The sequence below is a fragment of the Podarcis raffonei genome, chromosome 2 (assembly GCF_027172205.1).
Source record: "Podarcis raffonei isolate rPodRaf1 chromosome 2, rPodRaf1.pri, whole genome shotgun sequence".
Lineage (NCBI taxonomy): Eukaryota > Metazoa > Chordata > Lepidosauria > Squamata > Lacertidae > Podarcis > Podarcis raffonei.
The window spans coordinates 45,994,026-46,138,204 of record NC_070603.1 but is presented as its reverse complement, the minus strand read 5'-3'; the positions used below and the strand labels follow the sequence as shown (position 1 = coordinate 46,138,204).

At 41.7% G+C, this 144,179-nt stretch overlaps 1 protein-coding gene across 2 annotated transcripts; it reads right to left on the bottom strand.

Annotated features, from left to right (window-relative positions):
* Window positions 1-34,844: 34,844 nt before the first annotated feature.
* On the bottom strand, window positions 34,845-97,115 carry GABRG2 (gamma-aminobutyric acid type A receptor subunit gamma2). Of its 2 annotated transcripts, XM_053376471.1 has the most exons (10): window positions 96,739-97,115; window positions 70,886-71,034; window positions 69,194-69,261; window positions 67,824-68,044; window positions 66,014-66,096; window positions 64,692-64,829; window positions 40,337-40,489; window positions 39,128-39,333; window positions 37,367-37,390; window positions 34,845-35,916 (listed from the first exon to the last, which is right to left on the bottom strand). In XM_053376471.1, the coding sequence occupies exons 1-10, from the start codon at window positions 96,843-96,845 to the stop codon at window positions 35,641-35,643; spliced, it is 1,425 nt and encodes a 474-aa protein (XP_053232446.1). In that variant the 5' UTR covers window positions 96,846-97,115; the 3' UTR covers window positions 34,845-35,640. The 2 variants fall into 2 exon arrangements, with proteins under 2 accessions (XP_053232446.1, XP_053232447.1); XM_053376472.1 differs by lacking the exon at window positions 37,367-37,390 and having other exon boundaries at window positions 96,739-97,114.
* Window positions 97,116-144,179: the final 47,064 nt, after the last annotated feature.

The following is a 144,179-nucleotide window of genomic DNA, read 5'->3' as shown; positions in this document are numbered from 1 at the left end:
CAGCCACCAAGGCCTGCATGGGGCTCCTTGAGTACTATGTAGCAGCCTCCAGAGAAAGATAGACTTGTTGTTCTATGACTCTTGGGGGGAAATGGTACCCAGAAAACGTCACTGTCCTCATCTAAAACCTGTGAATAAGGGACAGTTTTTGTCATATGCTTTATGTAAGTACATCAGTAATGACCACCACCACAAATCACTACTGTACCAGCTATTCCCACTAGATGCAGAAGAATTACAGTGGTACCTCGGGTTACATACGCTTCAGGTTACATACACTTCAGGTTACAGACTCCGCTAACCCAGAAATAGTGCTTCAGGTTAAGAACTTTGCTTCAGGATGAGAACAGAAATCGTGCTCCGGCGGCAGCGGGAGGCCCCATTAGCTAAAGTGGTGCTTCAGGTTAAGAACAGTTTCAGGTTAAGTATGGACCTCCGGAACGAATTAAGTACTTAACCTGAGGTACCACTGAATGTGCCCACGCACTCAAAAAGTTCAGCAATGAGTAAATTCAAGCTGCCCAGCATATGAATTTATTGTATCTCAATAGATAGGTGATAGATAGATAGATAGATAGATAGATAGATAGATGATAGATAGATAGATAGATGATAGATAGATAGATAGATAGATAGATAGATAGATAGATAGATAGATGATAGATAGATCACGTGCTATTCATATAAAGAATATGTACAAGAGAAAGTTTGTGTTCCTTTATACAGGACAGCTTAACAGTGTATATTTACATGGAAAAGAAAAGAACAACATTCAGAAGCAGAACAACCACGAAGCAAAATGAGTCAGCATTAGCCAAAGGGAGAAAGACGTAGCTCTGTTGATGAGAATAAAATTATTGATGACTCAGAAATGCCTGAGAAAAGTAAATTCTTGCTGAAAATGTTCTTTCAATGGGAAAAGGGGCAATTAAAATAACAGTATTAATGAATAGGGGTTTGAATGCAGATCTAGATAAAGCTTAATATAATTTCATTTAGCTCAGAAGACTACAGTTTCAAAATGAATTAAAAGACTTCATTTAAAAATGAAGTCTAATAATAGCTCTAATAATTAGGCTGTGAAATTCTCACTGATCAAAAATGAATGCAGGGAGGGCAGCCTATTTATATACGGAACCTTTGCAAATAGTTTGAATGTTTATCTGTATTTAGTAAATGCAGTTTGAGCATCATTTGCATGAGCATGTTAGCTGGGCTGCTTCCACAGCAATTGTATATCTCAATATATTATTTATTATTCTCAACACAAAGCATATTGGATTCCTACATTGCAGGCAGTTACTTCCAGTGGTTTAAATGAGAGATTTGATTTAACAGTGGTTCTGTAATAATAAGGTTAATTCTTTTAACATTTATTTCCGCTTTGAATATGATAGTTTGATGGCCATGGGTGTTATTCAAAACTTACGTGGCACAAATGTATCACTGCCCCTTTAAGGAAGTGGGTGAAGGTTGACCCAGCTGATATAAATAGTGACCTAGGTTGAGTTTTTTCCCCTCCTCTGGTCAAGGAAGATAGAATTTTGGGCCTTTTGTGAGTACACTGCAGCTCAGTTGGAAACCAGTAAGTGGAAGTAACTTTGTTTTGATATTTTAATGTCATGTAGTATACGATAAAACTGGGATTATGTGTATTTTATAGGAAGTAATTTTCCTAAAAAAGATTAATCAAGTTGGAAAATTTGCAACGTCCTTAAGGCTAGTAAATGTTACAATTCAAGGTGGAATCTGTTCAGAATAACACCCCACTATACACATACTCTTGAGAGTCCCATGGACTGCAAGAAGATCAAACCTATCCATTCTGAAGGAAATCAGCCCTGAGTGCTCACTGGAAGGACAGATCGTGAAGCTGAGGCTCCAATACTTTGGCCACCTCATGAGAAGAGAAGACTCCCTGGAAAAGACCCTGATGCTGGGAAAGATGGAGGGCAGAAGGAGAAGGGGACAACAGAGGATGAGATGGTTGGACAGTGTTCTCAAAGCTACCAGCATGAGTTTGACTAAACTGTGGGAGGCAGTGGAAGACAGGAGTGCCTGGCTTGCTCTGGTCCTTGGGGTCACGAAGAGTCGGACACGACTAAGCGACTAAACAACAACAACAACAACACATACCAAGGAATTAGAAGTTATCAGTTATTCTGGGAACTTGAGAAAATGCCCTTTGTAGAAACAGGTGTTTTACTGGTAATCTATAATGTTTATTTATTTTTGTATGTGGGTGACATTTGAATATAATTTGGGTCTTCTATTTGTTGTGCAGACTGTATTTGTCTAGTGTACCAGATTTGAAAAAGCTTGTAGTCAGGAAGTCTTGGATATAAAATTTGCTCCACTTCTTGCCTCTGTTTGGATTTTGAATCTCAGGTTTTCATTTTTAACGCTGCCATCATGAGGGCTGGAAGCCTACTTTTGTGAGGGAGAAATACCTGTGGTTTTTAATAAGAGAAAATGGGCTAGATCCAGAAATGCATTATATTTGGAAAAACTGCTATGCAAAAATGTGGTATACAGTGGTACCTTGGGTTACATACGCTTCAGGTTATATACGCTTCAGGTTACAGACTCCACTAACCCAGAAATAGTGCTTCAGGTTAAGAACTTTGCTTCAGGATGAGAACACTATTCCATTTTAATTTTTCATCCGTTATAGTTTCACACATTCCCAGAGCCAGACATTCCTCACTTGCGGTCCACCAAGGCAAATAAAATGCTGTCACCCATATTTGTATTTTGGCCTACCAGGTATGTAGCAAAAACAGATTTATCCAGTGTCTGTTAAGCTACCAAATAATATGTCAACTTTAGTTCCTTATTTTTCCAGTTCTCCACATTTTAACATCAGTTAGAAATAACAAAGGAACTCCTCATTCTCCTAATACAGTGGTACCTCGGGTTAAGTACTTAATTCGTTCCGGAGGTCCGTACTTAACCTGAAACTGTTCTTAACTTTAGCTAATGGGGCCTCCTGCTGCTGCCGCGCCGCTGGAGCACGATTTCTGTTGTAATAATGATAACAGTGTTTGGAGACTACAGTTTTAAAAAAATCAGAATGCACTGACAGAATTAGCATTGCTCTACTTAGCACTGAGTAAATAATATATATGTTACAATAAGAATACTGACATGTGATGGCTGTTACCCATTCGTCCAGAATGTACTAGTCTCACTTTGTCAGGAAAAGATCCTGAATTTTGACTTTATATTTTTGAAGTTTCATCTGTAAAGTAGCAAGAATTGATAACAGTGCTACATTTAATACTGTTCAATAAAGCACTGCAGTCGCTTTACAGAGACACTTGACGATAATCTCAGTATTGCACAGTGCACTGTAGGAAGAGTTTAAGGTACATTGTGGCACTTTATCCTCCAAATGGTAGATTTCTGATGAAGGTCTGTCCTCATTAATCACTGAGGACTTCAAAGAGGCAATGACTAGGCAGAAAAAACTCTTCCAAATGAAACGGGTTAGATGGGGAGGAAAACTCAAATATGTTGACTGAGAAACTTTATCTACAAAGGAGTTTTCTAGTGAATATTAAAATGGCCCTAACGGTCAGTGGAGTGACTTTTTACAGTCTCCTGATGGAGTGAAACTGGGCAAGGGATCAACCAGGAATTGGAACTGCAAGCTAGCAGAGCTTTTTAGCAAAAACCAGTAGGTCAGATTTGATTAATCTGCATTGTGGTGTAGTGGTTAAGAGCGGTAGTCTCATAATCTGGGGAACCGGGTTCGCGTCTCCACTCCTCCACATGCAGCTGCTGGGTGACCTTGGGCCAGTCACACTTCTTTGAAGTCTCTCAGCCCCACTCACCTCACAGAGTGTTTGTTGTGGGGGAGGAAGGGAAAGGGGAATGTGAGCCGCTTTGAGACTCCTGAAGGGGAGTGAAAGGCGGGATATCAAATCCAAATTCCTCTTCTTCTTCTTCTTGTCTACCTTCAGCCTCACAACATGCTGAACCTTTCTGCAACCTAATTCCACAAAACAGCACTGCCAACCCCCCTCCGCTCTCCCGTCCCTGATCAGCTGCTGGGCTCAAAGCAATCTGGCGGCAATGGGTCTTCATGGTCATGGCTTCAACCATGCAGGGTACTGATGCACACTGTGCCAACGTATACCGCACCAGTGCAGAGGGACGGGGCTAAGCAATGGCTATTTAATCTCACTCCACCTCCCAGGCTGACCTCTTTAGTTCTTCTTGGTGCCTGCCCACTCTACCTTGCATGCAGTGCAGGGTCATCTGACCACCTCTGGGAGCCAAGGATGACCTCCGCCCTAAAAGAATTTGCCCATTCTTTTTGGGTTGTTGGCTTCACACACTCACACACCCTAGGCCTCCTCTGCACTGTTTCACTCAGTGTTGATTTGACTATTTGGCATTGTTAATTTGGTTTCTAGTCTGTCAGGTTGGCTTTGCTTCCCAGGTTAATTTGGCCATGTTTTAAAGTGACACCCGAGGCGTACCTTTTGGGTTTGTGGGACCTGTTGTCAGAGTAAGGCTCACCTATGGGGCTGACTTGTGGCTCAGTTGTGGAACCCGAACAGGGGTGAGTCAGGAAGGTGGTGTGACTGACAGAAGTGTGTGGAGATTGAGCCATGCCCTTTTACGTGGCAAGGTGGGTCTCGTCCGATTTGTTAACAGGTTCCCACACAGTCACACTGCAGTTAATTTACATGAATTTAAATAAACATGGCCCTATGTGTTACCTAAACAAATGTGTCACACCTCTTTATTTCATGGCTGTGGTTACAAAAATTATTTATCTCCTCTGCAAAATAAAAGAGAAGCTACAGTTCTGAAAAATTGCTTCTGGATGTATGGCGATAGTCAAGAACTTTAAAAGGAAAAAAGCCAGTGATTTTTGAATTGGTATCTCTCCACAATTACTACTTCTCCTTCAAGTTGTTTTGTTCCACACAGTTGTACTTTCTATTGCCTCTGACAATAATTAATGCTTCTCAAATGGTGGCATTTATTAGCCCTATGTTATACCAAATCCATTCTCGCTACTTGGGATTGGAGATGCCTGGCTGCCTGGCACTCTGACAAATATCAATGTTCATGGATGGTTAAATAGCCAATGAACTATTCGTACACTCCATGTGGAACATACTGTATTTGTGAGTGCTTATCTAAATAAATGTATTTGCCTTTCATGTAAAACAGATTGTAGGCTGGCTCAGCAACAGGGAAAGAAGAGTCTGTAGCTGTTCTCTTTGTATCCAAATTCACAAAGTCCTAATTTCTTGTGCATCCCTAAATCAGATCTCTGGAAAGAAGCAACTGCCTTCTGCCGCTTTACGATAATATGTGGAAAGGGATCAGCATTTAGCATCTCTAAGGTTGCAGGTGGCACTGTGGGTTAAACCACAGAGCCTAGGACTTGCCAATCAGAAGGTCGGCGGTTCGAATCCCCGCGACGGGGTGAGCTCCCGTTGCTCGGTCCCTGCTCCTGCCAACCTAGTTTGAAAGCACGTCAAAGTGCAAGTAGATAAATAGGTACCGCTTCCGGCAGGAAGGTAAACGGCGTTTCTGTGCGCTGCTCTGCTTTGCCAGAAGTGGCTTAGTCATGCTGGCCACATGACCTGGAAGCTGTACGCCGGCTCCCTCGGCCAATAAAGTGAGATGAACGCCGCAACCAGAGAGTCGGTCACGACTGGACCTAATGGTCAGGGGTCCCTTTACCTTTACCTTTACCTTTACCTTTAAGGTTGCAGGGGCACCAGCAATAGTTAAATCTGTGTTAGCACCACACTTGTCGATTCTTACTCCAGTACTGTTTTCCAAGTCAATGCAGTGGCAGTTCGAAAGCATACCTGTGAGAGTAGATAAATAGGTACCGCTGTGGCGGGAAGGCAAACAGTGTTTCTGTGTGCTCTGGCACTTATAACTGTGTCCAGTTGCACCAGAAGCGGTTTAGTGATGCTGGCCACACGACCTGGAAAGCTGCCTGCAGACAAATGCCAGATCCCTTGGCCTGAAGCGAGATGAGCTCCGCACCCCATAGTTGCCTTTGACTGGACTCAACCATCCAGGGCTCCTTTACCTTTACCTAGTAGTTAATTATTCCTGCTTGCCAACAAAGAAGGACTTCTTGCTTTCACTCTTCCCTCCTCACAGCTGCCTGTGCTGGCCTTTGGGGAAAGGCAAGCACGACATGCTTACACACTGTGGAAAGAGAAGGGTAGGATGCCAGGGTTGTCATCCAGGATAGGCAGCTCTGGGGATTAGCCTTGGTATTCTTCTCTCTTGTGCGATTTAACTGAAGCACAGAAGCGCCTCCCAGGAGAATGCAGGGAGTGATCACAGTGGTAACCTGTCTTAGCAGCTGGAAGCCGAAGATAGCCTGCTGCCTTCCACCAGCAAAGCTTGATTCCCTTTCAATACGCAGCGCTGGTCCCAGCCAGCAATACGTTATCTGAGCCAGCGATTTGCCTCTCTTTTCATCCTTGAATGTAGCATTCAAGAGGGAGGCCATTCTCCTGTTTTTGCTAAAAGATACCATTATGATTTTGCTACAAGGGCAGACAACTACAAGTGATCTGTCAGGGCACACGCTTCCCTCCACCTGTAGAGGAGGTTCACGCCTCTCATTCATAGCATCACTTTATATCATTTTCTTCATATGTACACAGATGTCTATGTACACGTGGATCCAACGCGTTTTAGGGTCTGGAGCCCAGAGTCACAGTGCACAAGTTGCACTCGTACCAAGGAGAATTAGGCAGCAAACCAAAGCTAAGAATAAAATGTCTTACAAAACCAGAAAATATTATCAATGGACAAGTCGCTGTAAAAGCAAACTATTAACAATATAAGCAGTATTTAAATCGGACCAGGAGCAATGAATTAACGTCAGGAGGCCATAGACAAAAGAAGACACTGATTCCAAATAGGTTTGAGAGGGGAGATAGAACACAAAGAACTCTGGCAAGCAACGACATGCCTACCTTGCTTGAGAATTAGAGAGACAGAAAGAGAAATGGAGTAGAAAAGAGGGAAACAAGAGTATGGGTATTATACTTCCTAGAGCAATGGGGATCCATCTGATTTGGTTCAGACTGATTTGAAGTTTCTTTGATCCAATTCAGTTCAGGCCTTTGTCAAATTGCTTGCACAGCCCTAGTATATATCCATTTGGAATGAGCTGACACCCTGCTCCCAATCGGATTTGGGGGACGAATCTGACCCAGATCTGTGGCCCAAACTGTATGGAGGGACTTGCACAGTGTTTAATGCGGATTTTAAATCTTAGTTAAATATATGTTTGGAAAGGGAGAAAGGAGGAGATGTAGACAGGTTGCCTGTGTCTTTTTCTCTCCCCCCCACTCTTTGCTAATGGACAGTCACCATCACCCCTCCTGCTTGACAGTTCTGGATAGTAGTGGATGGACTTGATCCAACTCAGAGCTGCCTGAAGTTGCTCCAGCCGAATCCTGGGTCAACCCAAATTAGCCCAATGATGTTTGAGATTTGGCCTCAGCCTGTGATTGGCCTCAGTGCCCCATACCCTGAGATTCTGCAGTTCTGTTTCTCTTTGTATGCTACTTTATAGGGGGTTTGGCTCTGAAAACCAACTACTAAACAATTGGACAGGTATATTCCCAGCTCTCCCCTTCATGGATCACTGCCTTGCCGTGGCGAAGGGGCTTGAAGAACTCAGAGAAGCTATGAACTACGCCGAGCAGGGCACACAAGATGAACAGGTCATAGTGGAGAGTTTTGACCAAACGTGATCCACCTGGAGGAGGAACCGGCAAGCCACTCCAGTATCCTTGCCAAGAAAACTCCATGGACAAAGACAACAGGCATATAAAAGTTATGACGCTGGAAGATGAGCCCCTCAGGTCGGAAGGCGTCCAACATGCTACTGGGGAAGAGCGGAGGGCAAGTACAAGTAGATCCAGAGCTGATGAAGCGGCTGGGCCAAAGCCGAAAGGACGCTCAGTTGCGGATATGCCTGGAAGCGAAAGGAAAGTCCAATGCTGTAAAGAAAAATATTGCATAGGAACCTGGAATGTAAGAACCATGAACCTGGGTAAGTTGGAGGTGGTCAAAAATGAGATGGCAAGAATAAATATTGACATCCTGGGCATCAGTGAACTAAAATGGACGGGAATGGGCGAATTCAGTTCGGATGACCATCACATCTACTACTGTGGGCAAGAAACCCGTAAAAGAAATGGAGTGGCCCTCATAGTCAACAAAAGAGTGGCGAAAGCTGTACTGGGATGCAATCTCAAAAATGATTGAATGATCTCGATACGAATCCAAGGCAGACCTTTTAACATCACAGTAATCCAAGTTTATGCACCAACCACTGGTGCTGAAGAAACTGAAATAGACCAATTCTATGAAGACTTACAAGACCTTATAGAAGTGACACCAAAGAAGGATGTTCTTCTCATTATAGGGGATTGGAATGCTAAAGTAGGGAATCAAGAGATAAAAGGAACAACTGGCAAGTTTGGCCTTGGAGATCAAAACGAAGCAGGGCAAAGGCTAATAGAGTTCTGTCAAGAGAACAAGCTGGTCATCACAAACACGCTTTTCCAACAACACAAGAGACGACTCTACACATGGACATCACCAGATGGGCAGTATCGAAATCAGATTGATTATATTCTCTGCAGCCAAAGATGGAGAAGCTCCATACAGTCAGCAAAAACAAGACCTGGAGCTGACTGTGGCTCAGATCATCAGCTTCTTATAGCAAAATTCAAGCTTAAACTGAAGAAAGTAGGAAAAACCACTGGGACGGTAAGATACAATCTAAGTCAAATCCCTTATGAATACACAGTGGAAGTGACGAACAGGTTTAAGGATTTAGATTTGGTGGACAGAGTGCCTGAAGAACTATGGATGGAGGCTCGTAACATTGTACAGGAGGCAGCAACGAAAACCATCCCAATGAAAAGGAAATGCAAGAAAGCAAAGTGGCTGTCCAACGAGGCCTTACAAATAGCGGAGGAGAGAAGGCAAGCAAAATGCGAGGGAGATAGTGAAAGATACAGGAAATTGAATGCAGATTTCCAAAGAATAGCAAGGAGAGACAAGAAGGCCTTCTTAAACGAGCAATGCAAACAAATAGAGGAAAACAACAGAATAGGAAGAACCAGAGATCTGTTCAAGAAAATTGGAGATATGAAAGGAACATTTCGTACAAAGATTACCACAATAAAGGACAAAAGTGGTAAGGACCTAACAGAAGCAGAAGACATCAAGAAGAGGTGGCAAGAATACACAGAGGAATTATACCAGAAAGATATGGATGTCTCGTACACCCCAGGTAGTGTGGTTGCTGACCTTGAGCCAGACATCCTGGAAAGTGAAGTCAAATGGGCCTTAGAAAGCACTGCAAATAACAAGGCCAGTGGAAGTGATGGTATTCCAGCTGAACTATTTAAAATGTTAAAAGATGATGCTGTTAAGGTGCTACACTCAATATGCCAGCAAATTTGGAAAACTCAGCAGTGGCCAGAAGATTGGAGAAGATCAGTCTACATCCCAATCCCAAAGAAGGGCAGTGCCAAAGAATGCTCCAACTACCGCACAATTGCACTCATTTCACACGCTAGCAAGGTTATACTTAAAATTCTACAAGGAAGGCTCAAACAGTATGTGGATCGAGAACTCCCAGAAGTGCAAGCTGGATTTAGAAGAGGCAGAGGAACCAGAGACCAAATTGCAAACATGCGCTGGATTATGGAGAAAGCTAGAGAGTTCCAGAAAGACATCTACTTCTGCTTCATTGACTATGCAAAAGCCTTTGACTGTGTCGACCACAGCAAACTATGGCAAGTTCTTAAAGAAATGGGAGTGCCTGATCACCTCATCTGTCTCCTGAGAAATCTCTATGTGGGACAAGAAGCTACAGTTAGAACTGGATATGGAACAACTGATTGGTTCAAAATTGGGAAAGGCGTACGACAAGGCTGTATTTTGTCTCCCTGCTTATTTAATTTATACGCAGAATACATCATGCGAAAGGCTGGGTTGGATGAATCCCAAGCTGGAATTAAGATTGCCGGAAGAAATATCAACAACCTCAGATATGCAGATGACACAACCTTGATGGCAGAAAGTGAGGAGGAATTAAAGAACCTTTTAATGAGGGTGAAAGAGGAGAGCGCAAAATATGGTCTGAGGCTCAACATCAAAAAAACGAAGATCATGGCTACTGGTCCCATCACCTCCTGGCAAATAGAAGGGGAAGAAATGGAGGCAGTGAGAGATTTTACTTTCTTGGGCTCCATGATCACTGCAGATGGTGACAGCAGCCACGAAATTAAAAGACGCCTGCTTCTTGGGAGAAGGGCAATGACAGGCCTAGACAGCATCTTGAGAAGTAGAGACGTCACCTTGCCAACAAAGGTCCGTATAGTTAAAGCCATGGTTTTCCCAGTAGTGATGTATGGAAGTGAGAGCTGGACCATAAAGAAGGCTGATCGCCGAAGAATTGATGCTTTTGAATTATGGTGCTGGAGAAGACTCTTGAGAGTCCCTTGGACTGCAAGAAGATCAAACGCATCCATTCTTAATGAAATCAGCCCTGAGTGCTCACTGGAAGGACAGATCGTGAAGCTGAGGCTCCAGTACTTTGGCCACCTCATGAGAAGAGAAGACTCCCTGGAGAAGACACTGATGCTGGGAAAGATGGAGGGCACAAGGAGAAGGGGGCGACAGAGGATGAGATGGTTGGATAGTGTTCTCGAAGCCACAAACATGAGTCTGACCAAACTGCGGGAGGTAGTGGAGGACAGAGGTGCCTGGCGTGCTCTGGTCCATGGGGTCACGAAGAGTCGGACACGACTAAACGACTAAACAACAACAATTCCCAGCTCTCAGCTGAAGGGTCTGCAATGAAGGATTGTGAGCATGTTTTTAGCAGATTTGTGCTTGATGCAGAGTTTGTAAGTGAATAAAGCTATTTCCCATTTATAGCATGCTCTCAGCGGTGGAAGAAAGCCCTGGTCTGCCTTGTGATGCTATCCAGAACCTGAGGTATGAGATCTGTTCTGGATGGCATTGTACAGTGATCAGCACAATAGCATCCGAACTGATTTGTAGCTAGGAGAGATTGCTGCCAAATAGACACTGCTAGTTTTGCTGTGGGAAGTGCTTTGGCTTGTGTTTCACAGTAAATTGATCTCTACAGAACCATGAACTGCTGCTGCAGCAGTTTAAAATGCACCTGGGGATTATTTACTTGTGAACGCAGCCAAAAACTGGGGTGCTCCCTGCCTTAAATCTGGCATTAGTTGCCAGTGTCAACTCTTTTTCCTAACTGTTCCCCATGATTCTGGTATTATTGTGATAATTAAATAGAATATTTATTATTTAAATGATTTATATACCACTTCACTGCAATAGTCTCTAAGCAGTTTATAAAGATACAGTTCAAAAACTAAAAAAAAAAAAATTAAAACTATAAAATCAAACTTCAATTAAAATGCCAGCTGGAATTTTTTTTAAAAAGTCTATAGTAAGTGCTGGATCGGGTTGGAATGGGACTCCACAAAATTAGGTCCACCATAGTAAATGCATGGCACCTGGTGGACATAAGTCATGGGAGACCACTAATAGCAACTCCCCTGAAGTCGCAGGGCAGGGCTTTAAAGGGCAGGGCTTTAAAGGATCATAGGAGCCAACTCCTAGGGGCTGAAGGGTCTTCATTCCCCAAATAAAATATTTGAGGGGGACACCCCAGATAATGGGCATTGCTATTCAAATGGTGTGCATGAACTACGTAGTGTGATTGATTATGCGGGAGGGACTTTTCTGTTCTCCCCCTCCAACAATTGTTCATGTTGGAACCCCTGCAAAGAATTTGGCAGTCCTTGAGGTACCCTTGATCCAAATTGTGAAGGGCATTGTAAAGTAATACAAGAACCTTGGATGTGGCCCAGTAGCATATGAGTAGCCTGTGCAGGTTTTTGAGCGCCAGCAGGTGATAGGCTGTCCCCACCAACCACCTAGCTACAGCATTTTGAACCACCTGCAGCCTCCAGACAAGGCCCAAGTGTAGCTCCACATGGAGCTCATTGCAATAACTTACTGTTGATGTTCCCAATGCGTGGATCATTGTGGGAAACCATTTGTGTGTGTGTTAGGGGGGAGGAACTGATTAACCCATGGGTCATTAACCATGGGTGCATTTTTCAAGAGATAGCCACCCTCACCAACTGATGACCAAGGAGGCACTGAGAGGAGGGAGTCACAGGTGGGCCAGGGAAAGACCTCTGTGGTGCTGTGGCAATCGTAGGTGTCACATTGGGAAGCCCTGGGCCAACCCGTTCTCCTGCTCTGCTCCACACATTAGAGGCCAACACAGAACTTTGAACCCCGTGTTTGCTGATGAACATCAAATTCCTGCCTTATATGTTAAGACACTCTTCCTAAGATTAGGGCAGCCACAGTACTATTATTTTTAAATATCCCCACTTATTGAATTATTTGCTAGTAGACAAATATACTGATGCTGCATTCCTAACCAGAGGGTAAGTCCTGCTGAACTTGGTAGACTGAATAAACATGCTTAGCCTTACACCAGCTTCCTCCTCAGGCTGCAGGATCCAGTACTTGCGCCGCTGGCAGAAGCAGGCAACACTTTGTGGAAGCTAATGTTGTTCTAAATTAATTTTTAATGTTTCTGAGATGCTGATGTAGAGACTGTTTATGTTTTTTATTGTGTATTTTTGTACAGTTTGACGGATAGGACTGAAGCTAGTTATGTTTTATGTATATATTTTTATCTACTATAATTTTGCATTGTTTAATTTTCTTTTTGACATCGGAGATGGATTTGTAATGGTGTATGGCTAAAGTCTATTATTAACTGTCCAAGGATTCAACAACTCTGGCAAAGTCACATTTGCAATAGTAGGAACAGATTATATGGCAGTATATATTAACATATAAATTAGTATATCTTCATAATTGACTGTATCATGGCTGCATTATATATGAAAGAACCCTCTTTCTGCCAAGTGAGGGTATGTGTTGCACAGGAATCGCCCACTCTGTACAACATTTGCAAAATGTTTTAACCTAACATTTCCTGTTGGGTTGTGCACTGAGCTGCCTATGTACAAACAAAAGTAGGAAGCCAATTTTTTTGCCTTTTTTGCCCCCCTTCCACACTCTGCTCACAATTATCCAGAGCAGATATTCATTTGGCACAGGTAGGAGGAATCAGGAAAAAAATGAGCACTTTTTTCAGTGAGGGCATCCTGAGTAATGGGAACACTGGATCTAATCCAATAACGTATGGAAAAGTGCCTGTTATAAGGACCACTGGAGTTTAAGACTGTCTCCTTTAATTGGGCTGGCAACTAATGTGAAGCCAGTGTGGTTTTCACAGCAATGGCAGAGTATGATTCAATCTCTGTGCCGCAACCAGGAAGTAGCAATCAGGAACCAGACCCAGCTAAATTTCACAAGCCGTATTGAAAAGTATCAAAGACTGACCACATCAATCAATCCCATTGGTTTAGCTCAGTTGGAAAAGCTCAAGATTCTCAATCTCAGGGTTGTGGGTTTGAGCACATTGGGCAAAAGATTCCTGCATTGCAGGGAGTTGGACTAGATGACCCTTGTGGTCTCTTCCAGCTCTATGATTTTATTATGGGCTCTGCTTTTATGATGGTTTATAAATTTAGTCTTACTTATTGCACACCTAACCTGCATTTCTTTTTATTTGTGCAAGGAACTCAAAGTAGAATAACTATGCTCTCCATTCTTGACCTCTCAACAACCCAGGTATCTATGTTAGGCTGAAAGATCATGACAGGCCCAAGGTCATTTATTTCAATAACAGTGGTTTCCCTGATCCTAATCTGGTAGTCTCCTACATCACACTGGCTCAGCACAAACTGGGGAAACCCAGCTAGATGGGCGGGGTATAAATAAATTATTATTATTATTATTATTATTATTATTATTATTATTATTAAACTGCTTAGCTGGACAATGGCAACATTGACCCCACCCCAAACACCTTTTTTCTCAAGCAGCATAGTCAGATCAAGAAGCATGTCCAGATTGCACACCTAATCCAATAGGGTCACATTTACTCCATAAATCACTTGTCCCAAAACAGTTGGATTCCCCACAAAACTCATTTCTGTCTTGTCTAGATTCAGCTTCAGCCTAATGATTCTCATCTATTTTAAATGAAATAATTACCTTCCATTGGCTGGACATAAATGTATTAGAAGTGCATCCTTAGCTGTTACATTTATTGTACAGTGTGGAAGTTATGTTGTGCCAAAGAGGACTTAGTCGCTGCTGAAATGTTGCTGGTGGAAGCTAGAGTCCAACAGCAACTTAGGCTGGTAAATGAACTGGGCATCCATTCGGTTAGCTCTTTGTAAGGTGAAGGTAACATGAGAACATAGGAAGCCATCTTATACAGTGGGGGTGTTCCAGGGACCAAATGTATCTCCTCAAGCTCCTCTCTCTCTCTCTGGTACTTGAGACTCTGTCTGGTTCACATCCCCTCTCCTGGTCACAGCTCTCTACCCAGACCACATGTCTCACTGACCCCACTCCATGCCCTCAAAGGCTTATGTCTGGCTGGAACGTGTCTTTGAATTGTGATAATCTCTCTTGCTTGTTTGGAAGGCTGTAGGATAGGGAAATGTTTGTGCATGTAGAAACCTCTGGTTTTTGCATAGCTGGAATGTAGTCTACTATACAAATGTAAAGGCCACATCCATTTCTCTGCCCACTTTCACTTCTGGTCCCACCCATCATTGGCATATGACCCTTGGAAGATTTCCAAGTGTTTAATCCCTAGTCCAAAGTGTTAAGAGTTGCTGCAAGCAGAATCCCTGATCCAGACCTTGCGCAGAGTAGATATGAATTTGCTCTCCATCATAAGAATGAGTTTCAAAGCTTTGCAGGAAACGGTTTTAAATTAGTGACAAATAAACTGCAAAAATACAAAGTTAACACATTGCTCTTAAACAAGAAAGCAATGCAGTCCTGTCTTATTTAAGTCCTTAAAATGGTTCAGTTTCTTTCCTCTCTCTGATCCCAGAGAGAGCTCCTATGAAAGCATCTTGCTTGATACTCAACATGGAGCCTAGTCTCTCCTCCAGCATGCTGGGAGTTCTTTCTGCCAACACGCTGAGCTAGGTCTGTTCCCTGCCTAATGCAAACTTCTCTCCCTTTGTAAATGCTACCCTTTACAAAGTTTTTTTCCCCAAACTTCAGTGTGTACAAACATTACATTTTATGCATATTAAACTTATATCTTTAACACAAGGCAGTAGGTTTGGGTTAGGAATCAAGTTATTCTCTCTGTCTGCCAGACAGAAGATGTAGTGGAATTTAGGGAACATAGCTTTTTGTTAACTCTAAATGAAGACATTAAATATAAGTGTGGGCCGTACTTTCTTTGGATTTCTGGATATAGGACAGAGGTGAAGCTAATGGCAACCAATGGATGCAATGTGAACCTTTGCTCCTCGGGGCGGGGGGGGGGGGGGCAGACAGAAGGAATGGGTAAAACAAAGAGACAAACATGCAAGTGTTGAGAATCCATAACTTTTTCATGTTTTCCTGTGGGTTGCTTTTCACATTTGTTTTCTACCAATCATCAATTCTACAATTCTGTGACCACTGTAATGGTGGCAGTGATGCTGAAAAGATGAAGGAAGTAAATCTCCAGGTGTACTTATGGAGATCCAAGTTGAAGAAAGCTCTTAAGCTTGAACATGCAGAGACAGTTCCAGAGACTATTCAAAAGCCTGGAAACATTAAATCCACAACTCTTGCTGAGGTACAGAGTTGTTAACTGAATGAATCTGATTTTAATTCAATAGCAAACACTGCTTCATTTGCATAATCTAGTCACAGTAAGCATGAGAGAGGTATGGGATTTGGTGCCAACAGGCCCTGACCTGGCAGGTGGGCTCACACGCTGAATAAGTTTTCATTTTACAGCTTGCTGCTCAGAAAAAATAGATATTTCACAAACATTAATAAAGGGCTGAGATTGGTCAATGGCTCTTCATTTGTAATCCAATTTTGAGCTGTATAACGAGAAAGATAAAAAATGCTTTGTGATCCTGAAAAGAACCCAACCTGCACCTGAATGAAGGAACAAAACACTGCGGAATGCCTGAATGAGCATGAATAAATTACATTGAATGTAATGTCTCATATTGTTATGCACCTGGTTGAATAGGAATCAACACCCCCTCCAAAAAAAACCTAAACTAAACTAAGTTGGTAGAAATTAGAAAAGGTTCTCTAAAATAAGGGTAGAACCATATGTCTGTAGCTTTTCTATGATGCCTTTTGATGCCAGGATAGCAGAAGCTCAGTGTCAATGACAATTCATAAGCAGCTGTTCTGGAGTGGGCTGGTAATATACAATTCATAACCCTGGCCATCCACAGTACATCTGTATGGAAAACATATTACAGTGGTACCTCGCATTAAGTACTTAATTCGTTCCGGAGGTCCGTTATTAACCTGAAACTGTTCTTAACCTGAAGCACCACTTTAGCTAATGGGGCCTCCTGCTGCCGCCGCGCCGCCAGAGCACGATTTCTGTTCTCATCCTGAAGCAAAGTTCTTAACCCGAGGTACTATTTCTGGGTTAGCGGAGTCTGTAACCTGCAGTGTATGTAACCTGAAGTGCATGTAACCCAAGGTACCACTGTATGGCTTTATTTCCCTGTGTGATAGAAGTATTTGAGGACCAATTAGACCCACAATCTCTACTGTTCACTTGAAACATTTTCATTTCATAGGGAGCAAGCTCTCAGGATGACTGTGAATACGCTACTGCCATCTTCATGGGTCATAGGTCTCCTTCAGAGGCTGGATAAAGGGGATCTGAAGAATCTTTCAGCTTTTCCATGTTGGTTAGGAGTAAGGGATGGTGGCGGCCAGCGCTGTGGATTATTAATTGGAGAATTTTTGTTCTAGAACATTCTATGGGCAGTTGCTGAAATCAAGGCCATTTTGGCCACAGCCAGATGACCAAATGTGCAGTGATGTATTGCATGCAAAAAGGCGCAGGGAACAAAAAGGGGTCATGTGCATCTTTTGAGTGCGGTTTCCTAACCTTAATGTGCATTTCCCAAACTAACAGAGCCTGGATACCTAGGATGTGTGAAGAGCAGCTATATGGGGAATGCCAGTAAGATTTCTTAAAAAGATCCTCAGTATATGTTCCCCAAAGGAACATGTGAAAGTCTTCATGATGTGCAGCCCTAGCTTGTTTCTAGCATTAGGAGAGCTGGAGCGTCCCCCGCCTCCACCCCCCCCAAACACCCAAAAGGCTTTTTCCACACAGCTACACACTGACAAGAGGATACACAGGCAAACTGAAACCCCAAGCGTGTATCTCTAGCTCCACATTTTCTGAAGGAGTAACTGACAAGCTGGCATCACCTGCCTGAATTTCTCCTTGCTCTCTGAATGGCAATAGTCAAGGAGTATTAATTTATATTTTATTTGACACATTCTGAGATTTAGCCTGGCAGACTGTCAGAATCTGCTGAGGGGGTACGAAGAGAAAATATGACAAATATTTGATGATGGGTTTTGTTTGGTTTCGAGACGGTGTCACTTGAAGTTGCAGTCCATATGAGATTCTTCCAAGCCATTCTTCCCAAAAGCTTTGGTGAATGGCATCAAGAACACAGCGTATGGAGGGAGGTGTGAAGTTGAATTGAAAGGTGAAAAGATTCATCCCTGACCAAGAAAAGCATTCTTTACAGATGTGAATTTAGATTACTGAACATGCTGTAGGAGAGCATGACACTGAATTTTTGTGAGAATCAGACTAGGCATGTCTGTACTCCGTAGGCTGGATTTAATTTTCAAAATAGGAGGTTCCAGAATGTGAGCTGACCAAAAAGGAAGCAGGAAGTGCAAGCCATTAATGTCAAATCCATGGGCTCAATGACATTCCAGCCATGGGGAAGGTCAAATCCCAAAGTGGGTGTGGGCAGACCCATACACAATCTTATATCTCAACCTCTATTTTCTTCAAACTCTGTTTTATCTGTTCTGACTGTGGGGGGGAAAGGCAAAAAGAGCTCAGTAGTCCCAGCAGAAGCACCCAGACTTAAGTCAATGCACAGCTGAAATGCAGAGCCTGCCTTACGGCTATTTAATTCTCAGACTTCAAAATGCAATTTCACCCTGAAACTTGCATGCATTTAATTGCAAAATGCATGAACTAGTTTTTGCAAGGAACGCAAGCCTGCCGAGACAATTACCTTTCTGCTTTTAGCTGATTGTCTTACACAGGAAGTAGATGCAATGGATGTTTAACAAGATCAAAGCCCCTTTTCTTCCCCACGGAATAGTTGGGAAAGAATCCAGAGGGTTGCATGAAATTTGGATGTGCATCTGACTGGAAAACTGAGGTTTCCCTACCTCAGAGTTAAACCAACTATTATCTAAGATACAAGACATACGGTATTTATTCCTCTCTCACTCCAATGGCCTTTGGGGTGATTTGAGTTGGGCAACATGCCTTGTTTTGCTATTTTGAATTGTGACCCAATTTTTTGTGCATGGTAGCCTACTATTTACCAGTGCTTTCTTTTTTCCTAGAAAAAATAGGTGATGGTACTCACCGAGAAGTTGTTACAGTAAGTGTCACATTTTCCCCCTCCCCCCAAAGGTGCTGGTACTGTGTACCCTTGGGTACCCCCTGAAAAAAGCACTACTATTTACAGACCTGTTTAATTGAATATTGCTATGGTAAGAGAGAGCTATGTTTTCTCACCTACTTCACCAGAAACTTCCTTTGTGGCTATGACTGCAAAGTACAAATGGAAAGAGACAGAGGCATTTTTTAAAGGTAAAGGGACCCCTGACCATTAGGTCCAGTCGTGACCGACTCCGGGGTTGCGGCGCTCATCTCGCTTTACTGGCCAAGGGAGCCGGTGTACAGCTTCCGGGTCATGTGGCCAGCATGACTAAGCCACTTCTGGTGAACCAGAGCAGCGCACGGAAACGCGTTTACTTTCCCGCTGGAGCGGTACCTATTTATCTACTTGCACTTTGACGTGCTTTCGAACTGCTAGGTTGGCTGGAGCTGGGACAGAGCAACGGGAGCTCACCCCGTCATGGGGATTCGAACCGCCGACCTTCTGACTGGCAAGCCCTAGGCTCAGTGGTTTAGACCACAGCGCCACCCACGTCCCGAGGCATTTTTAGTGGAGCGCAACTGGTTCACCCACACTGGGCACCATGCCAAGAGGGTGCCAAAACAACGATGTAGAGCAGAAGGTGAAAGGTAGGGGAGTGTCAAATTTTGGCTGGCACAGGGTGCCACTGAAATTTGAGAGCACTAAGTCTGCTACTGGAAGAGGCAGAGGCAGCTGTGAGCTACACTGGTGGTGTCCCAAAGAAGCTTGCTTAGGGTTAAGGAAACTAGAGGACAACAGGTTTTGTTTTTTTACTTGAGCAGCTCAGACTTTTCCATCACACTCCTTTGCAGGCTGTGTAACACTTGACAATAACAAGTGACATCATAGCTACTGTTCCATTTTTTGCCGTTGAAGGGCCCTTCTGCTCAGCAGATATACCTTGTGCTCGGTAAGCCAGGCTTGGCATGCATGGTTTAGCTGCAGTGACATAATATAAAGCAAGCATCCCCAAACTCGGCCCTCCAGATGTTTTGGGACTACAATTCCCATCATCCCTGACCACTGGTCCTGTTAGCTAGGGATGATGGGAGTTGTAGTCCCGAAACATGTGGAGGGCCGAGTTTGCCTATGCCTGATATAAAGGAATCTGGCATAGAGATGGAAAGGTGACTGTCTCCTACCCATTGAAAAGGGGAGATTGCATTGCCATTTTCATACAATAACCATTGTACAAAACTGAACCTATTCCTTCCAGACTGCTTCCCCCTCCCCTCCCCACACACTTCATTTTGGTCTTAATAGGATCATCTTCTTTTCTGAGGGTAGCAGAGTTCATTCATGGGCATCCGACAAGCTGCTTTAAATCATCCTGACACTATGAAAAAGGGCATTCTTTCAACTGAAGCCAGACATTTGATTTATTAAGAATGTGAGGTATCTAGTGACTGTCCTTTCTCTCAGAAAGAATAGGTTCCACGTTGATATAGAAACAAAGGTCTGGTAGCAATAAAATAATGAGGCTATGTGGTAGATGCCATTACATTGAGCAAATGAACCCTCTGCTCAGCAGAGATAGATGACTAATGAGAACAAACATATTTGTGTGAAATATTTCTGGCGACTTTGCAATCTACAAGGACTGCATTTCACAACACAATTGGACATTAGCAGAGTCACAGAGTCTGCTTCAAATCGTGTATTAGATGAACCTTGGTGGCAACCTTAGGAGATGAGGAACTTCAGGCCCTGACCAGAGGCCAAATATGGTACTCAATGTCTCTCTATCTGCCCCTTGGAACTCTCCACAGATTGCCACATGCCCTCTGCCCAGGGGCACATCCCTCACTGGCCATGCTTTGCATCCAGAGTATTTTTGCTTGACTGGAATATGGCCTTGACATCTGGCAATGCTTCTTGGTTGTGTGGATGGAAAAGAGGGTTTTGTGTCAAAACTAGCCTGCTGTACAAAGATGAAATATATGTTTAATGTTCTGCCTGCTTTTGCCTCTACCTCCCCCCACCCCCAAAATGGCATGTGGCTCTCAGAAAGTTGCTCAGATGGGAATAAAGACCTCAAACTGTAAAAGGTTTCTAGGTGGAGCTCTTCTCATCTTCCCAGCTTAAAAAACTTTCCAGTGGTCCCTCACTCTCCTTTTAACTTTTAGTATTGGTTCCCAGGGACACAAGCCTGTACCAATGAGCTAGGTTGGATCCACCAGAAACCCTCATTACCCCAACCCTTCTTCCTAGGCTCCATCTGTACACCTAAAGCAGCGTCATGCCTCCTGAAACAGTCATGGCTTCCCCTAAAGAATTGTGGGGACTGTAGAGTGTTTAGGAGGCTGAGAGTTAAGAGACCCCTGCCCACACCACTGATCTACAATCTCCAGAGTTCCCTCACAGAGGGAATGATTTTTAAGGCACTCTGGGAATTGTAGCTCTGAAGGGGAATAGGGGCCTCCTAATGACTCTCAGCACCTTCAACAAACGACAGGCCCCAAGATTCTTTTATGGAAGCCATGTTGGAAATGCTCTGAAAGTATAGTTCAGATGGGGCTCTAGTATACTCTGACACAGCTAGAATTTTTACCAAGGCCAGGCTTTCTTGGGCCTCACACTGAAATATTCAGCACTTGCCACTTGTGAGTCTACTCCTATTTAGCCTATGCTTTATGAAGCATGGACCATAAAGCTGGACCATAAAGAAGGCTGATTGCCAAAGAAATGATGCTTTTGAATTATGGTGCTGGAGGAGACTCTTGAGAGTCCCATGGACTGCAAGAAGACCAAACCTATCCATTCTTAAGGAAATCAGCCCTGAGTGCTCACTGGAAGGACAGATCGTGAAGCTGAGGCTCCAATACTTTGGCCACCTCATGAGAAGAGAAGACTCCCTGGAAAAGACCCTGATGTTGGGAAAGATGGAGGGCACAAGGAAAAGGGGACGACAGAGGACGAGATGGTTGGACAGTGTTCTCGAAGGTACCAGCACGACTAAATGACTAAACAACAACAACATGAAGCATGAGGAAGCTTCACTTGGAATTCAGTACTCATCTGTAGAAAGGATAGTTCAGTTGGTAGAACTCAGAGTCATGAGTTTGAGCCCCACATTGGGCACAACCATTCTTGCATTGCAGCGGGTTGGACTAGATAACCCTTGTGGTCCCTTCCAGCTCTGTGATTCTGTGGTCTCAGAGAGATTGCCTGATGCTTATGGTAACATGGTGTTTGTGGATAATTCATTGGTTTTAAATGGACTGAAACCATTCCATGCCTTGCTGTCTGCTGTGGTCTTAATATCTATTGTTTGATTTGTAAGGGTAGCATTATATCGTAGCTCTAACTGAAGACGCTGCTGCTGCTGCTTTTGTTGCTTTGTAGTGATAACTTTACTGATGCTTTCTGAGTGTTTCTTCAGCAGATGTGTTAATAAAAAAACAAACTTTAAACCATAGTTAAGACTAATTCATTTAATTAGGGCATAAGAGCCAACTGAAAGGATTTTAAGATCCAGTCGTGGAAGGAAATGAGCCTTGAGGACATTACATTATTTTTTATAAAAATTAAGTCCCTGTCTATATTGCCATAATGCCTGTTCTTTATTCTCCATTAAGGAACACATCTTTGGGTCTGCACATTGAGCTGTTTTCATTAAGAAATCAAATTATGTCATTTCTGTCAAGAATGGAGATTGAACAAAAATGACTCAGCTTCAGCTTATTAAATTGTTGTAGAAGTTTGATCAAAATGTACAAAGCAACCCACAATCAAGGGCATCATATGGTGCGAGGGAGCAATGCATGCAACGTGAAATAAACAAACATGTCAAATAGACCCTGGTTATTCTGGAAAGTCAAGTAATGAATGGCACATTCCTGATGCATCAGTGGGCAACGTGGAACCTATATTCTTTATTTTGTACTTGTGCTGGGTGTTTGTTTATTTGTTTATTGCATTTATATCTTAGCATTCCTCCAAGGAGCTCAAGGTGGTGTGCATAGTTTTCTTTCTCACCATTTTATCCTCACAAAACCCCTGTGAAGTAGGTTAGGCTGAGAGTGATTGGCTGTCCCAAGGTCACCTAGTGAGTTGCATTGCTGAGCAGGGATTGGAACCCTGGTCTCCCAGGTCCTAGTCAAACACTGTAACCATTACACCACAAAGGTTCTATGCAGATGGTTCAAGAAAGGCTCTCAAGTGGCAGGACTGGAGACCCTTGACAGCTGTTCTCAGCGTAAGTGGACGGTATGGAACTAGTTTGGTTGTGCTATGTCTTGGCATAATTGCAAAGCTTTTCTCACGATAAATACTCTCAAAGCTCTTAATCAACTGATAAGCATGGACACAAGTATGCATGCACACAAACATGTTTGTGTGTGTATTTGTACTTGCGCATGCACACAAAAACCTGCAACAAGCAACATTTTTATAGTGCATGCCAACCCGTATGAATAATTCTTCTAGCTAGCTGGAAGCCTTGTTCAGGCCGTGTGTGTGTGTTTGTGTGTGTCAAAAAAAAAGAAAAGAAAGTGTGGGCCAGGCCACTTTCAGACCCTCCAAGTGCCCCTATTTTCCAGGGACATCCCTGATTTAGAGAAGCCGTCCCAGTTTCTGATTTGATGTCGGAATGTCTCGCTTTTCCTTAGGATGTCCCTATTTTCATTGAAGAAAGGTAGGAGGTTATGGAGTTATCTGACCCCCTCACCCGCCCAAGCTGTCTGAAGGCAATCCTGTATAGGGAAGTTTTATTATGTTTTTATATACGTTGGAAGCTGCCCAGAGTGCTGGGGCAACCCAATAAAATGTGTGGGCTATAAATAGTAAAACTATCATTATGAAATGGGAAGTCCCCATTTTCATTGGAGAAATCTTGGAGGGTATGCACTATTTTGTTCTTTCCACCCATGAGGCATTTCTCTGTTGTGAGGTCTGGCTCTACCATTAGGCAGCGTGCCTCAGGTAGCTGACTTTGGTTGTATAATCTATCCAAGGTGTAAACTGTTTCTTACCTCAACTGTCTTCAAGTTTTTTTTAATCCTGGCTTTTCGTCAAGGTCCTTCTTATGAGGTTTTATGATTATTATTATTAAAACAACCTAGCAATTCTTTTCCTTCTAATTTACAAATTTCTATATTTCTGCATTTGTGGGGAGATGCCTATTTTCTAAATAGTAGATGGAAGGGGGTTGAAATAGAGACTGCTATCTTATTTTGGGATGGTTCCATTTCAATACTAAAATGGTAGGCAGCAGACCCACCTACGTTTGCTATAAGAAGAAATGACCCGACATCTATACAGAAAAGAGGTGCCTTCTGTAACGTATTAAAAGAAGGGTTCTATAAGGAGCCTTCATAGTCTGCCTTGCAAATAAGGTTTAACTAAATAGAGCAAGCTAGTTGCTCCCTTCAGCAATCCACCCTCTATTTTTAGACTTTTCTCATCATCTTCTCCTAAATAAGAACGCTGCAGAGGACTGAAGAAACCTCACTGATGAGAATAACACTGGATTGTGTTGATATTTGTTCATGTCCTAGTCAATTTAGAAATACCAGTGTGTGTATGTGTGTGTGTATAAATGTACAACAGAGCACCCCAACATTCTTCACCTCTGTCTGTCACAAAAGATTCCTTTCTCTTTATTTAACGAGACATGGCAACAGTAGAGGTCAGGTAGGCAGATAACCGAGAAAAAGAAATCAAAATAACCTGAAGGAAGAGGACAGGAGGGAGAAAACAGGGATTGCAGGAGAATTCACCTGAATTCACAATCTATTTCATTTGATGCCCTCCTTTATTTTCAACTTCATAATGGAGGGAAGTAAGTGTCTCCCAAGGATGATTTATTAATAAGTGATTTGGAGTCAGGGATGAGCACTAAGTTAGCCAACTTTGTGGAGGAACGCTATGTTTTTCAGAATGGTAAAAACCCAAGCAGACCATAAAGAGGACCCCTCTCAACTAGCTGAATGAGAAACACAATAGCAAATGAGATTCAATCTACATCGTGCATTTTGTTTATATACCACAGTTATTTATGGCATTCTTGTGTTAATGTTGCCTCATAACTCAAGCATAATTCAGCTGCCCATGAATTCTGATTTATCATTATAAACAGAATAGCTGCTATATACTAGCAGTATTGTCTCATAAACTAGTAAATAGCCCTATAAATGTTTATAGTACTTTTTTTATTTGACATAACTGAAAAATAGTAAGAATCTGAATGGGTTCTGCAAAGTGTTATGGAAGAACATATATTTTCTAAGCCATACAACTATAAGCTGCCATTCTATGTGAACAAGCTTGATAAATCATACATAATATTGCTATTGGAGTGGAGATAATACTGTAGTGGGGTTTCCTACAATAATTTATGCTAAGAGGTTTTTCAAGACCTCAAGCACCGCAGTGTTGCCAAATGACTTTGAACTGTCCTGCTCCTTTGCCTTTTAGAGCACCTTGAACTTCAAGAATCAACTGGGGAAACTTTTTATGGCATGTTACATGTAGATTACAATCATTACCCACTAGTGTAGACTTTCCCAACCTGTGACCTCCAATCCCATCAGTTGCAGCCAGAATGGCCAACTATTAGAGTTTTCATTCAAAATGTATGGATGGCACCAAGATGGTGAGGGTTGTGTTAATGTGTGTCAAAGAAGCTGTTGTCAAAGGCACATGAACAGCAGTTTGTAAGAAGTTGGCAACTCTTAGTAAGAATCTAAAGCTTTTGTGTTCAGATGCAAATGCCTCTGAATCAAAGTAAATACACGTAAGAATGCAGCCTTATTAAACTGGAAATATGTTTAAAGTACTTGAGCTATTAATTTTTACCACCCTGCCAGTTGTTATTCTTGTTTTGCCCTTTTATAGAATTGCTCTTTTGATGTGTGGAGTTCATTCCTACTTGATGCAATTTTTAAAATAAAGGCATATAAAAGAATAATAATAATAATAATAATTAATTAATAATTTATTTATACCCAGCTCATCTGGCTAGGTTTCCCCAGCCACTCTGGGCGGCTCCCAACAGAATTAAAAGCATAATAAAGCACCAAACATTAAAAACCTCCCTAAACAGGGCTGCCTTCAGATGTCTTCTAAAAGTCAGATAGTTGTTTATTTCCTTGACATCTGACGGGAGGGTGTGCCACAGGGCAGATGCCACTACTGAGAAGGCCCTCTGCCTGTTTCCCTGCAACCTCACTTCTCACAAAGAGGGAACTGCCAGAAGGCACACGGCGCTGGATGTCAGTGTCCGGGCTGAATGATGGAGGTGGAGACACTCCTTCAGGTATACTGGGCCAAGGCCATTTAGGGCTTTAAAAGTCAGCACCAACACTTTGAATTGTGCTCGGAAACATACTGGGAGCTAATGTAGGTCTTTCAGGATCAGTGTTATATGGTCTCAGCGGCCACTCCCCATCAACAAGTCTAGCTGCCGCATTCTGGATTAGTTGCATTTTTCTGGGTCACCTTCAAAGGTAGCCCCACGTAGAGCGCATTGCAGTAATCCAAGCAGGAGATAACTAGAGCATGTATCACTCTGAGGGCAGGTGGGGTCTCAGCCTGCATACCAGATGGAGCTGGTAGACAGCTGCCCTGGACACAGAATTGACCTGCGCCTCCATGGACAGCTGTGAGTCCAAAATGACTCCCAGGCTGCACACCTGATCCTCCAGGGGCACAGTTGCCCCATTCAGGACCAGGGAGTATAAACTAGGGATGCGTGTTGGATTTGGATCCATCCTGAGGTAAAACAAGGTTCTTCAGAGGGAATTTGGACATGTCTGAGGCAAAGCAGGATCTGTGTACCCATGACTTTTGACGTGTTCTGCTGCTCCTTGGCAATCCAGACATTTCAAAAAATGCTGCAGTCAAGTGTCTATTAAAAGTAAATAATGTCTCTAAGATCACTTTTATAAGGAATAATGCCAGGTGGGGATGCTAAAGAAGGGGGAGCAGGAGAGGGCAGGGGGAGGGCAGAGGAAGAGCTCCATTATAGCCTTATAGGGAATGGTTTCAACTGGAAAGCAAAGCCCTTTTAGTTCTTCCTCCCCAAATAATTTTAAAGCTGTCTAGCCCATCAGCTCTGGACTTTTTGCCTATAATTTGGTTTCTTACCCAGGGGCCCCCATCTAATGTCTGCAGTCTTAAGGCCAATTGTCCACAAAACACTGCAGGAGATTAAGTGATTCATTTTCTTATCCATCTTAAAAGTCTAATAGCTACTCTTGTGCGCAAAACTACAGCAGCTATCCTTCTGGAATTTGACATGATTCATGTCCTAAGAAGGAGAGATGCCTGCAAATTTCATTCAGTCATGCCCCCAAATAAAATAAAGCCATGGACTTTTACTTTAAAATAACAAAGCCTACATTTTAAATGTCACCAGCAAAAAAATCCTGTAATTTGGCAGGCTTCATCAATGTATTTTGCCTATACATTTCGTTCACATCTGTCAAAAGGTGGGGGGAATTGTTGACATTTTTTTATTTATTTCCAATAGTGAATGGAGGGATGAAGTAGAGTAGGATGGTCTGAAGTTGAAATGGGCTACACCACAGATTGAGACAGCCTTTTTCCAAAGCCCAAATCCTGGTTCAAACTAAACCTTGTTTGTATGCACCTCTAATACAAACTTGGTAAAAAAGGGGGGGAAAGTACCACTTTGCTGAGCGATGTATGATTGTGTGCCCATTAATAAGATTCATTTTATATCCTTTTTTTTTATAATAATTTTTTATTACAGATTTTTATAACAACACAAACATATAACAAATACATAAACAAACAAAAAACACAATGAAAACAAAAAACATGTACCATTTCATATCTTAGTTTCTTACACCTTTCTTCCCCGACTTCCTCGTGCCTCCCTTCTCTGTATTCCAAGTTCTTATCAATTACTCAGCAAATCTTCCCTTATTTTAATAAAAATTCAAACTAATCTTCCTTATTCTCCTTGTCTTAACCATTACTAATAGTAACCATTTACTTTCCAATCCAACATCATTCTAACTCTCATTAATTTTGTAGTATTTCTTTAAATAGTCCTTAAACTTTTTCCAATCTTTTTGCGCTGCTTCTCTTCCCTGGTTTCGGATTCTGCTCGTCATTTCTGCCAAGCCCATGTAGTCTATCACCTTCATCTGCCATTCTTCCAGTGTGGGTAAATCTTGCGTCTTCCAGTACTTCGCAATGAGTATTCTAGCTGCTGTTGTAGCATACATAAAGAAAGTTATATCTGTCTTTAACACCCCTTGGCCGACAATACCCAAGAGAAAGGCCTCTGGTTTCTTGGTGAAAGTATATTTAAATACCTTTTTAAGTTCATTATAGATCATTTCCCAGAATGCCTTAATCTTCGGGCACGTCCACCAAAGGTGAAAGAATGTACCTTCCTTTTCTTTACATTTCCAACATTTATTGTCAGGCAAATGGTAAATCTTTGCAAGCTTGACTGGGGTTATGTACCACCTATAGATCATTTTCATAATATTTTCTCTTAAGGCATTACATGCCGTAAATTTCATCCCGGTGGTCCACAACTTTTCCCAATCAGCAAACAAAATATTATGACCAATGTCCTGAGCCCATTTAATCATAGCTGATTTAACCGTTTCATCTTGTGTATTCCATTTCAGCAGCAGATTATACATTTTTGACAAATTCTTAGTACTTGGTTCTAACAATTCTGTCTCCAATTTTGATTTTTCCACCTGGAAGCCAATTTTACTGTCCATTTTAAACACTTCATTTATTTGATGATAATGCAACCAATCTCTCACCTTCCCTTTTAATTTCTCAAAACTCTGCAATCTCAATTTGTCCCCTTCCTTTTCCAAGATTTCCCAGTATCTTGGCCACTTTGACTCCATATTAGACTTTTTAACAGCCTTTGCTTCCATTGGCGATAGCCACCTTGGAGTTTTGTTTTCCAGCAAGTCTTTATAGCTGACCCAGACATTTAATAGTGCTTTTCTGACAATATGGTTTTTAAAACTTTTATGTGCTTTAACCTTGTCATACCACAGATATGCATGCCACCCAAAAATATTGTTAAAACCTTCCAAATCCAAAATGTCTGTGTTTTCAAGAAGCAGCCATTCTTTCAGCCAGCAGAAAGCTGCCGCTTCATAGTACAGTTTGAAGTCTGGCAGGGCAAACCCCCCTCTTTCCTTTGAATCCGTTAATATCTTAAATTTAATTCTGGGCTTTTTGCCCTGCCAGACAAATTTAGATATGTCTTTTTGCCACTTCTTGAAACAGTCCATTTTATCCATTATTTGCAATGCTTGAAACAAAAACAACATTCTTGGCAATACCTTCATCTTTATAACTGCAATTCGACCTAACAATGTGAGGGCGATCTGGCTGCGACATCTGTCACCCCATTGATCGCCAGGGTTGATTCGGCTGATCTGGCTGGCTAGGCGGGTGTCCCCTTCCTCCCTCACCGCTCCATGTGCGTCCCTCCCGAAGCTGCGCGCTCGGTGGAAGAGGACGACCATCCCAGATAGAAGGAGTGTACCGTTCTTCGGTCAAGGGTATACGATAGCTGCGCTCCCCTGCTAGAACCTCCAAACAAGCTCAAGATTCATTTTATATCCTGAGGGTTTTGTCACGAATCCACATTTTAAGCAAACCCTCATTACCTTAGGCTTAGTGGAAGGCCAGTTTAGCAAAGGTTTTGTTACTTACATTGCTTTCTATTACCTGTCAGATGACTGAACTTCTACCATTTAACGATATGCTAACAAACTAAAGTCCCTAGAGAGTCTTGGAAGCACAGTCTGTTCTAATGAATGCCTACCAAAGAACCCCTGCCGCCTCCTAAGAGACTTTGTGGTGTGAACAGCCTACTTAAATGAGAGAAGATGACAAAATGTTGTTGACAGTGGGTTTCCTACATTGGAAGACAAATATTACCTTAGAGGCCACTTCCAGCTCATGATTCTAATCCTATTTCAAGATGAGTTTACTGCATGCTGACCTGGGCATCATGTGTGCTTTATTAACAAAACAATAAATATTGTAGAAAGTTGTCTTCAACAGAGTCGGAACATGTCTCCATCTAGCTCTCTATTGTTACTGACACTGGTGCTCCGGGGTTCAGGATAGGGAGTCTCTCCCAGCCCCATAACAAGAAATGAGTTTAGGATTTTTGGCATATAAACACATGCTGTTCCTCTGTAGAGAGAAACACATTTTCACAAGACCAAGCTAGAGGGGCACATCTGAAGCCATGTTATGGCATTTGCAAACCTAGGAGGAAAAGCAGATTTCACATCTATCTGTGCCAGACATTGTAGCATCTGAGCCTAGTATGGCTTTATAGCTGTACATGCTCCTACAAAGGTATAGAAACCTGCAACTCTGAAAGCCCACTTGTTCCTTCAAGTTTCTCCACAATATTTTCTTTCCCCCTCAGAATGGGAACAAGAAAAAGATTCTGAATTCTAGTCTGGGTAGTGATTTTCAAAAGAGCTGGTTTTGCTAGCAGACAATGGGCAGATATGAAAAAGGACAGATAAGGATATAGATAACAAGCTGAACAATGGGCTTCCCTGAGTGAGAGGGGAAAGGAAAAGAATAGGAAAATGGCACAATGAAAATTCCATTGCCATAGAAAAGGTTGTTCCAGTAACAAATTAGGCTACATGTGGTAGGTAGTTGTGCATTAGGACCAGTACATACTGTCAGATGCAACAGGAATTTCTATTGTCATAATCCAGCCTCAACTAGGGTGGATAGCTGAGAATATTTCTGTTTCATTTCAGTTTTAGGTGTGTCTAATCATAAGTCTGTTCTGGCCCATTTTCTGCAGATTTTTGTTTTATATTTTAAAATACACAGACAAAGCAAATTCATTTAAATGATATGCATTTTTTACTTTAAAATGCACATTTTGTATATTTTTCTATTAATTCCCCCCTAAAACACAATTTGGTATGCATTTTGCACTCATTTTCCTTGTACAATATGCACACTTGCATTCACTTTTTTAACCAAAACTGCACTGCAGTTTCAACAGTCCCATTGTTAACTGTGTTCTAATCCACAGTTGGAAAATTAGTCTGGACCACTTTATAATGTGGATTAAATGAAATTCTCCTCCATCAAAGCATAAGGTCATAGAATTCAAGAGTTGGAAGGGATCATGAGGGTCACCACCGTGCAATGCAGGAATCTTTTGCCCAATGTGCGTCTCAAACCCATGACTTTGAGATTAAAAGTCCCTTGCTCTACCAACTAAGCTATGTATGACAATGAAAATCCAGAAGCCCCTATACAATCTAGCAACAAACATAGATGGATTGTCATGCTGCCCATTTGCCTTGTGCCACACATTTATTCAAACCTCTGCACGTAGCCTACATCAATATATGTGGAACTCATATCATCACTCTCTATGCAGTCTCTTGAAATAATGCAGGGTGGAGGGACTAGAACATGCATGCATTTGTAGAAGTACCCTCTGTACAGAAGGTCAGATCAATGTGCAAAGACCATACACAAGGCCAGAAAGTCCATGTTCTCTTAGACTGTTCATCCTCCCTATATTATTTTCTGCACAGAGTTAGAGAGCAGACTGTCTGCAACAGCAGGAACAAAAGAACAGCAGGAGCTCTACAAAAGTGTGGGATCATAACCATACCTTGTACTTTGTCTACAGATTAAAATAACAAATAACCTACTTTCAGCCCAAGTGGAGCTGTACTAGAGGGAAGAAAGAAAATTGAATCTGGAGTGGTAGGGAGCATGCTTTGCATGTAGGAAGACCCATATTCAGTCATATTATGAAGGGCCAGTGGGTGTGCTGGGAAGTTTTGATAGAATGAGCTATAGGGATAATTGATCTGACACATAATAGATCATACTTGTCAGCAGGAAAAGCACATTAAAGTTCCAGATTTGAGCACTGGGGTTTCCAAAAACAGGGGATGTATCAGAGGAAAGATGTCTGAAATCCAGGGGAACCACTGGAGAAGTGGAATATTTAATGCTGGGTGCCTCTACAGATTATGTTCAATTCTGCTGGGTGTCTTGAATGAACGCAGTCTAGGTTCAGCCTTCTGTCACATTAATAACATCCGCTGGAATCTCTTCTGAGTGGCAGTTTCTGTTGGGCTAGGCACATTCAAAAGGCTCTGGAACTCAAGATGCCAAAAATGAATCTGTCTCCAAACGCTGTGGACTCTGTTCTTCCGTAATCCATGCTTTTGACTATTCTACACACACCTTGCTTCTTTCACTCACTTGCCCTTCTTTGACCTTGCCTTGGATTTTCTGAAACTTGCAGCATTTTCTGATTATACAGCTACTTTTTCCAGATCTCCCTGATAGTTCCTGGTTCCTTGATGCTTCCCTGTTCCAAATTTTGCTGTTGTGGAGAACATGTAAGTGTTGCAACTTGTTGACACCACAGACATGGTAACACCTTGAGAGGATCATTCTCTCTTTCTAAATGTGAAGATTGTTGTTGTGTTACATCCCATTCAACAAATTGGTGTGAACCCATTTGTGGCTAATCATAGTTCTAACATAGATTTTTTAAATAACAAAATGGTCATGGCTGTTAAGTTAGTCGAAGGGTCTTGCAGATTTTAGAAATTCAGTGGAAGGGGACTGGCTTTTTCCCTTCATATAATTGTATATGTAGGCTGCCATCAATATATTACATAAATGCAACAGGAGGGGACTCAATGGTAAATGTGTGTTGGCCAGCAATGAGATGTATCACAGATTCTTTCCAGGAGGGAGTTATCAAAGAAAGTACTGCACCATACTCACAAATGCACCTGGATTATGTAGTTAAAGGGAAATGTTAGGAAGGCAAGTGTTGCAGATTCCTTTTTAAATGGACTGAAGTGTGATTTTTTGTGCTTCTGGTGTTTGATTGAAAGTATGAGAATGCATTTGGGAAGTCGCTGTTTGCAACTTGCTGGTATGGCTAGTTCCAAACATTTCCTTCCCTCCAATGGAGGAGCTGAATTTTCATGGTGGAAATTCACCTTTCCAAGTTTCCCGCTGGCTTGCTGCCCATCAAACTTCTGATCTTCAGTGAGCTCTCCCTCTTGATATGCCTGCACCAATGTGAGTTGGCCATTAAACTTCTGTGCATTGCACAGAAGACTCTGAGGGAGCACTCTTTGGTACCTTGAGGAAATGGCAAAATCTGTTGGGTTCTGCTGTTGCCTTTCACAAACTGAGAATGCAGTCTAGGATATGACATTGCCATTTCCTGTGCACATTGCAGGGGAAGATTTGGTAATTTCCCTTAGGGAAGCTGTTCAGTATTACTGATCTTGTTAAGAATCACTGTTAGGTTTCCAAGAAGCACTGTTGCTTTGGGGGGAAAAGTCTGAAAATCATTCTTCTGAGGCAGGGAGAGCACAAGAGATTCAACGAAACATAGGAGAGAGAGGAATGACAATGCATTTGTATGTCATACATGATATTAGAGCACTAGCTAAGATGTCCATTTATCTTTAGTGGCTATGATGCTCCAGATGAAACCATCAACCATATGTAAATAGTGGCGTGTGAGGGAGATAATGTAAAACCACATATTGAAGTCACTTGACACTCATTCCCTTTAGAACTTGGCTGGGTTCTTCCATACTTCCTTTACAGACACTACCTGTTATGACAAGCACTCTGTTTTCACTATGACCCTCCACTGCGCAATGGCGTTTGCAGGACATTTAGACTCATAAACACTCCTGCACCTAAAGAGCTCTGCTGTGAATTAAATGGCAATTTGTGCATGCATAAGTTTTGGTATGTGCTGAACAAAAGTGGATATACATAACTTAATGGGGGAGTTGCCTAACTAAAAAATGTAGCTTTTAACAAGTACTTTGAATTCAGAAACACCATTGCGCTCTCTCTCTCTCTCTCTCACACACACACACACACACTCACACACATACACACACACACACACACACACACACAACACTTTTAATGAAGTCAGGAACTAAAAACTACTGTGAGGTTGAGTGCAGCCATTTTATTGGAAAAAAAACTATGGGTATGTGCATTTCTTTCTTTAAAACACATTAGACAAGGAGCAATTGATGATCAGGAGTTAGTTATAGCTTTCTATACATGTTTATTTCCAAAACTATACAGACATTGGAAAATTGTCCTTAGGTCTCTGTATTGGTTATTGTTAATTCTGCAGTGATAATATATATATATATATATATATATATATATATATATATATATATATATATAAAATTCCTCATTCCCAGTTGCAAACCTATTTGATATGAACTGGTGTTTTCAGTTTGTGACAATAAAAAAACGTTGGTTATATTTACATGTGCTTAACGTTGCATAATTGACCATTGTACAGGTGTTTTAAAACCATTAGCTACTGCTAAATGAATTTCAAGATTGACCCAAGTGGGTTTGGTTGTTATTTGAATACACATGTGCTACACAGATATGGTTTATTAAAGACACCCTCTCTTTCACTCCCCCATCACCACTTTTGTGTTTTTGCTGTTCATTTGCCTCTAAATCATGTTTTAGCTGTGGATATACTCTATATCATCATCAACCAACTGGGGTAGAGGAATACCACTGACCCCACACAAATCCATGGTGAACAGTGGGACTATATACTGGCAAAAATGAAAATGTCCCAACATCTGCTTGGAAAACAAATGTTTGCTGCATTTGTGAAAAAGCAAATATAGCAAGAGCTATATTTGGCTCTGGTTTATTCCAATGGATCATGCATCTCAGCAAAATATTCTAGGTGCAAATGATCGGCATTCAGAGTAGGGAATGATCAGTTGACTGCAAACAAATGCTTCAGAATACCGCAGCCAATCTTGTAGTACGTAATAATTGTAGTTTCAGTTGCTATGGAGAAATGAGGAATAAAACAGCAGCAAACACCTGGAGCTAATCTATAGACTAAGGTATTATTTATATTGGTCTTACTGATGTGCTCTGTCTATGGATCATGTTCTGTTCAACGTCTTAAGGCTTGTCTAACCTCTTACAGAAAGTGCTGTCTGTTCAAATCTTCCATGCATGAGGGAGAAGGCATTTCTGCCAGGAAAGAAAACGATGATTTTAATCCATGTTGTTTTCTGCTATAACAGCAAAGCCAGGGATATGAAATAAAATACAATATTGTATATGGTATCTTCGCTCCATTTATCCCCCCCCCAAAAAAAATAATAATTCTCCATGCACTAGACCCAAGTACTACAAGGTAGTGAAATATTTACAACATTTGTACATGTGCTTTTAGGGAGGTCACCCAAAAGTTCTATTTTTATTTGGATGTAAAGAAAAGCCATTTTCCCCTAGACTAGTTACATCGATCTGAAGTGAGAGATGACTCTTCCAAAAGGAAAAGCCCACAGAGGACAAAGATATCACATATTTATAGTGAATGCTCACAAACTGAATGGTATTTTTACCTTTGAACTGCTGCCACTGCATAATGCCCAAAATCTAATGGTCTGTGGGTCCTCTCGCTACGGTGCCTCTCAGATTCATTGGTATCGTATGTAATACTTGTTTCTTTTTTTGCTTATCGAATTTCTTAAAACGTTGACTGATAGCATTCAAACTACAACAATTTCATGGTAGCCTTAGACAATATATATGATATGATATTTACTGGGCTATGGCACTAAAGAATTCAGACCACTTTAGAAGTTCAGAGTTCCATGATGTGCAATGGATTCCTAAGTGACGCAGGGCTGATCCATCTCCTGCACATGTCAGGGAATGCTCTGTGTGCATAAAGGAGCGTGCGTAGAGTATTCCCAGGCACTGAAGAGAATGGGATGCTTCTTCTTGCAGGAAAGCCCACGAGTATGTTAAAAATTCCTCTCAAGTGCACTACAGCCATTGGAGCGGGGCGTCAGCTTGGATTTATACAGGTTACCCATCTCTCTAATAAATTCCAGGAGTAAGGCTCTTCTCACCCAATTTCTTTTCTACTTGTTTAAAGGTAAAGGTAGGACACCCAGTAGACCAGATTAAACAAACAGAATGCAGTTGGGAAAAATATACGGGCGTATGAGTCCATTTTGGCAATGCGGATGTGTATTCTTCCATGCCGCCAGGCTCCCGTTCGGCAATCCTCAAAGCAGCAGAAGAAACTTGCGCAGTCCTTGCCATCGAGACATTCATATCCATATTCTTCGTCCCGTTCTTGGAGGTGTGTGGCATTGTTCATTTGGATAGTAGCTGACCTGGGGCGGATATCGATTGTAGGTGCCTAGGACAAACGAGCAGCAAGAAGGGGCAGAGGGGAGAATGAGTGATTTGCTCGTTGCTACAATGTTCTGTTTCAACTAACATTTGATCCATCAAAATCGGTTGCTCTACATAATGTCAGAATGAGGGAGCCATGATGCTTAGATATGTTACAATGATGAACCTTTAATCTGGAACTTTCTCAAAGGAACAATTCAACACTCCATCTTTAAATTCCCATTTTACTTAACAGCATCGGTTTGGTTGGGTTTAATTCCAAATAGAAATGCAGAATAAAAAGTGCTGAGATTTGTTTAAGTGACTGCTTCATATAAGAAGGCAATCACAATTCTCCCTCCCCCACCCCATATCACTATTAAGTTGGGGGGGGGGGAGATAATTTAAATGCAGAATTCTTGAAAAATAATGCTTTATGTCCCTGCATGGCTAGGTAACTTAAATTGGTTAAGGGGAAGAGGATGCCACATAAGAATTATTTGAATATAGGTTAGGTGGGGCTCTATAATGATCTCTGCTATGAAGCACTCCTGACAACATGCAGCTCTTGATTAACAATGGTCCATTGACTAAAAGCTTCATAATGTCAACACAGTATACAGCAGCTGTACATGTAGAATCACTTGAATCACGTTTTACTGACAAACTATTTTGATCCTTTGGTGAACATACTGCACAAAACAGCAGCTGGCACACAAATGATCAAAAAGAGTGAATTGTTAAAATTAAGGCTGGAGTCAGAAAATTGTTTGAAACAAAGTAAAATTATAATTTTAATAAAGCTCTGATTTTGGCTCCCACCTGCCTTTTTTTTCTTTTCTTTTTTGCAAAAAACATAACCCAGAAGAACTAAGTATCTGCATTTCAGAATGAGGGATATTTGAAGTTGTTATACAGCTACCTGTATTTGCCATTTTGGATAGCAAATAATCTGAAGAGCTGAGGACAGCATCAAATGTAAGCAATGTATACCCTTTCAAAACTCTGAGCGTTTGTGTAAGAACAATATTGGCACCATTCCAATGGCATCTGATTGTTCATTGCAGATCTTTGAGAGATTTGAAGCTTGCATAACTTTAAATGAGATCATTAAGAGTCAGAACTGAGTTCTAAAAGGGTTTTTGTGGATTCTTGGTGTAGCTAGTGGATTGGATCCCATGAATAACTAAAAAAGAGAGCAGCACAAATGCTTTGGATATACTACTAGGCTCTCTTCATGCATGCGATCCAAACATGTTAAAATCCATTGAACTTATCATAAGTTCAAAACAGTAGTGAATTAGTGTTTGGGCTGCTGAATCAACTTCATGTTAATATCTACATATTAGCCATTCTACTTCACTGCAAGGTTGCTTCAAGTAGAATGCATAAATATCTAACAAGCCTTTACTGAAGCTATAGTTGTTCAATTCAGCAGTCACATGCAGTGGATTTCTATACCAAAAATATTATACCTTGAATGAAAACATCCGAAGAAGCTTTGGTTTTGTAGACAGAAAAAGAAAGAATCAGAGGTTTTTAAATTAAAGAAAGGTAGAGAGGGGGGAAAGGAGACAAAAAGTAGCATAAATTAAAGTTACTTTTCTAAACTATAGCAAGTCAAAAGAAATAGAAATAGAAAAAGGATTTAAGATAGAATTTTCTATAAGAACTTTAAAAGCGATTAACATGTAAAGAAGGATCTGAGTTAACAAAACTTGGAAATCCAATTTAAAATAGATTGACAGTTCAGGGTTCTGTGGTTTGTTCTGAGTTATTTCCATGGATAGGCAAACATACTGTGAGTAAGACAGTCAAATACTACCATTTTCTTTTCTGCTCCTCTAACTAAGGGGAAAGACCCACTAGTCTTGAGTAGATACTGTTTTTCTTCAAGGCCTATAGGCATTAGTTTCTACCCTTTTACCTTCCTAGTTCACAATATGGTGAACAAGGATTGCAGATTGTAGAACTATCTCTTGGTTCTTAAACTATTTGTTTAAGAGATTTATATATTGCCTTTTATCAATGATTTCAATGCAGATTACCCAAATTAAGACAACAGCATTAAAAGGGAGGAGGGACAGCATTGTGCTAACAGAACACCCTATAAAATAAATTATAATAGTAAGTGGTAGAAAAGAGAGAAGGGAGAAAATGCAGGCAGTAAAAAGAAAAGAGATGGGAATAAAGTGGCAGGGGGAAGAGATACAAGAAGAAATCATTCATATTTTGAAATTCAGATTGGTAATGTCCATACTCTCGACCTTCCTTCTGTCCTTAATACAATGCTTCTAGGACTCAACAGGTTTATAGGATCAGCAAGGAGACTTCTATGGGTACAGGTAGATCATCTTGAGGTAACTTCCCTGCTGCCATCTTTCAATATTAGCAAGGAGTCCAAGGACACCCACAAAGGCAGTGGGTCACATTCCTCAGATGCCCCACGTTACAGGCCTGCCTTCTAACCTCCACCACCCATGTATCTGTAGACACAATTCCAAAAGGCTACTCCTATCAGAAACTGTGGTGTGCCTTGGTGGGAACTGGAACAATACAAACACACATCTATAGTCTTGATTTGCCCTGTTATTTTCAGTCAACCAGAACTGTTCTCTGTGCCTGGGCTACAAAGCAGTTTGACCACAGCCTCAGAGTTCACAAGCCATCACCAAATGAGCTAGTTGATGAAAATACATGCTCCAAAAGAGAGGGACCATAATTCCAGGCAGATTAATTTTAAATGTTACATGCAGCCCAATCCTGTGCTGGAATTCAATGCAGCTTGCTCCCACAAAGTGTACCTAGGATTTAGTTTGTTCCCGTGGTTACAGCAATTAAACACAATAGAAGATATGCATATGAACAGAAAATGGACCAAATAAAAGTGGTCAATTTTCCTGTCACTAACAGTTAAGCTTCCTTTAACTGTGAGATTTGATGTATAGCTATTTGTCAGATTTTGTCACTCAGTCTTGATACTCTTCTGGAATCTGGTACTCTGGTATTCTGGTATTCTGGCACTCTTCTGGAATCTGGCTATCAAAGCCAACCCCGGTATAAAAAAGGATCATGTGAACCTGATCAGCCATTTCCTTTCTTTCCCTTCCCTGGTCATCAAGCAAACCTTCTATGGTTTCCACTTCTAATACAGCTACAGGACAACAAAATGCTCATTTCTGGGAAACATAATTAAAATGTGGGTTATCAGTTGGTGTAGTAATAAAAATACATACAGGGTTTTTCTTCTTTTTGTCTTTATCCTTGCTTGGCTTTCTGTTACTGACAAAATAGTGAAGAGTCCCATACTCCACCAGGGCAGAAAAAACAAAAATAAAGCAAACTGATACAAAAAGATCCATTGCTGTCACATAAGAGACCTTGGGGAGGGATTTGCGAGCGATCGTGCTGAGGGTGGTCATTGTCAGGACAGTTGTGATACCTAGGAAGGGAACAGAAAATACAGTACTACTTCAGGGTTCTCCCTTGCGTAGAGGAGCTGTGCGGCATACGCTGGCATGAGCAGAAGGCCCTTTCACACTGCTGCTGAATGCACAACACCACAATCCTCTCCCATATGCTTCAACACATGAGGCATTCCTTATACTGCTTAATTCCACATTAACATTCAGCTCCCTCATTGTGAGTCCCTATGGAATGCTCCTGGTTTCTGTGGGATTAGAACAATCAGCTTGCCTCAATATGGTCAGAAATGTGCTTATATAAACCAATAAACTGTGAGGTTCCCCTGAGAAATGCAAGCAAAAGTCTCAGTGCTTCAGGATGAGGTGAGCAATGCATCATAATAATACCCTTGGGTTGCATGCTGCCTCTCTCCTCGGGCATCTCCAAAGTGTTTACAGATATTGATTAACTGAGCTTACAAATAGGCCTCTTTCACTTAAGATCTATGTAGGACCACTGGTCCATGTAAACATCTCACTCGAGTGTGCTTCAAGGGATAAGGAGTGTCACAATATTGTAAATGGCAATGTTTATCACACTGGGCAGCATTTGCGCATAGCAGTGATTGAACTAAAAGTGCTGGATTTTCCATTTCAGTTGCACAGAAGGATGTAGTTACATCAGCTTCAACTGTTCCATTACTCCTGCTAAGTATCAAAGGTTGGCTGTGATTTCATGACACGGAGCTACTGTATCCATAGACAAAGCAGAGGGCCCAATTTCATGAATTGGAAAAACTAGGCCTAGAAACACTCTGGGATTCTCTAAAGGTCATTTTAATTCTACTGAAACACCATGGAAATAATTTTGTTCACTACAATAACATGAAATAAAGCAGGCATTCCAGTCACACAGTGGGATGCCCAGTTTATGTATGAATTGGCCCCAGATCCTGACAGTTTGGATCCATGTGCACAGGGAATGGTCATAATTCAGTATAGGAACACAAACAATCAGAATAAAGAGAAGCCATGACCTACCCAAAGATGTTCTGGCTGGGACGGCATCCTTATTAATCCAGAAAGAGACCCAAGATAGCACTACAATGAGTGTGCAAGGGATGTAAGTCTGAATGGTGAAGTAGCCCATCCTTCTGCTTAGATCAAAGTAGACTGCCATGACCACATAATCTCCTGTAAAATATATGTTATGCAAGGTGATAGGGCTTAAGGTGTAATAGTCATTCCTCAGTCATGATTTTTCTGTAATTTTCACTGGATGGTATTCAGTTAAGTTTTATTCATAGTAAACGTATCGAAATTTATGAACCTAATTAATCATGTTCATTAAATCCAATGGAGTATAGCCTGGTTTAATGTCACCCATTGTGTTCAGTGAGGGTTATTCCCAATTAAATCTGCAAAGGTGTTCAACCTTAATCTGCCGTCTAAAGGTCAGTAAATAAGGCACTAGACTGTTCCTCTGCTCACCCCAGGAAAGGCCCTACTGTTGAACACCACAGAAAAGATTCACAACTCATGCTTTCTTCAAGGCAAAGAATTGAACAGGTGTCTCTTTAAAACTAAAGGTAGTGCTTTATTGACTGGAAGGAATGCAGTGAAACTTCTTTGAGGTTACTGTGCTGTGCTTGGTACAATACAACACAGCACAATAAAGCAACATGCTTGCCTCATGTCAGAACACACAGCAAATGTTAATTCATTAGAATTATTTTAATAATAAACTTCCCGGCTTTGAGCACTGACATTTGGCATGCCTATTGTTCGACTATAGAAGCAACCCAGATAATTGCATACCAGCATAAGCAATCATAGTCCAAATTTACTACAACAAAATATTTGCATTTAACTTTGTTCAGTGCATGTCACTGCTTGATTTTTGTTTACTTAAAAATGTTCTGCCGTTGCTTTCCACCACTGGGCTTTTTCCAAAGGACTCTGAGGATGTCTACTAAACTTATATTTAAGCCAACATTTAGAGGATTACACAGTTAATTCATGGATATATGAATGAAAGGGAGAGAGACTGAGTAGGGGGTTACCCAAAGGTTGATTGGGATCTACTAATAACTCTCTGGGTGGTCTGAAGTAGATTGACGTGAATTTCTGACTCTAAGTGGATGAAATGTTTAAATGAAGAAAATGGAGATAGGTAGGGAATAGATATAAAGAAAGGCACAAAGAAATGCAGGATGGGGAGAGTAACCAGGACTAAACAAAAATATGTGGGAGCCATGTAAACTCAAATTATTTTTTGGTACTCAGAAAGTTCAGAACCCAGGGATTCATTCTAAGTCTGTGTATCTTTCTTCTCCCCCCTCCCCAACCTGGCTGCCATTGGTGGATCTTAAGGCTCAAGTAAAACATGAAGTAGATCCCACAAGCCTGAAATCTGCCAACCCCCAAGATAGAGCATAGTGCAATACAGAGAATGTGAGTCACACTTAAGGTTCATTAAATTAACTCACATTAATTTTTCTTGTGGATTTCAATGGGACTTAGTTACCACTTTATATGTTGATATTGAGACCTATTTCAGAATGCTATCTCTAAATGTCTATCCTCAGCCCTTTGGCCACCTCATGTGCTATTAGTTCCAGGTTGTAACCCCTTTCAGTACTTGTGCTAAAGTGGCTCTATGGATATATATATATATATATATATATATATATATATATATATATATATGCATAATAAATGGCTCCCAAAGCTTCCCTCAGAAACACTGCACTCTGAAATTAACAACACAAGCTCCCATGGGAAACTGAGTTTTCCTGCTCCGTGAATTAGTCACACTGAGCCTTAGGCTTATATGCCCCCTTTCTCTCTTCTCTTCTCTTGCATACCAGAGGTGATTGGAAGCTCTCCTTTTAACTTCCATCTTTTCTATCAGAAGGAGCTGCTTGTGGACTCGATATGTCCCCAAGGTTTTTAATGCCCCCCCAAGACCCCCCCCCATAATTTGGCAGTGCTGGCACACTTCTTAACAAACTGCTGTGCCTTCTTCACTTCAGACTTCTTTGCTTTTTAGTGTTAAAGGTCCCTCCCCCAGACTGATTTTGTATGTGTGTGGGGATGTGTGTGCGCTTTCTTATACTCATATACATTACGGCACAACTATATGACATCCAAAGATGTGTCATGAGCATGTGCAGACAGTGTAAAAAATGTGGGATATTCTGTAGAACCCAAGATGGGAGAGTCACAGGACATTGTGGTCCCAGTACCATCCATGGAGTGGCTATAGTTATGGTGTTAATGAACAAACTCAAGCAGACAACAATCTGGATTAAAAATGGCCACAACCTTATTGATCCCAACTGTAGGTGGATTTTTGCTCATGCATTGGGTGAATATCCATTCCAGCCTCCTGCCAGAGGGCTGAAGCTTTTAACAGTGTTGCGCCAAGGATTATGGGCTCCCCAAAATAGCAGTCTATGGACGTGGCCATCCTCAGGCTGCCACTGGAAGCTCTATGGCCCATCTACCCCACATTTGGCTTCTGGACAGGGATTTGCATCAAGACTCCTCTAATGGGGTACACTGAATACGCCACTGGATAAGGTCTGGGTGATGCACCACTTCACCCAAAAGCTTGATGACTAGGATTCCACCCAATGCCTTAACCACCAAAAGTTGTGACATTTTGCTTTGGAGAAGGCAAAACCTCCAGATAGGCCAATCTCTCTGCAGGCAAATTCCTTCCTGGCTCCAGATATGGCAACCATTAGCAACCAGAGCAAGGTCAGATGGTACAAGGAGGCAAAAACACGGTTAAACAAGAAACCTAGGAAACAAATATGGTTAAACCAGAAACCTGAGAAGCAAGTTATAGTGAATATACATGATAAAACAAATGACCTAGAATGTAACAAAAAGGGTAAAAGGGTAAAATTACAGGAGCATGGGAGGGTTTGCTCTTCTGATGATTGTGCTGAAGGAGTCAGTGTCACTGGTGGACCAGAGCAGGAGAAACCAACTCACAAGGCTCTGCCCACTAGTGGGATGATCCTGACTGGCTCATTTAAATACAGAATTTTGGCAGGCAGTCCTGCCCTGCAGTTCAGCCAGCTGAGGAAATTCCCAACGGCTGGTTGAGATTGTGTGTGACAGCTGCCAGGGACAGTGGCCAATCCACGAGGGGCTGCAACAGTCGCCCCCCGGGAGAAGGCAGAAGTGGCCATTCTCTCCCACTGATTCCTTGAAGGGCCCTGAGAGAGAAACAGTCCCAGGAGCTCCTACCAGAAGCTCCCACTATCTAAAGGGGGCTTTGTGGTGGAAGGCTGAGTATAGTACAGATGTAGCCCAGAGAGGCTGCTGCACAGCAATGCCCATATATCTGCAACCCTGGAAGAAAAATACACATCAAAAATTTCTGGGCATCAAACCACCACCTCCACTGTTAAAAGAAAATAACCAATTAGAGTTAACCAATGAATTTTGCTTCTAATAGCAAGACTAGCATCTTAAATGTTAATTTAGCTAATGTGTACAAACATGAATAAAAATCTGGAATCTTTTTTTTTGCAAGCTTGCAAAAATCTATCATTTGCCCGATAATAAATGTTGGAAATGTAAAGAAAATGAAGGTACATTCTTTCACCTTTGGTGGACGTGCCCAAGGATTAAGGCTTTCTGGGAGATGATATATAATGAAATGAAAAAGGTATTTAAATATACCTTCCTGAAGAAACCAGAGGCCTTTCTCCTGGGCATGGTCGGCCAATTGGTGCCAAAGAAGGATAGAACTTTCTTTATGTACGCTACAACAGCAGGAAGAATACTCATCGCAAAGTATTGGAAAACACAAGATTTACCCACCCTGGAAGAATGGCAGATGAAAGTGATAGACTATATGGAACTGGCGGAAATGACTGGCAGAATCCGAGACCAGGGAGAAGAGTTGGTGGAAGAAGATTGGAAAAAAATTAAAGACTATTTGCAGAAACATTGTAAAATTAATGAATGTTAAAATGATGTTGGATTGAAATCAAGTGGCCTTAGCAACAAGGTTAACAAGAATATGTAAAAATGGATTGATATTGGATGAAAATATAAAGTTATAATATGTTGAGATATAGAATTAAGATAAAAAGAAAGAGGGTAAGGATTTGCTGAATTAACCATGTGAACGGGAATACAAAAAAGGGAGGTGTGAGGAGGTCGGGGAAATAAGTAAACGAAATTTAAGATATGAAAAGATTGATTTGTTTTTAACTGTTATTTATTTATTTATTTATTGTACTTTGTATTTTTTTTCTATGTATTTTTGTACTTTTTGTATTTTTCCTTTTTTCTTTTTTCTTTTTTATTCTGTAACTTACTTTCTTTTGTAAAACCTTAATAAAAATCTTTTTTAAAAAAAAAATAAAAAAATAAAAATCTGGAATCAAGCTATTTAGATGGGCTCTGTTCAAAGGCAACAGGAGTTTGCGCAGCACAAACGGCTTTTCATGGGTTAGGAGTTTCCCTTGTTTGCTTCAGGAATAAATGGTGCCAGGACAACAGATGGATGGGGAAAGGAATGAAGAGAAATCTGTGATGCATGACCTAAATTGGTTCAAAGTTTCCCGTGTGGTTTATCAACTGTTCCTTAAGGACTGATCAAATGTTTAACAGCTGGAGTAAACATGGGTCACTGTTTAGATGATAACTAGTAGACACAATGTTATTGGCACAGTTGACAATGGCCACATGGCATGTAGAAACCCAGATACACACCAGCTGTCCTAACAAACCATGCTCTTTACAGGGAGGAAAAGAGAATGATTTAGAGTGGACATGCTGCTTAAATTCAGGATTGGCTGAATTAAATGTGTTGTGGCAAAATATTCTTATTTAGGGGGGTGCGGGATTAGTATCCTTTCCTCTTTCATTATTGTATCTTGTAGTATCTGCTAAGAATTTGAGCAAGTCTATATTTCAAATGATGCATCTTCAGCATTTGAACCTGCTGTGGTGCTTTATATAAGCACTCGATAATAGTAAGGCACCCAGCGCCTCTGAAATTGTACAACTGGCAAGTGATGGCACATCTTGTCAGCTGTATAAGTAAGAAATCTGCCCACAATTAGCACAGGCCCCATGTATAGCATCATGAATTAGCTCTATCTTCTCTGTCCTTTCCAAACATTCATTTCCATGCCACAATTAGAGTTTCACTACATAATGAAGTCAAGCACAATTGCATCTTTAACAACGCTTGCTCCAGAGTTCATTTATGTCAGATTCTCTTTGGGATGAAGCTACCTGCTAGGAACCCAGAAATCCCAACTATATTTTATGACTAATTCTGTATGTGTATCGTGCTGGTGAATGAGTCAGAGATGATCAAACATGTTCAATTCATGAGTGGGAAGCGCATGTATGTCCCAATCTTGGTTCATCCTATGGTTACAGAATCACAAATCAAATTGCTGTGGAATCCAATGGGGGCAGTGCAATGCTTTGTACATAAGACTTGGTGGGCAGAGGTTATTCCAGAGAATCACTCTGATATGAAATGACATTTCATTTTTTAAAATTAGTGTGACTTTTACTGCTTAAGTGCAATTAAGCATTTGGCATTTCACCATTGTTTGTAGCTCCATCCTATTGAAATTAAGGAGCAATGTATGTCTGTGCATTTTATTCCAAAAGTAAATGCTATCTGTTCTGACATTATGCTGGTACCATTCTTTAGCAAGTTATAACTCACCTCTAGTTACCCTTTAGACGTAAGCTGACAGCTAGAGACCTACAGTTAAAATGCAACCTTATATCTATTACCAAAGGGTACAATACAGTCAGCAGCTCTTTACATGCTCACAAGGTCTAGGACATCTCAGCATATCTTCTAAATCCACTTCAATGAGTGAATTAATGTTTTCTCTTTGCACATGATCCTTGGAAGGGAATATATGGAAGTGTACTGGGAGACTTGCTCACTTTAGCTTTCTATATATGCCTATGTAAGACACCACTTGTGAATCTTTGGAATGTAAATGTGAACAGTAAACATACATACACACAATTCCCAAGAGTAGGTGTAGGGGTGTAAGGGTGTGTGGGTGTGGGTGTGGGTGCACACACTCTTTAAATGTTTTTGTCATTTTAGTTCTGAAAGGCTTATAAAATGGCTGCTATGCAAAATACAGCTTTTATATTTTACCAAAACTTTTAGCATATAATGTAGTTAACTGGGACATAATTAAAATAAGTAAGCCGTTGTCATTTAGAAAAGTAGCACAGTGCCTATCTGGGGATTAGCAGAGACTTGTCAGGAAGATGTTTGGTATTTGGGATTAGCATCTATGAGAAGAAAAAGCACTGATGGAGTAGACTGAAGTACCTCAGGAGGTACCATTACACACCAAAGTGTAAATAATCTGCAAATGAAGATGCATCTGCTTCCTTTTCCTTTTATTTCCTCCTCAGTAAGCTACCACTGTGGAGGAGAGCAGTATGTTTTTTTCATTTGAGCTGTTCAGACTGGTTGAAAGATTGGCTTTCCAATTAACCTGCAGAGTTCACTATTATACCAATAATATTCAAGGAAATTGCTCTGCGGTTGTGAATAAATGAGATTTTAGAACAGAAGCATTTCCTCTGTATGTAACCTAGGATGCAAAAACGTCTTCCAAAACTGGAGCCAAAGTTCTGACAGTTCAAACTCTCAGTTCTTGTATCTTGTAAATGCTCTGGGGAAAAATGTACTCCATCTCACTCCCACACCCTCCATATCCTCTCATGGGACTTTCACTTCTGTGGTCCATTAGGATTTGTACCATGGGATGCATCTTGGAAAGAGTAATCCAAAATCAGATTCCACCTCTCCACCACTGTAGAAAATTTATGGCCCTTGTCCTACTGATGCTGGAGCATAAACACTTCTAAGGCTGAAAATGGATCATTCTGGCAAATGAACCTGAAAGATCCAATGCCTTAAAAACACACACAGAGAGAGAGTGAAAACTACAAGAGCTGCTGTAGCTTATTCCCTTTGTGCCCAGTGGGAGGCAGATTTGTTGCTGCTTGAGAAAGAAAGAAAGTAAGAAAGAAAGAGTGAGTAAAGGGGTAAAGGGAGGGAAATATCCAGTGTGTTTTTGGCCTCTCAGATCCTCCATCAGAGAATTTCAAATACAGAAGTTAAGTCTCTTCTACTCAGAGGGAGGAAAGAGGAAACAGTAGAATAAAAGGTTGAACATTGTGTATTGAAACTCCCTGATGGAAGACCTGAGAGGTCCCAAGTGCCTTGGATGTTAAGCTCTTACTCTGTCATGTTGCTCCTTGCTCCCACTCCTACCCCCATTGCCTGGGGTTTCCCCCTTTTTGTTACTTTCCTCCACCTTTTCCTCTTTTCTTAATAGTGTAAGAGCTCCCCTCCACCTGCTGTTCCACCCTGGCAGCTCTGAATGAGGTGGAAGAACTGCCTTTGGCTTTTCAGCTCTCCTTCAATCCTAAGAGTACCATGCCTGCTTATCAGGGAGGCAGTGTAAGTTTGTCCCCATTTCTTTTTCTTTCTTCATGTCAATTTGCTAATTGTGGGATACACAGAGTACAGAGGACCTATTTGACCAAACACACTTTTGAACTCCCTGGCAAAGTGGAGTGTCAAATCAAATGTACTAAAGATATTTGATGAAGATTTTATTGGCAAGACTGGTGGGAGAAACCCATGAGCTCCAGCTTCTGCCCAACTCACAGCTTGTGGCAGCAAAGATCCCTAGAATTAATGTCACCACAGAGTGAGAAGAGCCATGTAAAAGGCCAATGGCACAGACACAAATTACACAAGCAGGTTAATGCTTAGGATTCTACTTCGTCAACTCTCTTTCAAGTCTCTTTAGATTGCCAGAGGTAGGATAAAAGCCAGCTCAACACTCCTCTAAAAGCCTTCCATTCCCAGGGAGTTGGGAAAGGCAAGGCTCCTATGCATTTAATCTTTGATGCTTATATTTCCAGCTACTTTCAAAGTCAAGGGACAGTACTGCATAATAAAACTGGAACAAAACCCTTGTAGCTCAGGGCACTGATCCTCGGAGAAGCTACAGATGTTAACAGATTCATTCTGCCTGAACCCACACCAGGAGAAATACTTCTACAAGGAAGTGCCATTAGAAAGTACACCGCCATCAAGCTGGTAAGAAGGTCTCATAAGGAAAAAGCCAGAGGGATTCTGGGATGCAGACAAGATGAAAAGCTGTTTTATTGCTCAAGTTCTTCTCCCTCCCAAACACACACACACACACACACACACACACAATTCCATGTTTTTTCAACTTCCATCCTTTAAATATTTCAGAGGACTGCATCACCATTTTTGCTGGAACATTTTGTTTTAAATTCCCCTTAGGAAAGTAATCTAAGCAAGTAAGCAACGAGAAAAACTTATCTCACTACAAGATTCTGGAGGGCAAAACAAAAGCAGTGCAGATCAAAAGCAGACTCTCTTGGAAGCTCAGTGTGATCAGTCAGGCTAATGGCATATGTATTTCAGGGCAGTTCAGCTTCAAAAGAAGTGGAATTTCAGACCAACTATAGAGAGCTGGGGTGTTTGGGTGGGTGGAGGCTGGAAAGGAGGTGACTATGCACAATGTCCCTTCAAGGGAAAAGCACAAATGCAGCAAGATACAGCTTTGCTGAACTGGAGTAATTCCAGGCAAGCCATTTGCAGCCCCTTTAAGGTCTAACAGATGCTTGCTAGTGTGCAGCTGGAGGAAAGCAGCTATAATTGGGTACCACAGCCTTACATTGCATGGTGCATGTTATACTAATAAAAGAAAATACACGAACTTTCGGAACCTAAACTAGACCCAATCTAACTGCAGAATGAAAGGCTATAAATGGAATCAGGCAAACCCAATGACTGTGCAAAAATAAGCCTCCCTATGGTCTCCCAGTCCCATTTTGGTGTTCAGGATACAGAGACATGTCTTGATTATTTTACTAATTATATACACAGATAGGTAGGGGAAGCACCCCATATACATGATAAAAATTATTGGAGAACATTTTCCCTCTTGCCTATTTCAGGTACGGCTAACATTTGGGCCACCAAATAAACTTGCATCTTGCTTCATGCACAAATAAGCAACTATCCTGTACTGCCTGATGTGGCTGAGCCCCTGGGCAGCAGTCCAAGCAAACAACAAGGGCCGGCAGTGACTGTTTAGCAACTTAACAAGTCAGAGAATGAGAGCAGTCAGTGATAGATATTTCAGGACCCTGGACAGGTCTTAGAGAAATACAAGTGCTCTGCAACAAAAAGCTTAAAAAACGAACAAACATGTTTTGGAGACTTAATACATTTCTTTTTGCGAATTTTAAAAACCCATGAAATGTATCTTTACTGTATCGTGTTTCTTATCACATTAGAAGAAGCAATCTCTTTTGTAATCTGTAGACTTTATCTGTGCTCCTCCATTAAAGTCCAAGGCTCTTGGGGGAGAAAGGAGAGAGAAACATCTGAATTTGACTGCTCAGTTTTCACCATCCACCCCCTGAATATTTGCTTTAAAAGTTATGCCCCATTCCCAGCCAAATCTTCTCATTTGAAACACACATTTGCTTGAGTATTATGTTGCAGTAGACACATACAGATGTCTATTTTTTTGTATGAAATATACATTTATGAAATAAAATGTTACAATAAAAAGGACTTATATGTGGTTAAGTAGCATTACAGCTGAGTGAAGGAGTAAGCAATACAATCCAGGAAACAAAGAGCAAAGTATCTTCAGGGTCCTAAATTGTCCCACCCTGATGCCTAAGGCAGGATGACAAGTTTATACTAAACTGTGAAATCAAGCTTGGCTGCAAGTCTAACACCACTTACATGGGTCTTACTTCTGAGTAGGTATGGTTAGAATTGCAGCCATAGATGGCTTTGAGTTGGGCTGTTTTGCCGTTAAATTGCCACAATATGCTTTGTTGCTTTTGCTGCAAAAGACTAACAAGGCTACCTGTCTGGAAAAGCATTAACTTTATTTATAAAAAAAGTTACCCTACTTTTCTAATGCACATGCATTCCTAGATACAAACCCAACATCAAGTCACCCCTTTAGCCACCTTCTGAAAACCACACATTCAAGTGAATGTGTCAACCCACAAAGTATGAACCCATCAGTTAGGGTTCCCCTAATGCCATTGGGGGACACGGGTGGTGCTGTGGGTTAAACCACAGAGCCTAGGACTTGCCGATCAGAAGGTCGGCGGTTCAAATCCCCGTGACGGGGTGAGCTCCCGTTGCTCGGTCCCTGCTCCTGCCAACCTAGCAGTTCGAAAGCACGTCAAACTGCAAGTAGATAAATAGGTACCGCTTCGGTGGGAAGATAAATGGCATTTCCGTGCGCTGCTCTGGTTCGCCAGAAGTGGCTTAGTCATGCTGGCCACATGACCCAGAAGCTGTACGCTGGCTCCCTCAGCCAATAAAGCGAGATGAGCGCTGCAACCCCAGAGTCGGTCACGACTGGACCAAATGGTCAGGGGTCCCTTTACCTTTACCTTTAATGCCATTGAAGACAGCATCCTTAAAGTTCGTGGGAGGAAGGAGGGCATTTCTAAGTCATGACATAGCATACTTCCTCAGATGCATTGTGAGGTGAGAATGGAACCAGATCACAGAAGAATCATTCTACTTTCCAATGGCAGGGAAAAAAACTGTGTTTGTTTGTTTGTTTAAAAATGAAAAATGCAGAGAAGTCACCACAGCTGACTCCATTACTCTCCCACCTCCCACAGTTAAAACCATTATTCTCCCACCCCACAAAGTGCCCCTGAAAGTCCTATGAATTTCTTCCTCCTGCACCAGATTGTGTAGAAAGTGGATGCTAGTCAGCTAAGTTTTATTCAGAGTTGACCCATTGAAATGAATGAACCTTGACTAAGCTAGGTCCATTAATTTCAGTAGTTATACAGCAGGTAAAACAAAGCTTGACTATTGCCCACTGTCTTCTGATCATCACAGGAATGGGCTTGTGAGATTGGGAAGGTACTTTCTAACTATCCCTTGATAACGTAATTTGCTGTACAAATCGCTACAACAGAAACACAACTTTCAGGGCAGCTCCCTGGATTCTCTGCAGTACATAAGTAAGTAAAGCTGCATATTGCTCCTCTACAAACTGCCTGCATTGATTATGGGTTCCATTTGGGGTATGATGTACCAAACTGGATACTTAGCCTATATGTTCACTCTGTTTTGAAGCCGCATTCCCTAAGTATCTCCATTCTCATAATAACTCTGCCAATAACCAGCCTAATAATAGTTTTCACATAATAGCTTACAAATATAGGGCACAGCCCATAGAGATTTTCTGGGATGCATCTGGTGAACTAGTTAGTTAATCTCACAGAGCTCTAATGAAGCTAGAAAACATCTTGCATTTTACAAAAGCGTAATCCCAGCTCATTCCAAAATACCATTTCAGACAGTAAATGATTACATATTGTCTGTACTCTCAGCTGCAAATCATAGTTAATGCTTACATTTTACATTATTTTGTTCATTTTGTCAAACTAGCAAATGGCCTTATGAATGCAGAGCACCATTTTTCATTCTCTATTACAGAAGATAGAGTTGCACAAAACAGCCAACTATTTTGTGGAATTCCAAATATCCAGAATATTCTGTTAACTAGAAGGTAATGGAACAACATTTTGACTCGAAGACGAGCTTTGAGGAGAAGACACCTGATTTAGAGTAGTTTAACAGGAGGGATGTCCTACCAAGAGATGAGCAGATTTTCCCAGTTCTATCCCTTTACTATGTGTGGTCTCTGCCATGTGCTCCACTGCTCTTGAATTCTTATTCCATTAAGATAATATATATAACTAATTTCAGAATGGAAGCATGAACAATTCATCTAAGTTATTTCAGGCATTTGCATTCCCCACTGTTACTAATATGCACGTAGACGTTCATTTTTTAGAAAGCAATGCTCATGTGGTCATACACACAACTATGAAGTTTGTGTTTTGTTTTAGGAATGCACACAAGTGCTCAAACAAAATCCATATTGACTCAACTATACATACAAACACATCAGGACTGGATTTGGCGTTGTTTTATCAATGCAAACCTGCACATATATCTTAAAGATGTGTACTGGGGAAAATGATTGTTTTCCTTTTGTGATTTTGGCTTTAAAATTATTATTTTTAATTTGTTCCTTTTGTAAAACTTTCACTTGTATTTAGCTAATTTGGAATTCATTTTTTGGACATCATTATTTTCAAGGGAACACACACATAGCATTTTTTTTTATTCATGGCATTTCAAAGCTGACTAGAACTACATTTGAAGGATTTAGATTACTTCAGGGCATCACACCTGCAATTTTTTAAAGAGAGATTAGATAAAGAGTCTCCATTTGAGATGCAATTTAAAATGGGGAGACTTCCAATAAGCTTTCTATTACATTCAGTGGAGTCTAAACCAGATTAATGCTGCCTGTAACTTTGGAGTTCTGTGCTCAACTACCATGGAAATTGAACACATTATATTACTCCATAGGGGCATAACACTTGCCATGTTTCAAGAAGATCAGACAAGAGTCATCCATGTCAAAGACTAGGGAAAAATAACACCTTTAAAATTCTCCGAACTAGGATTCTGGGGTCCAAAGATCATTAATTAGTCTGCTTATAATCCTTTGAAATGCTCTTTGAACTTACAACGTGTGTAACTTTGGAGTTTTGCATTCAAATGCATGACAATTTAAGGGATTCTAGTACTTCCTTTGGGTATCTGACCTGCCATGTTTTGAAAAGACTGGAAATAGGGAACCAATCTTAGGTCTCTTGTTAAATATAGTGCTTTTTTGCTTGTAAAAAGAAAACTCTTCTTCATTGTGTTCCTTTGCTCATAAGATTGGTACCCTATTTCCAAGAAAGTTGATATAGGGGCAAGGAACAGGGAGAAAGGTTCTGAGGTGGGGGATGTAGAAGAGCACTAATCAGATGATGGGAGACTTATGGGTATAAATGAGACAAATGCATTGCTGGTGCAAAGTGGAGGACAACTTCCCTGTCAGTTTTAGAGATGGCCAAATGTCTTCCCCATTCCCACGCGAACTTTGATGCAGTGTTTCAACTTTCAAAAACTGCCAAGAAATACAATGCAGTGCAAATCTTAAAAGAGAAACAAAATAATTCTGAAAGAAATAATTTTATAATTTCAGTAATATTAATACTATGTTATCTGAATTAATAGAAATAGAAATTACTTTTAATTAATTTTATGTGTATTTCTTACGTCTGAATTAAATACAAATGAGGCTCTTTTATATCCTCTACCCGTAATAAGCAAATACAGCCCTGGTGTACACCAGTAAAACATTGCACAAAGAGAATATTGATGGAAATCATGTGTACAATCACATCAAGCCTTTTACATAGTTTATCAGTAGATATTTAATGTAGATGTGATAAAGACACAAATGAAAAGAAGAAACAGAATGCTTCAACCAAGTGTGTAGAGGTACCAGGTTGCCCCCAAAACTGAGGGGGCCCAGCACATGTCACGTGTGTGTGATGCATGCAAGACATCATGTGATCTGGAGGAAGTCGAGCATTCTGGAGGAGCTGGCCACTGAAGCTGTGACACACATCGCATCATGGGTTTCCCCCACCTGTCTTGTCAATATCACCACTATCTTCATCATCATTGAGGGGGGCAGGACCCTTCCAACAAATATTGAGGAGGCCAAAAATACCTGCTGTGAAGCAGCATAGCAGTTCTATCCTCCATCCCATCCAACTAGTTTCTCTAGGCTAGGCAGCATAAGACAGCTTCTTATGCTCCCTTTGTGACACAAGCTGTAGTATTTCATCTCAACTCAAACAGGTAAAATGTTATTAATATGTAAAACCCCTCAAGGACTTCATAACAATCCTATATAGCTGCCATTTGACTCTAATCGTGATGCTCTTTGCCTGGAATGATAAGAAAACACATTATCTAATGGTTCACATCTTATATAGCAGATTTAAAGATATCATAATATGAAAAAGCCTTTTTACGATCACTTTAGGAAAAGTGCCATGTGCTGCAAATAATTCATTTAACCAAAGCAAGAAGAACCATCTCTTAAATGTAAATTGAGAACAGAGCACACAAAAATCTTATTGCAAGGGGTGTCTACCGCATGGCATTCTTTTTTTTAAGTCTGGAAATTAAAATGTTCCAAAAGCAAAGCCAGCTGCTGTGCAGAATTTTGCAACACACCTCCGAAGAATGGAAGGTAACAGCAGGAGCAGGGGCAGACCTAAAGGGAAGGGAAGCACCTGGGGATATAGTCTGTCTGCACGCTACAGAACTATTTGGGTTTCAATTAAGCCTTCTGCAGCTTCCCCCCCCCCCCCTTATGAAGCCCATTTAACATTCAGTAATTTATAGTCTCGGGCAATCTGGGTCTTTCAATAGCCCTAGTTCACCTGACAACAGATTTTTCACAGCATTCTGTTTCATCCAGTCATATATGTGACCTGAACTAGTAATAATGATGATAGCATTAATAGTGACAGCTCAACCTGCAACCTAGTTATGCCAGTGTAAATGTATTGAAAACGTTTTGGTTCTAGTCCCTTAAATAAACTGAATCTCGGATAGCTCAGCTGGTAGAGCATAATCCTCTTAATCTCTGAGTTATGGGTTCAAGCACTATGTTGGGCAAAAGATTACAGTGGTACCTCGGGTTACATACGCTTCAGGTTACATACGCTTCAGGTTACAGACTCCGCTAACCCAGAAATATTACCTCGGGTTAAGAACTTTGCTTCAGGATGAGAACAGAAATCGTGCTCTGGCAGCGCAGCGGCAGTGGGAGGCCTCATTAGCTAAAGTGGTGCTTCAGGTTAAGAACAGTTTCAGGTTAAGAACGGACCTCCAGAATGAATTAAGTACTTAACCCGAGGGACCACTGTACTGCATTGCAGGGTCTTGGACTAGATAACCCTTGCACACACACACACCATTGATTTAACTAGATTGTGGACTAGGTTGTTCATGTAACTGAGGATCCTATTCCTCTGCTTCCCATTCAGCCTTGCTCTCAATTAAAGCTCCTCATTACAGTTGATGGGCAGCAAGAAGGGCCTTGGCATATTAGCTAAGTAGGTTACCAAAATGCTATGTAACAACATGAAGTTGAGAAGCCGGCAACTGCAGTTACATTGTGAAAGGATTTAATTGGGCAAGAACAGCCTTGGAGGCATCTGTGTTTATTATTGAGGACATATATATGCCAGAAGCCAATCTCTCTCTCTTTCTGTTTCCCCCCCACCTTCATTCCAGCAGTATCTCTTCACTCTGAACTGCCTAGAAGTATTCCAGCTGATTTTCTGTTCCAAATCAAAATGTGACATTTTGGTTACGACCTGAGCCCTGTCCAGCTGTTCAAAGCATATTCAATTAATGCACACAGGAAAACCCAATTCTTCTCAGAAACTTTTGATGTCTGGACAGATTCCCTGTGTTCAGATGTACAAATGGTGAAGGGGGTGGAGGCTCCATCCAGGCTGTCAAGTAACGGGGTATGGGTCCACTGTGGCTTGCCCCCACCTCTCACATGAGTTGGTTACACACTGTGTTACCCAAAATAAGGAAAGGTTTGAAAAGGAAGAAAAGCAGAAGACTTATTTAGATGCTCTCTGGGCTATCAAAATCACATGAGGGAGCTGGTAAGGCCTGTCCCATCTGCTGCGTAATCTTCAGCTCCCTTTTTTTAATCCCTCCAGGAGTTCAAGTGAAGTCCTTTAAAATAGAGAAGCTGCTCACTGAAGCTCCCTCTGCAATAGAGCACCCACATGGCCAAAGTTTTAGATCATGTAAGGACTCTCCATAAATACACCCTTCAGTCCTGCATTTCTGCGATTCTCGGTAAAGGTAAAGGGACCCCTGACCATTAGGTCCAGTCGTGACCGACTCTGGGGTTGTGGCGCTCATCTCGCTTATTGGCCGAGGGAGCCAGCGTACAGCTTCCAGGTCCTGTGGCCAGCATGACTAAGCCGCTTCTGGCGAACCAGAGCAGCGCACGGAAATGCCATTTACCTTCCCGCCGGAGCGGCACCTATTTATCTACTTGCACTTTGACGTGCTTTCGAACTGCAACAGGAGAGTTGACATACCAAGGGCAGAAGAGCTTGCCAGCCCTACTCTCCCTCACATGATTAAGTCAGCAGTGGGGAACCTCTGGTCCTCCCCATTTGGCCTGTGAGGCCATTTTGACCAAGCTGTGTCCACCTGCCGTATATGAGATCCAATGAGGGACACGCCCAGACCTGGCTCAGCTGAAAGGAGGTTTGCAGGCACCACCAATCAGCTGATCAGTGGTGCCAGCAAAGCCCTAAGCATTGGGCTACATGAGACCAAATGGTCAGCTGATTGGTGGGTCTTGCAGAGGCTGTGCAATAGCACTTTTGAAGTCAAACCCTTACCTGGGAATAAGTCCCACTGATCTCCATCAGTGAATTGTAGCATTATTGTTGTAGATGTGCATCAGTGGTCATTAAACATTTTTTGTTTGTTTTAACTTTCTAATCTTTTTAGGACAAATATCTTTTATCAAAATTTGTTTTTATTACATCTACCTCCGGTTGCAGACTTTGGTAATGAAATTACAATGTATTTCTTTCCTGATATCACAACAGTTTAATGAAAATAGATCATTAGATTCAGTGATTTCAATAAAAACAGGAGTGTGGGCCGTGAGAAATGTAATTTGCACAACATATAATTTGATGAATGTGTCACAAAGTGTCATTAGTACTTATAACAGTTGCTTGCTTTAGGGTAAGATATTCTTAATGCATGCTCAGCTTGAAAATTTGCTTTAAAAATACAAATTAAAGGATAAAGCAGTCAATACAGAAATGCTTATATCTCTGTATTTTGTTATGGCTCAAATGTCTTCTTTTTGTTTGTGTGAAACTAAATTATATTTTGACTCTTTAAATTATTTTTGTAAATTTTCCCACTCCATCCATGAAGTCCTTTTCTGTACTGCAGAAAAGTACATTAACTAGGGAGAAACATTGGTGGTCTTCACTAACTGTATTTCATAAATATACTTGCATTGGAAAGAAAGGAAATGTTTACAAAATCTGACAGCTTCATCATTATGACTGTGTATCTGGTAATCTGTTATATTCTCACTTGACCTTAGTAGAGCCCATGTTAAACTATGGCCACCAAAGCTTTCTGAGCAATTACCCAAGTAGTAGAGATGGACAAATATGTCAATTTCAGTTTCTCATTCTCCCTGTCTTAAGTACAGTTGGCTATATTTCAGCATTTGTTTTAAATAAAATTAATACATTTTAATACTTCCCTAAAAAATCCATCAGTATTTTAGTGAACATTTCTCCCAATATGCACATATTTGCAGGCAATTTTGCATAATTTGCATAATATAATGCAGCTTTGTATGTTATTTTTATTAATATATGCATTTTCATGAACACTATGCCTAATATGTGCATTTTGTACAGTTTTTTGGTGGAAAATCGACAACACAAAATTAAGAGAAGTTGGGTTTCAATTTGCATACATATTTTGCAGGAAGTTCAGTTGCCAAACCAAATTTCTCCCTTATCCCTACTCAGTGAACTTTACCACTGTCTGTACCAGCCTGCCAGGGAAATGGTACTATGTGAGGGTGTTTCAGCCTTAGGAGAAGCCCTCACTTCATTTGGAGGCAGGTATTAGGCATTATTACAATCTGGTAATTGAACTACTAATCTTGTAACTTAATTGTCAAGGTAGCTAGCATGAATATAGCTTGGCCATGGAGTCTTAGTACATAAATAATCCAGCTACAGGATACTTTATTTTCATGGATTTGGGGACTGTTATTATATACTAGAGATATTGGATCCCCTCTCCACCCCTACCCCACATTTATCTTTAATCTACTCAAGTTGCTTGATTAGGAGGGGATTTATAGTTATGCAGAGGGAAGAAAGAAAGAAAGAAAGAAAGAAGTTACTAAGGAGTAATCCCCCCCCCCAAAACACAGCAAGACCTGCTGTGCATTAGTTTGCACTTTCAATTTATCTTTGTGATATATGTGAATAAGATATATTTAATAGTGTTTGGATTTAAAATAGGGACTGTAGGAAGAGAACTTGCAATGGCAGGACCCATCCCTGACCTTGGTGTGTTCTGCAGAAGGTTAGATCAGAGTCCCAGATCATGTGAAAAGAAAAGAAGGCTGTGCACATTCAAGTTGTTAATGTGGAGACTTTCTTTTGACCTTCCACCAAGGACATGGAGGTCAGCAGGACAGGGATGGGGATTTGTCACCACAAACTTCTCCCTTCCACTCATTCACTGTACCCTGTTCATTCCCTGAAAAGGACTAAAAGAGAAATAAGAGCAAGAAGTGGAAGTGGAACCCATTCAGAATAGTTAGCTGAACAAAGGGGACTTAATTCTTATTTTATGACTGGAAGCACAACCCACTGATTTGCGGATACCTGGTTTGATGGCTGCTCCACTTATAGCTACCTATATTACTTTCAATAATGCATTCCTTCATGCCTCACCTTCCTATATGACAAATGCAGATAATAATAGTTACCCAGACATGTTTCTGTCCCTGTGACCTTAACTTCATTAAGAACATTTGTAGAGTCACCTTCTCTATTTTGTCAGCAAAATATAGAAAGATGTTGACTCACTTGGTAGAATATGTGCAGTGGACTGCAGTGGATAGGTAAAATTAACTGCTCCTCTAGATATAACTATTCCCATAATTCAAGGGAGATGGTTCTTCCGATTTATTTCTCTCATGATGGCTCACAGAGTAAGAATCACGTTAAACCAAATTCAAAATGCAAATTCACAAAAGCAATAGTATCAAACAATTCAGTCTATTGCTATCACTCAGTAGTATTAAAATGCAGTATGTCATATTTCTTTCATGATTCGGCACCCATCCTCCCTTCTGTTCTGAATGGAGGAGAGGTACAAAGAGCTTATTTCTGTGAGTTGGCTTAGTGGTGGCTGACGTAGATCCTTTTTTCTTCATTGGTGGGAGTGACTGATACAGGGGGACATGCCTAGACCATTTTGTGGTCCTATCTCTCTTCTGCTCTTTCAATTGTGTCAGCCATTTTGCATTACGCCCATATAGCAGCCATTTCATGAGAAAGACTTTCATTCCACTAATAAATGCTTTCTCTCAGTGGAAGAATACCTATTGGGTCCTACCCAGGATTTACTGGATTTTATTCCATTATTCCATTTCAATATTATGTGTGGAATTCAACTAAGTTTCACTCAGGGCAGATCCACTGAAATTAATGAACATGACTAAGTTAGGGTCATTCATTTCAAGGGTAAAACTTAGTTGACTAACACCCTATATTTTGACTACATGGATACACATACTGGTATGTGGTCAATTATCAGAATACTCCTGACAAAAGACCACAAGATGCAAAGAATCCACATACTCTTCAGGAAATAAATATATCTTACTGTTCATAATGCGACACTGATGAACATTTTATTGCAAGAAATGAAAATGACCAAACTAAAGCAACATTTGTGACAGAAAGCTTCAAACGATGTTTTTTCTCCTGTCAAAGGTTTCCTGCTCTAATACATTAACCTTCTTACCACACTATATTTGCATGCAGCTTTAAATATGGGATTGAATGCCTGGACCCTCTAAGTATGTCAGGAGCATCCAAAATGAGGACATGGTCATGCTTTTTTCAGCATGCGCTATAAATATCTTTACAATTTTCTAGAGAAGTGACCCACAAACTCACGTGGCAATCCTCTGCATATTTAGTCAGAAGTTCAGTCTCATTATGTTCAGTGGAGTTTACCTCCAGGTCAAGTATGCATAGGATTGCAGCCTTGTGTGTGTGTTTTTGTTTTTCTTTTAAACTGCAGCCTGTTTACCTTTTCAGCTATAATGCTCTCCCTGGTCAATGCAGTCATTTATCAATTCAACTAACTGGAGGGAGGACGCAAAGTTGGGTCAAATAACCCATCATTGCAGACTCATTAACTACTGAAACAATCAGGTGAAACTCTAGTTGATTGTTGGGCTATACGAATTAGGAAAATAATGTGTACTATCACACAAACATCTTGAGGATCTCAGCACTAGGAGCTTGGCCACAAAATGGAAGCTAAATATACATTCAAAGGAGAACCACGTGCAGATTTGATACACTCTACATACATGAAAACAGAAGATGAGGCAGAATGAAAGCAATCATAGAACTGTAGAGTTGGAAGGGACCAGGAGGGTTATCTAGTCCAACTCCCTGCAATGCAGCAATATTTTGCCCAACGTGGGGCTCAAACCCACAATCCTGCTGACCCTGTGGCTCTTGCCACTTGAGGCAGTTGCCTCACCTGAGTTTGCTTTTTTCTCCCCTCCTCCCTCCAAAGACTTTTTCCTTTTATTTCAGGCATAGGCAGACTCTGCCCTCCAGATGTTTTGGGACTACAATTCCCATCACCCATAGCTAACAGGACCAGTGGTCAGTGATGATGGGAGTTGTAGTTCCAAAACATCTGGAGGGCAGAGTCTGCCTATGCCTGTTTTATTTCACGTCTTCCCATTGTAAGCCTGAAGGCAATGTTATTGGCATTTGTGAGCCACTCGGGGAGCATTTTTTGGCAGGGTAAAAATGTATATAATTAATGCCTTTCAAGCATATAGCAGCTATATTTCACACATACCAAATATTCTGATACAGTTCTCTGCTTAAAAACAACAGCCAAACACATTCAAATACATTGAAAATGGATATTCAGTTTAAGCTGTGGAATAAATACAGAAACAGGATTGGCTGGACTTACGGGTGAAAACATACAAATGCTATATGGACCAGAAACAGACCAGTTTGTGAGGATCCCTAGGAAAATTGAATGTGGGATGAAATATCCCCCGCTAGCTATTTTATAAAAGTTGCAGTATTAGGGAGTGACACAGACCAGTTCAGTCCATAAAGCAATGCAGTCGGAGTGCTTGTATTTAAGTCAGTTCAGTGCTCATACGGCAGTCTGCAGAGCTACTCATTTCAGGGCACATTTGCAGCACCAAACTGAGCCAATTCTAGACCCTCTGGCTCCTCAGATTTGTAAAGTGCCACCTGAAACAGTTCCCAATTATGACAACAGAACACTTGTTCCCTCTATGTTCTCTTTGACCACAGAGAGTACTTGAGTTGCACAGAGAGCTAAGAAGTGACTACCCTTTGCACTTGGTGATATGCATTTCAAGTTTATATGCAGGGTCCTTTGAGCCTGCGCAAAGCTGAAGTCTCCATTTTCACACACACAGAGAGGGGGGGGGGAGATGTGCACTCTGTACAGTTCTTCTGAGGCTTCAAGTACATCCCTAGCAGGCTAAATTCGTCAGGACTAAATTGTCTCTGGAAAGCATATTATATATATAAATATATATTCTAGGCTAAAGCGAGCTTTTACTGTGTACGAAGGCACAATTAATATTGATCAATTTATTTGTTTAAGTAATGGACAGGGACAGTGTGCATGAGTGCATTAATAGCAAATATGATCTTTCAATTAGATGGCACTGCTTAGACCACTACTGAGGGTTCTGAAATGAGATTAATGGTCCCTTAGGAGGATGGTGTTAGCTTAATGTGAATGGATTGTTTCCTTCAAGGAACACTCTCTTTTAATAATGCACAGAACTTCATAAAATTGATTCACTAAATATAACAGTAGAACTGAAGCTCATAGCACTGATTTTGTTCCTATCTGACTTAAAAACAAAAACAAAAAACTGTTAGCAAAGAGACAGAAAGGAAACCAATAACTACAAGAAATGCAAATTGTGTTCCAGGTGGAATACAGCTCTTACTGATGTGAGATTTTCCATTAACCTTCCTGGAATGGAAGCAAAACCAAGAAGGTCTTTTCATGCACAGATGTATATTTGTCCACGTTAGAAACTAGGCTGAAAGCTTGAATTTGTTTCTTTTGTTGAGGAGTCACTGGCACCCTGATGCATTACTGGGTTAAGGGGCTCTCTTGAGTCATCACCTGCAGTCTGAGGCTTAGAGGTATTTGTGGATATCCATAGAGCCTGGTGTCTGCACATTACTAAGGCTCACTTAGTATGGAGGGAGTATACTATATTTAAATAAATATAAACTTTTTGCTCCAATATTGTGTGCTGGCAATGCATATATATATTATAGATTCAGGTGGATAGCCGTGCTGATCTGTCATAGTCATAATCAATAACAAGAGGAAAGATGAAAAAATCTTTTTAAATAATCCCAGTGGCACCTTTAAGATCAACTAAATATAAGCTTTCAAGGTATGAGCTTTCGTGTGCAATACACACTTCGTCAGATACTTTTTTTTCATCTTTCATCTTGTTAATTATTGAGATTATTATATTATGTGATGCTGGCACTATGGTCTAAACCACTGAGCCTCTTGGCCTTGCTGATCGGAAGGTCAGCAGTTTAAATCTGTGCCACAGGGCGAGCTCCCGTTGCTCTGTCCCAGTTTCGGCCAACCTGGCAGTTTGAAAGCACACCAGAACAAGTAGATAAATAGGTACATCTGCAGCGGGAAGGTAAACGGCGTTTCTGTGTGCTCTGGTTTCCGTCATGGTGTTCCATTTCACCAGAAGTAGTTTAGTCATGCTAGCCACATGACCCAGAAAGCTGTCTGTGGACAAATGCCAGCTCCCTCGGCCTGAAAGTGAGATGAGAGCTGCAACCCCATAGTCGCCTTTGACTGGACTTAACCGTCCAGGGGTACTTAACCTTTACCTTTTACCATTTTACAAGGATGTGGGGAACCACAAGAAGTGCCCCATCAGAGGATCTGAGGTAGAGCATAAGGGATCAAAAGGTCCTTAATGTGCTTTGAACTCAAGTTGTTTAGGGCTTTCTGAATTAGCAAAAGGACCTTGAAGCTAGACCAGCAGCAAACTTGTAGTGTGAGCAAAAAAATGGCTTTTTGCTGCATTGGACCATTTTCCTAGTCACTGCCCTATCCCTACATGTGCTTCAGATATAGACAGTAGAATTTAAAGGAAAGTTTTGTCAACAATGCCCTTTTTTGTACAGTAAGACACTACAACATCAGAAGTGTGAATCTATTTCAAGACAATTAATCTACAAAATTCAAATCGAATTAATTATGCAATGTATTTATCTACACTAAGCTCCACTCAGGATCCAATCCGTCTGTGTGACCCACAATTGTGTGCTTCATCCCAAGCTCAGTAATGAGGTAACGCTCATTGCTCTGAGTCACTAATCTTTTGTGGTTATTACAGATCCTGTTACATGTGTGCTCTGAGGGTGACACAAACAGGCAAAAGGAAAGAGATTTAGCTCCCTGACATGCAGTCCGTCCAGCACAAAGAAGCAACCCCAATTTAGGACTAGATTGTTCCATTTACTGCTGACCCTGAGGCAAAGGCAAAATGAAGCACTGCATCTCCAGAAGCCTATTAGAAAAGTTGTGATACCGAGTTACCAAAAATTCTCTGTGAAACCCCTTTTATATTGCAGTTCCGATGACAGAGCAGGCACAGCCAAGAATTTACCTCACATTAATCCTGCTCATCCATCCTCCAGCTAGCTGTATTCAAGAGACTAGAAGAGTTACACAGGTTATATTTGGTTTGATTTTGGTGTTTTGCAGTGAGAATCTAAAGCTGTAATTCCACACATGCTTACTTGGGGAGTAAGCCCCATAGAATTCACCAAGACTTGCTTCTGAGCAGACGTGCATAGGATTCTGCTGTAAGCAATTATATAGAGTTCTCTCTTGCCAGATGGTTTCCTTCCAAAATGAAGGTGGAATAATAAATGTTTAATTGTTCTCTAATATAAAACATTCTCCATTTATACAAAATTACAATGTCAAAGGGTCAGGGGGGCAATAGTTCCACCTAGCAAGTAGAAATGTTTGCTCCCTATTTAATTAACATTTTGCTGCCCTTTCATGTCCCCTCACATCTGCTACCCACGTTGGCCACCTTGCCTAATGGCAGGACTGGCCCTGCAGAGCTAAGGCAGAGCCTTCCACCTAACATGCTATTTTTGTTGATTATATATATGGCAGCATCTAAGCCACAGAAGGGTAACCTTCCAGATGTTGTGGGACAACACCTCCCATCATCACTGACCACTGGCTTTCCTGGCCAGGGCTAATGGGGACTGGAGTCCAACATCTAGAGGGCCACCACTTTCCCACGCCTGATTTCATGTTTTGATCCCACACTGGTAGTCTAAAATGGCACAGCTTGTCAACAGAAATATCCCATGAAACTGATAATTTCAGCTACACAGTAAGCATAGTATTGCCCTTTCCCCACTTCAGCGTCAAGTAGGAGCAAATGTTCAATTAAAGTAGAGCAGCTTCGCCTACCTGAAGTTGTTGGCACGACTTCAGTTGTATTTCTGAGCCCAATAAATGAAAACTGATACAGCCTCCAGGATCTAGTGTCTCCTACTTCTACTGAGCTGCGCTTCCACATGTAGATAATCTCTTCCTTTGGGTAGCCATCTTCAAAACAATGAAGATCATCATTCCATCACAATTTTCATTTACATGTTGCTTTCCTTCATGGTCACATGACCATAAATGGCACTTGCCACAAATGCATTCACATCATTTTCCCTCTCACTGCCACACACACACCCAAGTGGTCATGATGCTTATATTCAGAAAGGGACCTTGCAGTTCCAAACAAATACAGAAAGGCATGCTTAAGTTATGTCTCTTTTTGCTCCCCCAAATAATGAATTGTCACAATTATTTTGTTTCTATTTATGACAGCCTCTAAACTGCCATGAATAAATTCTGTAATGCTTCTCTGCACTTATAATGACTTAAATGTGATGGGTTGTATGTAGATCACTTAAAACGGTAAGGTCTTTAATGACGCCCCATTTCTCCACCTACCAGCATTAAATTCCCCACTGTTGTATCCAGTATATCCTGTACATAGGAAAACACATAGGTTGCTTTCAGGCAATCTGTTTCTTGAATATTCATCCTGATTTGTTTGTGGGGACGTTAAGACAACATTACATCAAGCAAAAGTTATCCTACATTTTCTGGTGCATTTTGCCGTCTCTTTTCTTAACTCCTTGTGCAAGAGTTCCAAATCAATCTTAATTTTGCAACCTGAATAAGCCAACATGTGATTTAATCCCGCCTGAAAATAATGGTTGCCTGGAAGCTTATGTTTGTATTACTTTGGGTGGGGGGGGGGGACTAATGTGGTGTAATGGATGTAATATTGACTTTTGGACCTTCTTGTGTTTAAGGAGAAGGCATGAAACACAGGACAGCAGAAGTCTAGTCTGACCTGTATGTTAAAAATGCCCACGTAACATAAGGATTATTTACAATCATCCTCTCAAAATATGTAAGATGGCAACTCTGGGCTAGTTCATCAGCTACTGTAAATAGTTACAAGTGATCCATGTTAAGCATCTGTCCATAAATGTGTTGTCTCCAGCACCAACACACTTATCATGCAATTCTGTACACATTGATTCAGCAGCAAGCGTATTGAGTTCCATGAGACTTCCTCCCAGGTAAATGTGTTTTAGACTGCAGCCTTCTTCGGACTAAGTACAGTAGATTTACTGAGCAATGCATTTTTAAAAATTTATATTCCTCTTTACTTTCCAAATGAATCAATTTTTTAAAAAAATATTATTTTTTAGATTACTACTTACAGCTTGAAAATGCCAGTGGACAAGAATGTTCATCCATTGGAAAGTTGTGCAGCTGTAACTGACACTCAGCATCTATCGTCAATCTAAGAAGAAGCATATATTAATATTAATCAATTGTTCATAGCTCTAGAAGTTCAAGGTCTACAGCAGTGAACAGGTTGAGAGAAGACACAATCCACTCTTTCTTTTAATGTATTATTGATTAGGATGTAAAGTAAAATGCTTTCTTATGTCACAGTGTTGCATGACAAGGTCCTGAACCTTCCCCCATTGTAGAATAAAGACATTTGACACCAGAATTTAGGTTAATGGGCTGAAAAAGGCAACAACGTTATCGATTACAGAATGTGAGTGGTATTGGCTTAGGCATTGGAACCAATGACTATATCTGACTCCTGCCCCCCTGCCAGGAGTCTAGTAAGGGTTAACCACCGAAAGGGGGAGACCTATTGATGCACATCAACTAGGAATTTCCCCAGGGTCACCGATAGGGGTCGTGCTATGGCCCTGGCCCCTGTCTGGGCTTCAGACAGAGGACACACACCCCGGATTCCTTTAACATAATACTCTTGAAATAGGAGGGGTAGGTAATGAACGGCCTGTGACGCAGAACTACCTAAGCCCCGTGTGCACGGGTCGGGCTCATGACCTGCCCTCAACGTTGACTCCCTGTGAGTGGAATCGGCTTTAAGGATCGACAATAACTTTTCCTACACATTTCTGAGGTCTTCCCAATGGAGGGAAGTTTCTAAAGCAGGCTGTGTTTTGAATGATCTTGCCCCCTTTCATAAAGCCTTCAAGAGTGGCCATACCAGCTAAACTGACTTGATTTTCTCCTGGAGCCATCTTGGAAAATGTAGTTCTCAGAGCAGGCTTCAACAGAACTGTTAACTCTCTCAGTGGAAGCCATTATAGTTAAACTGGTTCAAAACTATTCTCATTTGGGGTGCAAGGCCCCAGTTCAAAACTGTGCTGTGCAGGGAGTTATGTGTAGGCACTTCCACAGCCACTGCAAGCACATTCTGGGATTGAGAGATTATGGTCTCAATCCTAAACCCCAAACTGCACATGTGGGGGGAAAGGGGCAGAGCTGTTCACTTGGTTTTCTTCCATGCTCTATAATAAAAGTTTAGCTGCTGTTGAAGCCCCCACCAACCCACAAATATACATTATACACACTGAAGTTACAGCCTGTTTGAGAATGACTTGTGATAACAGGTGCAAAATCCTTCAATGGGGCATTTCGGGGGCAGAGGTGTAGCATATCTGGGCAAGGATTTGCTGGATCCTAACCCAGCCCATTTACAGGCTGGTGGGTGTCTTAATTTGGGTCCCACTCCTATCCTTAGACTGAAGAAGAAGAAGAAGAGTTTGGATTTGATATCCCGCCTTTCATTCCCTTTAAGGAGTCTCAAAGCGGCTAACATTCTCCTTTCCCTTCCTCCCCCACAACAAACACTCTGTGAGGTGAGTGGGGCTGAGAGACTTCAGAGAAGTGTGACTGGCCCAAGGTCACCCAGCAGCTGCATGTGGAGGAGTGGAGACACGAACCCGGTTCCCCAAATTACAAGACTACCACTCTTAACCACTATACCACACTAAGAGGTAGTGACTGGCCCAAGGTCATTCACTAACCTCTAACCAAGACACCACATGAGCTCTATGGGGCATTTAGCTTTATTATTGTTTCATCTTGTCTAAAATATTCAAGGCATCGTACTTCTTTTCTTTAAGTGGAGATACCATTTTCACTCATATTGGAAACATGTAACAGGTATATTGGATAAAATTAAAAAAGCGGTAAGATTACCTCAGTGTATATAGTACTCTGCCATCATTCCAGATCCGGAGCATCCGATTGGGAGTTGTTATCCAATGAGCATCAGCCTTTTTTGAGTTTCGGAAGAATGTGTCAGGGATCCAGATCTTCCCCACCATGTTGCTGTTCAACCTCAGCACTTTAATGGTGCTATTAAATCTTAGCCGTCTGTCGTACCAGGTTTGAGCAAAAAAAATGTCTATTGTATATTCCTGCAATGTTGAAACACATCAAACAAAATAAGTTTCACGTCCATTCAGTCCTGCTATTCAAAACTTTCATGGCCAGTTCACAGAGAACACACACATCTCATCAGTAGCCTGACCCACAATAGAACAGAGCTCCTGGTTTTAATGTGATGTTTCTGCATCGGATGCTATTGCCCCATTGACACAATTCCAATTTATGCCCACTCAGATGTAAAACCCACTGAGCTCATTATGACTCCCAGGTAAGTGTTCATTAAAACTGCAATCCTAATGAACTGTTGCTTTAGCTATTTCCCCACCATTTCCCCAAATCTATGTTTTCATACAGTAAAACATAAATCTAAATTTTGGGTTGTTGTAAATTAAAATTATTTATTATTGATTAATTAAATTTGTACACCATTCTTTATCCATATATCTCAGAGTTGTTCACAGCATCAAATTACAATATAAAAATTTAGGTTAGTTGCTGGCGTGGTGTTTCCATAATTCTTATTTGGCCCAGTCAAACTTAAATAGAGAGAGATATTGTGTATAATATCTACTAAAAAGAATATTACTGAAGGAAGATTTCAGTATGAAATGCAGAATTAAGAATTTAGTATGAACAGCTCTTAGGTATTTATTTAGCAACCATAATTCTTTGGACACAAATATTCATGTTAGCTACAGAAATTAATTGATCTTGGATGGAATTTAAGAACCACGGCTCTAATAATCCCCTGACTCCGAAAGGGTTTATTCCCATGTAAATGTGCATAGGATTGCAGCCTTATGGCAAACCTATGTGCAATCAGAAGTCCGATTGAATCATGTGACCCAGTTCTAGATACATGTGTATAGTCTTCATCATCCAAGTATTGTGCCCTTGCTCTGTCTGATACATGGGGTAGAATACAGGGGTGTTGACTGGTGTGTACAGCAATGTGTATTGGCATTCAGGAATAACATACCGTAATTTACAATACAAACATGGCAAAATGCAGGGCATTTTTTAAGCTGGAACTCACCGGAACTCATGCTAGTTCCGGCACCTCTCATGTGGGTGCCATTGCCATTATAAGAGAACAAGGGTGGCATTCATGGTGAGTTCCAAGACCTCTTATTCTAGAAAAATAACACTGGCAAAATGTATTAATATATGCTACTTACCATATTGATGGCATTCACTGGGCCAATGCTATTGATATACATATCAGTATGAATTACCGTTGGCTGCACTGTAACAAAAACAGTAATAACTGCTAATATCACATCAGGTAAAACATCTAGAACATAAAGGAAAATCTTAGATACAAAATATAGTATTTGAAGAAAGAATCTGATTGTTTTCTAGAAAGAAAGAACATAAAAGGACTTGGGTATGTGAGATTTTCCATATCAATAAATGCAGGATGAATAAAACTGCATTCTTGCTTGATGACCGTAGTGAAGAAGGGGGTGGATTTTGGCCCCATTTATACTATTGTGTTATTAATGTGATTGTAATCAAATCAGTATTTTTGCAAGGGGTGGGGATAGTTATAACGCTTATTTCCTTTTTTAATAGGAAACTGCATTGTATTTCTGAAGTCTCTTAATGATACATCACATCAGACATTTCACATTGTACGAATGAACACAAAATGACTAATTTAGCCAGAAGAGGGTTCTGCAGATATAGAAAAAGTCCAAGAAACAAAACAGCAGCAACAACAACAGTAACCACCAAAATCATGAAAAAGAAATCAACATCAACTATAACAATAATATGCTTGGAGGATTGCAATGCATAAATCAAACCGTGATCAGCATAACTGCTTTCGAATTATATTTTCTCTCCTCCTTATGAGCCATCATAATGCAGTCATAGATAAAAAACCCCATGGAAGAAGTACTCATTATCTTTCATTTTTATGCCTATCAATTTTGCTGCCTCAGCCCTTGTCCATCCTGGCCCAGCCCCACTCTGAGTTTCCCAGTTCCTCCAAATCTGAATATCATTGGATGGGTTGGTGGTTGCAACCCCAGGCCACTCATTGACCACTTTATGACTTCTTTTGATGCCTGTTATTTGGACTGGATTAAAATAGTACCTAGTTATCCGTTATCATGCTCTTGCTGGCATTTCCACTGATGATTTCTTTGGAACAACATGACTTGTTATGACCACACTAGCTCTCCAGGACTTGTATCTGACATGATTGTATTAGTTTACTGACAATACCTGAAAGCTTGTCTACTAAAGTACAAATAATTTCATTAATGCACATTGATTAAGGATCAAAAAATTACCTTTGCCATATTCTCTTCTATCCATGCCACTATATATTACTGTAGCTTAATACCTGTGATCATGCTGTTAAATGACTTAAAATATTTACTGACCATGTTAATCTTTCACACACCACAGCAGCATGACCCTATGCCTTGAACCACTTAATTAATCTTAATTGAAATTGTTCAATGAATGTTATAGTAGAGTGGTGCAGTACAAATTCTGAAACAGTCTTTGCCATTGACTTCAGGCACCACTTCGCTCATAGATTCCTGAACATTTCATCAAATTAATTTGAACAGCAATGTGTTTATGTTTATAATGAGATGCCATTACTGTTCTTTAAATAACTACGAGAGTTGACGTGTGTGTGTGTGTGTGTGTGTGTGTGTGTGTGTGTGTGTGTAATACCAGTTAGAGGTCTAAACACTTGTTTCAGAAAGCTTTGATTACAGATTCTTTAATGGAAACACTAATTGTCAGCAGCTATTATATTTTCTTTATTGTCATTTCCACTTTGTTAAGTGATCACCATTACTTCCCCTTCCAACTCACTGCTATTAACAAATGAAGGAAAATACCCTCACCTCCTATATCTGGCCTTAGTTTGTTATCATATCCCTCCAGCAGGCCATTTAAAATAAGGGTAACATCACTTTCATGAACTTTGGGAGTCAAAACCCAGGTTTTGTTGGTTGTATAATCTTCATAATCGTCATCACTCTTTTGGCTAGAACTGTTTGAAAAAGAAAGGAAAGAAAGAACTGGAGTCATATAACAGCTGAACACAGCAATTACATTCATAGACAGCTCCATTAGAAACCATCAAGACTAGATTTAGGCCCCTTTTAAATAATGACAGTTCTGCACAAAACACTGAAATGGCTTTACAGAAAGAAATGAAAGAGGGAACACCATTTACAGACTGATGTTTACAGCTCAATTTACTGAGAATGCCAAGATAGCTGAGTAGACATTTTCTCTCTTCTAACTTAATGCATCTTTCAAAGCTACCCATTACTTCTATTGGTTCAGATTTAAAGAAAAAAAAGGTTTTAAAGGCAGTGTATCACCTAAACATTAGTGTGCATGAACAGAAAGATGTATGGCACAGTCTTTGTCTTAGAATTATCTTACTATAAGTTATATTTACACCCAAATCATGTTAACCTTAGCTTGTTGTACTATTCTACATTAAGCCTGCTGGGAAGTTCAGTATTAAATATGATTATTTGCCCAAAGTGGAACATAGGAAGCAGTTGTGCACCAAGTCAGACCATTGGTCCAGCTCAGGGGTCAGCAAACTTTTTCAGCAGGGGGCCGGTCCACTGTCCCTCAGACCTTGTGGGAGGGCTGGACTATATTTTGGAAAAAAAATAATGAACAAATTCCTATGCCCCACAAATAACCCAGAGATGCATTTTAAATAAAAGCACACATTCTACTCATGTAAAAACATCAGGCAGGCCCTACAAATAACCCAGAGATGCATGTTAAATAAAAGGACACATTCTACTTATGTAAAAACACACTGGTTCCCGGACCGTCCGTGGGCCGGATTTAGAAGGTGATTGGGCCAGATCCGGCCCCCAGGCCTTAGTTTGCCTATCCATGGTCCAGCTATTCCTTCGCTGGTAGCAGCTCTCTGGGGCTTGATCACGAGTCTTTTCCAGCCCTGCCTAGATATACTAGGGATTGAACCTGACACCTTTTAAGTATAACATGTATGCTTCACCACTGAGCTATGGCCCTTCCCTAGCCTCCTTTATAATGCTCATTCATCTTCACAATGGCCAATAATATTACCATTTGACAGATGGAGAACCAAAAGAGATATAGTAATTTGCCTGTGAGTGGAAGACTAATTCCTCTACATTTCTTAATATATTACTTTACCAATGACTTCTCACTATCTCTACTTGCAGTTAGGGTTCCCACTTCCAAATCACAAAAACAGAGTGCAAAAAGAGGACACATTTGTGTGAAATATATGCAGATCCCCACTTGAAAATCAGAAGGCAAGTCACCAAATATGGGCTTTATCTGGAAGCAATTGGCCTGTAGTAATGCTATCTTTTTAAAAAAACCACAACCCTAAATCATTACAAAATGTACATTTCTGGGTGGTGTATGAAAAACTAAAAAGGGTGTCCTTTTTCTTTTCTTTTTCAGGATTCTGTATTGATGCAGCCAGAAGCGTACAGAATGTAGGGCAAAGTGCTGCTATAAATCTGCTTTTGCTGGGGCAGCAGAAACAGCATTTGTACAGCCACCGTTTAAGAATCGCCATAGGCTTGGCAATGGGAAACTCCATTAAGCTACGCCTGATTTGCAGATGAAGCTCACTCTTCAGATAAAGTTATTACGATTTTTTATTTTATTTTTTAATGCATGGGTCTTTGCTTATAGCCCTTTGGGTGCCGTATGAAGGTTTGCCCATGATGATAGTGCTGGAAACCTGCTTCCCAGCCCTATAAAATTGGTATCTTCAGATGTTAGGCTGGCTACTAGATAGAGGAAGTCCTCTGTCTGAAGAAGTATACTGAACAGCTGCCCACTTGCCAAGCTTGGTTTGAATATAAAGAACTCTAAGGAGGAAGAGCACAGAGCAGAGGTCTTGAAACTGCCAATCAACAGTTAGTACCTGAATAGCAGGCTGCTCACCTGGACACAGTCTCCCCTACTATGGTGAAATGGATTTTATTTCTATTTACATTAAACAAGTTATGTTTACAACTGAATCTAGATACATATCCAAATTTTCTTCAAAATCGTCCCTCTTTGGGGATGGTGGATTTCCACTTTTTTGGTGATAGATAAGAGGGCCACCCTGCCAGAAGTGGGGCAAGGGATTAAGGCCAAATTCATAAGATAATTGAAGAGTGTGGAAGCTGCTTCCTTGGAGTTTGGCTGTATCTGTGCCATTCCAATAATGTCCGTAAGCAGCAACTGACATGAATGACAAGACAAATCTGATCAGAACAAAGTGACCAGCAACATATGAAGTTTTTGTTGACTTCCAATATTCTCTCTTCCATATTTATTTGTGGGGTGGAGTTGAAACCCAAATCAGTCTGGGTCAGCAAATGAATGGAAGAGAGGCAGAGATGCTGCTGATCTCTTTCCCCAGGTGTCGTTTTCCAAAATCACCCTCTCCCTTGCTGCTTTTTCTCACATCATAGAATCATGGAAGGGAACCCAAGGTTATCTACTCCATCCTCTGCAATCTTTTGCCCAACATGTGGCTCAAACCTATGACCCTGAGATTAAGAGTCTCATGCTCTACTGACTGAGCTGTTGTATGAGTCAACATCACCTACTTATACCTCGGGTTACAGACGCTTCAGGTTACAGACTCCACTAACCCAGAAATAGTACCTCGGGTTAAGAAGTTTGCTTCAGGATGAGAACAGAAATCGCGCAGCGGTGGTGGGAGGCGCCATTAGCTAAAGTGGTATCTCAGGTTAAGAACAGTTTCAGGTTAAGAACGGACCTCCAGAATGAATTAAGTTCTTAACCCAAGGTACCACTGTATGCAGCTTTCTCCTCAGAAGCCTGTGCCCAAAGTGGCTCACAAGGTATCAGATGAACAAGAAGCATCACCATTCAAAACACATTAAAAACAATTATGTATAAACCATTCAGTCAAAACAATCAATCTATGCAGCATGGTATAAAAAATACCAAATAAGCTAAGCTAATTTAACAGCTGAAATGAAACTCTGTTGCATAAAACAATATTAATAAGCAAACATAACTAAAATAACTGTAACTAAGTGGAAGAAGTAGGAAAGTGGCAGAAAGATACGGTGACCCTGTATCTTTTCTCCCACAGGTGAAAATGCAGCTTGGGGATGAGGGTGATTTTGAGCTGGAATAAGTTATTAGAGAGGAACATTTTTAAGCAACATCTTCCCTTCTGCCCTTCTTCCATTTAGAAATAGGCTGTCCCAAACTGCTTTGTGGAAAGGGGAAAAAACATGCAAGGAAAACATACTGGGACTCTAAATAGCATGTAGTTGATGCCTAAAGCAAGGCCACCATCAGTCATTTTCACAAGGAGTCCAAAGGAATCTCTGCGCAGAGAGATATAAAAAGAGGGGGATGTCCAATGATGTCACATTACTAGCGCAGAAGCCATTCCAATAACAGAAGCCTTATGTTGAATCTTGTGCCCTGCTTAAATCTAGTGGGTCACTTACACCAGTAGAATATAGTGCACAACAGCTAGTGCAACCATCACCACTATTTCTATATTGAGTGACAGTTATACTAATACTTCAATGTACACTACCACTTCAAAAACTGCAAATCAAATGCCACACTAATATTGTGTTGGATATTCCTCAGAGTGCCTCTGTACGACCCTCCATTTTGCACAACAACAAATCCCGAGAATCTCGCACTAAAACTGTGTATCTTTAAAAATTGGTTAGCAAGCAACGTATGCTGAGCTCCGTCTCTGAGATATCCCTTGGTTGCCACTTTGTCATTAACTGCCATGTTTCCCTAGCACCATTGCTTAGGCCCTTTGCAGCCAAAGCACAGCTTGTAATGAGCCCTCCTTGTTTTATTGACTCTCAAAAATGAGGATTTTTAATTGCCATTGCATTACACAGCATTCCTCTATGTACAGAAAAACAGGGCATGGACAATTAAACTGGTGATGTAAGCAGGTTTATGAAGCTGCCTGCAATTCTAACAAACTAATTGCATTTCAGGGAGACAAATCTCACACAGTCTCTGAAGCTCGAGCCCACATATCATTTGAACGTGGTTCGGCAGAATGGTATATTTGCGCTCCAGAGAAAATGTACAGGAAATCACTTCAGTTTGTCAGCCTCCTTACATTTTCCCAGAAATTATTTATTAGCCTTCTTTCTGCAAAAACTGCCCAAGGCAGTGTAGGGTCTCAAACCAATGTTACCACAGAAATAAAAGATTAATAGAAAGTATACACAGGTGTCTCCAACAATGTACACTAGTGCTTATACCCGTCGGCCCCTGGAGTGGATTCTTTTCCTATGCAATTTGCAATCGAATCTGGAAATAACACCCTGCTCTCATGCTTATGAATTAAAAGCCCTATTCAGGTTTTATACCTGCACCACAAGAAGGGACCATGCATACCAGTCCTGTTCCCCACATTGCAATCCACATGGAGGGTGATGAGAATGGTGACAGGGGAGAGCATCAGCTTGTCCCTTTCACAGGCTTACTTAACACTGGATATGAATGCTTGAAGGGGGCCTATGTCTCAATATAATGCTGCCTTTGCTGGCTGTGGCTGGTGAGAGGTGTCATCCAAAACATCTGGAAGATACCAGGTTGGCAAGGGCCAAATGTGTAACTGGAAATGTGTAAACCTTGCTTGGAATGCTCTTCTGCTGTGGTCATGCTAGCTCTGTCAATTGTCTCTACAGCCTGTGTGCATACAAATGAACTGAATATTCCGGCTTGTATAACCTACAAGCACCAAAGGCAGGCATCCCCAAACTCAGCCCCCCAAGGTGTTTTGGGACTACAGCTCCCATCATCCCTAGCTAACAGGACCAGTGGTCAGGGATGATGGGAGTTGTAGTCTCAAAACATCTGGAGGGCCAAGTTTGGGGATGCCTGACCAAAGGTATAGCACAAATGCTTCTCACATCCAAAGCAAGCATTATAACAGCACTTTAACAAATGGTGAAAGTATTTAAAGAACCCGTCTCCTAATGGGAGATTCCTTTCTGGTATTCTGGGAAGCCCAAATTCACACATGAACTAATCCAGGTGGGGGGTGGCCTGGGAAGAGTGATTGAAGAAAGCAAGTTCACTGTCATCCATGTACAGGGCAATAAATTACAGAAGGAAGAAGCTATGCATTCCTTTGGGTATGTCAACCCAAAAGCTAGCAATTATATTTTATAAACCGATGTGTAAATAAGAGATGAGCAATAGTCCAGTATTTAGAGAATGTATTATACTTCCATGTGCAAGTGCAGGGCATTATCTGGGCAAAAGTCTCATTTATGCCAATAAGAGTTATGTGACTACAGCCCACACATATCCTTAAGACTCTTTAAGCTCATATTATTAGTAACAGGCTGTTCTGCCTTCAGAATGTTTTTTCCAAGTTATGAAACAAATCTAACGAAACCCACAGTCAGAATTATAGTGGGCAGACTATGGATCTTATGAGAATGCCAGACAACCTCAGATAGAGAAGGAATGGAAACAAATAAGAGCTTTAAATTATACAAGTACAATTGCCCACTGTTTCATTGATTAATATATCAGTTGGTCCATAGTGTCATTTTTTCCTCCAGTTATACATGTTTAAACCTATTGATTTCAATGAGGGAAACTATGCATCCCCTTCATGGATCACTGTCTTGCCGTGGCAAAGGGGCTTGAATAACTCAGAGAAGCTATGAGCTATGCTGTGCAGGGCCACCCAAGATGGACAGGCCATAGTGGAGAGTTTTGACCAAACGTGATCCACCTGGAGCAGGAACCGGCAAGCCACTCCAGTATCCCTGCCAAGAAAACTCCATGGACAAAGGCAACAGGCATATAAAAGTTATGATGCTGGAAGATGAGCCCCTCAGGTTGGAAGGCGTCCAACATGCTACTGACGAAGAGCAGAGGACAAGTACAAGTAGATTCAGAGCTGATGAAGCGGCTGGGCCAAAGCCGAAAGGACGCTCAGTTGCAGATATGCCTGGAAGTGAAAGGAAAGTCCAATGCTGTAAAGAAAAATATTGCATAGGAACCTGGAATGTAAGAACCATGAACCTTGGTAAGTTGGATGTGGTCAAAAATGAGATGGCAAGAATAAATACTGACATCCTGGGCATCAGTGAACTAAAATGGACGGGAATGGGCGAATTCAGTTCGGATGACCATCATATCTACTACTGTGGGCAAGAATCCTGTAAAAGAAATGGAGTGGCCCTCATAGTCAACAAAAGAGTGGCGAAAGCTGTACTGGGATGCAATCTCAAAAATGATAGAATGATCTCGATACGAATCCAAGGCAGACCTTTTAACATCACAGTAATCCAAGTTTATGCACCAACCACTGGTGCTGAAGAAACTGAAATTGACCAATTCTATGAAGACTTACAACACCTTATAGAAATGACACCAAAGAAGGATGTTCTTCTCATTATAGGGGATTGGAATGCTAAAGTAGGGAGTCAAGAGATAAAAGGAACAACTGGCAAGTTTGGCCTTGGAGATCAAAACGAAGCAGGGCAAAGGCTAATAGAGTTCTGCCAAGAGAACAAGCTGGTCATTACAAACACTCTCTTCCAACAACACAAGAGACGACTCTACACATGGACATCACCAGATGGGCAGCATCGAAATCAGATTGATTATATTCTCTGCAGCCAAAGATGGAGAAGCTCTATACAGTCAGCAAAAACAAGACCTGGAGCTGACTGTGACTCAGATCATCAGCTTCTTATAGCAAAATTCAAGCTTAAACTGAAGAAAGTAGGAAAAACCACTGGGCCGGTAAGATACAATCTAAGTCAAATCCCTTATGAATACACAGTGGAAGTGAGGAACAGGTTTAAGGATTTAGATTTGGTGGACAGAGTGCCTGAAGAACTATGGATGGAGGCTCGTAACATTATACAGGAGGCAGCAACTAAAACCATCCCAACGAAAAGGAAATGCAAGAAAGCAAAGTGGCTGTCCAACAAGGCCTTACAAATAGCGGGGGAGAGAAGGCAAGCAAAATGCGAGGGAGATAGTGAAAGATACAGGAAATTGAATGCAGATTTCCAAAGAACAGCAAGGAGAGACAAGAAGGCATTCTTAAACGAGCAATGCAAAGAAATAGAGGAAAACAATAGAATGGGGAAAACCAGAGATCTGTTCAAGAAAATTGAAGATATGAAAGGAACATTTCGTACAAAGATTACCATAATAAAAGACAAAAGTGGAAAGGACCTAACAGAAGCAGAAGACATCAAGAAGAGGTGGCAAGAATACACAGAGGAACTATACCAGAAAGAAATGGATGGCTCGTACACCCCAGGTAGTGTGGTTGCTGACCTTGAGCCAGACATCCTGGAGAGTGAAGTCAAATGGGGCTTAGAAAGCACTGCTAATAACAAGGCCAGTGGAAGTGATGATATTCCAGCTGAACTTTTTAAAATTTTAAACGATGATGCTGTTAAGCTGCTACACTCAATATGCCAGCAAGTTTGGAAACTCAGCAGTGGCCAGAGGATTGAAGAAGATCAGTCTACATCCCAATCCCAAAGAAGATCATGGCCACTGGTCCCATCACCTCCTGGCAAATAGAAGGGGAAGAAATGGAGGCAATGAGAGATTTTACTTTCTTGGGCTCCATGATCACTGCAGATGGTGACAGCAGTCACGAAATTAAAAGACGCCTGCTCCTTGGGAGAAAGGCGATGGCAAACCTAGACAGTATCTTAAAAAGCAGAGACATCACCTTGCCAACAAAGGTCCGTATAGTTAAAGCCATGGCTTTTCCAGTAGTGATGTATGGAAGTGAGAGCTGGACCATAAAGAAGGCTGATCGCCGAAGAATTGATGCTTTTGAATTATGGTGCTGGAGGAGGCTCTTGAGAGTCCCATGGACTGCAAGAAGATCAAACGTATCCATTCTTCAGGAAATCAGCCCTGAGTGCTCACTGGAAGGACAGATCGTGAAGCTGAGACTCCAATACTTTGGCCACCTCATGAGAAGAGAAGACTTCCTGGAAAAGACCCTGATGTTGGGAAAGATGGAGGGCACAAGGAGAAGGGGACGACAGAGGATGAGATGGTTGGACAGTGTTCTAGAAGCTACCAACATGAGTCTGACCAAACTGCGGGAGGCAGTGGAAGACAGGAGAGCCTGGCATGCTCTGGTCCTTGGGGTCACGAAGAGTCGGACACGACTAAACGACTAAACAACAACAACAAATGCATTGAACACTGGATGCATTAGTGAAGCCTAACATTCTTCTCTGCTTAGCAGCACAGAGATTTGTGTGCAGATCATCCTGTCCTCACTGGACCTGAAGGAAGGGAGACTTTTTTAACCTAAAGCCCTAGGCAATTCCTACTTAGAATATTATCAGCACCAGTCATCCTCATCCTCATCCTCATCACCACATCATCATCAAAAGCAAAAACATCACCAGTCCAATAAGCACCTCCTTTACTAAAGCTTCATGCTTTAGCAAAAGCCTCAATGCAACAATGCCTAATCTTTTTTTAGAAGGAAGCTGGCATCCGTCTGTCTCGACAGACAATGGAAGGCGTGTCTTTTTCAAGAAGGAATGCAGCGCCACATGAATGTTAACATATGGCTTATAGTAAATTGTATGTATCTGTTTAATCTAGAGCTGACACCATTAAAGTTGCAGCTACAACTTGTACTCTTTGCTTAAGAGAACAGAATGTGCATGGGTGGAGCCCTTCTCCTCCTCCACTTGCAAGGTTCAGCTGACACTAAAAAGGGAATGAATGGCACGTTAAGTGGCTTTGTGCCGTCTGAGTGAGAAATGTGCTTTACTAGGCAAGAGCTGACATGGGTGCTATTACATTACCATAACATAATACAGTGGTACCTCAGGTTACAAACACTTTGGATTAAAGATTCCGCTAACCCAGAAGTAGTACCTTGGGTTAAGAACTTTACCTCAGGATGAGAACAGAAATCATGTGGTAGCGGTGCAGCAGCAGGAGGAGGCCCCATTAGCTAAAGTGGTACCTCAGGTTAAGAACGGTTTCAGGTTAAGAACAGACCTCCGAAACGAATTAAGTTCGTAACCAGAGGTACAACTGTGCAGTAGTTGCTTGACTTTCAGCTAGTATTAGCAAGGTATATAGCTGACCAGGAAAAATGCCAATTAAGGTGGAATCATGTCTGGACATTTGGGAAGGATAAGTCAACATCCATTTTCTTTGCAGTGATGCAGACTTGGGTTCTTAGAAATGTTTGCAATGCTCTTTATCCTGACTGATAAAGAATTATATTAATAGTTAGTTAAATCTTGACGAAAGGATGGAACCTGTTCACACATAAAGCTTACTGATCGGCTTGCTTTTATTTTGCTGGACTGCGTCAAACAGAATTTCAATTTGTTTACTCAAGGCACAGCAAGAGACCTAATCCAATTTTTATTTGAACTTTTCCTCTAAAGGCCCCTATCAGCTACATGTTCCCTTCACCTCTGCTGCCTCTGCATATTATTTCACTACCGCCTGTGCAATTTTGTGTCTCCTCTTCTTTGCTATGCAGAGTTTGTGTACTTCCAGCCTCTTCTAGTTCTGATCCTGCATTAAATAAGAGTTTAGCTCCACAAATGGAGGAATTGTCACACAGTTTAATCAGATATTTTCCCCTCCTTTTTGTTTCTTCTCAATATTTATTTAATTGAAGCAAATAACAGTTCCATGCTTCATTAGTTCTCAGAAAAAGGTTAGAAAAATATAGTCAGTCTATTCCAATCCTTCCCAGTTCTAAATGCAGGACAGCCTCATATCTCATTAGATATGAAAGGTTGGCAGAACTATAAAATGCAGGAGAAATATCAATTATTTGATATAAGCTACTGGAACATTAACAGTAGCCCTGGGAGACCAAGGCCACAATCCAACAAATTAGTAGGTCTGGTTGATAAAATTCTTCTCTTTTCTATGATTTTTTATACTCCTCACCGGGGTGGGGGGAGCTTTTAAAACCTTAAAAATGTTGTTATGGGTACTTTACCCCAAACTACATTCCAATGTTAGAAGGGAATTTTTAAAAAATTATTATTTTGCTTCCCTGGGTCAGATTTTGTTAAGGGGGGGGGTAAAGTCTAGTAACATGAGTGAGACAAAAAACAAGCAAAAAATTCTGTTGGTAGAACAAAATCTATAGATTTCTTGGGGTATTTTTTTGCCCCAGTCCTTGGCACTGAAACCTACAGCGCTACATGCATCCCATCATGTTACCATGCAAACAGCCTATGTACAACAGTCAGCTGATTTTCTTGAGACATATTTAGAGGTTTTGTGTACAGAAATAAACCTGTAAATTGTAAGTAACTGAAACTTGGGGGCATTTTTAACCATGGTGATGTGGCAATGCCCTAGAAGGACTATGTTACCTCTATGTAAATTCAGCAGTGAAAAGTGTACTGGGGTTGTAATTTAAGTCTTGAAGGTCTGAGTTAGTGTTCAGAATAGGAAATAGCGATCCTGCACCACAGCCACCATCTGGCGTGGGGAAGTTGGGAAAAACCAGGGGCTGCTGGTTCCTTTTCATCAGTAAATGAGGGCTCATGCAAGATGCCTTTGCAAACCTTCGTTCAAGGTCAAGAAAGGGCACGTGCTTTTTAGTTCTGCTGGTACCCAGGGAATTATCTGTTGAAGCTTGGCAGATGAAGTGTCTTCCACCACAACACTTCCAGGGAAGGGAGCAAGAATGTCTCGGCATGTCCACAGCAGATCCTGCTTTGAGTGGTGTGACAAGACTGGACCCACTATTATGCAGAGTGAGGAACCCAGCTCAGGAAACCACTTTAGGGTGTCACCAAGAGCAAAAAACTGTTAGATGTATCATTGTTATATTTTTACTCTCAGGGACAGGTGCTTGTGGGATTTTCTGCCTCAGGTGCCAAAATAACTTGGCCAGCTTTGACTAAGAGTGGGGAGTACCATTTGTTGTTCCACTTTGGGCAGAAAAATAGAGTGGATGTGTCCAGTCCAAGGTCCAGTTTAAAGATATAGAACCATAAGAAAAAGCATGAGGAGACTTGAAGTTGCCCAACAACAGTTTGCAGCACTTGGCCAACACAGGTCACCTGGTAACTATGGTGAGATGCATTTTTACTTAATTCTGCATCTATACATATAAATTAGTCATTTATTTTTTGGTGATGCACCTCTTTTCTGGTTATGTATAAGTAGCCACCCTACAGAAGAATGTATTGATGCCTCAAAACACTGCATAAGTCACTGGTGAGGAAAAAGTAAGGAAAAAATGTATGCATTCTGAGAGGTAAGAGCAATTAATCTGTTGCTCTATTGATTGTTAGAGGACAACTACAGAAGCTATCAGAGCAAATTTGTATGCCATACTTAGCAGGGAGTAAGTATTACGTACATACTGCAAGTACTAGACTGTGATTTATGTTTCGTACAATATGGTGGGGAAACATACATTCAGTTTACAAACTCTAATATAAGCTAGAGGGAGTTTCGTTATGTAGCAAAATAAAATTGCAAGAAGATGCTTGAACCAACAATGAAAACAACCACCGCCACACACCAGTTAATCTAGATATTGTATTTTTGCAACATACATTCATGCAAGAGAGATGCAATGGTAGCATGCAATCTAAAATTCAGGCTATGAACATTGGATTTAAAATAAAAAGCAGTGCATAAATCTCCATCACATGCAGGATACTAAAAGGTGACCTTAGAGCCAGTCTAAGATAACAACAGCAGCAACAACAAACTTTATTACGGTCGCAAGCCAGCATAAGATACAAACATGTGAATAAAAGAGGAGACGGATAAAAGCAAATAGTTAAAAGTGGTTATAGCTCACATAAACTTAATGCAGTTAGAAACAAAAGACAAGGGGTTAAAAGAGACTACAGTTGTACCTTGGTTCTCAAATGCCTTGTGACTCAAATGTTTTGGCTCCCAAACGCCGTGAACCCAGAAGTAAGTGCTCTGGTTTGTGAACTTTTTTTGGAAGCCAAACATCTGACGTGGCTTCCGATTGAGTGCAGGAAGCTCCTGCAGCCAACCGGAAACCACTCCTCAGTTTTCAAACATTTTTGGAAATCGAACGGACTTCCAGAACGGATTCTGTTCGAGAACCAAGGTAAGACTGTATAAGGGAGGGAGGGTGAAACAGCACAGGTCTTGCATTATAGGCCTTCAGTTTAGGCCTGGTTTGTGACACAAACCATCCTTCTACGTGTAAGATCAAGTAGCTAGCATTTCTGTACTTCTTTTAGTGTGCTAAGTACCTTACAATCCTTATCTCATGTGACCTCATTGCTCCACCAGACTCCTCCCTCAACTGTAATCTGTCAGCAAACATTCCATCAGCCCACTGAAGAGAACTGAATTCCAAGTCCTCTCCATCAAGGCCAGCAACTGTTGGCTGCTCCTCCCCTTGAATTGTTTCCATTCCAGCTGCTCATTACAAGCACACTTTAACAAAGAAACAGCGCTTGAGCTTTTGTTTTAACCCCTCCCTTCCAATTTCATTTCCCTTCATGCCATATGTTTTAGCTCATAAGCCCGAGGGCAGGACTTGTCTTATTCAAGGGAACAGCATGTGGGGGAACTGCCGGGGTGATGGCCCCAGGCACATTTTTCTGGGGGGCTCTGCTCACACCACCCTGCCAGCCCTGTGAGGCTGAGATCTGATCTGAAGGATTTGTTGGGCTGGAACTATTCCTAACATTGCAAAGGAGCTCGGGGCTGGCAGGACGGCTTGAGAAGGATGCAACAGCCATGTGCCCTTCGATCCCAGATGAGGAAAAAGGAGAAGAAAAATATGCCTTCTAAGAGGAAAGAGCAATCATTAGGGGACAACTAGAGAAACCATGAAGAAATGTGTGAGGGGGGATGTGTGGCTCCTTAGGCTAGCCCAGCCAGTGCTGCAAGTAGAACCAGCAGCCTCAGCATCCATGCATTGGGAGATTTGGAGTGGGTCAGAAGAAGGGTTTGGATTTGATATCCCGCTTTATCCCCTAAGGAGTCTCAAAGCGGCTCACAATCTCCTTTCCCTTCCTCCCCCACAACAGACACCCTGTGAGATGAGTGGGGCTGAGAGGCTTCAGAGAAGTGTGACTGGCCCAAGGTCACCCAGAAGCTGCATGTGGAGGAGCAGGGATGCTAACCTGGTTCACCAGATTACGAGTCTACCGCTCCTAACCACTACACCACACTGGCTCTCAATGTGTACTGATGTAAGCATGTACAGTTCTTCCATGCTAAAGGGGCAAATTAGAACATTCTTTGAGGAGTCTTACACAGGAATGCTACTATGCACATAAAAGTCTTCTAGACACATGGATAGTGAGGGTATGGCTGCCAAGCATTTGGCAGTGAGGGCAGGGTTAGCCCCAGGCATAGGCAAACTTGGCCCTCCAGCTGTTTTGGGACTACAACTCCCATCATCTCTGACCACTGGTCCTGTTAGCTAGGGATGATGGGAATTGTACTCCCAAAACATATGGAGGGCCAAGTTTGCCTATGCCTATGCCTATGCACCCATGTAATCTACACACACACACACACACACACCACAGATACATACTCTTTTACAATGTGAATTAAGTCACCTGAACCCCCTTACTGCCACCAGACAAAGCATATAATGGCTTTCTCTTCAAGCAGCAGAAATGTGTTTCCTATTTTACATCTGAATTATGCACACTCCCATTCCAGGAGCTACTACTAATGCTCCCAGCTTTTGTCCACGCTCCGTTTCTGTATTAGAAAATGTGCGGAGGTGACTGCATGCAAAATAATTTAATGACTTCCAAGAAAAGAAATGGAGAATTCCGTTTATCGTATTTTCATTAACTGTGCAGCCATTCTAATGTCTTTTACATTTTGAAGTGGGAACTTGCATCTAGTGCTAAAAAGAGAGAGAAAACTCTTAATTCCAAATGTCTAAGAAAGTGAATGAGTTTCAATAATATTAATATCAACTGAAAAGAAACCAATGACAAAAATAATAATCAATACTGGCCATGCATTCATGAGGATGATTTTTTTAAAAAATAGTTTTTATCACAGATTTTCTTTGGTTTGTCTCTTTTTCCAGGTCATAGTCTCTTTGCTACAGATCAGTTACATTCAATGTGAGACATTAATATTGTATACAGTATATGGTTGGGAGAGAAGAGAGGGCGGTCATAAAACTTACCGGGTACATTCTTTTACTTAGCATATGTGGGGGGGTTTGGTGTCAGCATCACTTGAATAGGTTATCTTTTTATTCATTTATTATATGATTTATTATATGATTTTTAAATATATATAATTTCATTTTTCCTTTCTTTAAAAACAAATATTTGCTCCACCGAACAATTTCTTTTTTAAAAAAGCAGTATTGTGTTTTTGAATGCTATGAATTTTTTTGCAGCATTTCTTATAATCTGCTTCCCAAGGGTAATCAGTCTGAATAAACAGGATTCAATTCAAAGAAACCCTAAAAGCATTTGTTTCTCTCTACTTTTCCCAAAATGTCCTCATCCTGCACCTGGAGGGTACTTTTGAAAGTTCCTTCTGGGAAACTTGCTGATTGTTGAGAGAACAAGCTGCTTTTGAAACGGGAGCACTTAGAAGCTTTGCTGTACATTTGAAGTATGTCTCCATCTGGATCGATACATCAGAGAAGGGAAAAACTTCATTTGAACCAAAATATGCTTACTTTATAGATCTAACTCTTCACTTCTCCCTCTCAGCAATGGCTGAAAACCAAAGTTTTCCCCCAGATGAATGTGCATATGGTGTGGGCAATTTGGTGCTGGTGGGGGTGTGTTATGTGAGAGAACTATCTATAGCAAAGATGAAAGAAGGAATGAGTAAATATGATCAGACATTGTGATATTGTATGATGGTGAGGGCAAAGAGTGAAAACTAAATGCAGAAAGAAGGTGAAATATTAAAAGAATGAAGTGAAAATGGGAAAAAGGGGGCTAGGAAAAGGGGAACAATAATAGTGCGGTGTCCCCTGTTTTTTTACCAGGATCCTACAGGAAATTGCTCTTTTCTGGAAGCAAGCAAATGCAAATTTTTATCATCCATGGTTTATTAGCATTTTCACAGTACAACCATAGAACAGTACAATCCCTTATTCCCCCTCCCTCCAACCTCATGCACTCTCTCTCTCTCTTTCTCTCTCTGTCTCTCTCTCTAGCTACAGTATTGTCATCTCTGTTGTTCAGTTTTTTTAGGATGCTACACAATGTTCAGGTTTGCATGCCCAATAAGGTTGAGGATAAATGAGTGCCACTGTTCTGCACTAGTCTTAGATCAGGCATAGGCAAACTCGGCCCTCCAGATGTTTTGGGACTACAACTCCCATCATCCCTGACCACTGGTCCTGTTAGCTAGGGATGATGGGAGTTGTAGTCCCAAAACATCTGGAGTTTGCCTATGCCTGTCTTGGATTAACATCCATTAAGTTGGGGAAGTTTCCATTTCTGCATTGTGCCTCCCACTGCTTCCAGTTGTGGGTACTACTTGGTGAAGGATTCCTAAAATGCCCTCCAAATCTTTTGGAAGACTGACTTTTCATGTACTTTGTAGAGTAGATTGTTATCATTGGCTACTAGTTGCAAGAGGTCTTGTATCCAGTGTTCTGTACATGATATGGTTCAGGCTTTCCAGGGTTGAAGGATTATTCATTTTGCTGCTAGTGTGGTTAAGTGGAACCATCCTTCCTGTCCTTTTGATAACCTCCACTTGGCAGGCATGTAGCCAATTATTGTGTTGACCCATCCACCCATAGCTTAGCTACCAACTCCTGAAAAAAGACTGGTTGCTTCCACACTAGCAATTGAGCCTGCAATTGCCATCCATTCTTCACACACTTTTTAGTTAGGAATCAGATGGTGTCATTGTCAGCTAGTTGCAGTTCAGTTTTTTCTGTTGCCCTGTGTTTCATAGCCCTGATTTTGGAAGGTTGTGTGAATGTTTAAAATACACGTGCAGTGGTACCCTGCCCAAAGAAAACTGGAAACATTGAATGGAGGCTTTTCAGGTCTACAATGACTTTAAATCGAAGCTTCCTCCTTTGGAAGGAATATCTTCCTCTGCTCCTAACTGCTTCTTGTTCTGGGTAGGCCAGCATTACTGATTACACGGATGGAGCTGTGGTCTAAACCACTGAGCCTCTTGGGTTTGCCGATCAGAAGGTTGGCGGTTCAAATCCCCTGATGGGTTGAACTCCTGTTGCTCTGCCCCAGCTTCTGCCAACCTAGCAGTTCAAAAGCACGCCAGTGCAAGTAGATAAATAGGTACCACTGCGGCAGAAAGGTGATGAGTGCCGTACCCCATAGTCACCTTTGACTAGACTTAACCATCCAGGGGTCCTTTACCTTTAACTAATGAATTACTGATAATTAGGGGGCAGTTAAGGAGCAAGTTCCTGTTCTTCATCAGGATGGGAGCTTTCAATTACAGGTACTGGTTTCCTTTCATTAATAGTGAATAGCTCTAAAATACTTTACTAGTTTAGCCTATTTTCTCTTCACTACAGCCTCCTTATCCTATATACTTTTGGTTGAGAATTCAAAAGTCTCTTTGCAGGATAGATTGAATGACAATTCCATACCAATAAAATATATATCAGTAGCATGAAGCTACAAATTTAGATATATAATAAGAATCTGCTGTACTGATTGGCCATTAGGTTAAGACATTAAATTACCCTTGGAGTGTACTGTATTGTAAGTGTCAGAAATTCTTGAGTTAGAAGTTTTATTGATATGTATCCGTAAATGGCAAGGCACAAGGTTGAAGATGGTCAATATGCTTGATTGTTCTTGGAATGCAAATATCAGAATGTTCTAATATTTCCTATTGGCCTTCTGCAATCTAAGAATTACAAGTGAATTGCAAGCTGGCATGCACTCTAACAAATACTCTTCATAGATAATTTCAGATATTTGGGTGTTTATTAATAAGGGATTAGGATTAATGATAATGTTGGATATTGTTCATCTTGGTGGAAGGGATCTAGCAACATCTATCAAAGGGATGCTTCAAACATGCACAGTACAAGGAACTGCAAATGCCATTGAATCTTTAAAGTTAGTCACTCCTCTCTCCAGCTGCCATTGTTCTCACCCTTGTCCAGTCTCTCTGCTCTCACTATCTTGGTGCCATTGTCTCATCTGCCTCAACATCACAGTCGGCAAGAGCCCTGCCCATGGTGACATCCATTTTGATGGTGTCACTGAGAAAATGCCCAGCTTTGCCAATGCAGCTAATGCTAAAGAGGGCTGTGGAGACAGTGGAATGTAATAGAAACATTTCAATGAATGATACATATATATCACGGCTATCTGAGTACTTTTAAAATGACAAGAGATGAAAGGAATGCAGGGGGTGTGGGAACAGACATATATTCTTTTGCCTGGGTATCTCTCCATTTTATTTTCAGACACTGTCAAACAAGACCATTCTGAACAAGGATGAATGTGTCATTCTCATTAATTCACCTACCAGACACTTTTATATTTAGCAAGACTTGTCAAGTTCACATTATGCTAAAAGACTGGGCAACTGGAACAGCAATTTAGTTGTTAATCCTCAATCTGCCAGAGAGTACAGACTTTTGCTTATATCTGAAGATATTCTGATGCAGCTTAGTAAAAACCTCATATGACCAGAATACACTATTTATATTGTAAAAACTATGGCGTGCATACATGTGCCTATACACTACAAAAACAAAGTCTCATCTGCTGCCTGCCTCTTAAAATGCTCCCTGAAAATAGTAGCTAGTGGGCCCTGGTTCGTTCTCTTACACCCTCTTTCTCTCACTGAATTGTTTGGGAGGGAGGAGAGAACAAAAATAAGGAAGACCAAGATATACACAGCAGAGGCTTTGGTGCAGGCAAAAGGCCCCAGATTCAATCCCTACCATCTCTGGGTAGGGCTGGGAAAGTCTCCTGTCTGAAACCTTAGAGAGCCACTGCCAGTCAGTTCACTGTATCCAGTGTTGTGTGAGTGGCTTTTACACTGGGACAATGGAACTTCCCTTCTCTTCTTCCCCCTATCCCCAAATCTGCTCTGTAGGACCCCCAACCCTCTGGAGCAGATTTTGAGGATGTCTGAGGAGGTATAAGGGAGAGAAAGGGGAAGTTCTGCTGCAGGAGTGGAACAGCAGTGTTGCATACAACCCCCCCTCTCTCTGTGTATATATAGATGATATAGATATATAGATATAGATATAGATATAGATATAGATATAGATGATATAGATATAGATATAGATATAGATGATATAGATATAGATAGATAGATATAGATATAGATATAGATATAGATATAGATATGAAGCACTGATATCCTACCCTACATAATGTCTATCCCAGAGCAGTTTTCAGTACTACTCAAACAGAACCAAGCAACCAAACATGTGCTAGCTAAATTAAAATTAATAAACAGCACAATTTATCATCATCATCATCATCACTGAAAGGTAAAAATTAAGGCAAAGCCCATCCATTGTTCTCCAAACACAATGAACAAAGAACAGGATGAGGAAGGTGTGGGGCAATAAGTAACTGAATAGATAAAATTAAATGCTGCCTTACACCTTACTAGTAAATGGCAGGTACATTGAAAGGAACGTAGAAAGCTGCCTTATATAAGCCAGACCATTGGTCCATCTGTTGGCATGAGCATTTGCTATCTCTACCTGGAGATGCCAGAGAGAGAAAGTGAGACCTTCATTTAAAGCAGATGCTCTTTGTGACTGTTTAATTCTCTCAGTGAAGGTCCCCTCTCACTGAAACTGTGGCAACTGGGATGTCATTCATGAGCTTGCCCCTGCCTTATCCATCACTGCTTTTTAATTTAGAATGGGCAGGAGGTGAGGTTGAGCAACCACATAGAGTAAGAACTTGAAAATATGCATTCAAAAGCAGATATGGTTAGAAAGCATTATATTCTTGTGACCAGGTATACCTGTATATTTCTTCAAAATGAATAACACTGAATATAGTTTCCAGACATGTAGAGAATACTGAGCTAGCTGAGTCAATGGCCAACTCAGTTTAAGGCAGTTTTTGCTGTTACAGGAGTGTCTTCCCTACTGCAGGTGTGCACAGTCATTCTCACATCCATTACCGGAATATAGGCCTGCGCCAAGCTGTCTTCTTGCTTAAGAAACACACGTCTTTACCTTAAAAGTCCTAAACTGCCTGAGACCTTGTTACTTTCTTCTGTATGTAACCTTCAGTACACAGAGATCAGCCCAAGAGAACCTGGACCATATCTAACATTTGAATGCAAGAGGCAAGTCCTTTTCTATCCTGGCACTATACAATTCCCTCCATGGAGAAACCCACCTGACTCAACCATAGCTCACTTTTTTGCATGCTGAAGAACTGGACCTTTTGGAGATGTTGGTTTGCTTTTGTGACTGCTGCTATAAAGAAAGACAATGTATCCTAAAAAAAGAACTTCTGTGCATAAATCCCTTCAATCTTCTCTTTAAAACACCCAGGGAGGAATGAGATGGAGTCAATGTTACCTGTGTTCCCATTCAGAAATAGACGTAGGAAAAGGAAAATGTCTAGAAAATGTCTAGAAATGGAGGGTGTCTTAGACCTACCCATAGATGTAGCATTTGTGTAAATCATAGTTCCTCCAATGAGCTTACATCTTATCATGTCGCTTCAGAAATAAGTTCCATCCCAGCCAGCCCCATGGGCATAGCCAAGATTTATTTATTGGGGGGGGCGGGCTTTAATGCAAAAAGTGGTCATTAAAAAGGTAGAAAACAAATGAAAGCAGGGCACTTTAATTCATCACCTCAGATAATCACATTCCAAAGAAACCCTTCAGAAATCTTTCTTAACAATAGGATCATTTATGTGAACAATGGTAAGAAGTACAATTAGTATAATTTTCTCAAATCCCATTTGGTTCTTTGTTAATATGACACATGAATCTGATCTTCAGTGAGCAGTTGCTAAAGTTCAAACCCCAAAAGTCTGAGGATTCCTCATAGCTCTGGCAAGTTTGGTCAAGTGATGAGGTGCTGTCAAGAGAGGCTAGTGCTTGAACTGGGAGGCTTTGCGGTGAGCCACCGAACTGCATGTTGAAACCTCTGCATTGACAGTTTAGCATTCCTGGGCTGACTCTGCCCACCCATATTGGCTGTTGGATCCTCCTGGATGGGAACAAGTGTAAGAGGACTTCCTTGCCTGAACAGCAATGGTGTTTTGTTTTCAAACTCTGGCACATCCCTGTATTTTTTAGTTGTCCTGGTCCTGACTTCTGGCTTCCTTCTCAATCCTGGCTCATTTGTCCTTTGGTTCTAACTACTGGCTTGTTCCATTGCTCCAGGTTCCCATTTTCTGGACACCCCAGGCTGCTTCCCACAGGCCAATCCTGACAGGTGCCAAAGGGAGACATAGTGTCATCTACACATAGCACATATGAAGAAGATTTTAAAGCCTATGCATACATATTATTTATGCAAGTACGACTTGCTCCTGTGATCCATTCATTTCTGTTTCTGGTTAAGATTGTGCTGTAACTGACTAACTTTCACTTTCATGATACTGCTTCAATTCTGATTATATGGGACTATTTTAGTTATATGCAAATTGGTATATGCTATTATAATAATGGCTTGTATCAGAGCCAGACCCTTTCTTTAAATCTCACCACATTAACACTGAAGAATATCCCTCATGTTGTGTAGAGTTTAGTTCAACTTACAGAACTGCCAAAGAAATTTAACCAATGTAAGAAAGGCAGTTGCGCCGAGTATAGGATCACAGTCTTACATTCTGTTCTACAACCTGTGCATTAGGAGCAAATTTGGGTTGCTATCCTCCACACATTTAGATCTAATTAATAGGTTGCCATTATGGCATGCAAACCACTTGCAAGAAGATTGTACCCATGCTGCAGCATCACACACATACACATAAATCACATGGAACAGGTGAAAAGGGCAGGCTGGTGACTCTGGCATAGGAAGTAATCACATCATATGTCAGTCCCATGTGATTCTCATATAATTCACACTCGTGTGGTATGAGCAAGACAAAGGACCCACAACTGTGGTTGCCAGGTGGACAGCAGTGACTACAATCTCTTTTTGCCAACTATCTGCCCCTGTTAGCCCAGTGTAAACCTTCCTTACATTCTCTGTGCATCTCAGAGAAATTGGGGGCGAGGAAAAGCACCAAGCATCATGATGGAAGCAACACAGTGGCTCTCCCATCCTTTCTGGTACTAGTAGAGAACTTTGGGTTGAGAAGGGGCTCAACCTTCTTGCCAAGATTTGGAGACACTTTGAAGCAAAGAAACAAATGCCCCTGCTTCCCAGTGCCTACAGCACACGGTGTGAAGTGAGACAATAACTCCTCTACACATGTGAGAGGGATCCGGAGGTGGTCATGGAGCAGGAGGACCATGGCTTCAGGGGAGGAATAGCCTTGCCAGTGTATGCCACCTTTTGCTTTGTCTAAACAGTTGGATGAATGCTCCTTCAGATGAGTGGCACAGCAGGTGAGTGGCTCGGCTTTCAAAAAGAAATTTAGAAATTAAACATTTAAAAGGTACTTGAAGCAGTACTGACATCAATGGAAGAGTCATGTCGCTTATAGTTACCAATGTCACATGCAGTTTTAGTGGTGCCCATGGCACTAATCCAGTCCATTACAATAGAGGTTTTCAACAAGGTGGGCAGAAATCAAATTTTCCTAGGCACAAAACATTACCATTTTGACTTTAAGAGGTAAGCTCTGCAACTGAAACACTAACTTAAGGAAAGGCAATTATAACTCTACCTCAAAAATCACACCCACACCCACACACCATGTCCCCACAGAACTAAAAAAAAAAATTGCATTACTTTCACAAAAGTTATATAGAACTTTTGAGTACTAAAGCTGCAATTCAAGGGGCGCTGGCTGGATATCTTTAGGATTTGGTGCAAGTTCCCTACACTAGTGGATTGTAGCAATATGCCACCACCTGGGGATCTGACACCATGGCAAAGTCAAGGGTATTCTGCTGTAATGTTATGTTGAAGTATCCCCATCACTGGAGGGGCTGAAGATGGAGTGTACAGGGACATGTCGAGGGAGGAGCAGGCTTAGCTTGAATGCTAAAGGCCAGAATCTGTTCCCAGGCCCTGTGCAAGTCTAAAATTATGTAGACAAATGCGCAGTATAATATGAATGAAAAAAACTTCCATTGAACTCAGTAGAGAGTTGAAAAACATAGCCCCCAAAGCCAGTTTCCCACACCCTGATACCAACAAAGGCTATGATCCTTCCTGGCTAACTGCACTCAATCACAGCACCCCCACAGCAATAGTCAACCCCTGGTAGGGAGCCAATCACTCAGACGAGAGGGTGCATGACCTAAGCCTCATATTCTGCACTCTTAAAGTACACAGGGGAAACTTTGAAGAGGATGGGCAGTTTGCATAAACATCCTGACCTCAAAACAAAGGTAGAAAGAGCAAATTACTAGCACTTCTTTTCTCATGGTACCTTTCCTTCACAAGGTTTATTGGAAGACTGCTTCTGACCTCTACACACAAACATCCAATAGAATCCTGAGTGCTATCCCTTGAATTGAGGACAAGGTAAACACAGACTGAATCCATGCTTTGAATTATGACTGTTGCAACTGTTTCCCATGACTTTCCCCATCACAACCACCAATTTAAAATAATAAAAATCTGTGTTGGCTAACCATTGCTTTCTTCCTTAACAGTAGCTTCCTTCATGGCAATAGCTGAAAGAGTTGCCAGGCTCCCAATCCATTTCTGAGTGTTGGTGTGTTGCCCTCTAAAATTTGAAACTTGGATACCTGAAGTTATGCCTATTCTCATATCAACCTTCCAGCTTACTGAGATAATCATCTGAGGGCAATTATGTAGGTGCCTTGACTGGGTGAGGTGGGGCAGATGGAGACTGGGGAGGAGAGGAACCCTTCTCAAGTGCAGGGGACAACTCCCTCCCCAAAAAGGCTCGCCTGGCACCTACATTCATGTATTTTAGACCTTTAACAATGAAAAGCAAATCTAGAATGGTAATATGACAAAACTACAGTTTTCTGCTCATTATGTTTGTGTTTTAACACCTTTTTTTAAAAAAAATGTACCTAACACTGTGCAGACATGCTGTGAAGTTTCAAAGGGAAATTGCAAATGGCTACCTCATTTGCCAAGGTGACAGGACCAGGGAGAACAATTTTCATACACATTTGTGCTGTTTTGTTTTGCTAAAGCATATTTCAAAACCCCATGGGGAAGGAATCCTAGCAACCCTTAAGATTTGTACAGTTTCATTTCCCCCATGAATGAAATTGATGGTGGCCTCAGTGTGAGGCCTAGTTCTCAGATATGGCGGATTTCAGATTTGTATGGGTCAAAAACAGGGTTCCTTCCCGATGTGGTTGACCTCCCATGATACCTGGCCAGCATGGGCAATGGTAAGGTTGGCAGGAATTGTAGCTTACAAACATCTGGCCATTACATTGACTACCTCTGTCAGGAGGACAGATGGAATAAGTTTGAAATGTCTGCAGAAACAGCCATCACACCTTCATTTCATTAATATGTTTCAGTAACAGGCAAGATGGAACTCTTGAGCTCACCCCCTGCATTTTCAAACATGGAAAAGGGGAGAGAAAAAGAGAGGAAGGAGGGGGAAATAGCACTAGGCACCCTAAAGCAGGGTTAGGCAACCTAAGGCCCAGGGGCTGGATGTGGCCCAATCACCTTCTCAATCTGGCCCGCAGACGGTCCAGGAATCAGTGTTTTTTTACATGAGTAGAATGTGTCCTTTTATATAAAATGAATCTCTGGGTTATTTGTAGGGCCTGCCTGGTGTTTTTACATGAGTAGAACGTGTCCTTTTATTTAAAATGCATCTCTGGGTTATTGGTGGGGCATAGGAATTCGTTCATTTTTTACCCCAAAATATAGTCCGGCCCACCATATGGTCTGAGGGACGGTGGACCAGCCCCCTGCTGAAAAAGGTTGCTGACCCCTGCCCTAAAGGAAACAAACACAGACCTCCAAACCAAAAGATAGACCACAGCAAGGGTGCCAACTTGAATAAAATATTGTGGGGGCCCAGGTAAGCCCTGCCCCACATAATTGATCTCATGATGATCACACACGTAATTTGACTGGGAATACCCATCAACTGTGTGGGGACCTGGCCCCCTCTAATATTTTATTGTGGTGGGCAAAGCTTTCATGACCCCTAGGAGTTGGCTCCTATGGACCACAATGTTGGTTTAAGGCCCTGATACCTGCTTGAAATATAATACTTTAGGAAACCAAACACAAGATTATAAACACTTCTTGTTTTTACAAAAACGTAAGTTCCCCTCCACCAAATCTGTCCCATTGTTGAATTTATTACTAATGTTCCCATTTCTATTTCAGGTTTTCCCACGTTTTAAGAGGATGCAAATGAGCAAAGTAAAACAAGACTTGTTAAGCGTGTTATTTTTAAGACTGCACTCCCCACCTTCCCCTATCTAGAAGTTGAAATGGAAAAAAAAATTTAGTTCTGGAGCAGCACGTTGTGAGCTTGGCCATTTCTCCAAGCATCACGCTGGTTCTGTTCTTCAATATGGCAGGTAAAGGGGAAGGGAAGCCAGCCAGAGAAGAACGTAAAGCATTGCCTCTGCTCTCCTGTTGCCAAATATTATAACAAAGGGGAGGAGGCGACTCTTTGCCTTCATGCACCCACGGAAATCGAGCTTGTGTCACTACCACGGAAAGCAGTCGGGGGCATGAATGGCTGAGCAGTTGGCAATGCTTTGCTACTTTGGGATGCAAACCTGCCATAAAACGCACGGTACACAAAATCTCAAAACGCCTCGTTCAGCAGCCCAGTGCTTATGCACCACAGGAACCATCGTTTCCTATTCCATCCCCCACAGCATCCTTTCTCTACAACCTATTTTCTTACGTACCATGACGTTCAGTGCACAGAAAACACACATATGCATATGTAATCACACAGCTCGCATGTATAGTGCAGCTGACGGCGCCCCTGCGAAAGCGATACACCCATTGCAACGTCAGTGTAAATATTTGCCGAAGAGAGCGATAAACTGTCATCGGGCGAGAGGGAGATGCTGGCTTCTGCATGCCATCACTCCCGGCTCCGGGGAACGGGGAGCCTTGCCAGGCAGGGACAGCATTTTTTGGCGAGTGTGGGGGTCTGTGAGCCGCCCTTCGGCCCAGCAGGGGGATGGGGAACCACGCCAGCGCAGAGCACTACCCAGAATAATGCCAAAAACCCGAACCACCCAGCCCCGCCGCTATGGCTGCCCATTCGAGAAGCTGCCCGTGCTGCCCTCCCCATTAGGCTCTCCCGTGCCATTCCTTGCGCGGAAGCAGCCGATAAACTGCAGGGAGGGAGGGGGAACCTTCATGGGAATGACGCCTCTCTCCCCACCCCAGGTCTCACCGAACCCCCCCCCCCGCGCCCGCTTAAATCCACGCTGAGGGCCCTGGATTCCCAGCGCAGCAAAGCCGAAAAGAATATGTTCATCGTGATGGTTGGGAATAGATCTAGGAAGGGGGGGGCAAGGGAAAACGCAGGGGTTCCTCTGCAGCCCTGTGCATTTATAATCGGCATCTTCTTCCCCCCCTCCCCCTCCATCACCCCCACCCCCACCCCAACAGCCTACCCCCAGCCCGCGGTAGCAAACAGAAAACACAGCTTACCCCTGGATGAGCGAAAAGAGGAGCAGCGCCCGCACCATCATTTTGAGAGGAGACGCTGCATCCAGCACTGAAAGGCTGCCTTGGCTGGGCGGATTTCGAGGACTCATCCTCTCCCTCTTTCTCTCTCTCCCCTTCTCTCTCTCTCTCTCCCTCTCCCCCCCTCAACCCCACACACTTTCCCGCCCCCTTTTTCCTCTCGGTTGCCGACGGATCCGTCCCCTTCTTTATTTAGTGATCTGTAGGGGTGGGGGTGATGGCGAGGCCCCCCTCCCTCCTGTTACCAGGTCCCGCCAGTAGGATGATACATTGCGCTCGCTCGCTCGCTCTCGCTCTTTCCCAGCTGCTGAATTAATATTCGGTGATTTGCTATCGGGGGAGGGTGGGGGGGGAGAGAGATATATAAAAATCAGATCCTCGCGAACCCCTTGGCGGATCCAAGCATCTGCTACGGCTAGCGCAACAACAGCAGCTTCCAAATTTAGAGAATTGGGAGAAAGGGGTCGAGGTGAGGGGGGGGAGGGAGGCGAGGATCACACGTACACACTACTGGAACAAGCAAAGGGGGAGGAAGGAGAAGAAGAATCCCACACAATCCATCACAGAGAGGGGGCTGGGGAGATGCGCTGGGGGGGCCACAGGAAGGATTGCGCGCAGTGGGAGGGGGCGCGAGAGCGCAAGAAAAGCTTCTGCCTCGATGCAGATTAAGTCGGAGGTCAAAGTGGAAACGACGCATACGGGGCTGGTGCGGATACTGCTGCTTCCTCCGCCGCTGCTGCAGCGGAGATCAACACATGCGTGGTGCCAAGCGAGCTTTCTTTCTTTCTCCTCCTAAACGCCTTTGGTTGCACGTGCGCGAGGCTACATCTGGGAGCCGCGAGAGAGTTGCAACCGCGATTCCCAAAGCGAGCACCTTTACCCGCTTCTGCTGACCGCCTTCGGTTGAAAGAGGAGAGAGGGCCGATTTGCCATGCAAAGACACGCATAGCATGCTACTAAGCATTCTGTTGCAAGAAGGATGGATGGATGGTGCTGATGGTGGCGGTTGCTAAGCAACCCGGGCACTTGGGGAGAGGAGGGAAGCATTGGGAAGGGGGTCAGGCTATAAGGGGTGGGGTGGGGGTTTCGGGTGCAGGGCCGAGCCAGCGAGAAACGGTTGACCTAGGGATCTCATCTTCCCCATCCTTCTAATCGTCAGCATCTTAAAAATCACTCGAACGACGTGTTCTGAAATAATGACACGGAACAGGAGCTTTGCGAAGTTGAGGGAACAGGGTCACCTGCCCCAGGTACCACAAAGACAGGACTCCGGGAAAGAAGAAGAAGAGGAGGAGGAGGAGGAGGAGGAGGAGGAGATTTGTGATCTAGTCACATGGTATAAGACAGGGTCAAACTATGGGATGTTTTCTTTGCAGTTTAGATGAAATGGGAAGCTGGGAAGATGGGAGCCTGATGCCAACTTGCTGATAGGCTTGGTAAGAGCAGTTGGCCAAGTAGGGTGGCATTTGTTGGTGCTTGCAGCCTTACATAGTGAAGCACATTCAGATACTGGGTGCTGGTGGTGGTCCAGAAGAAAATAAGAAACTGAATGCTGGCCAGCCACTCCTGATTGGGCAGGAAGGTGTTGTTGTTGTTGTTGTTGTTGTTGTTGTTGTTGTTGTTGTACTACAGCTTCAGAGCTAACTCCTCCTTGTAAAATAGGAAGAATATAAAGAACTTGGAATGTTAATAGTAATATGCTTAAGTGCTGATTAACTCTAGAAAGCCTCACCTCAAAAAGGCTATGGAAGAGTTGGGCAAGGTTAAGAAAAATGCAACCCAAATGATCCAGGGAATGGAGGAAAGGTGGCAGCATTTGCGACTTTTTAGTTAAGATAAAAGGTGAGTAAGGGGCGACATGGTAGAAATTTATAAAATCATGCAAGGCATGAAAAAAGTGGATGAGAAAAGCTTTCCTCTCTTTCCTCCTCTCAGCACTAGAACATGTGGAATGTTGGAAGATTCAGGACAGATAAGAGAAAGCACTTTAAGAGGGTATAGTTAAACTATGGAACTCCCACAGAAGGAAGTATAGACACCAACTTTGAAAGAGGATGAGAATAAACCTATCATTTATTTATTTTTATAAAATATGTATTGAGATTTTACAAAAAACATTACAAAATAGAAAGAAAACACATAAAAAGAGATAAATAGAGAACATACAAAAATACATAAAATAGAAAAAGGAAAAAGGAAAAATAAACATACAAAATACAAAAAACAAATAAGTAAGAAAAAATTAAAAACCAATCCATTTTTTGTATCTTTGAACTCATTAGCTTGTTTCCTTGACCTCCTCGCACCTCCCCTTTTTGTGTTCCCATTTACATAATCAAATCAGCAAATCCTTACCCTCTTTCCTTTATCTTAACTCTATATCTTAACATATTATAACTCTATATTTTCATCCATTATCAATCCATTTTTGCATATTCTTTTTAACTTTGTTGCTAATACCACTTATTTTCAATCCAACATCATTTTAACATTCATTAATTTTACAGTGTTTCTGCAAATAGTCTTTAAATTTCTTCCAATCTTCTTCCACCAACTCTTCTCCCAGGTCTCGGATTCTGCCAGTCATTTCCGCCAATTCCATATAGTCCATCACCTTCATCTGCCACTCTTCCAGGGTGGGTAGATCTTGTGTCTTCCGAGAGAATAAACCTATCAATGGCTACTCGCCAAGAGGACTATGCTTTCCTCCATGGCTGAAGGCAGTAAGCTTTTGAATACCAGTTCTGGAAATTACAGGGGGAGAAAAGTTTCCCACAACCATCTGGCTGGCCACTGTGAGAATAGGATGTTGCACTAGATGGGCCATCAGCCTGACCCAGCAGGCTCTTCTTACATCTGTATGTTCCCAAAGCTGCAAATTTACCTTCATGCAGCAAGGGTACCTCTGCAATGACTGCTAGTAGTTACCAAACCAGTAGCATGCTAGGTGTTCTGTAGAACACACAAGTGATATTCTTCACTCCTAAGTAGTATTACATATACTCCAACTTAAACATTACCCCAATGTTATATTCCGTAGATGTGAACTAAGGATTAAATCCTTTGACTCACAAACAAACAAAACAGGAAGAGGGAAAACAAAATGAGAAGACGGTGCTAGAAAAAGGAATAGCGAAGCAAAGATGGCCAGTCAGTGGTATACAAGCGGAAATGATTCAAGTATATGCCAGAAAATTTAGGTTTACACATTTAGAACCCTAGTGCAACAAATTCAGTTTTAAAGAGCAAAAGCCTTCCTGCAATTAAGAAAGTAATGGGGAAATTGCAATGAAAGGTGTGGGGTGACTGAATAAATAATGGAATAAATAATCAGGATATATACTTAGAAAAAAGGTCATCTGAAAGAGATCATTGGGAACAGCCTTTGTCAACTCTCTGGGGAGCAACAGGGTCCAGCCACCCTGGAAAACCAACCTGCTCAACAACTTGCCTGAAGGTGAACCATAAGGATTTCACTTTGCACTGCTCTAAGGGTGTGTTCCCCTTTCACAAGGGGCATCAGCAAGCTCGGGTGGCAATTAAAAAAGAGTCCTTTCACTAATCCATTTGACTTCAGAGTGGGGAAAAGGAGAGGTCCCAGAGGATGTACCAGTATATTACAGCTTTTAGTGCTACTGAGGCATTGTTTTTCCTCAATTATCTGGAAGTAGAATTAAAACAGTGGCCCCTGATCACTCTTAATGTAATGCTATATTAACTAGCAGTGTCCTTCCCCATGGCCAAGATCTGTCTACAATGTCTACTACCAAGTAAGTTTCATTTAGCAAAGGTTCTTCCAAAGGCTAATTGAAATCTTCCAGTTTGCAAGTTTAGCCAGTTTTATTGCTTCCCCAGTCAGAGAGGCTGGGAGATTAGTACCAAATTGCACTATTTCACTATAATAGAAGGGAAAGGGGGGCGGGAATAATAGACAGCAACAAGTAATTTAATACCACCCCATGAGGGCCCAAACCTGACTAAATCAGGAACCATTTAGGAGCAATTCAGCACTGATTTCCTACCTGTCCTAGCAAAACATAGAACACAGAAAACACTGACATCAAGCAGTTTGACATGACATTGGTCACTTCCGCATTTCAGCTCTTTTGCATAGATCTCTCCCCCATTCAGGTACATGTTTGTTTATGTCCCTGATGCAATAAAGTGCACCTCCATAACCTCCTCTCCCCCTTCAAAGAAAGTGGATAGATTGCAATAAATAGCAGCAGCAGCAGCACAACACTCTTGCACAAAAATACATTTTTTAAAAACTCAGCTTTCTGTAGCACGAGAAATTATGGAGAAGTGCACCAGAAAGTGTGGGGTGACAGACCCTTGATTGCAATAACATGCAATCTCTATGCAAATTTTGTACAAACAAGTGAAGGCAAATGTTCCAGAAGTAGGCATCTGCAAATAGACATTGTGTGGATTCTCAGTGAAATGTAAGTGAACAAGGGTTGGCAGTTCCAGAGAACAAGGCAAGCGAGGAAACAACCTAGACTGGCAAGCAAGGAAACTACTAAGGAAGGTGTACTTTTGCTCTGGACTGCAAGCTATTTCCTTCTCAAACTACCCCCTATTTCCATAAGAGGCCATGAACTGGCTTCGTAATGAAGGAAGGCAACAGATCTCTCTTTTATTACTCAGCAAATCTCTGACAAGATTAGTGGTCCTCAGTAACTATCTTATGTGTAGCACATCTGCTTTGCATGCAAAAAGCTCCAGATCCTGTCGCTGGCATCTCCAGGTAGGACTGGGAATGTACCTTGTCCAAAACCCTGGAGAGCCAATATCAACAAGTGAGGACAATACTGAGCTAGATAGACCAATGAACTAACTCCGTATGAGTCAGCTTCCTGTGTTCTTAAGTTCTTGCCAGTTCCTCAAGGTCCAAAACATCACCCTCAGGATACAGGCAGCATTATGGGGCAAGGTAGCCAGGTTTTCATGGATGCCTTCATAAAATACCATCCAGCTAGCAAAGCACCATGAGAAGTAATGACAGGGCAGGTGTCCATAGGTGGAAGTGCAGTTACTGAACAAGCAAATAGAAATCTGGATTTTTCACGCTACAGCTGCATGACAGATCCCTTTTTCCAGAGCAAGTGCTACCTAATCTTAGCCCACTTCCAAACCCTTTCCCCGCTGTTGCTCTAACTATCTCTGGGACTGAAGCAAACACTTGACTCACAGGGGCTATTAGCTCCACCCAAGGCATGATGAAGAACAGCAACAAGCGGGAAAAGATAGACATAATATTGTACAAGGACAGGAAGAAACAGCACGGACAGAATTATTGCCACACACAGGAAGAACAAGGCTATAGCTTGAATGCTTCACCTGTAGATTTATAAATCATTTAATGTGTCGATACGAATGGAAGTAATAAATATTGCAGTTGTTGTATAAGGGATTGTTATTTTGACTGGAGTGTAATTGAAATTAATAAGATTTTGAAACGCAGAAATAAAGCAAATCATCAAACCATAAATTCTAGCATGTGGGGGGGGCACATAAATGATATAATTTGGCATCTAAATGATTGACATTAGTAATTGTAATTTGCCATTGTTATAATGAGGCTATTGTTGGATTATTGTAATTGAAAACTAATAAAAATTATTATTGACAGACAGGGGTTGCGTTTTGCCACTGAAATGTCTTTTGGGATTTGTTGTTCTCCTCTGTACTCTACTGGCTGTAGTCATCATATGCCCCAGCGACTAAACCAAATAAGCATTTAGGTTGGTAGGTCTCCCTGCCCCAGTGTTTCACACACACTGTAGCCTCATTGTGTCACTTCCCAACTCCAGATAATCCCAGGTACTCCTTTTCCCCCCTGCTTAAAAAAAAAAGTATATCAATGTGTCCCAGCAACCAAACACAATGTCCTGAGGAATATGCAGATTCTGTTTTAAAACTCTCTACAATCAAGTAATCAAAACTCCTTGAACAGTCTTCTTTGCTTCATTGTTTCCTTGAAGAAAATGTTTAAATGCTTTTAAAAACCATGCAGTTAGGATATTCTTTGAACTACCTGACAAGGATTTCTCACTGCATTTTTTAAAAAATAACCTAAAGAATTAAATCCACATAGATTTGTAGTTATGTTGAATGTTCCTATTATCTGAGGCATTATTTTAAAAAAAGAAGAAGAAGAGAAGCAAATGTATAGTTCTCAAAGGCTAGCTATGATCAAGAGACTCTTTTTCCCCTTCTCTTTATGGGAGATGATTCTATATCTGACCTTTGTTAAGTAGTTCCTGGATTATACTGTATCTGTTAGCACCACAACATCTGGACACCCCAGTGATGGTGCCATGTGGTGGTGGATTAATTCTTCTTCAGAGTGGAAAGCTGCAGTTTCTTCCTATGGCTACATATTTAGTTCCGCAGGACCTGAATGGCATAATATACTGCAAACTGAGGATGTGGTCCTGTTGTAATTCCAAGTTTAAATGTAAACTTCACATTATACAACAGTGGATGCTAATATTTGTGATCTGATTAGTAATTTAGTAAACAAAGATTAATATGTTTGTTCTAATGCTGACCTTTAGAAAAGTTTCCAAAAATAAGTCTATCCTTTGCAGAATGAAATGGGCTTATACCTGTATTTGACTTTTTAAAACCTGGTAATTTTTATGTGCAGACATTAATGAAGTATTGCTTATCCTGTCTGCTTGTATTTTTGTAGTGCAGATTATTGGCTCTTTAAAGGACTGCTGTAGTCTCTGCAGCTGTCTTTGCTTTTTCACCCCTTTTCTTTTCCTAGATGCTTAATCTTGCACTGGACAGCTATCATTTCAAGCTCTCGTGCTGTTCACAGGCCAGCAATCTGCTCCCTGAGCCTCCTCATACACTGATGTTGTGCAGCAGAAATGGCATCCTTTAATTTTCTGCTTTCAGACTCCAGGTACATTTGCAGATTTGAATCTTTACTTTCCCAGTGACTTAGCTAGCTCCGAGGACCAGCTCATGCAATCATTTATGGTCATAAAAGTCATCACAAAGTTGTGTGGTAAAGGGGCCTTATTTTTTATGCCTGAGTATTTTTTATTTTATTTTTTAAAAAAACACACTGAGTAGTTGGGGGTTAGAGGTAGCTCTGCTTAAGCAATCTGAACCATTTTAGCAGATTAGTCTGTCCCAATCGTAAAGTGGTTTTGCAATGATCTGGACGGAAGATCCTGTACATTATGACTATAATGTCTATTTGCGAGCAACCTCCAGAGCAATTTGAAGCGATGCTCTTTGGAATCTACTCAATTATTAATAGAAAAGTGAAACATCTCCATGTGGGACCTGTCAAAGTTTTGAGCTAACATTTAAATAAAAGGTTCTGGTGGGAACTCTCAAAGCCATTTTGTCCTGATTGGATTGATCTCTACAAGCCTTCCTTCCCAGACACAATGGTGCCTTTTGAAGCAAGGTATTTATGAGGGGACACACTAAACGGAGGTGGCATAAGCCCCAGCTCAATACATTTTGCTGCCCAAGGTTCAACAAGATGGTCTCCACTCTCATAGGTAGAAGCTGACTGGCCTGGCAGCAGCTGAATATTATTTCAATAGCAACAACAGCCCAGTGTTCTTCACTGTACCCGAGAACAGGAGGCTAGCTTAGAGATTACTGTGCAATCTGTGGGGCATGTACAACTCTCCTCTCCAGCACTTCACCATCACTCCCCACACCCTCCCTAATGGTTGTGGGTGGAAGGGTACTCACTTGCAACCAGGAGTGCCAACTTGAATAAAATGGGGGGGGGGACAGGTAAGCACCACCCTGCATAATTGATCACAAGACATCATGCACACACACCATTTGAATGGCAATGCCCATCAACTTTTTGGGGGGGCTGGCCCCCTCAAATATTTTATTGAGGCTGAAGGGACCTCAGCCCCTAGGAGCTGGCTCCTATGCTTGCAACACAGGCCAACAGATTGCTTGACAGGGTTTTTTTTTAGACAGGAGGTATGATAATCCAGTGAAGGAATGAAAGCAAGGGTGGGAGGGAGACTCCCCCTTAAAATAATAATGCCCACTAATTCCACAGATTAATGTGCTTCGCCTAATTTAGGAATGTAAGGAGAGCCTGGTGGGTCAGGCTGATGGCCTGAGTAAATCTGAGAATGGTACATACCAGATTTGATGTGGATGAGATTGGTTGCCAGCTGGGTACTTGTAACATGGGATAGTACCTTCAGCTGCATGGTGAATTCAACTACACACAGACACAAGGTATCTATTCCAGTGACCTGATAAACCTGGGACTTGGGTCCACCCCTTTGCCAGTGACAGCCACCCAACAATAAGGTAGTGGTGAAGCTTGAATGAACCACAACAATGATACCATACCATATCTCTAGTGCCTAAACAATGTTTCTGTTAAGGCCGTTTGTTGCTGAAATTTCCTGGCATTTTGGAGCGTGACTGAACATGGAAAGTCCTTAGCGCAACATGCTACACTAAAAGGTCTTTTCATTCATTAAATACTGTATCACTATATAACAGTTCCAGAACCTAAAATACTCTGATGCTTCAAGCAATTCATAGTGGACATAACATGCAAAACAAAGCATATGGCAGCTTATTGTTTAAGACATCAGAAGGCAGCCCTGTATTGGGAGGTTTTTAATGTTTGATGTTTTTATTATATTTTAGATATGCTGTAAGCTGCCCAGAGTCGCTGGGGTGGGCAAACCCAGCCTGATGTGTGGGGTATAAAAAATAAAATTATTGTTAGTATTAATATTATTTAAAATGTATGCAATAACTAGGACTTTTGAAACTACATTTGGCATTTATTTACTACCCCTCCTTTCTGCCCCCACCAATCCACATGGTAGAGAGAAACATAAACAATATAACTCACACCAAAATAGTGACCATGAGTTGTTTTTTTGTTTAAAAAAGCTTTGATTTATGCAAATTGAAAAAAAACAACAACAGTAAGGCAAGTGCATGAAGCTGGGTCAATTAAAATAAAACAGATAAAAGCATGAAAATCAAATGAAAAGCTTGGCAAACATTTAAATAGTTTTACCATTCTTCTACTTATCCCACAACAATCTGCAATCCACTTAAATGCCCATGTAATGCCAGGACAGAATAGGAGGAAGCCAATTTAATAAGAGAACCAGCAAATAAACTTTATTCACTAGAACTTCTGAAACCACAGGAAAAATCCATCCTAGGGAAACTCTGCCCCCACAACCTACTCTCTTAGTCACCCCTCTGGCAAACCTGCCCCCACAAGACACTTTGCTTGCTGAACCATGTGCCCAACCAAGAAAACATCCCAGCTTTTCTCTTCTGCTCTTCAACCTCGCTCTGCATGCCTACTATCTTCACGCCCATATCCATGCATCCTCCCCTCCCCCTTTTCTAGAATCCACCCCCCCCCTTGCACACAGACCACTCCCTTGGTAACTCCCTGCACCGTCCTCCTCCATCACATTGCAACTACTAAGCACCCTTCTACCTTCTGCCCAATTATGGAGCCACCTTCCCCCTGTGTCGTAGTCTCCTGGCTGAGCAGCAACATGTAGAGCTCAGTGGAGTGGGAGACCAACCAACCAGAAGGGTCTCTGTGGTGCAAACAGCAATCCATGTGGTCAGACAGTCCAGGGGTCAGGGAATCTGATGGTCAGGATTGAGCAGGAGGCAGCAAGGCAGGAATAGCAAGCATTGTTTCCAGAATCTGACTGCTGCTGGAAGCTCTGCTTAAGAAAGCTGAAGCCCGCTGGTTCTCGTCAGTGCCTTTTCCTCTGTGTCCTTGAAGCCACTCCCCCTTCTCACCGCTGTTCAGCAGGTGAAGCTGAGTCCTGGCCCATGACAATCTCTATCCTGCAGCCCCACGTGTAACCCCGTTTTAATCTTTATCCCCATTCCTGTGCCTCTTACTCCTTCATTTTTTGTATATATATATAAAAAACCAACCAAACAAAAAACCCTTTGCACCCCACTTTCATCCTTACTCACTTTTTCTCCTGCATTTCACTAACCTTGTTGTTATAAGAATTTAAGGTCTCAAATATATAAATGAAATGTTCATAAATTTACAAGGCAAACACATACATAAGTATGTATTTTTTTTAAAAAAAATATTTATTACTTTTAAAGATTACAGAAAAGGAAAAGAAAAAGAGAAAAGAGAAAAAACAAAGAAAGGAAAAAAACAATACAATACAATATATAAACAATACAAAACACAACCTAAACACATTAAATTAAACTAAACAAAACCCTAACCCACCTTAACCCTAAACAAAACAAAACAATAACCATTTAAAAACATACATCACACCTTTTTCATACTCTATCTTTCATTCCCTTGTTTCCTCGACTTCCTCTCACCTCCCTTTTTGTATTCCACTTCTATTAATTGTTTCAGCAAATCCTTTCCATCTTTCTCTATTTTCTGTCATATTATAAATATCTTAACATATTTTTTATCATTAAAACTAAAATACTTATATATGCTTAACTCCTTATAACATTTCTGCTAAGGCCATAAAATTTCTTTCCACCATTTTTCTATCATTCATTAATTTTACAGTATTTCTATATATAAACTTTAAATTCTCTAATCTTCTTCCACCATCTCCTCTCCCTGGTTTCGGATTCTGCCAGTCCTTTCCGTCAATTCCATATAGTCCATCAACCTGGAGATCTTATGTCTGAGGCTCTTAACTCTTTTCCAGGTCCCTTCTGCAGGTCTTCTTCATATTCTTTAACGCCAAAGAGCAGATCTCGGGAAGACTCCAACCTAACAATGCTTTTATTCCTTCCAGGCAGGTCAGCCAAATTTCCGTAGTTGAACCTGAGGTCTATAAGATGTTTCATGACATGTTTCAAAATTCCTCCAAATCCAAAGGCCCCCAGAACTCCAATCTCCTCCAGACCCAAGTCCATGTCCCAAAAGTCAGTTAATCCCTGCATAGAGGGATCTTTCCAACTTTTCTTCTTCCGTCCAAGCCGGGATCCAATCCTCAAAATCTGGCTTTTTCTAGATTCAATCATAGAAGGCCTCAATTTGTAATCCTCAATTTGCTTCTGTAAGACTGAGGATCCCGCTTGTATTACTTTAGGCTCAACAACCACAGCTTTCTCTTTCTCCCCCACAATTTGTCCTGCCAAAGTAGATTCTTGTACCAAGTCCTGAATTATTTCTGTATTGGTGCTCACTTTTTGACTCCAATTAGTCACTTTTTGATCCAAGTTGTCAATTTTAAAAGACATGTCATCCGTCTTCTTATGAAGCTGTTCTAGTGAGTAGCTTATCTTGCTTAATACCGTCACAATGGCTTCTCCTGTCAACATTTTGAGTGGTCCAAGGTCAATCTCTGGTTCTTACAATTACTTATCTTGCAGCTGGTGATTCCCCAGTTGCACTCCTGTGACAGTTTCAAAGACTCCCTCTAGAGGGAAACAGTCTCTACTTGTATCAATCCTTTCAGACACAATTCAAGCCATAAAAAGAGTTTCAATTTCCAGTTACTTTTCCTCCTTTTAAACGCAGAAGAGGACAATGGAAACAGTATCTTTCTCTCATTTAACTAGCTGTCAAAAATGTTTTGTTCGCAGTCAATGAACTCTCCCAAAACTTCACTCTTTCTGGCAGCCCTTTTCCAGGTTCGGAGCAGTGGTAATTTGGTTTTTCACTCTCTCCTGCAGGCTCTCTAAGTCCAAAATTTCCCCCCTCTTCTCCTGCTTCCAAGGGGGGTTTTGTAGTTTTAACCGATGAAAATTTAATCCTTTGCCAAAAGCTTTCAAAGACTTTAGCTTATAACGTCTTTGCTTCAATCTATTTACAAAAGGGGAAGGCGGACTTCCTGTTTAAGACCTTCCCCGTTTCGGTGCCAAATTAAGGTATATAAAGATCCAGTTTTCCGTTCTACTCACGGGTAGTTGTTTAAAATCCAATTGTCCACAGGAAAAAGTCAGCGCTCTCTGGCAACAGCAATGCGGCTTCACTCCGTGAAAGAAGCAGTCAATTCGAAGCACCGCGCCACTCACCCCACGTCGCTCCGGATCCCCGAAACCGGGTTTCCCCGTGAGTAGGGGAGGTGCAAAAGGTGCCAGCCGAATCCCAGGTTCACAAGCTTCTCCCGCTTGTGATTTCAATGGGTCTCCGCCTTCGCCGTGGCGGTCAGACCCTGCTTTTCATGGAGCAAGTTCCTCCCGATCGGAGGAGCTCCGCCATTGCCGGAGGCGCCAACCCGGAAGTCCTTTCCACATACATAAGTATGTAAATCACGTGTCTGCAATAGTACAGGAGAACAATCCTGAAACCATTTTGACCCTCCCAAATTGACTTCAAATGTTTCTCTGCAAGGAGAAAGGAAATGGGAAAGCCTCTCCATTGTCTTTTGCTTATCTGTCTTTAGGGCATCTTTGTGTATGAATAGGGTGAGCCTGTGACCTAGATTCAGGAATTAAAGTATTTACCACCACAAAAGAATGGCCGGGCTGCCCAAGTAAGCAATCACTGGCCATTGTCAGGTATCCTGGCGGACAGGATTTCTGCTGTAGACCGCCTCCTTCTGTGATGTATGTATGATGTATTTGGGGGTGGTCTTGGACTACAGGGTGGGCAATTTCAAAAGTCTATATAAGGGCTTGCGGACCATTGTTCTGGGTTCCCCTCCTCCCTCCTGCATGTGAGGAGTGAGGACCCTGTTGCAACAGTTTAATAAAGATCAGGCTTACTAGCTACTTTGCTTCTCAAGATATTCTCTGGCTGGCCTCTGTTATTTTCTCCTACCGATACGGAATCCACTTAAGGACTCTATATGGGCTCTTGGATACCCCATAAGGGAAAAGGAGCAGATTTTGTTTACATCATTGTTGAAACTTTTTAAAAATAAAAAACACCCCTCGGTGTTTCTCCCTTCCCAGTCTTATTCAGACCCCTTCCACCATCACTCTTTCTCTCTCAGTTTGCCTCCCTTCTTCCTTCTATGCCACACCTACTGCTGTTGTGCAGCTTACCTTCTCTTTTGCTTGCCTATGTCACCCTAGTGCTTTAAATATATGGTGAGGATGTGATCCAGAGCTTCAAAGGAGATACATTCCTGGTCCTATCTAGGGGCTGAAATTCAGACCTTCTGCATGCAAAGCATATACTGGAGCTAAGGCCCTTTGTGTCTTCCTTAATCCTACTTCAAGGCATTATAGCCTTGGCTTCCAGGTCTGGCCCTTACTAATTCCTTTTCTCTATGCATTTACATAGTACTCATTGTTAGTACTCATTAGTACCCATTGTTAGTACTCAGAAAAACACTTTCTGTATATAAATAAGAATAACTGATCTGTAAATTATTATATATATTTGCTAATTAAATTAATATATATATATATTTACTAATTTCAGTGGGTTGGGTCAAAAGGTGGTTTTTCCAGCTTCCTTCAACAGAAGGAGCTTTCTTGGAGAAACACTCCTCCTGCCGCACTGAAAGGTATCCTTAGCTCCAACTCTTTATTTTTGTTAATTTTCTCCAAATACATTTCTATTGGTTGCTCTTTTTGAGTTTAGAAATGTCTTTACCCCGCTTTTCTTCTCTCTACCTCCCTTTTCCAAATGCTGCCAAATGCCTGCTAGCACTTTTTAAAAGCTGAAGTGGTTTCTGAAAGATTTGTTGTTGTCGCTGCTGCAAATATTATCCCTAATTTTAGTACTGCTATCATTGTCGAATTAAAATTAGAGAACATGCCTCATTATCCGTAAATAAAGGCAGCGTGATCTGTGGAGGGCACTTCCTCCCCCAGCCTTTCTAATTCAAACCTTGGGTGCACAAAGGAAGGACACAGAAGTTATTCTAAAGGTCTTCCTCACCTACAGCATGTGTCAGAGTAAATTGTTGGAAAGTACTTTAAGAAAAAAAAATCCAATCTAAGCAAGGTGAGAGGAGACAGAAATCGTTATTCTAGTTGTTGAAGTGAAATCTGTGAGCTATTCAGGCTTGATGAGTCAATTGGGAGGGGAGGGGGAAGCACTGCCAATTTCCAATCCACTTTCTTCTATCTTTTCAAAGTGTTTGCGTGAACAAGTGTTTTTGCATTGCCAAAATGCCAGATATTCAGAGATGCTTCCAGAGTCTTAAGACCACTTACTGCAAAATAACCATATTTTCAGACGAGTTCTACATGTGTCTACTGAGAAGCAAGCCCCATCGTGTTCTGTGGGAATTACTTCCAGGTAAGTTTATATAGGATTGCAACCATTACCCTCCTTCTCCTCTGAAATCTTATAGGACAATTTCTCACAATGATTGAGCCCTACTCCCCAGCAAAAAAATGGATAGCATTGAGTTGCCAGGGACCTCAAAGGTGATTTAGTCCAACCCCTGCTACTGCAGCATCCCATCTGGCCTCTGCTTAAAAGGTAAAGGGTAAAGGGACCCCTGACCCTTAGGTCCAGTCGTGGCCAACTCTGGGGTTGCGGTGTTCATCTCGCTTTATTGGCCAAGGGAGCCAGCGTACAGCTTCCAGGTCATGTGGCCAGCATGACTAAGCTGCTTCTGACGAACCAGAGCAGCGCACGGAAACGCCGTCTACCTTCCCGCCAGAGCGGTACCTATTTATCTACTTGCACTTTGATGTGCTTTCAAACTGATAGGTTGGCAGGAGCAGCGACTGAGCAATGGGAGCTCACACCATCATGGGGATTCGAACCGCCGACCTTCTGATCAGCAAGTCCCAGAGCCACCCATGTCCCTGGCCTCTGCTTAGGAACTTCTAAATGAAGGAGAGTCCACCGCCTTCGAAAGGTAGTGTTTCCCACTTCGAAGAAGACACATTGTCAGAAAGTTCTTTGCAACATTTAGTTCAAGTCCCCTTTGTTGTGATTTGAACTCCCTGGTTTGGGTGCTACTCTCCTCCAGAGCAACAGAAAAGAAAATCCACCCATTATTTCTATGTCAGTCCTTCAAATATTTGAAGATGGGTATCAGTCTCTACATTGTTCTTGTCTAGCACTCCATCGCCATAGAACTGATGTGCATGTTATAGCTGACACATGACTCCTCCCACACACTTTTAAAACACTCTCTGATTTTTTAAAATCAGAGCATGCTATTTTAAGGCCCTTTTAAATTGTTGTATCTTGCAACACTCACCATGTGGTAAACCACTGAGAGTGATCAGAAAAATAAAATCATGTTTAGACACCTCCATGCTGTGTTTTTTTTGGGGGGGGCACATGTTTAGACCCCTCCAGCTGTGTTGTGGGGAGCGCACATGCAATGGCATGGGGAAATTCCTCTGATCCTAATAATATTAGCTGCCATATGATTCAAAATGGATCAATATGATGCCCTAGTTTACACATGTCCCAAGTAGATACCACCAAGCATCCCAATCGTATTTTATTCTCTTAAATTGATTCTTACAATCAGGTTAAACAGATTTAAGAAAAAACACATGGCTCCCTTCTATTTGTTAAGCAATTGTCTAATGCAATGAAATAGAATGATCTGTGAAACCTGTTCCATTAAAGGTTCCATATCATCTAATGAAGTGATCAGCTGTGGGGGGTGTGCATGCGTGTAATCATTCATCTAGAATATTTGATTTTGTCAGAGGCAAGCTAGCATTCTGGTTAATGCATGAGCAAGATACATCTTTGCATAATGACCGTGTTTCAGATGTGGTCTGCTTAGTTTCCAAGGCTGGATACTTAAATCCTAATTTTCAGTGGTTACAGATTAATATCAAGACTTATTAAGAATTGGGGAAATAGGCAGCAAGCATATGGACCTTCTTGAGGTTTTTTAAAATGCTTTTCACTATATGTATCACCACAGACTTCCAAGAAAACATGCTAGTCGTGAGATGAAAGATGGATGGTATTGTTATGAGGGGTCTTTTTTTGGGGGGGGTGACTGAATGCCTTGGGCCCCTTCTAATTATTGGAATAGCCAAGCTAGCTTCTTGATGAGGTGATGGGCCATTAAGGGGAACAAAGGAAGTGGATCTGTGTGGGATGGCACTTCTGACTTAAGGTCAGTATCGTGTCCCTAGTTGACCTAATGATAGCACCAGCCTGAACCTTCCATTAAAACAGAGTGTGCTTGTCTATGCATTTAGAAGGAGAAAACTAAAAAATAAAATAAAATTGTGATGTTTCTGAGAACAGACTTCTTCTGTACAGTATTCCTTTGATAATACAGTGGTATCTTGGTACTCAGACAACTTGGAACCCAAACACTGCAAACCTGGAAGTAAGTGTTCCTGTTTGTGAACTTTTTTCGGAAGCTGAACATGCTCCGTTTTGAGTGCCACACTTCCGTTTTGAGTGTTACGCTGAGGTCTGTCTGTTTTTGCTATTTATTTTGTGCTTGTGGCTCTTTTTTGTTTTTGTGACTGTGTGGAACCCAGTTCAGCTACTGATTGATTGATTGATTGATTGAGTGCGTGACTGCTGTACATTGTATATTGCTTTCATTTTAGGGATCAGTGGTCTCTTTAGATAGTAAAATTCATGTTAAATTGCTGTTTTAGGGGTTGTTTTTAAAAGTCTGGAATGGATTAATCCATTCTGCATTACTTTTTATGGGAAAGCGCGCCTTGGTTTTGGAACGCTTTGGTTTTGGAATGGAATTCTGAAACGGATTAAGTTTGAGAACCAAGGTACCACTGTACAAGTATTTATGACTTAGTGGTACAATTCTCATGATGCTGTTTGAATAAAAGACTGACATAACGAAGACGAACCTATTCCTTCATTAAAACAACAATAAAAAAGAAGAAACATGAAGAAAGTTCCGCAGCTATTGCATTTGCCTTTTTGTTTTTCTAAGCCCTTCGTCTCAAAAGAAAAGAAAGAATTTGCACAGTGCTGAAATCCTGACACAAAGAACAGTCTTGATAAAAATCCAATTAAACACCTACATTTTAAAGTCAATGATTACTGTGTATTAAAATACCAATCAAGCCCACATGTTTGCTGAATGTCATCCCCTTTAGCGAGGCGTTTGATCAAGACTCCCTGCTCCAAGCAAATGTTATTCCACCAGTTGGAAGGACTGTGGTCCAATTCTGATGTTAACTGACACTGCAATACCTTACATGAAAGAGTTAAGAGATGCATTGGTTGTTGTGGGGTGCATATTAATGGCATGACACTTTTGTTTTTAAAAACTACAAAAATCTGTTTGACCAGTGGAGGCACTGGTACAAATGAAATATATGTGTGTATGTACCATAGGACACAGGTGGCGCTGCAATCTAAACCACAGAGCCTAGGACTTTCCGATCAAAAGTTTGGTGGTTCGAATCCCAGCGATGGGGTGAGCTCCCATTTCTGGGTCCCTCCTCCTGCCAACCTAGCAGTTCAAAAGCATGTCAAACTGCAAGTAGATAAATAGGTACCACTCGGGCGGGAAGGTAAACGGCATTTCCGTACGCTGCTCTGGTTCGCCAGAAGCAGCTTAGTCATGCTGGCCGGCTCCCTTGGCCTATAGAGCGAGATGAGCGCTGCAACCCCAGAGTCGTCCGCGACTGGACCTAACGGTCAGGGGTCCCTTTACCTTTACCATAGGAAGAGGTGACTCGAAGCACTTTCAGTTAGGGCAAAGGTGAAAGGACCTCATTCCCCCCCCCCATATTCAACAGTCCACCATTCCAGGAAGTGAAAATGGGACTCATTTTAGTGATTTTGGAGGCTGGGGTGAATTACAGCACCCAAAGCCTCCCATAGGTGATGACAGCTATCTTTCCCCACCCCACCCCCCACAAAGCCTCCTCTGCATGACACTGTGTCATGTATGTCAGATCAGGCACGAAGGGCTTTCTTGGGGGGAAATGGTGGACCATCAAAAGTAGCAGTGCTTCAACTCCTACTGCTGTGAAACAAAGAAGGGCAAAAGGATATAAATAGTTTAAGCCTCCCTTCCCCTTTAAAATGCCCCCAGATCAGGATTACAATCTTTCCCCTCAGAAAGAACTTTTGACCCATGTTTACTTGTTAGTTTTCCAAGCTATTTTCTGTCTCCAGCATTAATTACTTATCACTCAGGGTGTAAAACCAGAGAGTTTGCCAGACTTACAGTTGTTCCCGAGGAATAATTTATATGGTCTGACTCACAATGGAGGGGAAGTAATCTGCCCAAAATGGTGGCCTGGTAACCAAATATTTGTAGAGAAATACTCCGAAGTAATAATTGTGAAAGAGAGTCTGCAGAGTCTTGGAGGAGGTCAAATGCCTTGCCAATTTTTTTTGCCAATAAAAAAACAAACACTTTTGCTATTAAGTGATCTAGTGAGCTGAAAAATGGGAGGAAAGGGGGTGGGAGGGAAATAAGAAATCCAGCTAAACCCACAATCTGTGGGCTCCTTAAATCACTATAAAGGGAAGCAATGTATGTGGATGGAAATTACTTTTCTTTTCCCCCTTCCTTTTTTTTAGTTTGTCCAAGTTAACAGTATAATGACATTAAGCAGGTATATTATGAATTGGTTCTGTCCTGCAGAACATGTTAAAGAAATAAATGGGATGGAAATTGAAATTAACTGAACCCATTTAAGGGCCTCTTCTAACAAGAACATGTCATAGATTAGATGATAGATAGATAGATGATAGATAGATAGATGATAGATAGATGATAGATAGATAGATGATAGATAGATGATAGATATAGATAGATAGATAGATAGATAGATAGATAGATAGATATGAAGTTGCCTTGTACTGAGTCAGATTATTAGCCCTGTGCTTGTCCACTTAGGTATCTCTCAAGCAGAGGTCATTCCTAGCTCAGCTACTAGAGATTCCTTAGCTCAGGAACAGGGAAGCTGTGGCCCTTCAGATGCTGTTGGACTAAAAGTGCTTGTAGCATCTGGTTATCCACTAGTGAGAGCAGGATGCTGGATTAGATGCACCAGTGGCCTGATCCAACAGCGCTCCTCATCCGTCCCTATCCTCTCTGAGTACTGCCCATGCTGGCTGGGGGTGAGGGAGTTTTTCAAGTCCAACAATATCAGGAGGGGGCAGAGATTCCCCCTTCCATCTTAACTGGAAATGCCAAGGACCAAATCCGGGGGGGGGGGGGGTTGCAAGCAAAGCATGGGCTCTGTCTCTGACCGTTTCCTGTGTTAGGAATGTGAAAGAGTAACCCCCCCCACACACACGGTTTTTTGGTTTTATAGTTATGTTGCATTTTTACAGTTTGGTCAACATAAACTGATGAAATCCATATTTGTGAGACTAAAATATCCCATACTTGAACAGCCTATTTGTTTGTATGTGTGTTTAATTTACTTTGTAGATGAGTCCTATAGCAGAAGTCTCAAATCCCTGCTTCCTCCTTCCTTCATTCTGAGAGTTCAGTGCAGCTAACTTGGTTTGGAATGCCCTGTAAATGCTTCAGAAGGATGTCCCCATTTCTGTTGGATAACCCTGTGTGTGTGTGAAGTGTCCCTATGTCCTCTGCCAGTCTAAATTAAACGCTCAACCCTTCAGAGTGCTAGACTCCTTTTGCTCTTCTTATACATGAGGAGCAGAGACTTTATCATCTTGTCTGCTTCTCTGAGTGGATGTTACAAGCTAACCTTTATAGTTATGTCAGCTATAGATTGGTTTAATTCCAGAAGGGATTTGGCTATCTATGTGCCCCAAGGATGTCCCAAGACTCTTTGCAGTCTGATGTCAAGAGGCAGATTCAGGGCAGAGCGACTGGTTCCCTTGCACAGGGTGCAGGGGCCAAGAGCTTCACTTTCCCTGGACTCACAAACTGCAGTTTCCTTTAAAATAAATTCAGGTTTAATTTGTTATTAGAAGTCTGTTCCCCAACCCCAATGCCACAGCTACTCAAAGCACCACTATGGTCTACATGAAGCAGACCTGATCTCCAGGTTTATTTTATAAGAAGGTTTATGTGCAAACAAGTTGTTAAGTTGGGGGGGGAACATATCAGACGACACAGCGATTCTCCAAACAGCTCTTGTTTATTCACAGGTCAGAACAGAACTGAACTGAAGGGTTCAGTCAGCCTGCTTATATAGAGCTCCAGTACAATGTAACTGTAACAACTTTCTGTAACTATCCAATCACTGAACGTCACTTTCAATCCCTTATTTGCATATGTGGACCTGAACTATCTACAGTATCCCCCTGCTGGTCCAGGGTGAGAACTTCAGTACATAACACAAGTGGAACAGCTAGCTAGGGATGGCATATTTAGGTTTTTATATGTTTGGGGTCCTCTGGCTTACGGGAGGGGTACAAGGCACAAGGTTAAAGGGAGCCAATTGCTGGAAGCCCTTGATGAAGACCACAGTGGGCGATGAAAGCAACATCACTGGGTTTACCACACCCGCAGCCCAACTGCAATTGCCAGGTAATGTCAGACATATAGTGAATGAGACACAACTGCATGGTGGCATTGTCTACAATGTGTGGGGGGTGGGAGGGCCTTACACGTGTTATTATGAGCAAACAAACACACCTGCCACTGTTTGCAAAGCAAATAAGATTCTAAATTCTCCTGCCAGGTTTTGTTTTGACTTTGCTGTAGTACAGTGCATGAATTGCTGGATGTTCGGCAGAGATTTAATTTTAAAATGTGATTGACTTTGGGAGACACAACGGGGATTTAGCATCCTTTATTACTTTTTCCAAAGATATTTCTTGACTTCAGGTTTAATTTGGGTTCTCCTCCAAGAAAGATAAGCAACACTTTTGTGACCTTGATGCAGCAGCATATGATTTAACACTATTAAAAAAGAAGAGATATTCAGAAGATTATTTTGATGTCTGTCCATTTGTAAATTTCTTCTGCAAATCTGCTCTGACTGGATTAGTGTCATAATACATGGTCATACAATTTCTTTGAATTGTAATCTGCATGTGTGCGTGTATGTGTGCACATGCGCACACTCAGACGCACACCGACAGATAGACAGATAGATTTGTTTCTCTTTGGATATTGCAAAAGAAATTTGTTTTGGAATTCAAAATTAATCTCTCATGAATTTTGGCTACACCTCCTGCCACTTGATGATTTTCAGGGATAAGAACCACAAGGTTCTCTTCAAACAAGCTGTGGCAGTGAAGCACCCTTTCTCCGGCTTGGCTGCTGACAGGGTGAAGGACATTTGACCAGAGACCACATAGTATATTAGACAAGTAAGGTGTGGTGTAGGCCTGCAAGGAATCCTGTCTGATCTGGATAAAGGTGTCACTGAAGTCAGCACTCAGAAAAGCTTCCAGGCCTGCTCTGAAAATGCTTCTCTCCCAACTGGAAGCCTTGATTCTTTGTGGGAAACAGCTGCACCCATCCCTAACAAAAAAAAGTAGGCCCATTTAGAAGCTACTGAAACTTTAATTGAAGTGATAATGTACATTAATGGTTATATTATGAATTTTCCAGCACCACTGATTTCAGTGGGAGGGGAAAGTGCATGGTTAGTTATTTCCCACTGAAATCAAGGGGATTTAGAAATGTATTACTTTGGCTGCATTGTGTAAATGTGCTGTATCTAACACGGCAGATAAGATAATGTTACCTGGCCCACATGATTGATTTGGATGTAGGGATGGACAGCTCTATTTCTGATTCCATTTTTCAATACACATTTCAGAATGGTTTTAAAGTGAATATCTCTTTTGCAAGAACTGCCAGTTCCAAAGGAAAACAATGTTCTGATTACTGTATTAGTCAGGAAGGTATGAATTATGGTAGTTAAGTTTTCTTTAAAATTACTCCCCATTCCTAGTGAGATAACTAGTCTGGACAGCTGATACAGAATTTAACATTTTATGAATTTCAGCTGTGATTTTCTAAAAACCAATGAACTGACCCAGATGTGGATAGCTGTAACAGCAAAATTATGCCTATTAAGAAAAACCTGCAAGCAACTGCTTTTTAGGGTATAATTTATTCTATTTCTTCTTGCCATGGGTAGGCACAGAGGAGAAACTTGATCACTTGGCATTTTAACACACATCTACCTAATGTTTACTTTCTGAACCGATATGTGAACCAAAACATACCTATCCCCTTGGAATGGCCATTTCTCCAGATATTGTTATGTAGTTCTCCATCGGCTGACCCATGACGCTTCAGCCACACTGCCCTCTTTAAATAGCAGTAATCCAGGCTGCTTTCTTCCCCCATCAAAGAGCTGACAGGCTTCACTCCTGCTGAGAAGAACTAAATACACAGAATGCATTTGCACATACAAACTTCCTCATGTAGGGGAAAACACAGGCACACATTTGTTCCTTTGCTGGATCAGGGCAGAGTTTTCTAGGTCTTATGGTTATGAAGATATAAGCTGAAAATTGCATGGCACAAGACCCCTGAAATTTCAGAAGGAAAAGCAATACTCATACAGAAATGCCTGTAGTCCACAGGTGAGGCTTTTCTGTTCTCTGCATCTGTTCCTACCCACCTCCTCATGGCTTCCAAATCCTGGCTTCTTTGCAAGCAATTAACTTTTTGGTCTGTCTGCATAATTCCTAGAAGATATGGCTTCCTGGCCCCCACTCACATGGAGTGAATAAAAACAAAGGGGTTATATGTGTGGATGCATAAACTCATGCATATCTTGGCTTATTAAGTCTGGATTTGATTGAATATTCACCGTCACAGCATGCCAATTTCAAATCGTCTCAAAATGAATCTGCTTGTGGGATCTTTTGAAAATGCAGTTTTTAGAATGACTTTTTATTTTATCTTTGTTAGCTTAGTTCACTATAGTTTACTAAATGAACTGGATCACAATCTTCAAAACTGATGTGTGTGTGTGTGTGTATCCTTGAGGATATTTGAAATTTATGGCTATATAATATTAAGCCACATACCAGTTTCTTATGCAAAATGTGAGACACCTGACCACCTTTCCAGGATTTTTTTTATAGCTAGAGTATTAACAAACAGTTGGTGTTCTGAAGACCTGTGTGTGTGTGACAGAGAGAGAGAGAGAGAGAGAGAGAGAGAAGGAAGGAAGGAAGGAAGGAAGGAAGGAAGGAAGGAAGGAAGGAAGGAAGGATTTTTGATAGGAAATAGAGTGAGGGGTGGTCAATCTAACCATGGCTAGAAAAAGACTAAACCAGTCAATTGCCTTAAAAATGCAGCCCTTGCTGGCCTGCAGCTATGTCTGAGGAACAGGCTCTGATTTAAAACCTAGACTTCCTTATCTGGGTGACTTCTGCCACCTTACTCCTCTTTCCATATTTGTAAATAAACATACATGGCACATCTGCACTATTCTCTCCTCAGAAGAAAACTGAATACATAATGACTGCTGCTGGAACTTTCTGTGAGCGTGAAACAGTAGTGCTATGCTCAGTGCTATTTTTCCTAGAAAAAGAGATGCCGGAACTCACCATGAACATCTCTACTGTTCTCTTAGAATGGCAATGGCACCCACCTGAGAGGTGCTGGAACTGAGTTCCAGCAATTTCTGGCTGAAAAAGCCCTGGCTATGCTAAATGTCCATGCATTTCAAATTTCAGGTTAAAAGTAGTGCTTTTGGAGAGGCAGAACTATTTCCTGAAGCATCCTTTAAATGTGTGGTGCATATTTGTTTTTCGAAGCAGTTGCCACCACTCTTTCTCCCATCTGCTGTTGCTTGGTTGCCATTTTTTCCTCAGTCCAGGCTTCTTTTGAGAGTAATTGAAGGTTTTCAGGGGTCGTGTAGTGGATGTGATGTTGTTCCATAATGCTTCATAGACAGTACTGTCAAGGACATGGTGATGTCACCACACATTTAAAGGATGAAACCAGTTTAAAGTGGGTCATGCTTTCTAGACGGGTCACATGGGTGATCCTGGACAATCAGAGATCACATGCTGTCTATGATGGGAAGTGGAACCTGTTCAAAGGAAGGTGATGCTTCCTCAATGGGTAAACACTTTCATCCCCATTCTTAGTGGTTCCTGAACAAGAAGGCATGCCTTTCAATGCTGAGCAAGCATTCTTGAAAATTCCTTCCTCCTTTGGTTCTAGTCCTAGAAACAATACATTGGAATTTCTCATCATTATCGCAGGATAACTGGCAAAACCCCAAGGGTTAAACCATTACACATTGGTTTTCTAAAGTAGGTTAAGGACTGAAGCCATTAGTGATAACTTCATCAGATGGGATCGATGCAAAGGGTAATACCTTGCTCAAATGATTTCTAAGTGCTCTTTGCAGTACACACTTGAAGGAACAGACTCTGCTAATTTTATTACTGTAGCTACTGGAATAGTATTAAAGAAGGATTGGAATGATGGTATTCCAATTATAAACAGCTTTAGGAAGATTTGATTAACTACATTTTAGGCCTTTATGTATTCACATAATTAGAATGGCCTATTTAATAATAACTTTTCAGAATCAACCCCCTGCCAAAAATTGTACTTAGCTAAATCTTGGGAAAAAGAATCCCTAATATCCTTTGTCTCATAATTTTAATAAGCTTTTAAAGAACAAAAAAATAGCTCGAGGGGTAGTAGTGCAATCAGTATTTTGCCTGAAAGAATCTGCATCTCATTCATAATGTCACTGTAATAAAGACAGTACTTGCATTTGTCGATGAGTCTTACAGCTCTTCTCTTTAAGATGGGCCCTTTATGTCTTGAGGGCTATAATACTGTTCCTTATTTTACTACTTACATTTGTGAGTAACAAATTATGTCCAAAATATCCTGGCTGGAGAAGGTTAGGATTTGACCTAAGTCCCCTATGTATTTTCAAGATATGGCAACACCAATTCCTGACACCAGCATAGGATCTAGTGTGGCATTAAGCCAGCATATCCCCACAACTTATAGAAAACACTAGTGGATGGGCAAAAAAATTGGGCAGCTCTTGGGGTGGGAAGAAACAGCTTAGCATGAATCCTAAAGTCATTTGCCATCTAAGCCTGAAAATTATAACAGCAAAACAGTTAAGTTAAAACACTTCAGTCGAACTCAGTGAAGAACCATTTACTCAGATGCTTGGACATGGTTATATATTCCTCATGCATGGGGGAATTTTAGTGATAGGAACTATGGAGAAAGGGCATGAGCGGCCTGGCCTCAGAACAAATATAGAAAGGGCAGACTGCTAATACACACATGAATCACGCAGCAGAATTCTGAGCTTCATTCCTCAAATTGGGGATGCAAGCAGAAACTGTCCCACATAAGCAAGCACAAGAAGGAGAAATCCATGCTCAGGTATGCTGAAAATATATATTGCTCATTGTCTTCAAATATATGAAAACTATGTGTTGGCCAAAGAAGCTGTATTGCCTAGCCAGTCCTTTCTCCATCAACATTGATACCAATGTCTCACTCACAAATGACATAAAGATCAGCATGCTATGTGACAAAGAGGGGAGCAGCAATCTTTACATAATGCCCTGTGGCACTGGGGTGGTCCTCTTTCTCCTGCCCCAGCCCTTGCTCCTCAAGCTCTTCCTCCATGACATCCATTCTTGTAGTTGCTACATTTTTCTTCGAGCTGTGGGGAGCAGCTCCTATTCCCAGCAGATTGGCATCATCTGAGTGGCTTGGATAAACTGAAGCTGCCAAGATGTTGCTCAACACCTCGGTATGGGTCTGCAACGGCAGTCCCTTCTCATGGCGAACTACCAAACAAACCCATTCACACAAATCTCCAAAGCAGCTGTGTAGCAGTCGTGTGTGCATTGACTCTTAAATTCCACTCCAGGCAGAAGATGGCCTGTGCCACATGTGCTCAGTAGCCACAACCAACTAACACTGGTGACATATGGTGACTTTTCTACAAGGACCAAGCTACAGCTAAAGCAGAGCTGCTATAGAAAATATCACGGGAAGCCTATCTAACAGCAGGAACCTATGAAGCTGCCTTATACCAAGGAAGACCATTGGTCCATCTACCTCAGTGTTTTCTACATTGACTGGTAGCAGCTCTCCAAGTTTTGGACAGGGGACATTCCCTTCCTTATCTGGAGACGCTGGGAACTGAACCTGGGACCTCCAGCATACAAAGGAGATGCTTTGTCACCAAGCTATCACTCTGTTCTCCCTTCAGGACTAATGTTTCTGAGGTGACCACGTTGACAGAACCACTCATAATTTCATTTATGGAGCAGTTCATTAAGAGACTGGCTCAAATGACCCAGCCATTTATTCATTACAACTAATGCCATTATAGCCAAAATGCCCATCAACGCTGCTTTTGTCATTTATAAAGCTATTTATTATACATGACAGTGTAAAATGCAGAGCTCAGAAAAGCTGCAGGTTAAACCTTTCAATTAGATGTCAGTAGAAATGAGGGCACCGATTTTTTAATGGATGCCAGATTCTACTGTGAATTTTGATTTTATTGAGAAAGTGCTTTTGGTCACCATCTACATAAGGTTAGTCTGTATTGATATAAGCCTATTAAAGAGAGCTAATTTTGCCAGCAGTAGCTGAAGACATTGGATGAGCTAGAAAATACAAGGGTGGGAACTATGTTATATTCACAAACACACAGAGAGAGAGACAAACAAAAATCTCCACTGGGTTTGTTGCATATCAAATCCCACTGGATACCACTGTCAGCACATAAGAGCAGCCTTGAGGCTCAGACCATTTAGTCTGCGAGTGTGCAGCCTGCAGGCAGTTGTTAACCACTAGCTCAGTTCAGCTAGAACTCTGTACATGCCCCGGAAATGGGTGTGTGATTTGGCTTTACTCTAGGCCAGAGGTTAGCTTCAATGCTGGGATTAGGAAACAATAGGCTAAGTGAAGAGAAATGGAAGGAATAGGGGCCAAGCTCATTGCTTCCTTCAATAATATTAAAAGTCTGTTAAACAAGCATTCAGACATTCAGAATGTGACTTAAGTAAATACATGTGAAGGAGACTGTCTGCCCAAGTGCACTAGCTCTGCCCTGTTCCTGTCTCCCTCCACATGTTCAAATGTGACGATCTGCAGCAGGGAAGCCTCCTGATTTTCTGGGGTTCCAAAATGCGGGAAAGCTTTCATGGGTACAAAAGGCTCGTAAGCCACATTCTGAATGCCAGAATTGCCGTGGTGTACAGTTGCTCTCTGCTGGGCCAAATAACAAGGCACGTCAAGGAGATTTAGGATGATTTTTACTCGTCCCTGAGTCAAACCACAATGCCAACAAAGCACTCAAATCAGATCAGGAAATCTACAAAACCTTGTACTGTTTGTGTGTCATCGTTCTGTAGTCTCCACTTTTCTGTGCGCTATATCACTGTTTTTCTAGATTATTCTACTTCAGCTCCATGGGCTTTGCAAGAAGTGAGGCTGTCTAACTGCTGCCTCCAGAACACTTGCGGAATGCGGAATGGGTTTTCGTTTGCTTGCTTGTTTCATTAAAGCAGAGAAATAAAATACTTTTCTCTTTATGGTCCACTGCTCTGCCAGGGAGGCAAGAATCCTCAGGATGCTTCAGCACTCTGCAGGCAGTATTCAAGACAGGTTCACCTAGTAATATTTACTGGGAGGACATCCCCGTCCAACAAACACTGAAAAGCTAAGTTGGCCAGTGTAAAGCTGCTATGTTTTTTCTTTTTTAAAAAAGTCCAAACAATAATAAACACTGTTTGGCCACCTCTTAATTACAGCAATGTAATAAAGAAGAAGAAGTGACACCCCCCACACACACTCACCGCCTCCCTTGAAAATGTGAAAATGAAAATGTGGTTTGGAGTTTTGGTTGGGATGAGACCAAATTCTCACCGGCCGCCACTTTGATTCAATCGTTTGTATGATTATTTTAATAAAGATGACCATTTTAAAAAAGGAGGCAAGACGGCTATCGGTGGCTATTAGACGTGATGGTTCTGCTCTGCTTCCACAGAGGTAGCAATGCTTCTAATACTAGTTGCTGGAAAACATTGGACCCAACTCCTAGAGATGTAGGTCCCTTCAACCTCCCAGTAAAATATTTGAGAAGGCAGGGGCCCCCAAAACTGATGGGCACTGCCATTCAAATGGTGTGTGTGTGCTGTGTCTTGTGATTGATTATGTGGGATGGGGCTTATCTGCCCACCCACCAATATTTTATTTATCGTATTTTTCGCTCCATAAGATGCACTTTTTTCTTCCTAAAAAGTAAGAGGAAATGTCTGTGTGTCTTATGGAGCAAATGTGTGGTCCCTGGAGCCGAATTGCCCAGGGTGAAAAGCAGACCATGCTTTTTTTCTTCTTCTTTTTTTGAAAGAGGGAAGTGGGTGTTGAAACAAAGTCGCTGATTGGCAAGTGATTGGGAGGGAGAGAAGGGACACTAGCAATAAAGGAAGCTTGCCTGGGAGGGGGGAGGGAAAGACAGTGAATTTGCAAGGAGAGGAGACAGGAAAACTAAAGCAATGAGGAGAGAAATTAGAAGAAAAGGAGGGGCAAAAAACTGCTCCAGCTCAGGAAAAGACACTAAGGCAAACAAGTAAGTTGGCAATCCTGCTGGAAGCCACAGTAGGGGAGAGCGCTCATGTGTTCTGGTTCTGCTTGCAGATTTCCCACAGACACCTGGCTGGCCATTGACCTGATAAGAAGACCGTCCTGGATCAGGTCAGGACCCCCTGACCTGATCCAGGAGGCTCTTCTTATGTTCTGAACACTTTGCCTCATGAGTCTTCATTGTGGCTGTGAGGGCAACACAGGATTTCAGTATCGGTTCCTTTCCTATTTCCCAGACTCATGTATGTCCCCACCCCAGTACCACTTCCCGGGCTCCACAGTACCACACATTTCAATGCCAATGTCTATACACAATATTGCAATTCTAATAAGAGACAAAATGAGCTTTGCATTAACATGAAAACTGGCGGAGCTGCTTACGAGATCCAGCCTCCTGTTGGAAGAACGTTTCTGAAACACCAAGCTAATGAACGAGCATTATATCCACCTCCCCGTGAATGTTTAAACATAAAATTACAGTACATTTTCAAGAGGAATATTCCAAAAAGAAAAGAAAATGCCACCCAAATGATGCATATTTATCATAACTTGTCGTACCAGAGTGATGATGCCATTAGCGTGGATTACATGAATAATTTATGAAGTCTCACCAGTGTTATCTGGAGTTGCTAAAACCAGTGGGATATCAGTATGTAATTAACCAAGTCATTATTTATAGGTATTGAACCCCAAATAGTGGCATTAAACTACATTAATGGAGTGCTCTAAAGGAACAAATGGAAATTGAAAAACATCCAATTATTTAAAATATGAAATTTAACCCATTCCTACCTCTTCGAGAAAACCTTGTTTAAGCCACCTGGGGTTTCACTTGAATACATCAATGTTTAAATAACTGTTATTCAATTAAACGAATCTACAGTCAACCCCTGTGAATTTTGTTGTGTCGTTTGGGGGCCAAAAATGGGGAAACTGCACATAGGATTACCCAACCACTGCAGGAACTGATACATGAATGGCTTTTTTATGAACCCATTTGTTGGACTTTAGTTATGAATTCCTACAAAGTGCTCTGGTTCTGATGTCATGCTATCCCATAACTTAGCATGAGAGCAAATCAGAGCAAGCCTTGGGCTTGGCTGCTCTCCCCCACCCCTCTGGTGTAGCTGCAAAGAGGTGTTCAGAAGCTTGTGCTTTCCTTTTTCCTCAACCGCAGCTTGTCATCCAAACCCCCAAATTAAGACCCAGCTTTCTAGACATTTAACAATAATAATAATAAATTTATTTGAGACCAGTGCTACTAGACACACACACCCCGGATGTCCCTTCTCGTACAATTTAGTGGCCTTAATTTCGTAGGCTAAGTAACCATCAAGGACTATATTGTCAGTTGCCCAGGTTTCCTGAAACATTATCACACTGGCCATGGCAATGTTTCTTTCGGAAGTTAAAAGAAAGAAAGATCACCACGCTTGAGACATAACAAAATGACCGCCTCTGTTTCTCTCACTTTTGTGGTTGGCTGTCTTAACTGTATTTTGTTCTGAAATTGTTCTATGGGTCTTTGGACCACAATAAAGATATTATTATTATTATTATTATTATTATTATTATTATTATTATTATTTCCACCCCGCCCATCTGGCTGGGTTTCCCCAGCCACTCTGGGCGGCTTCCAACAATAGATTAAAAATCCATTAAAACATCAGTCATTAAAAACTTCCCTAAACAGGACTGCCTTCAGATGTCTTCTAAATGTCAGGTAGTTATTTAACAGAGTACTAAATCTCTTGAACGTGTGTATTTGGAGACTCCGGCACATATCAAAATAGGTGCATGTGCATGGACACAAAATGCCTTTCACTTCCAGTTCCTCCCCACAGGACTGCATACTCAGCTACATGAAAGGTTACTGAATGTGCTAGATGCGTCATAGGTAAAGGTAAAGGTACCCCTGACCATTAGGTCCAGTTGTGGCCGACTCTGGGGTTGCGGCGCTCATCTCGCTTTATTGGCAGAGGGAACTGGTGTACAGCTTCTGGGTCATGTGGCCAGCATGACTAAGCTGCTTCTGGCAAACCAGAGCAGCACACGGAAACACCATTTACCTTCCCGCTGGAGCGGTACCTATTTATCTACTTGCACTTTGACGTGCTTTCGAACTGCTAGGTTGGCAGTACTAATCCACTGTGACATGAAACATTCTTAAACTGTTGGATATATCTATATCTGTGCTGATCCCGAGGGTTAACCATGCGGCAAGGTCTGAGTCCAGTCCGAGGTCGAGGGTGCGGTATGGAGGCTGTACGTCAAAGCTGAAGCGGGGTCCAAGGCAGGGAGTCGGATGAGGTCAGGAACTCTGGCAGGAGAGCAGGACAGGATGCAGGCAGGAACAGGCTACCAACAATGTTGCTCCCGCAACCTGGGACTGGGGCTGGCTGGCTTTTATCTGCCCCAAGGCATAGGGCGGCCTCGGTCCACAGGTGACTCGCCTCTCATGGCCTGGAGGCGAGCACTCCTCCTGTGGGAACTTAGTTCCCTCTGCCTCTCTGACCTGAGCCTCTGCAGCTCAGGAGAGGCTGGAGGGTTACTGGACCCAGAGGCAACCTCAGCTTCCCCTGACGGGGCTGAGAGTGGAGCACCTGCAGGCAATGGGTCCTCCATCACCTCAGGAGCCAGAGCAGACTCAGCTGGTGCCTGCACCTGAGGATCCAGCACAGGTGAGGACCCTTCAGGCTCAAGCCCCAGCCCTGGCTCAGCTGGTTCTGGAGGCGGGGACTCCTGTGCAGGCTGGGATTCCTCAGGTTCAGCCTCTGAGTCCGAATCCCAGGCCATCACAATATCTCTATGAGAGAATGACACTGCTTCAGTCCACAGTAGGTGAAAGAGAGTTGCCCCCCCCCCCGGAGCATTAGCTGGGTGGAGTAGCTTCATATATGGCAAGAGGCTGTGAGGCCCTGCCCCTGTTAATGTTATGCATCTTCCCAGGTCCACACACTGAACATGGAACACTGCATAGGTGAAGCCTAATTGAACAGACTTCTGTGCACCTAGTTTTCTATGCCTAATATTTGGAGATGGGGGTGCCATTAATGCATGAAGGGAGCTATTGGGTAAGTAAGGGGAATTAAGAGAATTATTTTTGCTGGAAGAAGAGCATGTTATACCAGAGCACCACTGTTTCCATCTGTGAAATGCTGGATGGCAAGGACAGCATCTGTTGGGCATCCGAGAGCTGCTGCTAATATATAGAATTTGTACTGATGTGTTTCCCGTGGTCCTGTGTGGCGCCATCTAACAGCTCAGTACCTCTAGTCTTCCCGCGCCCCTCCAAATCTGCATTATAGAGTGGTGGGAAAGCAGTGATTTATGCCATTATAGGGCTGGACATGATCAAATCCAACACTCTTTCCAAAGACAAGATCATTCATCCGCCCATCAAGAGAGAAAATCCAGCTCCAACTGCACAACAAACCGATCGGGAACAGACAAAGTGCATTGCACCAAATGGTATTTACAGGAGGGATCTCCAAACAATTTAGACAAGGCCCTTATTATGGTTCAGGAGAGCTGTGGAAATCTATCAAAAGCAACAGAGACTACCTATGGAAAACCTGTCATTATGAAATTCTTCTAAGCTTTGTGTTAAGGCCACATTCAAGTCAGCTATTCAGTGCCCAGTATTACTGGTGGGAATCATTTATGAGTGTGTCTGCCAAACCAAAGAGCTGAATATTAGCCAAACACAGCAACAGCTCTTCCCAAAGGAAACCAGTTGATTGTTTATTTTAAGATACAACAAAATATATTATTTTAACAATAACGTGGGCATCAGCATGAGCTTCCTTAATCTTAAAGGTTTTGCAACCATATGTGTTGGCAGTTTCTATATAGTCTTACTGATTTAAATTAAATAAAATAGCCACCTTCTTTAGAGAACCAGTGTGGTGTAATGGTTAGAGTGTTGGAGTGGGACTCGGGAGACCATTGTTTGCATCCCCACTTAGCCGTGAAACTCACTGGGTTACCTTGGGCCAGTCACCATCTCCCAACCTAACCTATATCACAGGGTTGTTGTGAGGATAAAATGGGGAGAACCATGTACACCACATGGAACTCTTTGAAGAAAGGGGTGGTATATAAATGTAATAAAGATTTTTTATAAGCATTTGCTTAGTCCTCGTCAATTTGTTCTTGGGGATCTATGGTGCCACAAGACTTTTTGTTATTTTAACTGCACAGCTACCTCTCAGAGGAGGATATATAGAGTTGCCTGTACTACTTCAGATGACGTGTGGTTCAAAGGCATTTCTTATTCTTTCACCATCATCTACAGTTACAGCTACAAAGGGCTGACGTGCAGAAACAGTTCTTTCTACCTTCCCTACCTGCACCTTGCAAGGATGGCACTATTGTCTTTGTGAAGTCCACTAGAAGGACATGCCAGGGACTGCCCAAGCCATATTAGCTGCTGCATTAGATCTGGTTTGGGAACTGGCCCTGGCAGGAAGAAATATCCTGTTCCTTTGTGTCAATGATAGGCCCATTATGCTGGAAATAGTACACCTGCCAAACCCATATAGCAGATGTATAGGAATAACAACATAAGAGGTCTGCTTGATCAGACCCAAAACCCACCTAGTCACGCATCATGTTTTCACAGTGCCCAGCCAGATGCCTATGGGCAGCTCACAGCAGAACCTCAAAGCAAGAGCACTGTCCCCAATTATAACTCCCAGCTGGTAGGCAGACTGTGAAGGTAGAACACAATCATGATAAATGAGCAATTATAACAATATTTGTTATTATCCCAACCATTATCAGTTTGTTCTCCTTCTGCCATGTGTTCTTCAGTCATATTTGATTTTGAATGTATCCCTTCCTAACACCGTAGGCAGCCACTATATTTTTTCTTCTTCAGAAAAGTGGAAAATCTGTATGCAGCCAACATTCAAATTCCATTTATACAATGAAAGGTTGGCTGGTCTGAATTCGATCTTTAGCTCCTAACAAAGTTTTATAGATTCCAGTTCTATTTCACCTCTTCGGCTGCACACGCTTGCTTCTACCCACCGGCTGTAGTAAGGATGACAAAATGGAATCTTAATCCAAGTTGACAAAATGTTCTTTACAAAGAGATGAAGATGTTTTTAATTCACGCCGTCACCAAATCAAAGAAAGGGCTGCTTGCATGAAGCAGCCTGTGGAAGGTTGATAGGGAAAGACTTTCATGCTTTTGTTCCAGCTCTTTGTTTTCCTCATTTTCAATAATAAGGAAGTCACCTTGAAAAAGTTACGAATAATGCATGACTATAAAAACAAAGGATTGTTGCCATCTAATGGAATATCATTAAGTGAATGTTCACCTGCATGCCTAGGGATAGGAGAAGATTGTTTATAAAAGCACAGCATGTGCTTTTTCTGCATAAAATGTGCACCTAATAAAGTTTACCGCACTCATTTGTTACTCAGGGCAATCCACTGACCTGCATGATACCAGGTCAGTAATGGTTAAGATCTCTGCAAGCCAGGATTTGAAGCTGGGTGTAATGGCTTTAGGGGTTGCTTGTGCGTAAGTTGCCGCCGCTCTGGGCTAGGTTGGCTGGTTAAACCATTTCTCGCTGGACAGCTATCCACTCCGTGGCTGTTCAGTCGCTGGCAGAATCCGTCAGTGGGCGTTTCTTAAACCTTTTCCAACATAAAAGTTGTTTGACGCCCAGTCTCCTCCTACTCTCCCTGCGCGGAAGTCTTCTACGCAGGGAGGGCGTGGGTAGCGGAGGACCTGTGCTCTCCCCGCTGGTGTCCAGTGAAGAGTCCCGGAGCCTGCTCTCTGCTTCCCCCATTGGCCCCCCTCTATCCCTGGTGTTGCGCTGATTTTCTTCCCCAACCGGAGACCTTCCTCTCTCCCTGCTTGGCCCCTCTCCAGCATCGCTGTGGAGCCTCGCCTCCTCCTCCTCCAGTTCTGATGGCAGTTCCCTGACACTGGGTGAACATCTTAATTTTAATTATGTAACAGAAACCTGGTTGGAAATATGGAAGTTTAATCTGGGACAGTTATGCCCACCAGAATTCAAAGCACAGCATCAGACAAGATCCAGTAGGTGAGTAGTAGATTCATGGTTCCACCTCCCATTGAGGTACCCTGTCTAGCAGTCTCCTAATACTGAGAATGTTTACCTAGTGGTGGGTTATCAAGACCAAACTGGCGTCAGTGACAACCATAGCCCTGTCTCAAAGAAAATTTCTTCTTGGAGTGCTTTCTGGGCACAAAGGTTTTTAGATTTGTTGGGGTGCCTAGCTTCTGCAGGGGTGGAGGACCAGTTAAGATGATTTGGAGGATAAACTTGGAGGTTTATGGATCCAGATGGATGCCTGAAAGCTTTGACAGATTTTTTTTTCCATACTCAGGGTTGGCAGTTTATGCTGAAGTTTTGATGATTGACACCTGGAAAATTGGAAATGGACCAAGGAGTTCCAAGCATCCTCTTTCAGTGTGTAGACCCTGTACCATAGAGCACTTTCCTTTGTTTACTGAGGAGGGTGGGGAAATCAGATAATTGGGCAGAGGCTATAGTGATGGTAGGGAAAGATATGAGACAAGTCTGACCAAAACTGGATCAGTGCTTATTTTAAGGCCTACTCCATGGAGGAGATTGGGCAAAGAAATTAGACCTTCTCCACCATTGTGCCAGCCATTTCAGCTGTTTCAAATGGAGAGGAGATTGTTACCCATGAATCCCCCAAGTAGCAAGCAGGAATCTTATGCAGCCAACTGTGACTAGTTTGCAAAACATTAGTTACAACTTGCAGTCTAGAAAAAGGTAGCTGTGAACATGGCTTCAGATGACACACCGAAGCAAACCTTGGTTTAGCTCAGCACAGCACAGCTGCAAAAAGGAAGGGAAAGAATAAAACAGCCATGAGCTGCTCTCTGAAGCCCACACGCTATGCTGAAACCCTGAATATACCTCCAAATACCAGCTACTACATATATAAAAAAGTGGACTTCATTTTCATTCTATGCTTGACAGCTTCAAGTGGCATCTGGCTGGCTCTGGTCTCCCCAATTCCAGTTTCCATTCCAGACCTTCAACCAAAGGAAGCTACATTATACTGACACAGACTGGATTGGTTGGCCCAGTGTATTGTCTACACTGATTGGCAGTAGCTATCCATGGTTTTAGACAGGGGTGTTACCTTTCCAGTTGGAGATACTGAGGATCAAATATGGCCCCTTAACATACAAAGCATGTGCTCTATCTCCCACCACCACCACCTGCAAACAAGGGAAAATCTCATTTATTCTCGCACCATGAACTTTCTCTCCAGTCTTTCTAACTCCCCTCCTGTTTTCATTTTAGCATCAGATGCTAGTAGGAGTTTCCACTTTCATTCTTCCCCCATGCAGCCAGCATGGTTCTGTTCTGTTCTGATGGCCCCACCTCCAGGCAGAAAAAAAGGGTGCAAAATCCAAAATGGGTGGAAGAAAAGGAAGAAGTATTTTTCTGAGTATTTTTCTCCTTAGTATGCTGATTTAAACTGAAGGCTGTCACTTGAAGTTCACTGAGAGCACTTATATGCGTAAGCAGTCATTTTGTAGCAAGCATAATGTGCAAAGACTGAGTTCATGCAGCAGCTCCTATACACATGCTAGAGCATCAGCCATTTGGGTAACAGGAATACTGCCAGGCAAAGATGCGTATGGGTGGCACACAGTGCCTACATGAGCAACAGGTTTTTGGCAGCCTTCACACACTGGCTGTCACACTTAAATTGTACATTGAAAGGCATACTGTACAGCAGCTGTAGCACAGCCCACTAAGCAACACGTCTGAAACACCAGTAACAGATGTCTGTCATTACTATAGACTCCCTGACTAAAAATGGCTTACGCCTTCTATTTTTAAATGAATCAGGAGGCAATTATCATAAATGAAAACAGCATATGGTACTAGCAACAAAGTTTTAAGACATCTGGTGGTTATAGCTAAAGACACATTGGGCTAAATTTGATTTTAAATTATTATTGTTTTAAAAAATGGATGTCCTCACACCACAGCTACAGAGGAATGGCTAAGAAGAGGAGCTGGCTTTTCAGCACTGTAATATTGTGGCATCTTTCAAGGACAAGCTCATATCTGCTTCTTCTAGATTGTAGATCGGGGTGGAGAGCCTTTCGCCCTTCAGACATTGATGGGCTCTCATCAACACTGTCCATTGGCCATGCTGGCTGGAGTTAGTGAGACATGGAGTCTAACAACATTTTGTGGACTACATGTCCCCTATCCCTTGGTTAGAAGTTGGGGACCTGCACACTGCAAAGCAAGTTACAGTATGCAGCAGATCTCACACATTATATCAACTACTAGCAGCCTCGTACTTGGTATGGCTCAGGAATTCCAAGAAACCAAATGATCAGTGCAGTGCTGAAATGAGTGCTTTAAAATCAGTGCTGTTCTGGAAGGTTCAATCCACTATCTGATTCAAAATGGCATCCAGTTCTAAAATGTAGATGAAAGCCTGCTCCTTGACTTCAGAAACTATTTTGCAAAATTTGGTTATGACAGAGGTGGAAAATCTGCAGCCTGCAAGCCAGACATGGGAGTCTCCATTTGGCCCATGAAGCTGTTTTCCCCCCCAAACCAAGCCTACCCACCTACACTGAATGCAGTTTGTGATGTGTACATAGAGGGTGTATTTCCACTGGCCATTAGCTGCTCTGGGAGCCTTTTTCAGGCACCTGCTGTGTGAAGGAGAACTCACTTGAACAGCCAACGCCTGCAAAATGCAGGCTTCTGTCTTGCCAACATCAGCTGATGGGTGGGGGTGAAAGAAGCTATTTTCCAGACTAATGCTTGGCTGTTCCCAAAGTGCTGAGCATAGTGTTAGCAATGCTCATTGCACCGCAGTTCCTAAGTGCCTGGCACCCAGCTGGCTCTTGGGACCCTGGGAACACCATACAAGGAATTCTGACAAGTGGATGGGACAATCCAGTTTTCATTCATGTGACATCATAATGACCCGTCGAAGTTGCCCATAAATGACCTACCACCTGTCAAAGTTGGCCCATGGAGTGGGACCAAATAAAGATCTGGCTCCAGGAGCTAAAAAGGTTCCTTACCTGTGTCTTAGGCAGTGTCCAAATACCTAGCAAACAACTTTTCAAATTATATAGGAGGTCCCAGAGTTAGCACTACTGAATTAGCTGTGCAGAATAAGCCCAAAGAGGTGGTGAATGAACCCTGCTTTCTTGGGTCTAGGAAACCCCTAGTTAAAGCAGGAGACAGTGCAGCACAAGTTCCTTCAGGGAAAGGGAGCATGCTCTGTTGTGAGGTAAAACCTACAGCTGCTTTCATGAAAACTCAAAATACACTGAGTACTGTCCAAAAATGAACTGTAAACCACTGTAATGCATAGCACCTACTCTCTGCATATGTCACAATTTTTAAAATGAATTCAGACATTGTCGCTCACAAGAGGCTTATCGTGGTTGCCTAAGTAGAAAGGTCTCTGTGTTCCTGTGCCCATACAATCCACTTAGCAATTTTATTAAAACTTATCAGATATACACTATATTGCCTTCAGCTCAGCAAAGGCAATCAGCATCTTGTCAGTTATAACTATCAATGAATCTTCCTTAAGCACAAAACCAGATTGTTGCAATAAAGCAATCACATCACTGTCAATAAAGTACAGTGGTACCTTGGTGCTCAAACTTAATCCGTTCCGGAAGTCCGTTCCAAAACCAAAGTGTTGCAAAACCAAGGTGCGCTTTCCCATAGAAAGTAATACAAAATGGATTCATCTGTTCCAGACTTTTAAAAACAACCCCTAAAACAGCAATTTAACAAGAATTTTACTATCTAACAAGACCACTGATCCATAAAATGAAAGCAATAAACAATGTACTGCAGTCACACTGTTAGTCAACCAGTAGCTGAACTGGGTTCCACACAGTCACAAAAACAAAACAAAAAGAGCCGCAAAAACGAAAACACAAAATAAATAGCAAAACCAGACAGACCTCAGCATAACACTCAAAACAGAAGTGTGGCACTCAAATCGGAAGCGTAACACTCAAATTGGAAGCATAACACTCAAAATGGAGCACGTTCAGCTTCCAAAAAAAGTTCGCATACTGGAACACTTACTTCCGGGTTTGCAGTTTTGGGGTCTCAAGTTGTTTGAGTACCAAGGCGTTTGAGAACCAAGGTACCACTGTATAACACGGGATCCCTTCCAAGTAGAAAAACAAACAAACATGTATGTCTTCTGACCTACTCCAAGAATATCCTGGACCTGGTACACATGCTGACCTTGGTAAGAAGTGACATTGCACAGTGAAGGGAACTTCCGCACCTTCTCCCAACCACAAATAAAAGGCACCTTTGTGAGCTTGGCATTCCAAGCATAGACTCAAGCATGGGTAGACATAATTCATTTGATTACATAAGGTTCTGTTCTGTTGGGTTTCATATGTACAGTATGTACGGTTGATGCTTTCCTTAATTCTTGTTTAACCTTTAAGAGGGTGTGGGTCTTGCTATGCATGTGCTGGTTTCATACAGCACAGGTTGGAAGCTGCAATGTGGCACACTGTCTGGGTACTAGGAACTATCCTATGGAGGTCACTAGCTTGTTCACAGACTCACAGTTCCGAAGGATCCTTCATGAAGGAAGCTATCCCACTTCAACTACTTGAGATATCCAATGCAATGTGCAGTGTTTGCTTCATCAAAGCAGATTTGTATTGGAGCACTTGGCTCAACTTAGGCCAAGCTATAAATCAAATCAAATTTATTTATTTGCTTCAATAAATCAAAGTGCCATCAGATTGCTCTCAACTCTGATTCCATGCAAAAATGAGGACAATCAAGACTTCTTAAATTCATATTTCTGTCATGATAAATTGTGTGGGTGTATACAGAGAGAGAGATGTAAAAGACATCATTTTCCAAAATATGTTAATTAAGTTGTCATTGCATTATTCCACCCTGTTCATATCAGTGAAAATGAAACACAATGCAAAGGGGGTGGGGAAACATAATCATTTGTGCATCATTTGCAGTATCAGTTGTATTCCCTGGATTTATTTATGGTCCAGACATGGGGCAAATAAGCAAACATTGGCAATTTCCACTCCCATTTCTGTTAGAATTCTATCACAACACACACACACCCTCACTGACACACACACACACACACACACACACAAACACATTTTGAGAAAAGGATACAATGAATAAATCTAGGGTAAACAAATGGACTACAACGTGCCTAACATTCATTAGTTATTAATCCTACGTACCGGTATCAGGTGAGAAAGTAATATTGCTGTCTTTCCTGCATGACATCACTTCTGAGACATAGCAAGAGCCATTGTAGGTTACTAGGCCTGAGACTCACCTTCCAGTGTTGGTGTGGAAAGAAAGAAAGAAAGAAAGAAAGAAAGAAAGAAAGAAAGAAAGAAAGAAAGAAAGGGGGTGGGCAGAGAAAGAGCCATTTAAAAAATCTTGAGGAAACAAACAACTTTCAGAGTGGACCTAATTTTTGTCATTCCTTTCAACTTCCAGCCCACACGACACACCTTAAAGTTGAGCAGAGAAGAACCAGAGCATGCCACACACTCATGAAGCAGAGCTTCCCGAGGGGATATCAGTGCATCCTTCCTGAGTCAACAAGCTCTTTAGTGGTGAGCTGAGGAAACACATTCACCAACATATGATGATGCTTCACAATGTTCATTTGCCTTGAACTACTCTCCACCATGGCAATCATGAAAGTACTTCATAAAAGCCATTCGGCCATGCACATTTCATGCCTGCAATTACCTTTACCTGCACATGTTGCGCAAAACTTCTTTTTAAAAGTTACACCATCAAACAGGGACAATTTATTCACATTTGGAGCAAGGAGCAAGTTTTTTGATGAGGCAGCTGCCAGGCCATTTACAGTTATGGTGTGAAACCAATCCAGCCAGCTTTCAATAAGTTCATGCAAAACCAAGTTGGCCTCCCACTGGCCCCAGCCCCTTAAGCACACATTGGTCTAGCTCCATTCCTCTGTCTACAACAAGTCAGGTCGTCAGGGGGTCAGGTATACAAGTTAAATAATGCTCTAGAGGAGTAAGCCAGGATTACTTTATTTTCTGCACGACGTTTCCCACCTGAATACTTCATTCTTCTGATCAGTCCCCTTGCCTTTGATTACAGAGTGAGAAGCCAATCAGTTGCTGGTACTGAATCTAGCAAAACAAGTCATTTGTGACAACAGCAGATACATCAGTTTCACTAACTTACTTGCATTTTAGACCTGCCCCATGCCAATTACATGCCAAGGTTCCCATAGTCGTCCATTTAATCTTCTCTCAGAGCAACAGCCCTAAAACCCAGAATTGGAGAATTTAAAGTGAGGCAAATAGAGTATACATTATGCATGCAATTTGGGAAGTCTTCCCTGGCAAGCATCAGTGATGGCTGCCTCGGGAAGAGCATGCTGACAGTTTGCCGGCTTAATCAGATGGATTGAGGGTCTCTGATCCAAAAAATGATTTTTATTTCAGAATATCATCTCTGTTGTGGTTTGTCATCATATCAAAGCAATATAATTTGTCAAAACTTGAAAGGGATAACACCAAAGACTACTGGTTTTTAGATGAGACGTCATTGCTTTCTTACCACCACCATATAGCACCAGGGCTTTGGCCTTGCATAACTAAAGGAGTGTCTTCAACACCACCATTTAGCCCGGACACTGAGATCCAGCTCCAAGGGCCATCCCCTCACTGTGAGAAGTGAGGTTACACAGAACCAGGCAGAGGAGCGTCTCAGTAGTGGTGCCCTGTGGAACGCCCTCCTGTCAGATGTCAAGGAAATAAGCCACTATCTGACTTATAGAAGACATCTCAAGGCAGCTCTGTATAAAGTTTTTAATGTTTGATGTCTTACTGTGTTTTAATTTGTTGGAAGCTACCCAGAGTGGCTGGGGCAACCCAGTCAGATGGGTAGCACTGTGGTCTAAACCACTGCTGATCAAAAGGTCAGCAGTTCAAATCTGTGTGATGGGGTGAGCTCCCGCTGCTCGGCCCCTGCTCCTGCCAACCTAGCAGTTCAAAAGCATGCCAGTGCAAATAGATAAATAGGTATCACTTCAGAGAGAAGATAAATGATGCTTCCATTTGCTCTGGCACTCGTCATGATCCTCCATGTGCCGGAAGCAGTTTAGTCATGCTGGCCATATGACCCGGAAAGCTGTCTGTGGACAAATGCCGGCTCCCTCAGCCTGAAAGCAAGATGAGCGCTGCACCCCATAGTCGCCTTTGACTGGACTTAACTATCCTGGGGTCCTTTACCTCCCCCCCTTTTATATCTTAGTATTATATATTATGTGCAAAACTGGTCAGCCCCTATAGCAAATGTCTACTTACTCACACTTTTGAATTTATTCACAATTGTAGGCATGAAAGCAGCTACCCCCAACCTGGTGCTGGACGCCAATTTCCATCAGTCCCTGCTACTGTGGCCAATGATCAGGGATGATAGAAGTTTTAGTCCAAAACACCTGGAGGGCACCAAACACATATCTAAACTAGATATTTAAAACTGGCTTAATGGCTACTCTCTCTCCCCGTAGGGCCTGAAAGATGTACGTATGCTTAATTTCACTTTGTCCTATTTGGGTATAGGTTCACACAACCATGACTGCCAGTGTAGAGTTGGACTAGGACCTAGGAAACCAGGATTCAGTTCCCAATTCAGCTATGAAATTCACTTAGTGATCTTAGAGGAGTCGCAGTCTCTCGGCCTAACCTAAGTCACAGGGTTGTTGCGAGGATAAAATAGGGAGGAAGAGAACCAGGTGAGCTACTTCAAGTTCATAGGAGGAAAGGTGGGATATAAATGCAATGAATGAATGAATGTCACACAATTGCATTGCTTGATGTTTAGTGTGGTAGAAGAGCTGAAAATAATGACGTATGTGAATTTGTTTTCATCTCTTCTATATGCAGTACATATGAAGCATAAATGAGCTTAACTGTAATGGTTTTTCAACACTGATATTATTGGCCATTTCAAAAGGAGAAAAGTTTGTCTATGTTGAGCTGATCCTCACCATGTGAATGGCTCTTTGGTGAGCTTTATCACTCTGCCAGCAAATCTAGTCTTCTTAAATAGATTACCCCAAAGGCTGAGAACCATGGCATGCAAGAATCAACTGGAAGCTGCCATCATTTGCTACAATGTGACTTTTAAAAATAGGAATGCAAAGGCTTTTGGCAGACACAAATTGTGCAGTACTCAAGAAGTGTATATTTTCTAATACAGAGACATCAGGGTACGTATTATAAGTCAAGTGCTTATGGGAATTGCAGATGATAGTAGAGGATCTCTGTGCCAAGCAATGACCAATGGGAGCAGAGTACAACAAATGATCCAGCCTATGTTGTCTGATCATTGTTTCACCACAAATGGAAGGTGGGGAGAAATTAAACCTCCTAAAATTCTGGAAACCGGATGTCGTTCAGCACTTCTATGTACAGTTGTTGCACTGACTGCCTTTTGCAGGTTCTCAGATTTGCTCCTCTAAAAAGGTGATTTATTGGTTTTCTTCGTGAAGCTTCATTGTGCTTCAGGTTGTCTACAGGTCTGTGCAGAATCATAGTTAATGAAGACAGATGAGGTCTTCAGCCTCAGGCTACTCTTTGCATTTTTCAGTTAACAGGATCAGAAAGAAGAGAAAGAAGGAAGAACTGGTTGAGAGGGAGAATGGGAGGTGGGCTGATCCCATCACAGATACTTAGTGGTGTTGTGGAAGATTGATCTACTCAAAATCTACTGGAAATTTTTGATTTTTAAGTTGGAAGGACTTGCATTTATCCCTATCCTGTGATGTTGTGGAGCATGAGTAGCTATGATGGTTCTGTCCAGATGTTATGGACTACCACTCACATCAGTCCCAGCCAGTGGGGCCAATGATCAGAGGCAGGCCTGATGCTGGGGCTGCGCATAGCAAGGGAATGCATGCTGATGTCGGGTGTGCATGTCCCCAAGGCATGCGCAGCCCCAGTGCAAAAAAATGTTGGTGCCCAACCCTTTCATGGAGAATGTTGTGGGAGCTGGAGCACCCAAGGCCCATGATCAGGGGTGATCATTGTAGTCCAAAAGATCTGGAGGGAACCCATCTTGGCTGCCCCTGTTGTAGGGAGTAAAATGTGCTACCCCATTATCTTGCTGTATAAGGGAATTAAGAGCAGGTTGTTTCTTCTATGTTATATGCAGTTTTGAATATCATTCTAGTACCACACTATGAACAAGCCCCATTGAACCTCTGAGTAGACAAGTGTAAGGAGGGTGCCATGTTTACATTATCACACATTATTTCAATGCATCCAAGGGTCTTCTGAATCCTCCTTATGTCAATAAGTAATATAACTGAATTTTTGGATGAGGTAGAATAAAATTTGATTGACCACTAATAAAGGTAAATACGTGTGCCCCCTTGTCAAGTCAAGTCAAGTCAAGTCGTTTTATTGTGGTCAATGGCCAGTATCAAAACTGTGTCTGAGTTTCTCTTTATAACCGCTGGAGGTGTAATTAACTATATGTGTATTAACTATATGTGTATCCACATCACATTTTCTATCATTGCCCTTTCATATGATTTTGAAAACAGATCAATATACTGAAGAGTGGACAAGTTTTATTATATGTCATGATCTGCTGCATGAACCATGTGGATATTTTTATATCAACCAGTAAATCATTACAACAGAGATATGGCTATTAATTTACTTAATGACATCAAAACTTGCATTTGCATTTCATTAAAACAAAAAAGAATCTCCCTTTCATAAAGAGATTGGTATTATAAACTAACCAACATAGATAACAGTGAAACTTACTAATTATGTGTATAAAAGAGAGGGAAGACAACCAGGAATTAAGTTTTGGAAAAACTGGTCCTTTGTCATGATTTAGGACAATGCATTTCACGACAATGTAAACTCTTTTAATCTGTTGCCTATGCTTTAATAAGTTTTACTTAATTAAGAGTAATGATACAAAACATTCATTCATAAGTCTGCTTGTTTAATCAAGCAAATTCACATAAATTATTGGAAGGAGATATGTATATAATAGGATCCAAGTTTTAATTAGTTTCATTGGTAGATTAGTAATTTAAACTAAGTAGCCTGTTCGCATACATATTTTGTCAAGAATAAGTTCCAGTGGATTAATTAAATGTAGTTTCCTCCTAAGTAACTAATGGATAGGATTAATCTGCCTCTTCATTAATTTCAATCCAAGAGGCCAGTTTTATTTGGTGGGCTGAAAGTTAAGGCACACTATTTTTTTGGCCTTTTTGGTAACTGCACTGAGGAACGCAAATGATAATATTGAAGATGTTCCCACACCCAAATAAAAAAATAAGACTATTTACACAATAAATGAAGGCCCCAACTTGAGAAACACAATTCTCTGCAATAGGATGAAGTGTTCATCAGCCCCACAGCATAGTCACTGGCGGAGGAAGAGGAGTGCGGGGGGAGCGCACCGCCTCTGGCAGCGCAATCCCAGTGGGGTGCCATCGCGGCTGCCCCCCGCCCACGCTGGGTGCCATGCCCTGGGATGCGCGCTAGCCCCGCCCCCACCTGCTCTCCACCCCCTGGTGACGGAGCATGAAGCTCCGCCACTGAGCATGGTTGCTATTTTTTAAAGTAAAAGCTAAGAAGACTTCATGTTGACAGCTTCCTCAACAGGTGACTCTTCTCAGGGAAAGACTTTGGTCTTTCAAATTTCAGTTGTGCCCTGCGCAAAGCCAAAATTCATCTCTCTCTCTCTCTCTCTCTCTCTCTCTCTCTCTCTCTCTCTCACACACACACACAGCCTCTCGCCTTCTGTTCTGTGCATGCTTTAGATTATAGTTGTGGCACCCTGTGGCACCCTCCTTAGCTTGGCGCCCAGTGCAGGGGAACCAGTTGCACTGCCCTTAAATCTGCCTCTGCTCCTCCCTGGCTTCTAGGATGCAATGAGCCTCTGGGTGATTCCTGTTCCTCACGGCAGTGGGCTGAGGGAGCAACAGACAACAGCATCACCCACAAGCCATCCAGGCTTTCAGATTTATTATTAATAATAAAACACATGTGTCTTAGGGAGCTGCCCTTGGTTGTTATCTCATGTTGGTCAGTCTTGAAAACTGGGTTGGGTATTCCTTCTTTCCTTCTTTTACCACAATGGTTCCTCAGGGAGGTCTCCAGTGTGCCTTAATGCTGCATAGGATTGCAGCACCAAAAAATAAAAATAAAAATTGCATGATCCCTTCTTCATTAGGCTTCAGAAAATACCTAAACACTGTTTTTTTCATTCCAGTCAGCACTTGGAAGATCTTACACTCAGATTTTATTTTTCACTCAATGCTGTTGCTATATAGTTGTTTGCTGTTAAAAAATTTGGATTTTCATGTAGTATTGATTTGCTGTAGCCCACCTTGGAAGGCAAACTAGAAATCCACTTCTACTACTGATGAAGATAATATTGTTGTTGTGGTGGTGGTGGTGGTGGTTAACAGCAACACCACCACCATTATACTACTACCTCCCTATACATTTTCTAATGACCTCCCAACATCCATTTTGGCATCATCCCTGATGAGCTGTGAAAAGTAAGCAAAAGCCCCAAACCCAACAACACTCCCACAAAAAACAAAGCCGATCACATGGGAATCAAATAAATTCTGCTTGGACCCCCTAAAGCAGGAGTCCCTCTTCATTTTAGGTCCAGGGGCATATGCAGCAATCTAACCAACTGTTGCAGACACCACAATATTCCCATCCAACAGAAGAAAAACTGGTGATGCTCAGAATCCACTGAAAACAGGTGAAAGTCCTGCACACATCCCCCCAAAAATAAAACACAGGCCACTTGTCCAACCATGTTTTTTTATTAACACCCCCCCATGAATTCTACATTATTCTTTTAAACAAAAATTGGAAGGAGTGTGGAGGCCTTGACAGGTGCCATGGGGAGTAGCTGAGAGCACCATAGTAGCCATAGATGCCCCATTAGGATCCTAGCCATAAAGGATAATCAGCTAATCCTACACTGTTAATATTAAATATGACTTTACTGCATCAATATGTGTTAGATTTTCTTCATTAAATTGTAATTTGCTTTACTTTTTCAGTATCTCACAATGGCATCTGTTTCTGAAAATATGCAAGTTTTAATCAATTCATTATCAGTTAATTAGATAAAAAAATGACGGAAGTAATTAACAGCCATATTTCAGAAAATGGAGTTCTAATGGTTTGTTACACTTCATGGTTTAATTCTACATTGCAGTATTTTTTTTGTTTTCTACCAATTCAGAAAGACTTTTTGCTTACAATGACACCCAGAGCATTATAACTCCTGGCAGTGAGTTACCAAATACAGCTTTAAAAATCTCAGCGTATCCTGAGGAAAGCTGTGTTTTTCTGTTTTGAGAGAGAAAGAACCATAGAAGCACCAACATTTTCAAAAGCAGAATTTATCAATAAATGTGAAAGATCACCAGCTATTTTCCCTCTATTTCCCTTTCTTTAAGTTATTATATTTCCTTCTATTCACTATACATCTGGCTATTTTTCTTCCAGTTTAAATCACTGGGCAAAATATAGCTCAGAGACAAGCTGAGAGGAAAATCATCAGCTTTACAATGTTCCCCGAAGAGTAGCTCACTATCTTCAGAAATAAATAATAAGAATATATCCATACACTTTCATCAAGCAGTAAAAACAGGGTAGTTTTTGATCAGTGCCTTTTGTGGAATATTTAACAGAAGTTTCAGATATAGGGCCTGATAATTATCAATCCTTCCTCAGCAAGGCACACTAGGAAAGCCTCAACACCTGATGCATGCCTTTTCCCCATCCCATGAATAGTGCTGAACATGAAACAATAAACTCGTGTTATGATGCTACACACTCAGCCAGGAGGTCACAACCATAGTAGCCCCAGGATTGTGGAACTCCTTGACCTGAGAGATATAATCAATCACCTCCTTGCTATCAGATAAATG

Bases quoted from the DNA above. Each gene is read 5' to 3' on its own strand.
- GABRG2 (XM_053376471.1), bottom strand. From the start codon at position 96,845: ATGAGTCCTCGAAATCCGCCCAGCCAAGGCAGCCTTTCAGTGCTGGAT. The intron at 37,391-39,127 runs GTATGTATTTTT...ACAAAACCAAAG, and splicing joins ACAAAAAGAAGAAAAACCCT to CTTCTTCGGATGTTTTCATT. The intron at 35,917-37,366 runs GTATAATATTTT...CGTTTGTCCTAG, and splicing joins TTCGGATGTTTTCATTCAAG to GCACCTACAATCGATATCCG.